We start from the raw sequence: 144179 nt of genomic DNA, 5'->3' as shown, positions 1-144179 counted from the left end.
GAAGCTACAGACGACGCTTTCTACATACACTGTTAACATCCATACTTGGTCTACCGAAAGACCCTGTCATTCTTCTGAGCCTAACCCAGGTCAGGTCTTGCCATTTCCATGGGTCTAGGGTATTAGGGTCCGTGACATGGCCATGCTCGTGTCAATAAAACACATTCATGCTGTGTTTGTTGCCAGGCAGGGTAACACACTCTGGACTTCATCTGCTCCCCACCCTCAGCCTTCCTTCCTTGACCCCTTACCTACATCCAGGTAGTCAAAGGAATCCATTCTGATTCTACATGAAGCATACTTCAATTCCATCCTTCCGTGTTCTTCCTACCTGTACTGCCTTACGTCAAGGCCTTGTAATTTCCCTCTGGACTATCTCACTGATTTTAGCCTTGACTTTCAGCCCTATCTCTACTACTGTGGGAAGAAAAGGAACTGATGGCACATGTAAATCTGACCATGCCACCAGGATTGTCCAATAGTGTCCTTCCTCATCTGCCTCTTTTCCCAGTCTACCCTCGTCATTTCCTGCAGAGACCTGGCCTGAAGTCTTTTTTTTTATCTGACATTATCTAAGCTTCCTTGTGTACCAACCTTCCTTTGAGTTTCGCAGCAACTTCTCAAGGATGTGTCCCTAATGCACCCAGACCCAATTACCTGTCCTTCCTCTTGGTCCCTCATGGGCACTGTCATTATATCATGCATAGAATTTTATGATAGTTGATGTTTTTGTCTATCTTTCTAGGAAACCCGTGAGCCTCTTGAGACCAAAGACCATGCCTTATTCCACTTTACATTCCAGTGGTCAAGTCAGTACCTGTTAAGTAGGAGGAAAAAATAATAAGGCACACCTCTTCCCGAGAATCACTATTCTATGGATCTCCCATGCTGTAGATAAGCCAGGTTGAACTGCCAGTTAGGAGAGGGATGAATATCAGTATTGTTCATCTCCAAATCTTGACCAGCCCATGTCTTTCGGGTACTATAAACGGTTTGGTCCTTTTCAGTATCGTTACACAATTCAAATTACTTGGATAATTCAGACTATGCTTGCAACTAAATTAGATCTGGCTTTGAAGTAAATCAAATCGCCAATAGCTGGCTGCCCTCAAATGACAGTGTTTTCAGCCTGGTCAATTAATCCTTCCTCGATTAGTACATCTCATTGTTAGACTTATTTCACTCTGCTCACATGAGTTGGGGAGAGTTGGAAGGGTCTCCTGATAGATGGGTGCTTTCTAACAAAGCAAAAACAATGACAGGTATTCCCCTCCTCTTATAAATGGCTAATTAATCACCTAATCTAGTTTAAGGGATGAACTGGACTTATATCCTACCATAGAGAACAAACGAATAAGTATTTTACTACAGATAGATTTCACTATCGCAATCCAGCACAGGCCTTAATAAACAAATGATCATGATTTCAGTTGCCAGAAATAGTGTTCCAGAATAACTTTTCTAACACAACACCATCACTTATAAAGATATCCCAAACATTTTCTCTGCCAACAACCAAACTACCTACTAAGATAAATATTAGGCAAAGAAATACAAAACATAATTCTTCAAAAACTGCATAATTCCCCCAAGCAGTGACCTCATCACCAAGAGTTTTTCCATTAACAAAGTCACCCACTCCACTTGCTTAAGTGGGAGGTAAATCTTTGGGTAAACATTCAGAAATCCCCAACAATTACTTCACGACATGCTCTACATGACGCCAGCCACAGTCTTAAATTATGACCAAAACAAGTCTTATTCCTCACATTCTCATTTTGCCAACACCTACAGAGAAGCTTTCAAATCTCTGCTCCTCCTTCAATATGGTGTGGTTCTTGAGTCCCTGGATACACTAAAATTAATATGATCTCCCACAGGCCATTCAACATGGAATATGATAATTTAAATAATGTTCTATCTGAATCAATAATCACTTTAGAATACTTGCTGTGCTGTAGGAAGCAAACAAACAAAACAAGAAATGATCTTTCTTTTACCAGAAGGAAATCTTCAGGAGCCCTCATGAAAAAAGTGTGTGTGTGTGTGTGTGTGTGTGTGTGTGTGTGTGTGTGTGTGTGTGTAAAATGGCTCAGCAGGTGAAAGTTCTTGACACATAAACCTAATGACCTGAGTTCAATCCCTACAACCCATGTAAAGGAGGAAGGAGAGAAACAACTCCACCAAATTGTTCTCTGCCCAAGTAGCACATGCATACTTATTAACATACACTGTCGCGCGCCCAACGTCTCGCCAGCAAGAACGACGCGCGGACACCAGGATCCTTCTGCAGCAAAGCGTTTATTGCATCTTGAAGAGGAGAGAGCGAGCCCCAGAATGGCGCTGCTTATATACACCCTAATGTGGCGTGTCCACGCCTGATTGGTTGCTTACCCATGATCTCATAGGCACGCCCCGGAGTGGGCAAAGACCTGGCACGAAGGCACTCTTGCACATGCGCACACAGTTAACTTCCTGAAAGGAAGTCGGCTGGCGCGGCGAAGGCTGACGCCATCTTGTAATGGCGGAGGCTATCCTGGCCTTCCACGTGGGGTGCAGTGGAAGCCAGGGCCATCTAGCGGTGGCGAATGTTATTGCGGCCCTCTACAATACACCATACTATAATTAATAATAAAAAAATAAGTAACCTAGAAAAATGGCGAGAGGAACTAAACATTGTCTCTGACTACACAAAGTCTTAAAATAATGATTTAGTAGGAAAATATATACAAAATAGTTACCAAGGAGGAATCTGAGCTGAGAATTTAGGGTTCATATGAGGAGCAGTCAGCAGTACAGTGTATGTAACAAAGTATGGTGGGATATAAATCTAGAAAGTAGAGAAAGGCAGGGGGACTTTGACTTTCTTGCCCAAGGGTTTTATCTTGCTCTACAGCAATTTGAGGCATCTGGTCAACCTTTGTGAGCAGGTCATGTAAACTGGAAACTAGTGTATATTTATGCTGTCTTTGTACATAGTCAACAGACGTTCGTTAAATCAACTCATTTAGAGCATATTTAAATTTTAAAATCTTTCCCAGTTTGATCCATACCTACTTAAAATAAATAAGTTGAAGTTTATATATGAAAGATTTCATTGTGTCTTTCCAGTATTGTCTTATTTACCTTTACTTTCTTAGACACCTTAAATGCTGGTGTCTCTCTGGTAAATTAAGCAATTCATCACTACATGCTTAATTCACAAACCTGCTTCCAATCCTAAATCCCAGTCTCAATTAAGACTAATAGAGTCACGATAGAAGTTATAGTTATTGTTAGTATTCATTGTCACCTTTCAGTAGTGAGTCTAGTACATTGGTGATATTTCTGAACTTCTTTCTACCCATTTCTTTCCAATTTTCAGCCCTTTCTCCCCCTATGCTGTGAATTTCTTTTCCTAAGCATCTTCTTTTGTATTATAGAAAAGGCAACCCTAAATATCTCACAAGACCAAGTCTTGCCCCCACCAATGCTCTTCTCCCTCAGCTTACCTCAAGAGAAAATCAAGAAGAGCCACTGGGGCTGCACCCCTCCCCCAGCAATAAGGTTCTTATTGCAATGGGTAGTAGCTAATAAAGACACATGCATTCTTTGAAATGCTGAGAGCAAGTATCCGTGAACGCTCAACAGTAGATAGAACATCTACATCAATCCCTACACCAGAGACTCGGGGGACGTCATCATAGAAGACAGGCAGAAAGAACAGAAGAATTTGGGACTGGGATTGAGAAGAGTGCTGTAACATGCTGACCTCTGGACATGACATGGCTACTGCATACATAAACTCATAACTGTGACTCTTCACAAAATCAAACCAGTTATAAATTCCAGCATGAAGGAGCTGGAAAAATAGAACCTGGGTTCAATTCCCGGCACCCACATGGAAGCCTACAACTGTTTGTAACTCCATTGACCTTCACACCAATGCACATAAAATAAAGCTAAATAGATTTAAAAAAAAAAAAACTCCAGCATGGAGGTAGGAGGGGCTCCCTAGTCCCTCCTCCCAGATGAGGACCTAGTAAGACTTGATAGCTGCTGAAGGAGAGGGGCCCACGGTCTTTGAGTGGTGCCTAGTGTCAGGTTGCCCATGCCCCAGTAGATAATCGACAGCTATGTAATTGGAGCAGAGCAGATTGAACTCAATGGGTTTTAAAAACACAAAGAGGGGAGTTGAAACTTGAAGGGAGACATATTGGGAATGGGGGAAGCATGGATGGAAGGGTGGGTATTAATAAAATGTACTGTGTGCATCTATGACATTTTCAAAGAATAGAAATCTTTAAAAGAGGAAAAGTGAAGTGAAATAAAATCCCCCTCAGCACTATCTTTCAGTTTGACTCTGCCTTTTGAAGATGTTGTCCCATTTCGTGTGGCTTCCATTGTTGCTGTTGGGAAGCCTGGTGCTGTAATTGCTTTCCAACGGCTCTGCTCTTTGTCTTCTGACTTAAAATAGTCTCTTAAGAAAAATGAGAGAGAGAGAGAGAGAGAGAGAGAGAGAGACAGAGACAGAGACAGAGACAGAGACAGAGACAGAGACAGAGACAGAGACAGAAAGATAAAGCTTATTTTGGAGTGGCACTGAATCTTATTTGTAGGGCGTCTGTGTATCCTCCCTGGTATACATTATACTTCTGGAAGATTCTCAGCCATCTCTTTCAACATTGCTTCTCCCCATTCCACTTATTCTCTTGTCCAAACCTCCAATTAGGTCAATGTTAGTTTGTTTTTTCATCCTCCCTGTGGTTTAACCTGTTTTTAAATTCTCATTTCCTTTTTACAAGACTCTAATTTACTTCCACTTATGTTGAATTTCCTCAGAACTCTTCTGCTTCATTAATTCTCCATTCAGCTGTTTAGCCCAGTCATTAATTCACGGAGTTGAACAATCCTGTTTTTCACTTTTAGGATGTCATGCTGCTTTTCCCACCCTGCCTGGTTTTATTTTTCGCTCCTCCACTCATATCTCCAAACATTTTCTACATGGTTCTGTGGTGGAGTGGCAGCACTCCTCACTAAGCATGTGGCTTTAGACAAAGGATAGTGTCTTTGTTCCTCTTTATTTTCATCTGTTAAATGGAGATAACACTTGTATCTTCCTCATAGACAGATAAGTAGTAAACGAATGGTTTATATCTTACAATGTCTCTGTCAGGATGTAAAAGTTAGCCTGAGTTTTTCAATCAGAAGGGAAATTACTATATACAAGAAACTCAGTTATAAAAATTAACAGAACTAATAATAACAAGAAAACAGGAAGATGGTGTGGCATTAATGTCATGAAGCATAAATGCTGCTGCTGCTGCTGCTGCTGCTGCTGCTGCTGCTGCTGCTGCTGCTGCTGCTGCTGCGTCCAGAGGCTCTTGTGAGCCTCCTCTGCTCTGCTCCCAGGGCCCAGACTCCTGTCTTCTGGCTATGCTCCCTTCAGCAATGCATCTCTTGATCCTGTAACTTATTCAGCTCCTCAACGCTAGGAGGCCACTTCAAGAAGACCCAGCCAAGAGCAGACTAGTCGCTGTCATCTAACCAGGTCCTACTTTGGATGGCACATCGGGAGAGTGAGGAGGGTAAACACTGAGCTTGGTCAGCATCAGACATGACGTGTAGACTGTTCAGATAGCAGGAACAAGATAGACGCCTGCGATGTGACAGTTAGAGTCTATAATAAAAATGTCCAGTAATACAGTGACAGGTGGGATCCTAAAATGTCCCAACTGCTGTCTCTTCTGCTGACTTTTTACACACGTTACATAGAGTTTGTGGCTCTGGATGTTTCATGACATTCGGTAATGAGATCAGACACAGCTGATTCAATCTGTGTGGATCTTCTTCTCTAGAGAAACTAGGAGTCTTATCTCCAGAAAGAATTGATTTTTGCTTCCTTGCGGGGAAGTCAGGACAATGGCAGCAACCTAGAGCTTAGGTTGTTGCCTTTTCAAAGCCTCTTCTTGGCTTCTGCTCATAAGGCTCATCATCCCATATCACTGTCCCGGAGTTCCAGGGCCCCATCACTTGCAACACTAATGCATTTGCTCTAGGGAAGGAGGCCTTTCTCAAAAATGTATCCGCCTGTAACTCACCAAACTGCCTGTTGCTATGAGGGAACCGAAGGCAATAGACACAAAAATAAAATCAGAGGCTTTCTGTCCCTTCCGGGTATCTGAAAAAGTATTTCAAATCTATTTTACCTGAGATCAACTTGCTTTGAGTCTAAATGACCTTGGAGAGTCTATTTCAGGCAAAATCTGGATTGTGCGTTTCATTCTATAGGCAGTGGGGGAACCATTAACAAATGTTGGAGATGATGGGAGTCAATTTAGGTTTCAGTATAAAAACGGGCAGTAAAAGAACCTGGTTCTGGGTTTATTTCCCATTTATTTTAATGTTAGAATCAGAACCTCAGAAAAGGTATATCGATAGCCATTACACATTCCAATTTAATAGGAAAATCTAGATTTCAGGAAATTAACCTTATAAAGATCACACATAGATTTGGCAAAACTCAAATTCTGACTTGAACTTGACCAGGTATGGTCTCTGTAACTGGCCTTCATCATAATTCTAATACATTGGCAGCCTAGCTTAATGGTCTACGAATGTGAATGTCATTAACAAGATCACAAGAGTCAGATGCCTAGCAATCTAACAGTAACAAGGAACACTTAGACCCTGTCTACTTGAATGTGGTGATCAGTGTTCAGACTAGGGTGGCTTTACCAAAGGAACACTCCCCCAGTGTGTCCAGAAAAGCTCTAAGAGTAACCTAGAGACCTGCTGAGGTCTCTCTGAGATTCTGATTCCATGAGTATGTTTCACAGGCAAGTTCCAAATACCTTCTTGCCCCAGAAAAGCAAGCCCTAGGAAGAATAACTTCTAGAGATGAAGTGACTGAAGCAGGTGAACAGAACTTAGACCTGGTGCTTTGAGAGTCTCTTAGCAATCAAATGAAGAAAAGTGATGTTTTTCAAGTATAAATAACGAAGATAGAAAGTATGGATTATAAGGTGCGTTTCCTGGTTGTGTTTAAGCACGTGCTTGACTAGATAGCTGAAATGGTAGAGATGATGGGTGAGAGGGTGCTTGGAAGAGGGTGGGGCACTCCCGAGGAGCAGCTGAAATGAGATGGGTACAAAGACAAGCTCCATTGCAGTGGGCCAGTCCACAAAACACACTGATAAACAGGGTGGTAAGGGAAGAGGGAGGGACCCACGTCAAACACTTGGCTTTTCACTTGAGCAACTGGGTAATTAGAGAACCATGTAGTCACAAGCAGGAAACTGGGAGAGGCACAGGCTGGGCAGGAACATCAAGCGCTCTATCTGGAACACATTGATTGGATGCTGTTTGTCGTCTGGCTCTCCCACAGGGGTGCAGCTGAATACCCTGTGAGGGGTGCAGTTGACAATATGAGCATAGCACTCATCTGAGGTCCCTACTAAACCGTCACAGAGCTTCCAGACTACCCACACCTGAGTTTGCTGAGAGCAACTATAATGACCGATGAACTCGAATGGCAAATCCATCTTGCCCTCCCCACACTGCACCAAGCTAAAAGATTTATGCTTCATGAAGTCAACTAGAGTTGGTCCGACCACTACACTCCATTCTGTCTTTTTAGAGATTTATTTTATTTTTACCAGTTTATGTGGAGACTGGGTACATGGGAGGGCAGAAGAAGTCAGATCCCTTGGAGCTGGAGTTACAGGCAGTCGTGAGCTGCTCGACATGGGTTCTGGGTACTGAATGCCAATCTTCCAGATGAGCTGTACATACTTTTAACCACTGTGTTATCTCTCCAGCCCTTCCACTCCACTTTCCTCAGAGAAGAAATTTCCTACCAGTCCTGAGGCAGTGTCATACAGCCATCTAAATTTCCTGTAAAGCCTTTTTGATCTTCTGCCCTGGACCCAACACTTTCCCTCTCAATGTGTGGATGAACATCAGTTCTTGCTTCTGTTTTCCTGGCACTTATCTCCCTCTATTCTGTGATTTTTCTCTTAATCCTAAGCACCGCTCTAGAGAGAGAGAAAGATAAAGAGACCCTGGTCTGAAGGAAGACACAGAAATTGTAGGGGCAGGGAACAAGAATTTCAGGAGACCCTTGCTTGAGCATCTGAAGGGAAGATCAATGTGAAAACTCTTGAGAAGCCCCACCTATTGCATCCTGGCTACTTACCTGTCTTCTAGAAGATTCCTCACATCTGTCTTGGACCTGCCACCAGCACTAACTGCTATATCCTTCTCACAGCATATCCTCCAGTAGCTGCCCCTTCAGGCCTTACACACCTTCCCTCTCATTGGCCCATCTCTCCCAATCTCCATATGTCTGCATACCACCCATCAAAGTCAGCCTCACATATGACCTATCCTTGAAAATGAGAGAAAGAAATGAAAATTACTTAAAGTGCACTTCATTCAAAGAACAGCTTCTCTGCCCCAATCCTCATAAGTGGGCAGATAGATTTTTTAACATGCACAATATATAGTTAAGAGAACAGGCTTAAGCAGGCATGTGGTGACCAAGCTGAAACTCAAACCCCCATTCTGTTAACATCAGTATCTATGTCCTCAACCTATCATGTTACCTCAAAATCCAATTCTATCATCCTGACCTCATATCCAACCAAATCACATCTCAGGCCCGATGCAGAGGATGACTTGGATGAAGTCATCTATAGCATACTTACGGGATCTCCAAGTGATTCCAATATGGACCCAGGACTGAGGACCACTTTCTACTCAATCTTTTCCTGTATCACTGCAAAAGTATCTCTTAATACCTCTGAGCTCCCACACCTCTTTGTTTCTACCTCCAGCTACTTTATTTGTTCACTCATTGGATCAGCCATACAACAAATCCTCGTTGATCCCCTACAATGTAGCTCTGGGTGCTTGGGAAACACTGAACATCTGCATGAATCAAGATGATGCTGCTCTCTGAGAACTGATGTCCACAAATATGAAAGGCAAAACAAACTTCTTTTGAAGCAAAATATAAAAAAAATATCTTTGTGATTTCTGGGGCATGAATGTATTTTTCACTTACGGTTCTTAAGACAGAAATCATTAATGAAAAACTGATCTGTTTGACGTTTAAATATTAACCTCCTTTTCACTGATAGACACTATTAAAAAAGTAAAAAGGTGAGCCACAAACTAGGGGCCCAGGCGTGTAGTGTGTATGTTTTATAAGAAAATCTCAGAAGATATGAGGAGGTCCTACAAGGAAATACAAAAAAAGAAGTACAGTTCACCATGGGGAAAATGCATGTATTTTATCCAAGAGTAATACAAGTGGCTAGTCAGCATTTAAAAAGATTATTTGCCTCATTAAAAATTAGAAATATGGAAATTTAGCTACAACAGGATACCATTTTGCAACAATTGGACCTTTAATTGAAAGTCTGCCTACACCAAGTATTGCCAAGAATGTGGTGTGACTGGGGTTGCTTCGAAACTGCCAGTGGGTGTGTGTTGCTGGCACTCACAATAAAATACAGTAAGTCCGTGATAGGTGGACCAGGAGATGACATAGGACCATAGAGAAGGCGGAGCAGGAAAGGCTTCCTGAAAGCTGACTCTCTGGCAAGGAAGGGTGTTCCAGGCAGAGGGAGGATGGGTGTGATCTCTTCAATGCCAAAGAAAAGAGTACGCTTAGTCCAAGTCAGGAAGCCAAAGGCCATATCAAAGAGGGTACAGTCCAAGTACCAGGTAACACTTACTCACGCCTTCCTTCATTCAGTAGTGTGTGTGTGTGTGTGTGTGTGTGTGTGTGTGTGTGTAGTAAATACATGTACGTGCGAGTGCACTTGCCCATTCAGGTGCATGTAGAAAACAGAGGTTAACTTCGGGTGTCTTACTAGACTACTTTTTTAACCTTATTTATTTATGCATGAGTGTTCTGTGAGCATCCGTGCCTGCATGCCAGAAGAGGGCATCAGATTCCCATTGCAGATGGTTGCGAGGCACCATGTGGGTGCTAGGAATTGAACTCAGGACCTCTGGAAAAGCAGTCGGTGCTCTTAACCACTGAGCCATCTCTCCAGCCCCCTAGACTATTCATTATATTATTTGTTGAGGTAGAGTCTCTTGTTGAACACGGAGCTTGCTTTTTCTACTAGACTGGCTACCCACCAAGTTCCCAAGATTTTCATATCTCCACATCCCTTAGTACTGGGATTAGACACATACTGTCACACCTGGTGTTCAGATGGGTGCTGGAGATCTGAACTCAGGTTCTCAGGGATGTGAATTGAACACTTTACATGCCGAGCGATCTCCCAGCCCCTCATTCACTCATTTAGTAAGACATTCTGTGCCACCAGCCATAGACCAGGTCCAATAAGGGTTTAAGTTCTACATCCATTGAGGAAATCTCACTGTGTCTGTGAGGTAGAACAGGTTGAAGGTTCTTTTGCAACTAGCAGCAGACAGATCATCTGTGAGGTGAACCCATGGACATTTTTCAAGGCAGAGGACATAGATTCAGAGGTGGGGAGGGGTGGGGGCTGAGGGGGCCCGGTAGGGGTGAGACAGAAGGGAGCTGATGTGATGACTGATCTGTTGTGACATCAGAGTGACGAGTGAGAAGACTAGAGGAGCCACAGCCAAACATCAGGTGGGCATTAGGATATTCATGGGTGTTTTACATTGGTTTTGCTATAACAAGGCACATGAGGCAACCTATCATATAAAGAAAAGACATTTATTTAAGTTGAGGTTCTGGCAATTTAAGGACACGATGCCAGCATCAGCTCAGCTCTGACGAGAAGGTCATAACAAATGATACTTTGATAGCAAGGACACACAGAGATGACATTAGCAGATGGGACACCAAAAGCAACTCAGGACTCAGGCTCTGGCTACATCAAAACATGCTTCCTTCAAAAACAACTCAAGGGTCCCCAAGGGGAACCAGAAACCCTTGTGAGAGCATGCTTTTAATGACGTATGGACTTCACCACCAGGCCTCAGTGCTCTGTATCCTGAGACACCCATGCCTGGGAGAAAGGGGAAGCACACACTCGAACCAAATAAATGACAACCCTGAGCTACACTCAAAGAGGGAAGCAAGGTATGGACATTGTGTGCAGTTCAGAATCGTTAAAGGGTCAGCAGAAGATACTACAGGAGACAGGCAAGCAAGGGCCCACGGAGAGGTGGGCTCACAGAGACGTGGCACTGCTGAGACTCAGGCAGGAATGATGTGGTATGGAAATGGCTCACTATAAAACACTGCTAAAGAGACAAACCTTAAAACACACTGAGCTCTGACTGTGAGAGCAAGCCGATCATCAGAAGGACAGTGAGGACTGAGAGACGAGAGGGAAATCCAGGGAACTGGGAAGGAGTCATTCACTACCTGCCTTGTGGTTTCTCTGTTGTTTTTGTTTTTCTGTTTTGCTTTGGTTGTTTGTTTTGTGTAAGTGTGACGTAAGTGGGTGTGGTGAGAAATCGCATGCCAGTAGAGTACAAAGTTAAGTAGAATAAGAACCAGGATCAGCAAAGTCCTGGAGAAGAAGCAGCATTCTGTCTCAGCCTCTGTTGAGGTGCCGTGATTCAGTTCTGCCATTCAGTATCCACAGTTAGAGTAACGTAAACCCCACAAGTTCAAAAGCTCCTAGTAAGTCTGCTCCTCCATGAGGTGTCAAGCTCATTCCCCGGGTGCTCAGGCTAGCTCACCATTCTTAACAACTGACTCTAAGTTGAAGGAGACTCACAACCCCTTAAAATGAATTGCTTAGTGAGGCTCAGAACTCAAGAGCATTTATATTTGTCACAATTCTACAAAGGACACAAATCAGATGGGCTAGCCCAATGGACAGACACAGGAAGAAAGATCAACTAATGAACAGGCTTCTGTACTTGCTCAAAAAGTGTGCCTCCATCCAGGAAGCATCTCCAGGCCCCAGGGACCAGGTGCCAGGGTGGGGGGGGGGATGGCTTATGTACACAAGACAAATAGAGTCTCTGGTCACTGAATGAATTCAGTCTTCTCTGAAGATCTAATGATGAACTGACACCAGTGGCTCAAGGCTGTTGTGCTAAAAATAAAAAAGGGCGGAACTGGTTCCCTTGCATATCCTGGTGGTCGCTCTCTCCATAGTTCCGGTTCCAGTGGGTCATTGGAACTAATGCTAATCTATCTCAGTGACTCCATGCTGTCCACAGTACTTTCTGACCCGCTCTCCGAGAGCTGTTCTATCAAGGCACCCTGTCAAGCTGCCCCACCCTCACTCACAGCTCTCTTGGCTGGTTTCCACCACACCAGGCATACACAGTCCAATTCCATGACGGCCCAGGGTGTCCTGCCACAATACACTCTCTTGAACTCAATTAAGTCACCACATGAAAGAACACATCACACAATATCCTTTGATCCAATTGATAAGATGTAATTTGCCCACGTAGACAACATAAAATCCTGTACACGCCCATCCCTTAGGAATAGTCATAACAACCTGTAACTACGGGCAGAGAAGAATCTTAACATCTGCCGCCATGTTCTCTCAGCTGCCTTCTCTCGCTCCTGCCTCCTCTGCCTCTCTAAAACTTTTCTCCCACCCATCCTCCCTTCTGGTCCAATGATAAGCCTCGTTCTATCCTGTACCTGCCTTCACCTGCATAATGACATCCACCTACCCAAGGCCACAGTCTTACAATCATGCACTTGACTTTTATGGTGTCTAGACCCCTTTTCAAAGCCACTGAGGCACTGGAATAAGAAGCAGCTTCCTAGGCAGTGAGCACAATGACATGAACTTTTTTAACTATAATATTTTTATTAATTTTTGAGAATTTCATACATGCACATGTATTTTGATCATAACTTATCACAGTCACACTTCAATCTCCTCCAGCTTGTAAGCCTCACCCTGACCCATGCTGGACAGCTTGATCTTGTGCAGGTCTTGTGCAAGCAGCCATAGCTATGAGTTCGGATCCTATTACGTTCAGAAGACACTGCTGCCCACTGAAGCACTGAAGTCATTGGAAATTAGCTTCGAGTTAATTAATTCTTTCATTTTCAAAGATATTCCTGCTGCTTAGAAAATTCCAAGGGCTTTAGAAGTAGCATATCAGCAAACTAGAACAAAGACCAAATAAATTCTGTATTAGATAACAATTGAAGATTCGAAACCTGCTTAAGAGGCAGATGGGCTGCAGAGTTTCTGCTACTTTGTCAGTAAGCCATGGGAAATGCCAAGGGCACCCCCTTTCTTGGTTCAGTGCAAAAGAGAATAATAATGCCAGGTTTGCAGGACAATGGTGTGTAAAATTACTGCTGTGGGCAGGAATCCAGGCAGGACTAATGAGCAGAGGGAGAGTCAAGTGAGTGGCACCCATTGCTGAGGTGAAGCCGTTCCTTCCAACAGCCCATAGCAGCCCCAGTCTCCACAGGGCCAAAGCAGATTAGACATATACACAACTCAGCCTTGGATTTTGTAGAATGAGTGTGACAGAATAAAACTCAGAGGGCAGCTCGTGAGAGCAGGACCAACACTGAAGAGACGGAGCATGGAAACCCAGCTGTGGAATAAGGAAGGGAAAGCAGAAATGCAGCTAGAGACCATGGATGCAGAAGGGCAGGAAGTCCTAAGAACACACTGATGTATGGAGATTGTGTGGGTGAGAACTCTGGACCGCTGGAGACTGCGGTCACAGATGAGAACGGTGTGCACATGAGACTACCCCCAAAGGCTCTGAGGGCAGCAAGAAGAGAGATCCTGTGTTCGGTACCTACTTTTATTTTCTTTTTATTGAAGATAGCAAGCTTCCCAAAGGGAGAGAGCCATGACTGACTCATCTGTGCTTGCCTAACAGTACAAAAAAGGAACTTCAAAGACTAGATGGTGCTAGTCAGTACAGAACGCTGAGAACCCAGGATCCCTCTGAGTAGAGAAGTCAAGGAGTGTGCCATTCTTCTACTGAGACAAAAGCCCCAGGGCCATCGATGCATCTGAGAATATCCCCCATCTCCACTGCAGCTACAGGTGATACTCACTGGTCACACACAGGCTCGCCCATAACCAACAGTACCTGTTGGCATGTCAGAGTGCCAGAGCTCCAATGGCAACTGTGGAAGCAAGGCCATCTCCTTTAGTAAGGAAGGAATGAGGAGAGAGAGAGGCAAATAAGTCCTTCCCCATGTCCACAATGTTTCATCTCTCGGAAGTGTTTTCACTTGTGGAACTTTGTCTATCACTATAATGACAAGAGTTACCCTTACTGTCCGTACTGTGAATAGAAGGACACTTAGGAGCTTCCTCAGACACACTTGGGGGGGAAGTGCTACATCTAATCTCCCCCGGTTTCTTTTCAAATCAGCAACCATGTGCTGCCTAGACAATTTCAGCCCTGGCTTTGAGTACACACTACAAGCAAGCTGTCACTTGGGAGGTGGTCACTTTTGTCACTGCCCTCTAGAGAGGTTTTTTCCCAGTGATGAGAAAACACACCAGTATCTCATGTTATAAATATCAGATAATCGAAAGAAAATGGGGCTCCATAGGCAGAGTTGAGCGAAGACGTTAACGAATAGAAAGTTAGCAAGCAGGAATGTCAGAAGTCGGTGAGTTCTGGCTAAGTGTGGCAATGGGATCTTTGCTAAAGATAGGCCATGTGACCGGATGGTGCCTGGGAAATGAGGCAAAAGGAAGAACCAGACTAAATATCAGGACTGATCAGCTCTTGTTAAACTAAATATAGTTCTTTACTACAACTAGCTTTTGCAGCCCTGGGGAAAGATCCAGGGAATTTCCTAGAACTCTGTTAGAGCATGTTTATCGGTACAAGAACTAAGCACTCTGACATGCAGTCAGAGTAAGCCAGTAAGAGAAACATGGGTTCAGAAAGAACACCAAGTATACACTACATACTGGTGTGTTTTCTCATCACTGGGGAAAAAAAAAAAAAAACCTCTCTAGAGGGCAGTGACAAAAATGGCCACCTCCCAAGTGACAGCTTGCTTGTAATGTGAACTCTTCTCCAGTCCATCTCCATGTGTACTGTCATCTGTGCTGACATCTGTAAGGTGACAGGAGAGGGACCAACTTCTAGTAGCTAGGCAAATTCTGCTGAGGTTTGCAACCCAGGGTGACACTGAAATTTCATAGTCCCGGGTCATCACAAAAGCAGGACGTAGCACCATGCCCTCCTCTCTACATGAATGCCCAGTGTGGGCAAGAAGAATTGGTGTTGGAAGTCAGGCACCTGTCCTAATTTCTAGCAAGGCTCACCCCTTGACTATCAGCTGATGTTGGGAATTTGGATAGAGAACTAAACAGGTCCTCAGGTGCCTTGAAGCCACTGTGGAGTAGGGCTCTGTTGGAAAACATTGCAGTCTTGGCAAGCAAGCAGTTTCAAAAGGAACATTCATGTGGAAATAAGGGAAGGCAGACAAATGTGCACCGTCAGCTAGAGCCACACAGTCTACAGTTGGGAGCCATTTTGCTTGCTTTTGTGAAAGCCTGCCTGTCAGGCAGAGTCAAGTCAGGCCAGGGTCCGCTGGCAGATTTCCTGGCCTGCTGACGCCTAGAATGATAATAGGGGATACAGTTGAAGCTCAAGGCGAGGGGCTGAATGTTCTGTTAATCTTGGAGGAAGGAACAGGGAGGAATAGGGAGGCCTCCGGATGGGTACAGATATCGAATGTATGTCAGCTATTGTCTCTGCTGGCTTGTGATTTTGTTTCCCACGATATTGTAAAGCGTGTAACACCTAAGAGAATTAAACTTGAGGCTGCCTCAGTACTGACTGAACAGTCCTCCCGATTTCTAACGTATGTCTCTGAGTCTTCTTTTCCGTCTTTCCTGTAATCCTCACTGCCCTCTCAGAGGACTGCTCGACTTTGTACAGGCTGGACCGGTGCAGTCTACCAGGCAGGACCCAGGGTTATGATCCTCCCACCGGAACACTGAACCAAATCCCTCTTAATACTTCCCAAGGCTTACATTTTCCAGAACACAGGAAATAAATCTCCAGACGAGTCGCTGAGACCACAGAGTGAGAATCTGAATGGAGAATGCTCCTTTCTCCAGTGTTTGCAGTATTTTAATCACTCACGTGGTAAGAATTTAGCTACCAGCATGGAAATCTCAGCCCATATAGTACATGTACAGATAAAGCTTAGTGATAAAGATGTACTAATGAACACAGAGAGAAAGCATCCACCACTTGGCTTGTCACAGGGAGGGGAAGCATGAGATGCATCTTGAAGGACTGAGTAGGCCCAAATGACAAGGTAGAGGAAGATTTTTAGCAGGATCACAGGTTGTGCAAAAGCACAAACGACAGAGCGAATGTTCTATTTTAGGAGCTGCAAATAGCTGGGAAAGGCTAAAGCGTGGACAGGAAAGGAGAGCCTGGGAGACCACTGCAGGCTTTGTACATCATGGACATGATTAGATCCGATCCCACAGGAGCTGGGGTTTAAGCAAGAGATTAGGGGCCTCCAATCGGCTTGTTGTATTCAACTCCAAGGCTGTTTAGAAAGTAGATGAAGTTTCCATTACAATCGGGGGGTTCAAAAGTCATATGATTTAAATAGCTAGGGTGAAAATGAAGAGAACTTCAACTACAGTGCCATAGTAAGTAGGGATAGAGAGAAATCTGCCCACACAGAAGAACAGCCTCATCCACAGATGAGGTTTGAGATGAATGGGGAAGTCCTTGGGGTGGCAGTGTTTGGGAGAACAATTTCTGGTTGAAGTTAGTTCTCCAATGAGAGAGGAAGTGAGGCATGAAACTCCTCTCCCTTTCACTCTGACATATGCACTGCCCCTTTATCGGTGCTTAACACTTCAATATTTGAAAAATAAAGTATTATATATAATACCAAACAGCTTAAGAAGGGAAATTTTATCACTACTAATCTTGATATCTCTTTCCTGGAACATTATACCAAGCATCACTAGATATGAAAATTTCTTTTTAAGACTGGACCGTGTGTGACCATCTCATTGATGTCTATGAGATATTGGCAGATTGTCTAATCTTCTAATGTCAGTAAAGAAAAGAACCCAATCCACAGCCTGGCGAGTTCTAGGCTATATTCCAATCATCTTAGAGTCTTGTCCTCACAGTAAAGATGAGCATCTGTCCACCGTCAGACTCCTCCATCCCACACAGATCAGTCATATCAGCCTCCCAGAGTCTAGTCCTGGACTTGGTCAAAACACCAACAAATTCCAAGTGGCCTTGCTGAGAACTTTCTCTTATCCAAAATGGAAAACTCTCTTTTATTCAACAAGGAGGAAGTGGCTGGAGGTGTGAAATTAATGTCCTGGAGGGAAATGGCCAAACCACCTCCCATGTTGTAAGAACCAGAGAGGCGAAAATAGACAGATCAGACTTGTTAGAAATAGTTTATCACAGATGCGAGGGTCCCAAGTCCATAAAAAACATTATTCCAAAGACAGAAGCCCTGAAGTGATTTCTTTTAACTGAGAAGGAGAAAACAAAAGGACAAAGGAAAGCCATAAACAAGGCTGCCAGTCACAGGTGAGGAAGTGAATCAGAATAAGGAAGCCACTCGGAAAAGGGGAAGGAAGACAACTGACAGCTAATTTGGAAAGTCCCAGTGTTGTCCCCAGAGACAGAGAAAGAAACAAATTCATACATGTCACCCACACTGAAGAGCAAAGAAGAAAGGTACGGAATGAAGCTCACGCCAATGTTAAAACACAATGTAGAGACACAGGAGCAGCATTGCTGAGATGTATGTCTCTACCCAGCCATCCTGTTGAGAATATGATTGGGTCCATAAGAAAATGGTCCAGAGATGGGTTCTGTGTAGACAGGAGAGGGGACACTAAGTGATCATAGCACTTGCTGTGTAGTAAGGCAGTACTAGATGATACTTAGAAGTCATTATGGGGGCTGGGATGATGCAGGGGAGTGTGGCTGATAGTAGGCGCCGCATAAGGGCAACTTAAAAAAAAGATTGTTTCTAGTTTGCATCCAAGAAAAATGGTAAAATATAATATAATGGTATAAGACAGAGACCGTGACCTAAGATAAACAAACAATCTGCTGAAGCCTGGGACGGGATGGGGGCCGGGGGAGGAAACGATGCAGCTGTCCAAACAGGGAAGCCAACCGAGCAGACATGAGATTTGAAAACCCAGTTCAGATTGACTTCATCAACCTGGATCAGACTTGGGGAGTCTGGTGACAGGACAGTCATTGCCAGCATATTTAAAACAAAATACAATTTGGGGGAAAGTTTCCTGGTTCATAGGATCCCCAGTGCACAAGAAAGCATAATTATATTAAAGCTTGATTTAGGGTACATGTCATTTCTTCCAAGAAGATGGGTGGTAGAGAAAGGCTACCTGGGCTGGCTTAAGGATCTAAGGGTCTGGTCTGATCACGATCATACAGATAGTGTAGAAGTCATTTGGACTATTAACCACCTCTGGTCCTGATTGTAGGAGCTTGATATGGCCTGGGCAGACAGATAATGTAGATTACCAGGCTGTTAATCACCTCCAACTCCCAGCTTTCTGGATGGGAAAACAGGTTTTACATCCAATCCTCTGAAGGGACAGTACTGTGCCTTCCTGGTTTCTCTGGAGATCTGAGGTCATAAGGACCCTTATGCTGTGTTCCCAACAGAAAGAAGCCCGTTAAATTATGTATTTGTTATGGCCGCTCTTCTGAAGTTTCTGCTTTTCAAGTTAAGCACCTGAAAGAAAACCCATCCGCCCTTTAGAAGACATGAACAGGTGCTGGAGAGGTGGCTGCTCTTGCAGAGGACCCAGATTCGTTTCCAGAGCTTATATGGTGGCTCCCAATTGTCTGTAGCTCCATTCAAGGATCTGATGCCTTCTTCTAATCTACACAGGCACCAGGCATCTGATGTGTTTATAAAGAAATAAAGAGAGTGGGGATATATTTTGGGTGGTGTAGTCAGTTATGGGGGAAGGGAGTACCTTGGCAGGCCCACACTGAGGCATCCCTTCCCTCCGAGGGACCAGTCACATGAGGGAATAGTATAGAATAGAGTTTATTCAGGGCGTGGGGGGAGGGAAAGGGAGTTGAAAGGGAGAGAATAGAGAGAGAGAGAGGAAGAGAGAGAGAGAGAGAGAGAGAGAGAGAGAGAAGAGAAGTAGAGGCTGGCCATGAGCACGTAGAGAGGTGGGGGAAGGGAATGGGGAGAAAGGGGAGAAGGGGCAAGGGGACAGAGCAGGAGAAAGAAGGGAAGAGCAAGAGAGTGAGGAGGGAGCTATCAGCCCCTTTTATAGTGAGGAAAGCATACCTGGCTGTTGCCAGGTAACAGTGGGGCAGAGCTTAGACAGAATGCTGACAGCATGTACTTGGTGCATATGTGTCCGTATAGGCAAAGCACTCAAACATTGCAAATAAATAAATAAATCTTTTTGTAACATATTTCCAGAATCCTTAGATAAGTAGTACCAGAGCCCCTTGTTCGTGACGTTTTCACCCACTGTGAAAAGAGAACAGAAAGCCATGCGCCTAGCCACCTAGAGTTGTTCCTGTTAGATACAAAGGGAAGCCATGCTTTCAGTGGTCTTCCAGAGGTAGAACAATAGCTCATTCTTCAAGATAGAGAAAGCTGTTGAAGACCATGGTAGAGAGATCATCTTGTGTATTGTATGGATGCCTCACCTGTCAATTAAAAAGCCTACAGCCTATGGCTTCAGCAGGAAAAGGAGGTGGGACATTGGGAGGAGGAAGAATTCTGAGAAAGGAGGAGGGGAAGGGCCCAAAAGAGGTGAGGAGACAGACACGTGGAACCTGAGCACAGGTAACCAGCCACGTGGTGAGATGTAGGTTAAAATAAATGGGCTACCTGTAGCTATGTTCTCGTCAGAGTAGAGCCTAGTCACATGGCCAAGGTATTTGGAAATGCTTTGAGTCTGAGTCTTATTTCCAGGAGCATGGGGCTGGGAGGGAGAACAGGCCTAACTTCAATAAACCATGTATTACAAGGCTCATGTGTCAGTTCCTTTGTTTAAGGCCCCTTACTCTAGATAAGGGAGGAAATTAAATCTTCACTGGAATCTGTCTATACCTTTTCTGAGCTCTTGAGTCCAAAAACCGAAGAGGCTAACTGGAGATGAGGTTGTAGGGGAAGGGCAGAGTCCTTGAAACTGAAGATCGTGAATGGACGTGATGAGGTACCCCCGTAATCCCAGCCGAGACGAGGGACCTTAAATTTAAAGCCAACCTGAACGGTGAGGCTGTTTGGTTCAGTGGGTAAAGACGCTGCTATGTAGGCCTGGCGACCTGAGTTTAATCCCCTAAGTCATGAGAAAGTGGAAAGAGAAATATCTCCCTCCTCTGAGGACTCTGTGTTATTGACATAAAACTAACCATCACAACTGACCCTTGTCAACTTGACACACAAACACACCACTTCTCTTTTTTAAAGATGTATTTAAGTATATATTTTATGTACATGGGTGGTTTTGTCTTCATGAGCATCCACATACCAGAAGAACAAGTTGGATCCCATGGGACTACTGTTATAGACACTGTGAGACACTATGTGGATGCTGGGATTTGAACTCAGGACCTCTGGATAAGCAGCCACTGCTCTAACATATCTGGTCTCGTCTTGAACACACATCACTTTGCAATTAGAACCTTTCTTTTCTCACTTATCCCCTAGTTAATATTAATAAAGTATGTTACTATTAATATCACAATATAAAACATAAACAACTTAAAGGTCTTACAATCCTTACAAATTCAAGTACATTAAAAGTTCATTCTTTAAAATAACCAATCTCTTTTAAAATTTAAGTCTTTTAAAATTCAAAGACTCTCAACTGTGGGCTCTTGTAAAATCAAAAATAAATACTTCCTTATTTCAAGAGAGAAGAACCAGGTCAAATCACAATCAAAGCAAAGCAAAACCAATCTCCAAAAGTGTAAATAGTACATTATCCAAGATCTGAGATCCACTCAAGATCTTCTGGGCTCCTCTGAGGGGCTCGAGTTACTTCTGCAGCTCATCCCTCTGTAGCACAGCTTGTCTTTTAGAATCTGACTGGCTCCATTCCACCACTGCTGCTGTTCTTGGTGGTCATCCCACGGTACTGGCATCTCCCAAACACTGGGGTCTTCTGCTGCAACCAGGCTGCACTTTCACTTTCTCTCCTGGGCTCTCTTCATGTGACAAGCCTCAACTTCTTTGCATGACCCCTTCAATCCTGGGCCTTCAACTGCCACTGAGGCTGTACTGTCAGTGCCAAGACTCAGCTGGTCTCCATGACCCCTCCCCCATACCTCTAAAACCAATATCACCTGGTGACTTTTACACATGACCAAATTTGGCGGCCAGCTAGGAGTACAACTTTGGCCATCTCTGGAGCACAGCAGCTTCTGTGTGCGCTCAGAAAACACTTCCCAGAAGATTTCACCTCAATAACGCTGGACTTTTCTTAATCTCTGCTTATTTTTTGGCTCCAGCTCACCAGCACCCGGTGTCTCAGCAAAGCAAAGGTTTCGTTTTCTGGAATCTTGGTCGTCGTTGCTGATTCTTCAGCCCCAGCTAATGAGAACCACACACTCCTAATTCAATATAACACATGTCCCTGAAGAGTCTTTAAGCTTCCTTCTGAAACTTCATAAGTCAGGCCTCCATCTTTGCATTGCCCTCAACATTCCTATCTTCAAGCTCCTACAGAACAGCTCACCAAGGATTGAATACGCAATGGCACCAAGTTCCAAAGTCCTTCCAAAACAATATGCTTAGGTCTGTCACAGTAATACCCCAAATTCTTGGTGCCAATTTGTCTTCATTTAAGGTGCTATTAGTATATATAATGAAACTCCATAACCAAAGCAAATTGGGGAGAAAAGAATTTATTTGGCTTACATTTCCACATTACAGTTCATCGGCAAAGGAAGTCAGGACAGGAACTCAAGCAAGACAGGAACCTGGAGGCAGGAGCTGATGCAGAGGCCACGGAGCTGCTTACTGGCTTGCTCCTCATGGTTTGCTCAGCCTGCTTTCTTATAGAACCCAACACCACCAGCCCAAGAATGACACCACCCACATTGGACTGATTCCTCCACAAATATACCAATTAATAAAATTTCCTACAGGCTTGCCTATGAGATTCTAAGAAGGTATTTTCTCCGTTAAGGCTCCCCCTCTCTGATGATTCCAGCTTGTGTCAAGTTGACATAAAACTAGCAGCACGAAAAAGACGAGAGGGAAGGACAGCCCCCTAAGACCTGTGCTCAGTTGCCAACTCGAGGGATGAGACAAGGTCTGAAGAAAGTCGTGAGGAAAGCTTAGCCCTGTTCTGAGCAAGAGGACAAGCACCCAGTGTAGAACACATCCATTGGCCGGGCCTGGGTCTATAATCTCCGTCCTTGGGAGACAAATGAGGGAGAATTGTCATGACTTTGAAGCCAGACTGGGCTGCACGTATATTCATTGGTATTTATCACGGCAGTGGAAAAGTGTGTAAGACAGGTACCAAGGCACTTTCAGCTTGGAAGAAATGCCTGCCTCCCTCTTGGAGGCATGAGATGCCAGAGCAGAGGGAGCCTTAAAGCTGAAAAACGCCAAGAGTTCCCCAAAAGCTAGAGTGCCATCCTGGCCTTGCCAACTTCCTCTTTGCTTTGTCCATTTCCTTTGCCTACATCATCATCAGTATCGTCATCACGATACCACACCTCCAACACGACAATTTCTATAGTGAGTTATTTTCTACTCATTGGGGACCAGAAAGAAATGTTGCCTGAGAGACAGGGTTTGATACATATATTGTGCAACCTGCCTGCTCTATACGACAAGGGGTGGAACTTTGGAATCCAAGCCACAGGGCCAAGATGAGGTATGATAGAACAATAGAGTACCAAGGACATTGCTCCATAGTTCCAAAATTTCCCTCTAGAAGAATCACCAACCAGATCATTGCACCAGACAAACCTCCTCTCATCTCCTTATCTCTTATTCACACTTAAATGGCCATTTGTCTTCGTGCATGTGGTCCCCTCAAATCCTACCAGACAATCACTCCTCTCAGGCACCAGACTCAGGGGGTTAGGAGTGTTATAACTAGCAGATGGTGAAGAAGGTGCTGTAACTAGACTGAGCTCAAGGCTCCTGACAAATCACCCAGGGAGAAGGGACTCAGAGCTGACGCTCAGGCCCCTAATTAACCTTCTCTGTCCCTGGCTTTTACCATCCCTGGTTCAACCCATATCAGCAGACCAAGGGGGGTCTCTAATAACCTCTGTCAGGACAGCTCACAAAATCATCAGACCCTCCAGCCCTACACACTGGCTCTGAGGAAGCTGTCAGTCCCTCCAGGCAGGCTTGGATACCGGGGGTTAGTTTCAAATGTGAATCCTGTGAGGGCAGAACAGATAAATGTGCCAGGTAGCTCAGACAGGACCTCTAGACTGTCTACAGAACCAAATACTAAATCTTATAAGATCTTAGTGTTGAGAATTGACCATTGCTCACCAAACTCAAATGAAACTGAGACACTGAACCATCTTCAGATTTCAAATCAAACATATTGTTGGTCAAAGATGGGATTCTTCTATTTGCTTTCCTGAAATTGAGATACTGTGAGTCAAATTAGGCAAAAGAAAGCCGCCTAGTAAGAAGCAAACCTTGTTCCATAGAAGAGCCTTGTCTATTCCTGTTTCCAATTCTCTCTATATATTTCCCTTCAGTACTGCAGAATAAGCTCGGGAACCAAAACATACTAGGTATAAGCTCATCTGAATGAACTCATTGCCAAATTCCTTCTCACCCAGGCCAGCCCCTACTGCCTGCATTCATATGCCAGGCACTGTGCTAGGCCTGGCTCTAATAGAATCCACAGACTCTCTAGGGGCTCAGAGAGGGAGCTAGGTTTCCACTGAGGATTCTACTATACCATAGGTGTGCCCAGGGGACTGTATGCACCATTGCTATGACCTGGTTGTTCATTCCATCCAAGCAAGACGAGCTCCCCTGGGTAGGCGCTCTGAACTTTCTGAGTTAATAGTCTAGGGTTGCTTGATACTGCCAAGAGATATGGTCTCCCCGGATCTTATAGAAACAAGAATTTGCCAAAACAATTTTTTTAGGCAGAGAATATCTCTACACTTTTCAATTTGGACTGTGATCATGAACATGCAGATGCTTCATTCACCACCTTTGCCTGGTGCAACTTAATCCAGGCTCGTTCTGCTGACCACCTAGCACAGACATGGTTTCAACATGAGGCTGGCTATGGTATTATAAGCACCCTGGCATTATCAGAAGGCACAAGCTTGCTTCCAGGGTTCCCCTACCCTATCAAGCCTACACCAGTGACTGCATACCGTGTGTACCCTGACCCATGCAAGGAAGTGCAGGTGTCTCTCCAGAAGTTCCTGCTAACACAGTTGATGGAGAACTCCTGCAGGAGAATACAGTAGCACCATCCAGTTACCAAACACCAACTGAGAAGCTCCCTCAGCTTAAGTCTAAGGAGGCAAGAGAGGTGATACACTTCTGGGTGTGCATCTACATGCCCTTTTTTTTGTTCCAGACATTCTGACTTCAAATGTTCAGCTAACCCAGGAAAACCCAATATTTTTAACATTGACACCATCTGCACATTGTCCAGGGGGAAATAATGTCTGTTTCCACCACAATGACACACTTGCAAATGTGTCATAGTCTGCCACCCCTTGCTCTTCCAAGGATTAGAAATTATTTCAGTGTAATTCTTCCCCTAAGAATTCCCACCAAGCTTCTTCCCCTCCCCCTACCTTCAGTCTGGTTGTGAAATCAGTCAACCCAAGGGAAAATTTCTCAGCTCTTCACTTCTGCTTTTAAGACTATAAAACGAGGGAGAGAAAACTAGTGGACAGCAAACCCCGGGTGGTTCAAGGCATAACAGGCTGATCTGGGATCCTCTCCAGCCAGGCTTCCTTGTGCAAGTAAGACTTATCTCTCACAACTAAATACTCAGAAAAAGGCTCTGGCTGGCTCCCTCCCTCTCCCTCTCCTCTCCCTCTCCTCTCCCTCTCCCTCTCCCTCTCCCTCTCCTCTCCCTCTCCCTCTCCCTCTCCCTCTCTTTCTCTCTGCTTCCCTCCCTCTCCCTCTCCCTCCCCTCTCCCTCCCCTCCCCTCTCTCTTCTCTCTCTACCCCTCCACTGATGGGCTTTGGGCTTTTTATTGATAAAAAAAGTAGCTGTAAGTCCAAGGTTTATGAAATACTCTGGAAATGAATACTGTTCAGTATAGCAGCTGACATCTAAAAAAAGTAACTACTGTCTCCTAGAAAAGTTTTTCTGTTTGGGGTTCCACTCAGCTGTTGATTTCTTCTAGAGCAGCTTCCTAATGCAGTTCCCCATGTTGTAGTGACACCCCAACCCTAAAATTATTTTCATTGCTACTTCATTCATGTAATTTTGCTACTGTTATGAATTGTGATGTAAATGTCTGTGTTATCCAATGGTCTTGGGCGACCCCCATGAAAGGGTCTCTTGGCTCCAAAAGGACCACTGTTCCAGACCCATACAACAGCTCCTCCATTCACTTATTCCTCAGGGATCAGTTAGCATGCCCGCCCTGAACTAGAGCTGAGAGAAATTCAACTGAAGGTAGCCCCTCAGGGAGCTACGTTGGATGACCACCCACTTCTCTTCACACAGGTGTCTGAAGCAGCTATGGCAACTGTCCCTGAACTCAACTGTGAAATAGCAGCTTTCGACAGGTCAGTGGGAACTGGAGAGTGGCCATGTGTCCGGCGCTTGGCTCTCAGGGATGGAGGGTTATCTACTTTCAGAGGCCAGAGTGTCCCCAACTCATCTCCTTCAGTGGCTATCAGTTCAATCGCCTTGGCTTAAGGGCTGATTTCCCCACTCCCAAACCCAGCCTGGGGACTTAGGTGCTGTCCCTACAGGGACTCCTGCAGATCAATGGAAAGAAAAGCTTCCACACGGACAGTATAGGAGATTCTCTTGCAAAGTCTGCCTTGGAAGCAAGGGCACAGAGCTCTGACTTCAGCTAACTTTGCTAGTCTAGAATTTAAGTGTCAGAAGTCAACAGGGAGCACCCAGAGTATCCACTTACCTGGCCCAGAAACTGCTTCCAGACTGTTGCTTATGTAACACTGGAGAACATGCCAGAAGTCTTCAGGAAGCTTTGAGTGTCATGCTATGTGTGGTTTTATTAACAATGAGGGTCTCTCTGATCAGTATTGATAAAGAGTTATCACTTGACAGTGTCTGTTTTCATTCCAGTGAGGAGAATGACCTGTTCTTTGAGGCTGACGGACCCCAAAAGATGAAGGTGAGACTCTGAGATTGGCTCCCAACCTGTGGAGGGACCCTGGCATGGGAAAAACCCCAAACAGGGTGAGGGATACTGGGCTGCCTTGCTCTCACACTATTTTGTGATGGGATTATTTTGCCTCTTTTAGTGACACAGACAAGGCAACCCACACACTGAGGCTCCCACACAGTTCCACCGACCATAGCCACACACCAAGGCTTGCTGACAGCAATCATGATCTTTTAGGCTAGGAAGACAATCAGGTCTCAAACATACATTTAGTCCTCCCTTGAGATGGATGGAGCTTAATCTGGTCGCTTAAGTCAAACTCTAGAAGCTGGAGAGGATGGCCTTCAGAATTAGCATATCTTCCTTCTCTGACAAATACTAGCTTTGTATGTTCCTGGAGAGGAGATTAAGATAATAAGAAATAAGTGATAGAAACAAAAAGTTATGAGTTTTTAAAAATAACTTGTGGCCTTAGACAAGGCCTTTAATTGCTGTGTGATTGTAGACAAGTTCCCACTGTGTCCTTTGGGTTCTCATCTCAGAAACACAGGGCCTGAGTCAGAAGATGTCTGAAATGTTGGCATTCTGCTACAACCTTCCATTTGGAAATGTTCTCAGTGTTGCCCAAGTCCTTTCTAGCCCAAGGGCATTTTCCAGACTTGCTCTTACGGAAAGCCATGTTGCATCCCAGCTGTCCCTTCCCATGATGACTGGGAATGCTGTACGGCCACACAGCATCAGTCCAGCCAGGCCATTGCTCCTGTCAGTAGGCAGCTGCTTCTCTCAGACCTTTTCCCAAGTCCTCAGTAGTCTCCCTCAGATGCAAATCTAGTCCTCAGCTTAAATGAAGATATTTTAAGACCAGGTTAGCTCAGCCCCCAGGGGAAGCCTCTCACCTTCTTAGCCAAGATCTGGCCTCCACTGCCTGCTCCAGAACCTGGCTTTCACTGGGAACCTTTACTCTGGACAGAAACCTCTCTCCCTGTCAACTTTTCCTTTACTCTATTGAAAATTATCTATCATTGCCCTTCAAGCTTTGAAACTATTATCATGCCTCAAGGAAACTTTGGTTAGGCCTTAATGTGGTATTTCTCCAAAGAACAGGAAAGTGGCAATATATTTTACAAACAAAAGCGGTGCTTATAGAGTTTGCCAAATACCTATGAAGAAAGAGTGGATGAAAAGCCATTGAGAGCCTGTTGGTGATCTCAGCATGTACATACTGTCATGAGTAGTCAAATGTTTGAGCAGCAAGGACACTAGATGATGAAAGGTTTAAGTGGGTCTAATTATACAGTGAGGCAAGGTCTGTACAAGAAAGATAAAGTAGGAATGAGGTTTAGTATAGAGAATGCCAGGAAGCCTGTGTCTGGTTGCCATGTACGCCTAGTTAAGCCACTTAAATTCTCTGGGCTCCAGAGACACAGGAATTGAGAGCTAAGAACTTATCCTCAGGGCCCTTGATGTCCTCTGGGGTTAATGTAGGAGTTCCCCAATCTGGTGACTTGATGTGCTCACTGCCTGGTTTCTCCACAGGAATGCTTCCAAGCCCTTGACCTGGGCTGTCCAGATGAGAGCATCCAGCTTCAAATCTCACAGCAGCATCTCGACAAGAGCTTCAGGAAGGCAGTGTCACTCATTGTGGCTGTGGAGAAGCTGTGGCAGCTACCTATGTCTTGCCCGTGGAGCTTCCAGGACGAGGACCCAAGAACCTTCTTTTCCTTCATCTTTGAAGAAGGTACTTAATGAGGGCTGAGAGCGGACAGCAGGCCTTCGCTCCGGTCCTTCTCAGGCTACCTCTTAGTAGTCAACTCCTCTCACCAAGTGCAAGACCTTAGTGCTAGACATTCCAACCATTAGAAAAAAACAAGGAAGTTTCCAAACAAATCAGTTCTGTCTTGGGCTGATTAACTTAAAGAAGGCTTTAATGATGCTTACATTTGCAAGTCAATCATTGATTCTAGTGTACTTTGGCTTACACTAGAGCTTGCAAAGCTCTCCCTGTTGAACTGGTCGTATTACCGCCATCGTTTTATGCAAGTACCACTACTGCTAGTCCATAGTGAATGGTCATAACACTGAAACTTGTCTCAGGATGCCAGATTCCATGTTCTTGCCCAGCTCCCTCCCAACTTTTTTATACCCACACTAAAATTAGAATAGAATCTTGACCGTGCGTGCTTAGATGTTGCTGCTTCACTTCATGGTGCTTGCATTTCTAATTGTCTCACTAAACAACATCTGCTCTTCGACTTTCAGAGCCCATCCTCTGTGACTCATGGGATGATGATGACCTGTTAGTGTGTGATGTTCCCATTAGACAGCTGCACTGCAGGCTTCGAGATGAACAACAAAAATGCCTCGTGCTGTCTGACCCATGTGAGCTGAAAGCTCTCCACCTCAATGGACAGAATATAAACCAACAAGGTAAGTAGGGACATCTTGGTTTCCCTTTCTGGCCTCCTGGCAGCCTACTAGATCTCTGTGTATTAAGGTGGAACACTATGGGAAATATACAAAAGAAAAGAGGAAAGGAAGGAGGGGAGGGGGGGGAGAGAGAGAGAGAGAGAGAGAGAGAGAGAGAGAGAGAGAGAGAGAGAGAGAGAGACCATTTTTCCCAGCCCGGTTATATAGGGATAACGAATTAGTGTGAAGTCATTTGATGGACGTGCAATAACTGCCTGTGGGTTCTTTTTCCCTCACTTGAGGCTGATATGTGGATGGTAGAGAACTGATATGTCCATTTCTGTCCCCAATCCTGTCCCTTGTGCTGATATCCTTCCCACCAATACCACACGGTTCCTTGTACGGAGGTTTACTGACCATCAGGAACGTACATCTCTCTTCATAATAGCAAGCATTCCAAGGGCAGTCAGGGCATCCTTAGATGATGGGATGGACCTGGTGCCACTCCACCATGGCTGAGGGGACAAGAGCTAACAGCAGCAGTGTGTGTGTCTCCTTTTAGTTTCTGATCTTAGAAGCTTTAGAGGGAGCTGTCTGCTCCGGTCCAGGTGAAGAAAATCTTATTTCTTTATGACTTTTATAAAGAATAATTTTTATTTCTTGATAAAGTCATAAAAGCACCAATTGAGGTGCTGTGGCTAAGATCAAAATGGGGAGGAATGTTCTTTTTTGAAGCCACTCTCCCAGCTAAGACAGTTCTAGCCACCTACTACTCTATTTTCCTCAAAAAGTGCTGGCCCGAGTCCTTTTAGGAGCACAGCTTTGCTTTCATAGCAACCAAACCGTGTGCCTTATTCCTTGGAGATTAACAACTAGACACCTTCTCCTCTCCATTGCTGCTCCTAAGAGGCCCTGAGGGCCCTGGACCAGCCCACTGACCTTGCTACTGTCTATGACTATGATTGTCTAGCACTGCTAGTCCATATCTTGTGTCTGAGGAAGCTCATTCTGGGGTCCCACAGAGGACTGCATGGGGTTTGCCTGGTGGGTCTAATGCTTGAGTCCACCCTGCACTGCTGTGCCCTTGACCCAGACTCCTTTCCTCTCCAGTGGTATTCTCCATGAGCTTTGTACAAGGAGAGACAAGCAACGACAAAATCCCTGTGGCCTTGGGCCTCAAGGGGAAGAATCTATACCTGTCCTGTGTGATGAAAGACGGCACACCCACCCTGCAGCTGGAGGTGAGTGCATGGCACAGAGAGTCGGCCCCCATTGCTCACCTGAGACTCTTTGCCTTTACTTATTTCTCAGACATCCACTTACCCCACCTGCCAGAAACCGTCGAGGTCTTCTTGACAATCTCCATAAATCTAGAATAAAATTAGCGTAACTTTTAAGTGCATATAAACCTCGCTGCCACCATGGGAAAGTGATCCTTTCTGATGCCTTGTCATGCCCAGCCACCATTCATTCTCACCCCCAACAGAACTTGCAGTGTCAAGGATGAAAGGGTTGTATGTGGTGACAGTTTTTGCTCATTTGACAGGACAGTTTGAAGAACTAAGTGACAGGGTTCATCATCAATCCTCAGTCCTCTCCTAGCACCTGAAGCTTTCCTAACGAAAACTTCATTCCTGAGCTGATGCCATTCCATCCAGGGCTTTAGGGGAGATGTGACAACAGCAACAACAAAAAATGCCTAGAAACTAGGCATTCATGGAAGCTTTAATATAATTCTCACCCATGTGATCCTCCCTCAGGATTCAGAAAGAACAAAGGGTTCCTTCGGTGATTATAGAAAGATGGGATTCAGCAGTAAAGCGTGTGGCCTCAAGCCCATGACCTCTTTTTCAATCTCCTCTCCAGCCTGTTTTATCCTTTCCATCACACACACACACACACACACACACACACACACACACACACACACACACACACACACACACACACATGCCCATGGACATAGACATGAACATAGTTTGTTTGTTTTTTTTTTCCTTTCTGCAGAGTGTGGATCCCAAACAATACCCAAAGAAGAAGATGGAAAAGCGGTTTGTCTTCAACAAGATAGAAGTCAAGACCAAAGTGGAGTTTGAGTCTGCACAGTTCCCCAACTGGTACATCAGCACCTCTCAAGCAGAACACAGACCTGTCTTCCTAGGAAACAGCAATGGTCGGGACATAGTTGACTTCACCATGGAACCCGTGTCTTCCTAAAGATGGCTGCACTATTTCTAATGCCTTCCCCAGGACATGCTAGGGAGCTCCCTTGTCGAGAATGAGCAGTCTCCAGGGGAAGCCTTTGTCCTCTGCCAAGTCAGGTCTCTCAGAGCCATGAGAAAACCGTGGCACATTCTGTTCAAAGAAAACGTGTGTTTCCCTCCCTGCCTCTGACAGGCAACCACTTACCTATTTATTTATGTATTTATTGATTGGTTGATCTATTTAAGTTGATTCAGGGGGGTCACGAGGCAGCATTGTCGACAAAAGAATCTAGTTGTCCGTGTGTATGGGATGAATTGAATTTGGACCAGTGCACAGCCAGCACTGAGTTCTTTCATTGATGCTGAGAATGAAGAGTTTCATATTGTGTGGATGAAAGTGTTTATGAATGAAGCACAAGCACATCATTTTGATGAGTATGAAATAAATGTCACTAAAACAAAAACCTTTCTGCCTGGCTATTGACTTCCCTTAGAGTTTGCATAGGAAGAAAAAGAAATTGGGCCATGAGGATCCTTCATGAGGTCAAGAAGCCCGTTCCTCACAGCTGAGGGCAACAGAGGAGCCTAGGCACATCCTTGTGTCTAAACCTTCTCACTAACCCTCTCAATGTCTCTCCCCACAAAGGATATTTGAGGACTGGGGAGATGGCACAACCAGTAAAGTGCTTGACCGTGCAAGCAAAAGGACCTGAATAAGACCCCCAACATCCACAAAAAAAACCCTGGCATGGTGGGTGTGGCACACCTGTAATGCCAACACGAAAGATGTGGGAACAGGAAGATCCCTGGGGCTTGACAGACAGTCTACTGAGTATCCACATCTAGCAAGGGACCCTGTCTCAAAAATTAAGGTGAAAAATAACTGAGGAAGATAACTGATTTTTATCTCTGGTCTCCACCCCTATACACATGCTCATCTATACATACACACACACACACACACACACACACAGTACATACACACACAAAGGGATTTTCATTACACATGATTTATCATGTGTAATGAAACTTTAAAGGGAGTAAGGTTTGGTCCTAAGTCATTTAGTTTACAGACACCCATTCAACAAATGCTTGAGCTCCTAGTAGAGAGATGAAAAAGCTAAGAGCTGTGAATAAGCTTAGCTAGGAGATGGATAGAAAAATAGATGGAGGATAGGTAGACAGATAGATATAAAAAATAAGGCAACATGACCAAATACAGGCAAGATAAACTATAAAAGGAGTAGCCAGGAAAGACCTACAGGATCTGGCAGGAGAGATGACAAGCCAGGGAGGGTGACATTCGAGTCAGATCTAAAGGAACAAGGGCAAGTTAGAAAAATCAGGTCTAGGGACCCAAAGAACAAAGGCAAGGGGATATGAGAGTTAATGATACACAAAGAAAATCAAAAATAACAAGAAGCTAAGACAAAACACAAATTGCAGAAAAAGAAAATTGTACTTCATCCCATCTAAAGGGATAATTCTCTGAGCATACGAAGAGTTCCTTCAAAACATGAATGGAAGAACACAATGAGTGTCCAACAAAATGATAAACTTGAAGGGTTGTTAACAGGGCAGGCTGGTCACAGAAAGGGGAATGCCATCAGAGCCTGGGCAGAGCAAGGGTCACTCAACGCTACTCATAAGAAGAAATCCAACTCTAAAGGACTTTGAGATATTGATGTGTTCCTGTGTGATGGCCAAAAATCAAAGGTTTGACACGCCCTGTTAAAGTTGGCAAAACTGTAGGGAAACCCCATTGTTAAACATTATACATGGCAGTATGACCTCTACAAAAGAAAATGTGATGATGGCTTTGCCCCAGCAATTGTACTTCTGACACTGTAGACTCTGTGTGTGTGTGTGTGTGTGTGTGTGTGTGTGTGTGTTATATATGAAATATAGAGAATCAGAATCATTCATCTTACGTGGATCACTTGCAAACATTAGAACTAATACAGTATCAATAAAAGACTGGTTAAAGATTCCAAGATAAAACTGGAGAGTGAGAAAAGACCTGACTCTCAGCATCAATATGGAACTCTCCAAATTATTCAGAAAAAAAGCAAGAGTCGAAACACAAACTTACATAACAGAGGGCAGGGAAAAGGGCAAAGCCACCTAGTGTGCTCATGTTTGATCTGAAATTTCTAGAGGATACGTAAGCAAGATCCAGGAAATAAAACATGCACACACATGTGGGAATAAGGCCCCCTTCCTCCCCGTATACTTTCTATATAGTTTAATCTTTTTAATTGTGGAATCTATCGCCTTCTCACATATGAAATAGCAATAACTAAAGCTTTTTCCCAAAACAGAAGAACTGATATGGCCAAGGACAGGAAAGCAAAGACTGAGCCACCAGTGCCTCTGAGCTCTTCCAACGCCCACTTTCTTTCACTCCAGCTCCCCAAGCTAAGGCAGAGAGAGGAGGGCAGCTCTCACCTCTCCTAGTTTCACAACACCAGCACAAAGCATGGGGCCACTGCTAGTCTCCCAAATGGGACCTGTTCCATAACAGAGAGCTGCTGTGAGTGATGCAGAAGTGGTCCTATAGCCTGAGGACCACCCCCCACCTCGATTCCTTGGTTCAGTGACAATCCTCTGCCCCTTCAGGTCCAGTGACAACATGCAATGGCATCTCTACTTGTGAGGTAGCCAGCCTCTAAATGCAGATAGATGTGCGTGGCTCTTTAGAGACAAAATTTGCAGTGCCTAGCTTTGTTAAATGCCGGATGGTCCAGAATTCCACTCACTATTTGCTGTTGCCCCAAAGAAACAAGCTCAAGAACACTCAGAGACGCACTGTCTAGGAGTGCTTAACAAAAGCAGCTGGAAGCAAGACCCAGACAAATCACTTGTAGAAAAGAGCAAACCATACAAGGACAGAGCAAGGGCATTTATACACTAGGAAAAGCCCAGCACATGGGCAGCATCTACCCATGTGCTTCTAAGGCATAGCTGGAAGGGCATTGACCCAGCTGAAAATGGCAGTTATTGGGGGGTGAGGTAGAGCAAAGAGGGGTCCTGGGGGGAACCCTAGTTTTTATCATTTGACTCTACCAGGGAGAATATACTTTGTGTAACACACACTTGTCTAATCCTCTGCATTAAAATGTGTAAATGCCTTCCATTCCAATTCCTGGATCTGAGTCAATGACTAAACTGATCCTCCAAAAGATATTTCTATTCCTAATGCAGAGCCAAGTTCTCTCTGTATCTCTGTACTAGGTGTCCTTGGCCTGGAAGAAAGAAAGAACTTCCTGCTACATCAGATGGCTTGGCTAATTTGAGAAGAGAAGAGTCAGGGTGTTCCTTGAGCTCTATTTGGTACACAAATGTGGGCCAGTGAAAGTCAACTTGTTTGTGACTTCGGTAGGTGACATATCACCCACCACAGCCCCTACCAGCTTCCAAGGACAGCCCACATGCTGAAAAGTGGGACCAGGTGCTTCTAACCCTGACCTAATGTCTGAGATCCTGTAACAATCAATCCCTAGGGACAGGCAGTGGCTGGTTCTAGAGGGCTGGGCTGGAGTAAGCAAGTATCTGGCTAGGGAAGAAATAGAACCCAGTGTTACCTGGGAGCATAACTGGTCTTAGAGATGGAGGAGATGGGGGCTGCTAATGTCTAAGCCATAGGTGGAAGGGAAGCCACTGTATCTTCTACAGACCTCTACTGACTTTTTCTGGCAAGGGCTTTGGGATTGGCCTAATTAGAACATTGGTAATGAAGAAATGATGGGCACAGAAAACCTTGGGTCGAGTGGACCATGTACTCCTACAGAGACATACCAGGCTGTCCTGAAACTCGGTGAGTTTATTATATACAGTTTAAGAGGGAGCCAAGCTAGCTAACTTGGGTAGCAGGTCTCTGTAGGGGAGCATCCTCTAGATGCTGTCATCTGGGAGGGAAAGCTGTGATTGACACTTTCTGTACACTGTCAGCATCTCTACTCGGACTAGGGAAAGCCTTGCCATTCGCACAGGACTGAGGCACTGGGGTCCTTGACCTGGCCATGATCATGCCAACAATATACATTCCCTCAGGAATCCATCCATCCCCCTACCCCCTGCATTGGTCCTTCCTCTTCACCAGCCCACCACACACATACCCCAGGACAACCTTGCTGAGCTACCAATAGACGTGGTTCTGTAGCCTGAGGGCGAAGAGTGAGGGTGAGCTGGGTTGAAGTCTGGGGTAATGATACCCACGGTTGTGTAATGCGGCTTCCTTCCAGTTCTTCAGACTTATCTCACCCACATCCCGGATCCCAAAGCCAAACGATAAGACTTTTCTTCCGAGGAAGTCTTAAAGCACTGCTTCACTTATCTAGCTAAGCATAACTATTGGATTACATAATCTCGAAAAGTCAATTCCCTACCAGAAAGTAAGACTCAAAACCACGAAACACAGGAGAAGACACATTGACTCCCTGGGAGTAGAGACAAGGATATCATGAGAGAAGTGAGGAGTGTCCTGGGATCCCTGGCTGTTCTCCTAGATGAGGTCTTACTGTGTCTGAGAACACTCCATCTTCCAAGCTATCAAGGTAAGATCTGTGCCTAAACAAGTGGGGTCCTGTGGAGACTGAGGCCCAATCTGTGAGTGCTGTGCACCCACTTTCTTTCAGGTTCCAAACTTCCTCACAAGCTGCCTCCAGGAGCCAATACTTCTGTGTCTCTCTAGCCTCTCCCTTCTACCAACTACACAACATCCCAAGAGCAATGAGGGCAAAATCCTCCATCTTCCTTCTGAGTGGGACTCAGGGATGAGGCCTGGGGGGAGGGCAGAGTCCCAGCTATCACCTGAGCATCCGGATGCTATGTCACCCGACCAGTCAGGACCATATAATTTGTCTATGATGTTAGATTTGAATGGAACTTTAGAATAAAAGGGCATGTAGAATCTGGACTTGTGAAGAAGCGTTTACACTTGCTGCAGTCTGCCTTTAAAATAAAATGTATGATGGATCCTGAGTACTAGTAGATATGTCAGGCCTGGAAACTGACAGGCCATTCCCCAGCTGAAATCTAAGAAGCGAGTGAGGCTGAGTTTGCATGTCTCTAAGCCTTTAAACCAACCTGTCGGTTACCTCAAAGAAATAATGCTTTCTGGATGCACCATTTGCAATCTGTCTTATCACACATTTCCAGTATCCTTCCCAAGAGGCCATTCCAGGGCCTCGATCCTTGTAGACCACTGGCCTTTCACATTTTTATGTGAGACGGCCTCAAAGAATTTTTTTTTAAAAAACATGCACCCTTCTGCCTCATGCCACATGAATTTTATAGGTTAATATCAAGTTGTTTAATTGAACATCTTAAAGAGTTAGTGGAAAATGTTTTTTTTTAATTTCTTGGATATTATAAATGCAATTGGCCCTAATAGGTCCATGTTTTATATTTAAAAAAAAAAAAAACAACCATTCACAGGTTGTGGTGGTTTGAATGGGAAATGCTCCCCATAGTCTTGGTCTCCAGTTAGTGGAACTGTTTGGGTGGTTTTAGAAGGTGTGTTCTGAAGGGACTCTAGCTGCCTGAGCAGAGCAAACCTGGCTCCAGCCGGCCTTGCCCTCCTCCCTCATTCCCTCCGAATGCTAAAAAACTGGTACACTGCATTCCTAAAGCACGCTCCGAAGGTCCATTCCCTTATTTGGTTACTCCTTCTTCCTGCGGCTGACCACCAAAGTCCAGCTACCAGAGTATTGAAGCCAAGCAATCAAGAACCCCCTTGATTAACCTGTCCAATCAAAATTAGGCAACTCATCCTAACATGGAGGGAGGGTGCCCTTTTACCTTTATAAACTGTCATTTGTCTATGGGCTACAGCCATCTCCTCCCTATCCAGAGTTAGTCCTTTGTCCCTCTGGAGCAAATATCTCTTCCCCCTCTCCCTTGTTCCTTTCCCTTCTCCCTCTCTATTCCCTGCCCTCTGTCCCTCCGGACTGAATAAATCTTTGTACTGAGAACTTGGGTCTTAGGGTGTCTTGAACGAATACCAGTCCCTTGATGGTCTTTCTGGAGGAGGTGGGTCACTAGGGGCAGGCTTTGAGATTTCAAAGCCTCTCACCATCCCCTGCTGACTCTGTTTTGTACTTGCAATTCAAAATATGATTCCTCTGCTTCCTGCTCCAGCTGCCATCTTCCTCTGTCATGCCTCTCCATTGTGATGGTGATGGAGTCTTAACCCTCTTGAACTGAAACCCAAATAAGTTCTCTCTTCTTTAAGTTGCCTTAGTGTTTTATCATGGCAACAGAAAGGCAACTAAGTCATATGTGAAAAGCAGGTTTTGACTGGATCTGTACTGAAAATATACAGACTAATGATAAACCTACCTGTCTCCATCTTGACTGGAAAGCCATCTTGTAGTAAAGACAAGCTAGGTTTATTCTTCTGTATGGTTAAATCTGCTTCTCAAAAATTGGGCTATGCCCCACCTGTAACCTTAACTACAAATGGTTCTGCTGCCTGTTCCAGGAAACAGTAACCATGCCTTTGTTTCAAAGGTTATTACAAGGTTATTGTCCTGACCACCTTGTCATGACCACCTCGTCATGATCACCTTGCAGCCATGTTTTTGTTTCAGGAGTTTATGATCAACTTGTTATGCTTCTGTTCGCTTCTGTAACTCCACCTATTTGCTTGCCAAGTCCTGCATTCGGAAATTCCCACTCCTGAGCCATAAAAACCCTTACCTCACCCATGCCCAATGCTCACCCTTTAGGGAGAGACAGCCCATGCACACATGTAGCATGAAATAATAAAAAAGGCACCATCCCAACCCAGCGCAGGCTACTCTCTGGCCCCAGCGGTCTCGCCGCTTCCATGGCTAGCCCCATGCAGCAGCCCCGCCCATCTCATGGTTCTCTTATGGCGGATCCTGCTCACATTTCCAGCCACCCACTCCCTGTGGTTAGCTGTCACAAATCCCCATACCACAATCCGGTAAAATCAAAACTCTAGAGGCTTGTAATTTATCAGTTAGATTTATATCAGTAAATTCTCACCCTACAAAACCATCCACACAGTGATTCAGAGCTAATTGATATTGATAAAAACCGCCTACCTAGATAAGATGAATTGTCCTGTAATTATCCATCCCTTGTAAGATGTTCATAGCTACCCTTGGCTATTTAAAAGCCACGAGGAATCTGGATCATCCTTCTCTTTCTCCATCTTCCTTCCTCCTCTATCTCTCCCATCTCTCAAACTCTCAGCCCACCCTCCTTTTCAACTGTCCAATCACAGGCTCCAGCCTAGTATTTCACCTGCCCTCACCTGCTTACAGACAGCAATTGAAACACACAAAAGAAACAGCCTTAATTAATTGCTTTAATTAATTTGGCCATGATTTCAGTTGGTGGTCTTTCTCCTCAAATCTGTGGGATTAACAACTAACTTTTCTTATTAACCCTGAATACTGCAATAAAGTATACAAAATTTATATTGTATTAAATACTAAAACTAAAAATTACTAAATTTATTGCTCCCTATTGCTATACATTAAGAAATTACACAGGAGGGGTTGGGGATTTAGCTCAGTGGTAGAGCGCTTGCCTAGGAAGCGCCAAGGCCCTGGGTTTGGTCCCCAGCTACAAAAAAAAAAACCAAAAAAAAAAAAAAAAGAAAGAAACTACACAGGAAAGTTATCCACAACCAAAAAATAATGTACTTTTGTCTTTGAACTACTATTTTCATTCATTACCTTCCTTCATAAAGTTTATTATTGCTATAATAATTTTATGTCAATTTATATTTTTATAACCATAGAAATTTATTTTACTTTATATATTTATATATTATGGCTATATACATTCTATATTTTATAAATTATTTTAATATATTGTCTCTATACTTTGTTATTTTTTTTAAAAGATTTATTCATTATATGTAAGTACACTGTACCTGTCTTAAGACACACCAGAAGAGGGCATCAGATCTCATTACAGATGGCTGTGAGCCATCATGTGGTTGATGGGAATTGAACTCAGGACCTCTGGAAGAGCAGTCTGTGCTCTTAACCACTGAGCCATCTCTCCAGCCCCAACTTTGTTATATTTTTATGTAAGCTTAAAATTCTATTTTTAAAAGGATCTCAAGTTTGAAGCAGTCATTTTTTTCTTTAAAAAGTCACCTTAGTGCCTTTAATATACCAATTTGAAGTTTTTGAGTCCTTAATTCTAATTTTCTGATCTTTACAACAATTACGCAAGACAACCTAGGCAGATAAGGCCTTTTCCATTTACCCAGTTAAGTAAACCACCACAAGTAGGTTTACTAGCTTGCAAGAAAACCAGCATTAGTTATTAAATTTGCAATTTACTTTATTTTCTTTAATCCCAACCAGATTTCTTTCTTCTCATTCATTCTTCTGTCATATAATTTGCCTCGACGGCAGTTTCCCCTCCTCCACTCCGCCCAGCCCTTCCACTTCCCTTCCCGATCTCCCAGATCCATTGCTTTTGTTTCCCTTCAGAAAAGAGCAGGCCTCCCAGTGATACCAACTGAACCATGGCACAACAGGCTACCACAAAGCCAAGCACAAGCCCTTGTGTCAGACTGCAGGAGACCACATGGGAGGCAGAAAGAGTCTCAAGAGCAGGCAAAAGAGTCAGAGACAACCCTTGTTCCAACCGTTAGGAGTGTTACAAGAACCCAACTACACTCCATACCCTAACCTCGCTCCACAACCGAACGTGCATGCAGAGGAGCTCGCACACCCGTGCAGGCTCCAGGATTGCTGCTCCAGTCTCTGTGAGCCCTTAGATCCCTAAGGTGGATTCTGCAGACTAAGTCCTCCATGTCCTTCCACCCCTCTGGCTCCTTCCTTCCCCTCTTTTTTGGGGGTTCCCTGAGCTCCATCTAGTGTTTGGCTGTGGGTCTCTGCATCTGCTCCCATACTAGGCACTGATCTATGAGTTTAGCAGAATATCGTTAAGAATTTTTTGTTGCCCTTTTCTTTCTTTTTCTTGCCAATCATGTTTGGTTCTAGCAACCATTTTTTTTTTTACCATTTTACTACACAATTGAATAAAAGAATAGTAATTTACAAGTGTTCATTTTACTAGCAGTATATCTTAATAAGATAAAACTTTGAAAGTTTTGTTTAATATTGATTGGAGAGGTGGCTCCGTGGGTAAAAGTAGAACACAACAGCCTGATAGTCTGAGTTCAATCCCAGAGCACGTGTTAAATAAATAAACACATGTAGTGGTGCACAGCTGTAATCCCGGCACTTCCAAGCCACACTGGGAAGTACAGTGTACAGCCCAGAAGCAAAAACAAGAAGTGCTTTTGAGACCCTGCTTCAGGGACAAATCCTGAGGAGAGACCTGAGTCCTGAAAAGCAGTCCTCTGACCACTACATACACGGTGCACCCTCACCGATTCTCTCACACACACATCACTGGTTCACTCACACACCACACACACAGTGCACACTCACTGATTCACACACAAACACACACATACACACACACACACACACACACACACATTCACTCATAAATTAGCCTTGCCACCATGAAAGTCAGTCAGTTCCTCAAAAGGATGAAAATAAAAGTACCATATGGTCCTTTATTGACTCATTATTTATTTTTGGATATATATATATATATATATATCCAAAGGATTCAAATGCCAAAATATCCATATTTATTGCAGTACTACTCAAAGTAAGTAAGTTATGGAATCAGCCTGTGTGTCGGCAAATCAAACAAGTAAATAAGAAAATGTGATTTACCATTTTAGTGAGCCATAACAAAGAATGAGATTATGTCATTTGTTAGAAAATGGGTCTTCCTGGAGATCAATGTTGTCAGTGAAATAACCAGCCTTAGAAAGACAAATACTGCAGGTTTTCTCTCACTTTTGGATCCTAGATTTTTAAATACATTAACAATTATATATATATATATGTATATATATAACTAATACATTATTTGTTCCATATATTACATTATATTAAATGTTATAGCTATATATCCTATCACATATAACATATTACCCATATATAATATATTACATACCTGTTATGTGTAATTCATGTTATCTAATACATGTTATATATTATAACATGTACACAGCATGTATTTCATATATAAGATATATATAAATATTATGTAATATAATATGTTGCATATTTTATTATGTTATTATAATATAATATATAATTAATATAACATGTATGTTATATAACATATGTATGTTATATATCATACTATTATTTAAAATCTAATTGAAATTTTATTTAATTATATGATAATTGTGTAATATAGTTATATAATATTAATTGAATAAGTATTTAATTAAATGTATAAAATATTTTGTGTAACCGGGGGTTGGGGATTTAGCTCAGTGGTAGAGCGCTTGCCTAGGAAGCACAAGGCCCTGGGTTCGGTCCCCAGCTCCGAAAAAAAAGAACCAAAAAAAAATATTTTGTGTAATATATAACATACTATATATAATAAACAATAAATATATAATATATTATAATATGTATATAACATATATTTCATATATTATATAAGATATGTAATATATTTTATAATATTATGTAGCATATTATATGATATGTATTATGTATGTATAGTGTATTATACACTCACACACACACAAACACATGTATATGGAGAGAGAGAGAGAGAGAGAGAGAGTTCCTGAAAAGAAGATAGAAGCTGTTTCTGGCTGTGGACTGGGATCGCAGAGCAGATGGACAATTCAAAATCTCAGAACTGGAGAAATTGGAGTTTTGGGGTTCAGAGAGCTAAAAGCACATTTTAAAAAAAAAAAAAAAACTCCAGGGACTAGACTCCAGTGCCAGGAAGAAAGCCACAAAGTCCTCATGAGCAAGCATCCTATGGCAGCCCCTCCCCCTGCCTTAGCAACAGCCAGTCAGTTAGGCTACAATAGCCGGGTCAAGGCTTTGTCCCCGCATTTGGTTCCTGCAGTTTACGCCAGAAATGCAGTTTTTAAGATATTAACTTGCTGATCCATATGGAAATTCCCTAAGCTTGATATAACTACAATAAATATTCTGCACCCCTAGTCTCGGGGTTTTCACTTCCGACAAGCTACAATGGTGCCTGGTGACCGTGACTGGTGACAGTCCTTGCTAACAAGCTCATAAAAAAGACCCTTCTGTTTTTGCATAGGAATTGGCTCCTTGGTGGTCTTTGAGGTCCCCTGGGCATAACAATTCCTTGCCCCACTCTGCATCTGAGCTAACACTGCATGATAGTAAATCAAAGGCTCTTAGAAGCTATGAACTTAGCAGTGTACCAGCTCCACCGATCCAGGAGCTATGTCACAGATGGCATCGTGGGCCTGTAAGATAGACGTCCCCATCCTGTGTGCCACCTCTCTGCTGCACCCACTGCTAGGACGCAAACCCGGGACAAACGGCTGAGGTGCCCATTTAACATACGGAAGTGGTGCTGCCCACCAGGTCCTCCCTGCATCCCTCAGTCCACACAGGTTACAGGACCCTCCTGGGTGGCATACCCTGACCCTGACCCTAAACTAGCCCAGGGGGTTGGCCGCCCTTTCTCCAAAGTCTCTTCCCTATATGATCCAGCCACTTTGGTTACTCACCTTTTTTTTTTTTTAATTTTTTTTTTTTTACCATTTGTCACCTTGGCTGCTGCACCTGGCTCCCCTCCTCTTCCCCTCCCCCCTCTCCTCGCCTGCCTCAGGGTCTGAACTCTCCCAGATGCCTCTGCCTCTAGCTCTTCTCTCCCCTTTACTTACAGTAAATTTTCTCCTCCTCCATACCTAGGAGCAGCCATGTCCTTCCTTTTGTATTTCTTTTTTTGTTCACCCAACCACGTACTTTAAACATGCCTTAATTTATGACTTTCTTTGTTTTGTAGAACTACAAAAACTTCATGAAACTGCTTCCATATTGGAACATGGGATTTGGAGTGATCTAAATCTGTGTTCCTGGGCCATGGTCACTCAAAATAGCTGCAGAGGAAACGATCTCTTATGTTCTTAAAATGACAGCTATGATTTTTACATCAAATATGTAAGTACTGTATATGTAAAATGTATATGTTAAAAATGTATATATGTGAAAAAGAGCAGAGGAGAGATGGGGAAAGGAAGGAAGGGGACCTGAAAGGGGTCAAAGAGGAAGGGGAGAGACTGGAGGGTACAGAGACCAACAAGGTCAAAATACATACAATATTTCAAAAAAGTTTATAAAACCTAACATGCGCACCAATATACACCAATTAAAAGCCAAAAGAAATCCTTTTGAATTACTTGACAAAGTTAGATAACCTCAGGGCCCACATGGTGTAAAGGAGAGAACTGAACCAACTTCTGACAGCTGCCCTCTGACCTCCATCGGCACATGTGTACACACACAGACACATAGGCACACACACGCACACAATGAACAAAGAGAGGTAACTTAAATGTTTAAATAATTTTCAGTTCTGGGGATGTAATTCAGGGATAGAACCCTTGCCTAGCAAACACAATCCAAACTCTGGGTTCGATCCTCCCCACCCCACCCCAACCACCACCATTTATTAGACAACGTATTCAGTGGTGTTGGAAGAAAAGGAGGCCATCCTGGCTCAGAAGTGTGTTAGTCCTTTCCTGGCCTCTGGATGCTTTGATAGCCCAGGAGCTCTGATAGCCTAGGGCACTGGAGCTTCCTATCCCAGGATTAGCAAGAAGCCGGCAATTCTGCTTCTTTGGTAGGGGAAGAGCAAGCTCACCACAGGGAATGAAGATCGCACCCTGATTCTACCCTGAGGGTGTGTTTGCTGACTTGGATGACAACCAAGAGTGATCACAGTGGATGTCAGGGCTGTGACTGCAGCCTGTGCCAACTAATCGAAAAGACGCCACATGGAAGCCTGGCCCACCTTCCCTCTGACCTCATTTCCCCCTCTGTCATAATGTGGGGGTGGACTGATGTCTGGTCATCAGCTCTAACCCTCTGTGGTTTAGTTCCTTCCCAATGATAGAAAAATAAGCCAGCACAGGAACATGACAGAGAATTACTGGGTTCTTGCAAATGGGTGGTAGCATTTGCATAAAAATACCTATCACGCAAGGAACCAGGGAAACAACATGCCAAGAAGAGGAACCTCCAGTGGAAAGGCCCGGGACTGGATGTGGGTTTGGCACCAGCAGAACACAGAAAAACCAAGGAGTCTTGCTAGAACTCAGGCCTGCACCATTAAGACAGACGCTGTTGTCTGAGTCAGGCTGTGCCTCCCTCTCTCAGCTCTCTGTGACAGAGAATTAAGAAATAGTCCGTGCCGTGACCTGACAGCTCTCGATGCGTGCTATCCTACTCCTCTACATTCTTTGTCATGTACACTGCAGTACAGATGTAAAACTCCCATTACCCCTAAAAGAATTATAAAAAGTCAAGCCTTTTCTTTGTTAGGGGATCTGGCTAGAGAGACTCTTGGGGGTGGTGCTCTAATGGTGGTCTTTGTAGAGTGTTAATCCTATGATTCGCCAGAAAAACCATTTTGGACCAAATTTAAAGCCAGAATTTATTAAATATCAAATACTGACCAAGAGCTGGACTTGGGTCGGGAACATTCAGCCAGAATTTCCCCACTGGAGTGTCATCAAGCCACATGCTGCAAGGACTTATAAGGACAAACTAATGGACCACTGTACTTTCCTGTGAGGTCTTATTATTTCCCAAGACTACAGTTCCCAGGATTCCAGGAAATTAACTGGTTCCTGGGCAGGTGGGGCTCACAGATTGATTTTGAGAGTTACAGAGGTTCCTGTGGCCCATCCTTCTATCCCTCTGATTGTGGAGCATCTCTCTCTTTCTCTCCCTCTCTCGGTCTCTCTCTGTCTCTTTGTCTGTCTCTGTCTCTCTGTTTGTCTCTCTCTGTCTCTCTCTCTGTGTCTTTACGTCTGTCTCTCTCTGTGTCTCCCCGTCCCTCTCTCTGTCTCTCTGTCTGTCTCTCTCTCCCTCTCTATGTCTCCCTCTATGCGTCTCTCACTCTGTCTCTCTCTGTCTCTCTGTATCTCTCTGCATCTGTCTCTGTCTCTGTCTCCCTCTCCCCATCTCTCCTCTGTCTCTGTCTCTGTCTCTGTCTCTCTCTCTCTCTCTCTCTCTCTCTCTCTCTCTCTCTCTCTCTCTAGGCGCATGCATGTGTTCCTTTTCAGGCATTAGGGGAAACCTTTCTTTCCCTTTGAGGCCATCATGTTTAGATCTACAAAAATTGTATTGTTTCTATATAGTGTTCTCCTTCCCACCTAAAGGACTCATGTCCGGGAGCCACGGTGTTCCTTTCCTTTTCCTTTTAGTTTTTCATTCACTGAAAGCCCTAAAACAAAAGTGAGGAAGAACTTGAGGACAAAACAACCTAATTGGAATGGGCTAAGAAAGGAATGAAAGGCACAGGTGGGGAACCAGTAAAAGAAGCCTCTGGAACGGTAGCATGGTGGAAAGGCTTAGCAGAAAAATGGGACTTTGGGGCTAGCCTGGGCTACACAGCAAGATGTTCTTTCAAAAGAGACATCTTTGAGTAATTTTTTGTAAGTTGAAAATAATTCAGAGGGGGATGGAAAGTGAGGCAGGGGCAGGCAGTAGCTGAACAACATTGTGGGATCCAATAAGGGTTTTTTATATTTAAAATGGATTTGTTGTGGCCCATTAATAAATGAAGACGAATCACGTAATTAGGAGGGGGAAGTCAGGAATGTGGGAGAGAAAAAAGTCAATTTCAGAAGAGATGTGCAGGGGAGACGATGAAGGGAGGTGGTGCCGACCATGAGTAGATGCCAGGACAGTAGTGCCTGGCAGCTCCATCCCATTTGTCCTGAATGAGATAGCTCCCAGCGTGCTGACTGGCAAGGGCATCGTGGTCATTTTGCTGTTTTCTTCAGTGCCTCTCCCCCATAATAGCCATGCTGAAATCTATGTTAAAACCTTTCTTAATGAACTGCAACCTTGTTTCACATTGATTTATCCTGACAACATGACATCCTGACATCTTTGTAAGGGTGTCAAGAACCCCAACTCAGGTCTTGTCAAGTGAGCACTCAGAAAGCTCAGGCAAAGGGATTACTATGAGATCTGGACCACCCTAAACTACATAGAGAGAAAGAGACAGGAGACAGGTGGGGGTGCACTCAAGTATGTTAGAAAATAGAATTAAATATTCAGGAGTGAGTCAAGACAGCAAACAATGACATAACTGAGTGTTGATTTTAAAAAGAAAGGGTTTTTCCTCTTTGCTATACAAAAGAAAATGCCTTTATAAATACAGGATTTGTAAGTCAATTCTAAAATGCCAAGAAGGTATAGGTGCCTCCATCTATAATTACAATAAATTTGATGATATGCGTTGAGTTTCAAGTAACTGCAAATGCCTTGAACTTCAATAGGAAGTTTGGAAAACCAGCCAGACACCGGAGGAAGCCAGTGTTCCCTTGCAGCATTTCAAGTCAGAAGGCACAGTGTTCAGTGTCACAAAACTCTGGCATCCCTCGCCACACAACATACAGGCTGCCTGGTCCCCAGGGTCCCATATCATCCCCACTGTGCTGCTCAGCATCAGAAATGAGACCCCCTCTAAAAAACTCCACCCACGCATCAGTGACATAGCGCATGCCCCTGGGAGTGCACACTCCCTCGTGCATGCAAACACAAACACACACACATACACATAAACACACATGCACAAACAGACACACAGACACACATGCACACACAGAAACATACACACATATATACACACAGACACACACAGACACACACATACACATAAACACACACACACACAGACACATACACATAAACACACACACATGTATACACACACATAGACACACACACATACACATAAACACACACACACACACACACACACACACACACACTCCAGCAATTTAAAACATGTCATTTCAATAATCAGGTGTTTTGCTTCCGAGAACCATATGGGGTATATACTTAACCCAAGCACCATCCTCTACTCGTGCACACATCTCTACCCCCATCCTTTTCTTCCAAACATAACGATCCATACCCAACTCTCTAGACCCCTGACTCTCATGAGACTTGGCATGCTAGACAGTAAAGCAAGGAGACCTCAGACAGAAGGGGCAGGAGGAAAGAGACGAAAGCAGTGTACTAAGAAAAAGCGGGATAGCACGTGACTGCAATTAACACCAACACGTGAGGCTTTGGCAGGAGGATTGCCTCGAGTTCAAGGCCAGTCTAGTGAAATCTACACCCTATCTTAAAGAAAAAAAATTATATATCCACATCATACACATTATAAAAATTTTGAAATCGGAATTTAGAAAAGGAGTAAGCGAATCTAAGTAGCCTCTGTCTAGAGCACCCAATGGTCTAGGTCGGAGGCCCACAGAGCGCCTTTGTCTGTAAAAGATGAGACATAATCCTTCAGGCCTGAAGCCTGCAGTTCTCTGTCAGTCTCTTAGCAGTACCTTGGAGCACCAAGACAGATGTAGACAACACCCAACAAATATGCGTGCTCACAGGAGGCCTGACGAACCCATGATCCTTTGCTGACACCTCCAGACGGCAGTGCCTATGTGATTACTGGCCACTGATTCAGATCCAGACTCTGCAGTCTGAGGTCACCTTGCAAAGAGACTGAGGAGTGGCGGGGGACTTTTGTCCAGTGTAACCAATTATTCCAGTCCAGTGAAAAAGGAAAGCCCATTTCTCTGGTTGGTTGGATGCTTGCTGTGGGTTTACTTTTTTGAGACAGGGTCTTAGGTATCCTGTGCTGGCCTTGAACTCCTGACCCTCCTGTATCTAACTCCCAAGTTCTAGGATTACAGCCGTGTGCCCCAACACCCTACAGTCCTGTTTTGTATCTAACCTTACAACTTTCTTCCAGCCTTTGTTATTCTGCTGGTGCCATGAATATCTGAGCCAGTATCTCTCTGTGAAGACATAAATGCCATATGCTGGCTCTGCCATTAATTAGTTGAATATGTCTTTGGCACAGATCTACTATCTATTAGTAAGAAAGTTATAGTTCTTAAGCAGTAATACTGTACTTTGACAATTTCAGTATCCTTTTTTTCTTCTTTCCTTTTAAAACTAAAATCTCTTGGCTTTCTCTAGACCAGATTATATAACTTGTTCCTGGACCCCAGAAACTCTGTCTCCCTTCTTCCAGCCCCACCTCCTCCCACGTGCCAGGGCTGCTAGAGCCAAAACTGGACAGAGATAACAAGGCTCAAGCGAAGAAAAGGAAGTACAGGAAGCAGGGCCTGCTGGGGCAGTGCCCCATCTTACCTGGCCTGACTCTGACCTCACCCAAGGAGGTCTGGGAAGGCAAGGAGAGAACCACGCCACCTCCTCCAGCAAACTCTGAGTCATGCTGAGCACAATAAATCACAAAGAGAAGGATTTAATATAGCAATAGACACTGAAATATTCAAAATGCTTCTGCTTTGACCCAAATTCCTCTTATGGGAAATGTTTTTAAAATCTATTAACTAACAATCAGTTGTGTACAATGACTCTTACGTGTTTTATCAGTGTTTATTGAATTGTTATTCAAAGCAGTAAAGAAAAAATAAATAAAGCATGAAACAATTAATATTTAGTACCTCATGTGCAGCTGTTAAAAATGCTTTGAAGGAGAATATCTTACATCGTAAGCAAGTATTCTTTTTAGAATGTTTGATAATAGTAAAAGTACAGCTTATACACATAATTGTATTCAATACTGATGACTGTCTATATCATATATAATACATATATGCAATTCTACATATTTGTATGTGAAATATCCATTTATTTATACATGAAACTACATATAGATGTAAATAATTACATATATGATGTGCATAAGTATATATACAGGTATAGTCTGCTAGCCTTCCCTATATGTTTTCAATCAATGTGGGTCAAATTTGCATAAGGAAAAAAATTGCCTCTCTGTTGAACAAATGCAGGCTTTTCTTTCTTCTTATTCGTGCCTAATGGTCCACCCTAACAGCTCCTCACATAGCTCTTACATTGTTGTAGGCACTACGTCATCCAGAATGGGCTTAAAGTTGGTGGGAGGATGTTCTGGGCTCCAGGCAAACACTGTGCCATTTCATATAGGGGACTTGGGCATCCTCGTCTCTAGAGAGCAGAAAGAGATTACACAAACCAGAGGGAGGGTTGGGATATGAAAATGAGGCAGCTCTTGGGAGTTCCCAACAGCACAGCCACAGGGGCTGCTCAGCATCTGTGCTACACAGTGAGGAGCTGCCATAGGCTCTGGAAACCCAAGACCCAAGCCATGTGCAGAAGAAAGGTGGTGACAGCATGTATGATCTTGGCCCTGAGTTCATGCTCAAGAAATTCCAGAGTCAAGGCAGAGACCCTGGAGTAAGGCAGAGAGAACCTAGCAAGTCTAAAGAGAAACCCACATCCCAGAGGTGTTCATAGCTCAGGCAGGGGAGGCCATCAGGAGAAGTGTGAGGATACAGTTCCTTAGCTACAAGAAGAAAGAAACTCTGATTTGAGGAAAGGAGAGAACAAGAGGAAGTTTCAGTTTTCCTAGAAAAGGTAGGAGCATAAGTTAGGACCTCCAAACAAGAAGAGTTTCTACCACCAGACATGTAGAGATCAACAAGCACATACCGGGGGAAGGGGATAGGGCAGGGACAATGCCAGCTGTGCCAGATGTTTGGGAAACTATAACACCACGGTTCAGAGACTTGGCTGTGGGTCACCTCGCTCCTCCTATAACAAGACTTCACAACAACAGATGTGCCATTCTCTTCCTTCCGAGAAGAAAATAAAAACAGAGGCAGAGAAAAGACCAATGGTTTGTTATAATCAAAACAAAGATAAAACTCAACCCTCAAAACACCCACTCAAGGGCTGGGGAGATGGCTTATCAGTTAAGTGCCTACTGCGCCAGTATGAGGACCTGAGTTCAGATTCCCAGGAACTGCATAAAAGCCCAGTATGGTGGTGCAAGTCTGTTCCCCTAAAGCAGAAGTTGGGGAGACAGAAAAATGGATCCCCAGAGCTCACTGATCAGCTGAGCTAGCCACACAGTAAGTTCTGGGTTCAGATAGAGACTGGGTCTTGAAAGATAAAGTACAAAGTGATAATGAAAATCCCAACATCAAGCTCTGGCCTCCACATGCACACCCATGTGCATGCATACACATTGGATGTGTGTGTTGTACATGTATAACACACACACACACACACACACACACACACACACACACACACACACACACTGACTTAGCCTCTGTCCCTGACTACTAGACTATATCACTAGCTTTAGCCACTGTAGACTAGCTCACAGGTGAGATCCACCAGTATTTATGTCTTGAGGTTCAAAGGTAAGTCCACTAATGGTCCACTTCACTGGGAATCCTGGCCTTGACCCAGACTTTCCCATTGACCAGCGACTGCTCCTGACTTCTTGTACTTTTCCCACTTGCAAAACTAACAGGTTTAAGGAGACTTCTAAGTATATTTAGAAAGAGAGAAAGAAAGACAGAGAGACAGAGAAAGAGGAAGGAAGGAAGGAAGGAAGGAAGGAAGGAAGGAAGGAAGGAAGAAAGGTAGAAAGGAAGACAGAAAGAGTGAGGAGAGAGAGAGAGAGAGAGAGAGAGAGAGAGAGAGAGAGAGAACACCAGCCACTACTGTCTTGTTTGGCATCTAACTTGCAAAGGCATGGGCGCTCTGGCCACACTGCCTCTGTCTGTCCCTCTTATCTGGTCATCCAGTCCTTCCCTAGAGGAAGCCAGGACTGCCCTTCATTCCTCTCCTTACAATATGCTTTTGTCTCCTTGGTTATTTAAGTGGCAAGAAGTGTCCATAACAATGTCCCAGACCACTGACCAAATATGGCCTAGACGCAACAAAAGTTCTAGTCTGTACTTTTTGCATAAAGCATGTGTTATCCTCAGAACAATATAGGGATGAGTTTGATTTTTCAGTCCAGCATCTGGGCTCGGTACCTAGAAGAAAAGCATAATAAATGCCCCACAAATATGTGGTGACATCCTTGGATGAGGAATTGAGACCCAGAGAGAGCTTACAATACAACGTCTACCTCTTGGCTAACTATCTCCTTTTACCCCAGGAATATGGAAATCCTTTGGGCCCTGACCTTTGCCCTCCTTTTCTTGGGAGACTGATTCCTCTGGTCCCAGGCTGACTGTACATCTCTTGGGTAAGAAAAACTGTTTTAAAAACAGTGTGTGGAAATAATATACTAGTTACCCCATCCCCCAAAATGCCAGGAAAAATCCAGGCTGGTTGAGGGGCTTCCATTCAACAGAGAGTCCTTGGCCTTGCACCTCATGTAGGGACTATTACATGGATAGATTAACAGTAACATCGGGAATGAACATACAACTCCCCTGGTCTCATGAACAGATGCGTTATTCACAAACTGACCTCTATCCAGTGACTGGCCAAACCCACAAAGTAAGCAGTAGGTCTCCCCTGCACTGCCTACATTCCTCGCCCACTCCTTAGGAGCTGCAGTATGGGACTATGAGTCTTTGGAATGTCTGCACTCATGGTGGTCATCTCTATTTGTCGAGACAATGGTACAAAGCAGACCCACTCACTCCCTTTTCCCACAGGTAGTTCCAAGGACACCTCAAGAGAAACAGGCTTCCGCACAATGATGGGCGGAGACCTGTGACTGAACTCTTTTACCCACAGCTATTTTTTTTCCCTTATCCATTGAAATCATTAGATACTCAGCTGGCAGACGTGCGTGGAAATTCTGGTTTCTGCTGCTGTTACTACAAACTGCTACTGAGTAATCGCTCTGGACTGCCTTCGTGCCCACAAAACTCGGCTTCTACTTCCTTGGGAATTCCCCGGCATAGAGAGTTCTCGATGCCTTGGCACTTTGCTATTTTTAAGGCTGGAAGTGGAATGTTTGTAAAACTTCCTCTGCAAAAGGAAATGGTGACCTCTAAACATTCATCGAAAGAGACAGTAGACGCTATTTTAAGATTCCTTCTGTTGATGCCATCCAGCAGAGCTAAGAGCCCCCTGCCTTTGGAGTAGCCTCAACAGAGGCTCGGAGAGAAAGCTAGGCAGTGGCTCCGGGGACCACTGGAGTACAGCACCACCCAAGCTTGGCCTTCTACCTGCTCTGCATTTTCAGGGATCTTTGTCCTCCATTTTCAAAGATCAGGAATGAAAAGGCTGGGTGAGGAGAAGTTGGTAGTCTCCACCTGAGCCTGGTTCCCAAACACCCCAGGCATATCCTGGCCACTGAACCTCCACTGCACCTTTTTCCGTGAGGGAAAAAGATTTGGTGCCTGGCACTAAGAACGTTCTCTCTGGACTTGAGGCTTCCCTGTAACTGAGCTTGTCCGGACTCTGGAATCGCCATACTCGGCAGTTTATCTCTGCCTCCCTTCCACCTCTCCTCCCTCTCCCGCCAGGAAGGCCTGTCTCTAACCGGCACCAGAGAGATCACTGCTGCCTTCATCCTTAACTGAGTGCCCAGTTCCTTTTATCTTCACAAAATATTGTGTTCATCCTCGAGCTGACACAGTCCCCTCTTAAGACTTTTCCATGGCAGGTACAACAGTTAGAGAGGGAAAAGAGGGGAGGGAGGGAGTATGGGGAGGGAGAGGGAAGGAAGGGAGAGGGAGGGAGCGAGAGGGAGGGAAGGAGAAGAGAAGGGGAAAGTGGGGAATGGGTCCCAGTGCTACTTGTCAATCATAGCCAAGTGAAGGATAAAACATAAACTGCTCTTTTACCTCCCATAATTGGACTTTAAGACCTAAGGGGACCTTAATCTTCTGCAGAACCTCCTGTTAAACACACTTCCACATTTCAGAATAATGGTATAAATAAGTATTTGTGCAGCTAATGCACCCTCCCCCAAACTCCATTAAAAGAACATCAAAGGGTTTCATTGTGCTTCACGCTGCTTTCTTTTTAAAAACATAAACCCACAGGATGCTGGGAACAGAGAAAAATTTGCAAGAATAGGGAGCAGGGAAAGAGCAGGGAGCAGGGAGTGGGAACGTGAATTCTTTAGATCCGCCAGGCAGTTCATTTCACTGACTTCACCCTGACAACAGCAACCCAGGAGCTCCCGGCTTCACACAGGGGCTCCGCTAACAATCAAACAAACCAACACACAAACAAATGTTGTTTGAGGGGCAGTGAGATGTGTTTATTGTCAAGGATGATGTCCTGAGCTTGATGTCCCACATGATGGGAAGGTAGAACTGATTTACATGGTAGATTTTTAAGCTGAAGCCTATTTAATTTGGGGTCAGCGAGATTGCCCAGCACACAGGCCCTGAGCTTGAGTCCCAGGACCCAAATGGTAGAAGGAAGAGAAATCAACTCTGTAAATTGTCGTCTTCTAACTTCCACATGCATGACTGGCACAGACACACACACACACACACACACACACACACACACGCTAAAGAAAAAAAGTAATAAAAAAATTGAACAACAAATATACATGAACTGGTTTTGAAAATGGAAAGCAACTGGGCACGCGGAGGCTAAACCTAAGTGGGCAGGAGAAAGGAAAAGAACCAGTCAGAACCTTGCACCTTTGGGAACGAGTTGGTCAATAAGTAAGACTGTTTGTATGGTGATTAAGAACCATAGACTCCCCACCCCCACAGAAGAGTGAATCATGAAGGATTCCACTCATATAAATTATAGAAAACATGAAGTAACCTATAGGGACCAAAACAGATCTGGGTTTGTTCCGGGTGAAGGAGAGAAGGGAACAGGCTCTGGAGAGGCCTATGAGGAGCTGTGTATGTCCTCGGTGGTGGTGACTGTTTGATAGGCATATATTAAAGCACACAAACTGGATAATTTAGCCAGGAGCAGTTTGTCACCTGCCAGTTTTACCTTGACAAAGCTGCCATTTAAGAGTTGTTAAAGCAGAGACTCGGGGCTAGTCAGGATGCTATGACCAAATGACCATTGAGCACATACCCTTAAATGGGTCAGTCTCATCAATCAGTAGCTGTGGTTGCCTGCATACGATCTGTACACTGAGCCTATAAGCATTCAGTCACAGATATGGCAGGGGCTCATGAGGCCCAGTCCTGTCCAGGAGAGCTATTGACTATCCAGAACTGTGAGGAAGAGGAAGTCATTGCCTTCAGTGATGTGGCCACCGGTGAGTAACTCATGCCTCCTGTCATAGTTCCACACCCATGGCCACATAGGCAGCTCTGGTTAAATCCAGTGGGTCACAAAGCAAAACCATATAAGACATGAAAGTGTGGAGGGAACGGGGGTGGGGTGGGGGTGGGGCTTTGGGAGAGCAGAAGAGACGGTGGGGAATGTGTGTGAGCAGAACCTATTAGATACACATATGGAAACGCCAAAGAAGAAGTTAATACAAGAAAGCTATAGTTTAAAAGGCTGGTGTGGTGTGGGGGCGGGGGCTGCAGAAATAGCTTGAGTAGGTAAGAGTGATTGCTGCGAAGGCAAGAGACCTCAGTTCAAATCCCCAGGAGCCATGTAAAGAGCTTGGCATGGAGAAGGATGGCCTATCCCTGGGAATCAGAGATGAGTGAGTCCTAAGAACTGTCTGGTCAACCAGCCTAGCTGACACAGGTTCTGTGAGAGACCTGTCCAAAAAATAATGGAGGAAGGCACCTGATGCTTCCCTTGGCCTTCGTAAACGTATGTGTGGGGACACACACACATACATACACATAAAATGCAGGCTGCTAGTTGGTTCTGTGATTTTAGAGAACAGGATAATAATAACTTAACATACAGTAGACAAATTAAAATGAAATAATCAGGGGAAAATAAATGATTAGATTCCCAGAACAACTCTTACCAAAAACTGAAAAACCTGGAAAATGAAGTGGCTTTGTACTGGAGGATGTCAGGTAAGATAAGAAGAGGGTCTCGAACACAAGACAGCTCCTGAAGGCAGAAAGCCTTTTGGAAAGAATCTCAGCTTCTCCCCATACCTAATGCAGGCTGGTCTCTGCCCCCATAAGCCTATATATTTGACTTGTGGTCCCCAGTTAGTGGAACTGTTTGAAAAGATTAAGACGTGTGACACTAAGATGTGACATTAAAAGGAGGTGTGTCCCCACGGTCCTAGAAGACTCACATCGTTCCAACTCTCCTTCTCTCTGCCTTGTGCTTACGGATTGATATGAGCCCTCAGCTACTGCTCCTGCTCCGTGCCTGCCTGCCTGCCGCCATGCTCCCTACATGATGGCCAGGACCCCCTCCACACAACAGCCCTGATAAGATAGAAACCAGTGGCCTTTGCAGCCTCAAAGCCTCACCATGTACTCAGATATTCCAGCCCACTCAAGAGACACCCATTCTAAAAATGTAAGATTATTAAAACGTGCAGATTTCTCACAAGAAGGATGACAAATAAACCAATGCAGAGAGAGAGAAAAGGTCATGTGAAGAGAAAACCTTGAAAACCAAAGAACCTGGTGTGAGTCAGACACAACCACAATGCCGTGCTGCCATGGTTCTCGGCGCTCGGAGGGCTGAGGCAGAGGGCTTCTTCGAGATGAAGACTAGTCTGAGCAGCCACAGAAAGACCCTATCTCCAACTTTTAAGTTTAAAAATATTATGAATATATACTAAATTGGTAAGTATCTCGGTATATAACATAATGCATTATGCTAAAAAAGGACAGTAAAACTGTGAGTCAATAATAAAATACTATGATGTTAAGCAGGTGGAATATTCGAGCAACAGAATATATTAAAATGTCAGAGAAAGGAGAACAATTAAAGAGCTGAAAGATGATGGCTATGTGAACCTCCCAGAAAGCAGAGAAAAGATAAAGACTTGAAAGCTAGACTAGATAAGAAGATTACAGATAGGGCTGGAATGGATGGCTCAGTTGGTAAAGTACCTGCCTTGCAAAGCTCAGGGACCTGGGTTCAATCCCCAGAGCTCACATAAAAATGCCAAGCAAAGTGGCCATGTTTGTGATCCAGCACAGAAGAGGAGAGAGAAGGATTCCTGGAACTCACGAGTCAGCTAGACTAATCCATAACGACACAGCTGATAAATGACCTCGTCTCAAAGGAAGTGGGGAGCATTCCTGAGGATGACGACCAAAGCTGTCCTTTGCAACACACACACACGCACACACACACACAGGAGCATGCATACACACACACACACACACACACACACACAGAGGAGCATGCATACACACACACACACAGGAGCATGCATACACACACACACACACACACACAGGAGCATGCATACACACACCCACACACACAGGAGCATGCATACACACACACACACACAAACACACAGGAGCATGTACACATACAATGCATGCATAATTTTTAAAAGTAAGAAAAAACGATAAGAAATAATCAATAGTTTTTAACTTAAAGAACACAGGTTTTCAGATTCAATGGCCTATTAAATACCTCACAGAGTGAATAAAAATGTACCTACATCATAAAATATCAGAATACCGAAACTAGGAAGACAGTAGTCACATGGCATTCCAGACTCAGATGAAAAGAACTAGACATTCGAATGGAGTACAGTGTCTTCATAGCAGTATCGGAAGCTAGAAGGAACTGGAGCTGTGCTTGCCGAGTCAGGAAGCAGTACCAACTCTAGCCTAGAATTATATACCCAGATGTACTATCAAGCAAATGTCAGAATGAAGATATTGCCAACCAGGAAAATTTCTAAAGACATGTCTACTACCCACACACCTTCTCCCAAGTGGGAAACAAGATCAAGACAAGAGAGAAGTGAGGGGAACTGATGCTATAGAGAGGAAAGGAAAAGCCGGGAACAGCACCAAGTAACAACCCAACCTGATACAGACTGCAGAGCTCTAGGGGTGCCCCTGTGAGGTAGAAACAAGCTGCCTAACCTATCCAAATCAAAGGGTAGATTTAAATAAGTACTGGCAAGTTTGTAATGTAGTTAATGATGCTCCTGGATGAATCTTCTGCAAAGATAATCAAGCTGAAATTTTAGGATCTTTTATTTCCGTGTATTTGGTTAGAAGATCCTTTATAATTACATCTGTCTCCTCTCTGACTCTCCCCCCCCTCCCTCCCTCCCTCCCTCCCTCCCTCCCTCCCTCCCTCCCTCTCTCTCTGTTTCTCTCTCTGTCTCTCTGTCTGTCTCTCTCTGCTCTGTCTCTTTGTGTATGTCTGTGTCTGCGTCTGTGTGCATCTCTCTCTCTCTCTCTCTCTCTCTCTCTCTCTGTGTGTGTGTGTGTGTGTGTGTGTGTGTGTGTGTGTGTGTGTGTGTTTACTGAATTGAACTAGAGCCCTGCTTACGCTAGGCAAGCCTGCTGCCTCTGAGCTACAGTCTCAGTTCTCTTTTGTTTTCTGAGACAGGATGTCACTGGGCTGTCCAGGCAGCCCATTAATAAGCAATCCTACTGTCTCAGCCTCCTGACTATCTGGATTACAGGCCTATAACAACAGGCCCAGAACGTATTTCTTCTCTTAACAGCCCTGCCAACAGAAATTATACACCACTCTCCTGATACATAGAAAACTAAGAAAATGAGAAAGAAGACAGTTTCTATGGAAAGACAAAATGAGTAAGTGGACAGAAAGAGTGCTTACTAGACTAAGTAAGATCTGAGTGTATTTGTGTATTATAATAATAGCATCAATTATTGATCAAAAAATTAAAGTGTGACCACATTCCGAGGATTAGCAGATGAGAAAGGTGTGTGTGTATGCCCGTTGGGGATTGGAGCAGAACAAACAATGTAAGTCTCTCTGGGAAGAGACTCACTCTTGCCTTATTTCCTTCCCTTCTCCTCTGCTCTTCCCTCTTCCTCAAACCTTAGAAATGGAAAGTCTTCAGACTGTGGGGTTCACAAGTGCAGGTGACCGACGGCTCCACCCGACTTCCTTCCGCACAAGAGGCAGGAATTCCCACTGAAGCCTGTCACTGACCAAAGGTCCAATACACCCAGGCACATCCTGTGACCTGAAGGGCACTGTGGCACAGACAGGCAGCTGGAAAACTTGCCCTGGCGTGAGCTGACTTGCACGCTGGGTGCGCAGAGCCTGCGAAGGAGGGGCCCCTGAACAAACAGCTTTATTAAGTAGTCATCTCTGCTCTGCCAGAGGAAAACACAGAGAAAGGCATTTAAAGAAGGGATTTGACTAAAGACCATGTGAATGAGGTCCAGGAATACAAGGCTGCAAAGGCCTAGCCCTCCTTCCCAAATGATACAGAGGACACTGAGGAACCACAGGTCCTTGGGTTTATAAGACAACTTTAGTGTGTGGGTGAGGACAGTCAGGGAGACTGGTACCCTTGATTACCACAAACAGGAGACCCAGGGGTGAGCACTTGTTTATCCTTAGATATATTCTCTTGACAGCTTTATTGTGCTAGAATTAACATAAAATATGCTACTTTAGAGACCAGAGAGATGGCTCAATTGGGTAAAAAAAACACCTGCTGACAAGCCTGAAGATCTGAGTTTGACCCCTGGCCTCACACAGTAGAAGGCAAGAAGGGAATCCACACATGCATTAGTGTGTGCACACAGACACACAAACACACACACACACACACACACACACACACATATCCTTGATCATAAAAAATAATGTTAAATATATCATCAAATCTTTTTAAAAACCCACACATAAGGAAGCGCAAGGCCCTGGGTTCAGTCCCCAGCACCGAAAAAAAAAAAGATCCAAAAAAAAAAAACCCACACATTTAAAATGCACAATTCAATAATTTGGCAAAAGCATGTACAGTGAAACCAAGTGACAGGACCAAGATGCTGAACACATCTGTTTTTCTCCTGCCCCATGGTGGACCCCTTGTCTCCACTCTGTCCTCCCTCCCTTTACCAAGTGTTGGTGCCTGCTGTCCCCATGGACTTGTTCACACTTTGTAGAATTTGGTATAAGTGGAGCATACAGTATGCATTCTCTTTCTGCCTGACATTGTGCACCATCGATCTGAGGTACATACTGTCCCATGTGTTCCTTCTTTATGCTTCAGATTGGTTTTGGTTTTCAAGACATGGCTTCTTTGTGTAGCTTTGGCTGTCTGGAAATAGCTCTGTAAATCAGGCTGGCCTCAAACTCACAAAAATTGGCCAACCTTTGCCTCCTGAGTGCTGGGATTAAAGGCATATGTGTACCATAAGTCATCGCTTTTTATTGCTGAGTGGGAGCACTGAGTTACCTGGCTTAGCCGTTGCTGTCCAGGCACTTGTTGAAGACTTAGAGTTATTTCCATTTTTAGCAACAATAAAACATATTGCTATGAACATCCCCATAAAAATGTTTACATAAAGATAGACTTTCCTTCTTTCAGGTAACTAAAGACCTAGGAATGGAAGACTGAAGGCGTTTCATGTTAGATTTATGTTTACCTTTAAAAAAAAAACTATGACTTGCTTCCCGAAGTAATCGAATCACTTTACACTCCAATCAAAAGCATATAAAAACTCCACTTTCTCCATCTCTTTAACTTTGAGTACACTAATCACTGCGTGGTTGTTCCGAGAGCCTTGAATTACGTTTGCATTCTCTTTAGCATTCAAAACTTTGTCGAGCTTAAAGGAAATACTCAGAGGATTGGCGTCTGTCACAGTGACTGGAATTTGTTACAGTTCCACCAGGCTAATTTGTGCAAAGCCAACACAGAATGAGGCGTGGTTCAGAGACACAGCAAGAGATCGATTAGGGTAGAACCAGCCAACGCACCTTCCCAGGGGCTCAGTTTCCTGTCTAGATAATAGAAACTGTGGGCTTATTAATTGGTCAAAGGTATGTAGATTAGTGATATTTCTACAAGAACAGCACTTTTCAAAGTACTTTAAGGTTACATGAGAGAGTAAACTTAAATCTTTCTTATTTTCACTGAGAAATGCACCTTTTGCTTTATTGTTCACAACTATCTTACAAAGAAGATGAAGCTACTTCTACTCTGGATGACAGAAATTCTCCTCTGTCCTCTTCCAAAGGTTCTTCTTTCTAGAATGAGAAATGAAACTAGTGTCCATCGGGGCCACACATGTGACTTCTACCCCAACCAAAACTTCTTTGGGGAGGAGTGGTTAAATAGCTGGATTTGTTGTTTGTTTGTTTGTTTGTTTGTTTGTTTGTTTGTTTGAAACAGGAGCAGGATCTTCCTACAGAGCACGGGCTAGCCTCAAAGCTAAACATTCTCCTGCCTCAGTCTCTCAGGTACTGTAATTTCAGGCACACACCACGATACCCAATATGCATTATAGTTTTGCAATAACCTCACGTACCATTAAGCCAGTGCACAACAGTAATTACCCGGCCAAGCCTTTCTTCAAGAGATAACTTGGTTAAGAATGCCAAGAAAGAACAGTATTGTGAAAGTCAACTCTGTTCCATAAAAGTGTGAATGAAACCCAATACTTGACCAGAAAAAAGACCACCCTACCCCACACCACACCACCCCATTTCATAAGGGCCTCAGCAAACTGACCTTGCCCTAAGAAGAGCAATCAATTCCATGAGGATCAAACAGAAAAGGTCTCTGAGGGCCAGTTAGAAGATACTCTGGGAGGTATAAAGAAACACCATAGGATTCTAAGGGCTCCCTAGAGGTACCAAGCCTTCTGTAAAAAGGAAAAGAAGAAAAGACCACCTAAGGTAAATAAATGGGAGTTAAGGACCCACAGATATTCATTGCACCAGAAGGAAGAGCATCCTTGTATCAGAGCTGTGCACTTTCTCGGTGGGCTCTAAGACATTTTCCAGCTTTTTAGGCAACCCCATGTTCACAGGAATAGAGTAAAGATGACATATTCTCCTGGGGAGGTTGGATTAGAGAAATCACTCCAAATTTCCAAAAAGAAGCAACCATGGGAGCTGCCATAGTTTAATTTTTGTTGCTGTGATAGAGTAACCTGATAAAAAAGCACCTTAGAAGAAAGGGCGTATTTGGCTTAGTAAAACCCAGGTTTACAGTTCTCATTGCAGGTAGGTCAAGTTAGAAACTTCAACCAGCCGGTCACATTGCCCACAGTCAAGAACAGAGACTAATTAATACGCACATGTTCACTTACTTGCCTACTTGTGCCCGCTTCTATCTTTCCACTCTTTTTTTTTTTTTTTTGTTCTTTTTTTTCGGAGCTGGGGACCGAACCCAGGGCCTTGCGCTTCCTAGGTAAGCACTCTACCGCTGAGCTAAATCCCCAGCCCCCTATCTTTCCACTCTTATAGGATTCAGAATCCCCTGGCTAGGTGCCACCTCCAGTGGGATGGGTCTTCCCGCATCAATTAACTTAATTAAGACAGTCACCCACAGGCCAGCCCCTCACTTCTCTTCCCAAGTGATCCTAAGTTGTGTCTGGTTGACAACTAATGCTAACTACCAAAGGTACATACTAGCCAACTTCTTGAGTCTTTATTTAATGAAACTGAATGTAGGTGGAGTGGTACCAAATTGTATAGGCAAATGATAGTAGAAAGATTCTGTCTCAAAACACCAGCCAGCCAGTCAGCCTGCCAAAGACAATAACAATCTCTTTTAGTTTTGGTGATAACCTGTGTGAGACTCTATGGTTACTGTATCTGTAAGGTATTTAGAACTTTGAACTTTCACTTGTGAACAATGGGGAATGAAGCAAAGATATAACTGTAACATGAGAGATTCCAAGAGTGACAAATATGACCAGAAGTGATTCATCCTCCAGGAGCACGGTGAGGAAAGAGTGGGTGAGGGAAATCAGTGATGAGACTGATGGTAGAGGCAGGGGCATGGAAGGAATGGATGGGCAGAAGGAAGTGGGGACTGATGCGAGGTCACCTAGGTATGCAGGAGAGTAGAAAGGGGATTCTGTGATGACTGGAGTCTGGACTAGAAAAACTGGAGACGTCTAGAGGAAACAGATGATCTCTCTGGGCAATTTGAGTCACTGTGTAGGGTAAGCTTCAAGACTACAGAAGCATTTACCCAGATTTCCCCACCATTTAGTTCTGCTTTGCCTTCAGCCTGTGGAAATTTCTAGAAAACTGAACTAGTGGGTCTTGCAGTATAGAAAGAAAGAATTCGTAGAAACAAAATAGAGGGGAAGTGACATTCATATCCCCTTAAGAAGGAAATAGAAACTTCTGACTCCCTGGTCCCTGATTTCCTCAAAGACTGCCTAAAAGACAGCAAGTTAGACGCCAAACTTTCCGGATTTCAAGTCATATCTAATTAAATCCCAAGTAAGCTGAAAGAACTTTAGTTAATTTAATTAGAAGAACTAAATTATAAACCACCAAGAGCTATCAAAGGCCAATGTTTAGGTAATACTGGGGATGATTTTTTTCCTATCAGTCTCTAAAAGTAGAATCTAGAGTTGAAAGGTCTTTCCACCAAGGATTTTGGTATCCTATGGTAAGCTGCCCACTCCCTGAACCTCCCTCCAGTCCTGCATTTATGCTACACTGCTTCTTACTCCCATGGCTTCTTCACTTGGCTTGCTCACAGATTTTCTAACACACATGATCTTCCAGCCTCAGGGGGCTACATGGTCTGCTCATTTTAGCCAGGATGTGAGTTTCCCTATGTCTCTTCCTTCCCTACCAAGATATTATGTTGATTTTTTTAGGGTGGGGATTCAGAGGATCAAGGTCTCCCCACACATCTCTTCATGGTACCCCAGACTTTCCCTTCCTTAATGATCACCTGCTATAGACTGAAAAGGGTTTTTGCCAACTCACCCAAAATTCACATGCTGGATCTAAATCCCAAACGTAATGTTATTGGGAGATGAGGCACTGAGTAGAGAGGCTCTCTTCTATGAGGGCACCACCTGATAACCGTGTAAAGAAAATCTCATCTCCTTAGAGAGTTCCTTTGCCCCTCCCATCACATGAGACTTCAAGAAAAGTGTGATCTATGAACCAGAAACTAGCCAGCACTTTTCTCTGAGAAAATAAGACTTTTCATGGTTTATCAGCCACCTAGTTCACACTGTTTTGCCATAGCATGCTAACAGACTAAGACAACACCACATTTATGGCAAGAGAGTGGGGCTTCTCTGCCGACAGAGACGCTCATGAGGTTAACAACCTTGTCTGTCCTCGGCTCTCACTGTGTTCTCTATGTTCAAAGACTGTCTTTTCTGAATGAGTGTATGCATCTGTGAATGAACGCAGAGATAACTTTTAGTAGTTACCTCAGCCTGTTATGTCTACTGTAGACAAGTAGACTCCTTTTGGGTGTAACCTGATTGATATTGATTGTGATTGATTTTTGCCACCTTTGACATTCCTTACTTTCGGAAAATCATGTTTTCCATCCTGTTTCAGGGAGGAACCTGGACAAAGAGTAGAGACGTCTGAGCTCCCTGGGTAGAAGGAAAATAGATTCCAAGGAAAGAATAAACTGTGCAAAGGACTGAAGCTGGGAAAACGTGGCATCTGTCGTGGATGGAAAGGTGACCAACACTAACTTGAACGTTTACAAACACAGTCTAATGTGACGTTTCCAAAACAGAGCAGTTATGCAAGCAAAGCAGCCCAAGCTCTGGAGAGGGAGCAGCTTACCTCACAATAGGACACAAACGCTGGATTATGCCTTTGCTCATCCTGTTTCCTCAGCCTGGAATAGCCATTCTCCGCTATGCAAATCTAAGTTCCCAAGCTGATGGCAGCTCAAGGTAACCTCCCTGTAGGCATGCCTGAGCTCCCTCCCACTTCCGGCACTCCCCACCCTCCCATCGAGCTTCTGTCTTTGTTCCAATCACCTTTTCCTGCATTCACTCCCTTGCATTCTTCCCTTGTTCCTAGGTCTTAAAAATCTTAAAAACAGTGGTTCTTTGCCAGTTCTCTCCTCAGTTCTCTCCTCAGTTCTCCCCTCCAGTACTTCATTGTCGACTGAGCCATGAAGCAAGCCAGCTACTAAGCTGACTCATGGCTTTGCACAGCTCTCCTGAGAAACACCTGCCCTGGGCTCACACTGCTCCATTCCAGAGTCCAAACTGTGGCTCCTCTTCCGAGAGTACCCTTGAGTAACACTGTGTAGGATGAAATATGCCCTAGGAAACAAAGCAAAAGGAAGAAAGCTAAATATTCTCCTTCCCTTGGATATTTGTTTTCCTAGCAAAATGCTTTAACTTTGTCCAAATTCTCAGTCTCAGAAACAAATTTCTTTTCCTGAAGGGGTATAAAGGACCGTGAAGGTCTTTCATGTACACCAGGCTTTCTTGAAAGCAAGACTGAGGAATCAATCACCCTTTCACAGTCATGGTAGAAAAGCCAAAACCCTTCTAACTTGTCAGTAAATAGGCATATGCTAAGAAAGGTTTTATTTCTGTTTAGTTTAGGAGCCAAAATATCAAGTTTGCCATTGAAATCATGAAGGAAAAAAGCAGGGAGAACTTGGCACTTGTCTGTGACTCAACTGTACATGAGACAACAAAAGATGTACAAGAGAAAGGTAAGGAAGTGGGTCTGAAAAGGACACCCTGCGACCAGACACAGGGTTTCAGGAACACAGGGAACCATAACAGAACAGGGTCACGTTCAGGATCATCATGCAGTCGGGAATGAACAGCCAGAGCTAGACTACTCCAGGTAGTTACCCAGTCCAATCTCCCATATCATAAATGAGGGAAGCCCCGAGAAGTGTGAGGATTGTTTAAGACTGGACAGTGGCCACGATCAAAGTCAGACGAAGATTTGCCTATCTGACCACATTGTATGCCACGCCTGTTGATCCCACCCTGAATAGGAGTTGCTTCAGTTGGAAACCCATCATCCTCAGTCAACAGTTCACATTGAAAAGCAGGAGGGAGCTGGGTCTGTTGGTGCACACTGGTAGGTTTGCTGAGGGAGGTAGAGCCAGGAAGATCACGAGCTGGAGGCCAACCTGGCTCCACATTTTGCCAGCAGTGATGGCGACACCGCTTAATCCCAGCATCAGAGGGCGAAGGCAGCAAATCTCTCAGTTCGAGACCAGCCTGGTCTACAAAACAAGTTTCAGGACAATCAAGGCTACACAGAGAGACATTGTCTCAAACAAACAAACGGGAAGAAGGAGGAGGAGGAGGAGGAGGAAGAGGAGGAGGAACACACACGGGGCATAGGACTGTTGGCATGCATTAAAATTCAGCCTCCCATCATATTAGATTCTTGTTTATCTTTTTATTTAAAATTTCTTGAGGTCTGGAGAAATGGCTCAGTGGGTAAAGTACTTGTCACTCAAGCATAAAGACCTGAGATTGGACGCCCAAAACCCACATAAACTTGAATATGGTAGCATATATACTTAATCTCAGCACTCCAACTACAAGACGAGAGGACACAGGGGAAACACTGGAAGCTCACAGGCCAGCCACCCTAGAGAACAAAATGACAAAACAAGAAAAAAGACCCTATCTCAAACTAGGTGAGAGGTGAGGACTGATACCTGCTGGTGCCCTTTAGTCTTTTATAGTCATGCAGTATTCGCACATGTATGCATACACATGCACATGTGCATGTGAACACAAAACACATACACGAATGCACTATACACATACAAAAACATTTAAATACTTTGAAAAACTGTGAAGCACTAAATATGTTAGGTTATTTTATCAGCCTGACATATTAACTCAACATTACCAACTTGATTATTATCCATTTGGCTCTCAAAACCAACTTATCTTTACATCTGGAATCTAAATTCAGCCCCACCATAAGCATCTAATTAGGATGTTGACTTGTCTTACTGGAAAAGCCTTCTCCCAGAGGGCAGAGAGCGTTATGAGAAGAATGCTAATGAAGACACGACACGGACACAATCGATTGTGTTAGAGAGGAATTTTGAGAGAATATGTCATCCTGGTCTGTGGTAAAGAAGGGAAGGACACTCACACACAGCCTTAGTCAGAATAGGTCTGGTTTTACCACAGAAACAAACTGAAATCTCAGTAATTTGCCAAAACGTAAGCTGCATTTCCCATGGCTGCCAAGTCTAACGCAGGTACTCTAGCTTCATGCCTTTACCACAGAAGCATCTGGGTCACATGACCTCTGTGGTTGCTGCATCAAAGGAAGTTGACTGTGACGAACTAGCTGGCCCTGGTTGCATCAGCAGAACTCAATCAACTTCCTGCTCACAGGCAGTTGGCCAGAGTGGGCCATGTGTCCCCAGATTAACTGCAAAGGAGACCAGGAAGACAGACATCCAACAGGCAGTCCCACACATGAGCAGATGGATATTTAGCGAGCAAATTAGCTACCTACCACACAGTGATTCCAGGAAAGCAGACGTCAAAAGATTTCAGAGTATTCCAATTATCTAAACAAAAATTTGCATAGGTTTTAAAGACAAAAAGGCTAATAGAAATTACATCAAAATAAATAGCAGTAGTAACTAGCTGCAGCCATTGCATTTTTCATGGGCTTTATTTTAGTCCTTTTATGTATTTCCCCAACACAGCAATATTTAATAATAGACATTTTAAACATACTAATTTTTTAATTGAGAAACAAGTTCAAACTAGAGATAACCATGACACCAATGAGAAAAAGACTCAAAAGGAAAGAAATTCTCTTTTAGGAAATGCACATTTGACCAGAAGATCACAATTACCCCAGAAGAAGGAAAGTAAGAGACAGGCCCAGACACCAGGGTTGCCACACAGGGAGCCTGCTGATGAACTCACTTCTGAAGGGCACCCAGGAGAGAAGGCAAGGAAGAGGCCAAGGCTCCATTACTCAGCACAAGAGGTGAGAGAAAGGGAATTCAGAAACAGAGAGCAGCCATAAGGGAAGGAATGAGCTAAAGCCGAGAGAAGAGGTCACAGCTAGCCAACCACCCAGTGATTCGATGTCCGAACTTCACCCGTGTGTGTCCCTCCTGATGCTCACGTTTGAATCTCCTGTCATCCCCAAGCCACAGCTGACCCTCTGCTCCTGGGCTCCTGGAATGTCTTAGTCAAACGCACTTGAGTTCAGGTAGAAAGACTGCTTTGGATGCACTTAGAGAGTTGTCATCTCTCTGTGTGCTGTTTTGCAACCCAGAATAGTTCTCGGACTCAAAACTGTTACCTTTAAAAAGACAAAGCTAACGGGGGATGCAGCTCAGTGGTAGCATGCTTAACTAGGACCTCCTGGTCCGATCTCTGGCAGCACAAAAGCAAAAGTGCGAAACTGATCAAGTTATGAACAGGCAGAGCTTAGATATCTTCGCACTAACGCTCCAAGAAAGACTTCATGAGGGCTACATGAGGCCCTGTCACTGGGGCTCCTGCTTTCCTCCCAGTCCTCCATTCTCAGCTTACCAACCCATCTCCCTCCACAGGTGGCTCTGAGCTCCAGCCTTCATGCTTTCATTTACTTGACCCTCATAGCATCTGCTTGATCCAGAATGTTCCCTTTTCTCTCCACACTGAATAATCCTCTTCCAATCCAAGACAGGCAAGTGCCTCTGTTTCATACCTTTATTACACTTAGCCTCAGAGTGTAATTATCTACATGGGGTCAGGGGTCATCGCTGGCTTCATTGTCAGCTTTCAGGAGATCAGAGACCATAGCTGGTTGTGCTCACTTGATGGAAATGACAGAAAGAAAATGTTCGGAAGCATCATAGATTTCCTTCATTCTTTATAAAAATCTTTGTGTGTACATGTGTGAGAGAGAGAGCACGAGAAACAGAAAGAGACAGAAACAAAGACAGAGGGGGGGGAGAGAGAGAGAGAGAGAGAGAGAGAGAGAGAGCACATTAAGACACAGAGACAGCCTTGTGGTTGAGTAGAGACTCGCGTCTGAATCCCATTTCCGCAACCTGCTAACCTTGCAACCTCAGGCTGGTTACTTAACTTTGCTAGAACCTTACTTCCTCTTCTGTAATGTGTGATGGGATGACCTACCTCTCTGGTCTGGTGAGAGGATTAAATTGAGATAACATATTGTAAAACCTGGGAGCTAGTAGGGTGTTGTGGATGCCATCTTTCCCTCCTACCTAACTGTCATAGAATTAAAACTAAGTAGGGCGTGAATGGCACTGAAATCTCACTTGTCTCTTCATGTTTATGCCTCTGAACAGGCTACGTATCACCTGAAGAGAAGCACACCTCTCCCTTGAGGCAGACAAGTGAATAGTTAATTCCAGGATCTCTATGCCCTCATGAATGTCAAACTCTGTAAATGCTCATATCCCGATAGAACATAGCTATGCACTCACATAATACATAGCCTCTGTGTGCCTTGAATTCATTTCTACATCCCTGTACTGTTTCCAGAATGATGACGACAAGAAAGTCTACCTAAGTTCAAGACAGGATACTCCTCCTCCCCCATCCCCAAGTATCTCTGCCTAGGTTCAGTCTAGGAATGCAGAACCCGGGGACACAAAGAGCCAAACTTTCCTAACAGAAAATTCAGAGTTGTGCTTCTCTCTGCATTCAAGGGGTTCCTTTCACATCCAGGTATCATGTGCTAATTTTAAGGTTGATTCTAAAGACATTTACAAATGTTTACCACCATCATGGTACACCGGAAAGCCATGCCAGAGTCCACAGCCATACCCCACTGCCAAACTTTATTCATCGCAATGGCAGCCTTCCTTCTGTTTTCAGGGTATCACAGCATAAAAAAAGATTTCACTAGAAGAGAGAAGGGAGAAACCCTTTCTCATCTTTGGGGCAGCTGTTGTTTGTTTGTTTGTTGTGGTAAGTGCATTGTTTGAGTACATGTGCATACAATTTATGAGTGAGTACTGCGGCCCAAGGTTGATATCAGAAACCTTCCTCAGTCACTCATCTGATTGTTTGAGGTAGGGTCTCTTAATGCAACCCAGAGCTTGCAGATAGAGTCAGTCCAGATTCCCTGGGTCTATTTTCTGATACTGGAATTACAAGCAGGCTGCCATGATCACCCAGAATTTATGTGGGTTGTGGGTATCTGACCTCTGGTCCTCTTACTCCTCTGGAAGTCATTTTAACTTCTCAGCCATCTCCCAAGGCCATCTTTTGTTTTTATAAAATTCTAGAATCACTCAGGGTATCTGAGGTGGCAAAGACCTTAAAGTCAATGCATTTCAGCAAAGACTTGCCAGTGACAGTGAGAAAGCATTCTAGGATCCAGACTGATGAGATCTGACCACAAATCAGAATCTGAGTTTCAGGTTCAGGTTTTGTCTGCGTCTAGGTTTCTGTAACCTTCACTGGGTCATTCCTTTCTTCCAATGTCTTCAGCCGCATAAGGACACAGGAATGGCACCTGTGTATGTGCAGCTGGAGGCAAAAGTGAGAGCATGCTGTTAGCCTTAAGGCATTGTCACATGAAAAAGTCACTGAGATTCTTAGGACCCTTAGTGTGACCATACACAGCCAAGCCTATAATCCCAGCCCTGGGGAGGCTGAGGCAGGAGGAACAAGAGCTTGAGAGCAGACTCAGATGGATAGTGAGACCCTGTCAAGAACAAGAGAGAGGGGGAAGAGGAGGATGAGATGGAGAGATGAAGAGAAGTAGAGAGAGAGAAAGAATGAGGCAGACAGATCCTTTGGAGCCATAACATCTGGGCTTACAAAGCAAATCCACTCACCTACCAACGCACATCATTTCATCTTGCATGACTAGTTTTGTGGCTCCTGAAAGGAAAATATTAATGTATGGCAAGGTCTATTGTACTGAATAAGTATACAATATTTATTTCTGAATTATTTAGGAAAGGAGTAAATAAAGCCCTGCCCGATGCTGTCCTCTCCCTTCCCTAAAAGGCTTGGTTTAGATGCTACAGAGCTCTCCCTCTCTGAACTTCCTGCACTGTCTTTCCCCCTCAGAACCACTTTCCAAGAAGGCCATGTGAAAGAGTAGGTTGAGAGGTACACTGACCCAAATTGGCTGTTTCTCAACCAAACTCTCATTTGGGGAATTCTCTATAACACAGGAATGAAGAACCAAGGGTGCTTTCCCAGATTGCCAAAGAGGGCCTGTGCACTGTTCTCAGAAACCAAATGGCTCGGTGGTGACCTTCACTCAAAAATGTCTTCCCCAGTGAAGTTTTCGAAGCCCTGCTTTCCTGAGAACTCTATTTTCTGCTGTGAACTAAGGCATCACGGTGATGACTCCACAGACTCTCAAGTGACTGAGGCCATCATTAGTGTCATTATTTGTGTTTAGTTGCATCTCCATAGCAGCCCGCATTCACAATGCACCTTGCAATCGTTTCTTAGTGATTATCCTCACAAGATGTCCGACAGGCAGAAGGTAGCAAGGTTAACATTTCTGTATTGCCTAGAGGGGAACGAGGGTAAGCAGGGATGTGGAGCTGGCTGACTGCCGTCACTGCTCGTAGATCTGTTTAGACACCCGCCCAAGCTTTGGCTCCAGCCTACTTCTGTGCTTGTCCTTCCTTCCCTTACGTAGGATACCACTCATCTTTGAATTTTGTTTATAAATATAACATGAGGAGGGACAGACTGGACAGCCACATTGGAACTGGAGCGTTTACATATGCAATAGAACCAATGAACATCTAAACAGCTCCACTCTGTGACTTAAAAGGGCCAGAGGGCGTGGTTCATCCAACTCACGTAAGCTGCTTTACTCCTAGCCTCACAGCTTTGTGTTTGGTTTGGTTTGATTTTTATTCCATGTTTCAGTGGTTTGCTTTTCTCTCTTTGCCACTTTTTTCTTTCCTTGTCTACCACCCACTTCCTTTATTTAAAAGTTACACGGCTTAAATGCCAACTAGAAGCGCTGAAACACTGCTTTGCTGAGGGTCTACCTCTTAGACTGGCCTGGCGTCTAGGAACTGAAACTGTTTCTAATAAAAAGGCAATGCTGATCTGTGTAAGAATCCATACCTTCCTCTCCCACAGCCCCCACTCCTCGGCTGAGGCACTGCCCTGGCTGGGGCTTTGTCCCTGCCTCCAAAAGTGGGCAGCTTATCCTCTCTCCTGAACTATCCTGAAGGACACTAGGTAGTGGGACAGGGCTACTTTACCATGATGTGGCTGAGGCTGACAACTCTCCTCTGAAGCTGTCGTCTCTGTAGGAAGTGCGTTAATACTGTTCAAAGGAGTAAGAGGACCCAGGTCTTTATGCTCAGTGTCACTTTTACCTCCTCCACCTTTAACCAGAAGGCCATTGTTTCATACGTGGACTGCTGACTTATTCAAGCAAATTTTACCCTTCAGAGAGGGGTGGGGAGCTCATTTTCCCCTCAAATGCCCTGCCTTAGCTGCCAATTATCCCTCCCATCTGTATTCAGTCCTGGGGCACAATAAACAAATTAGACCAAAACACAAAGTACAACTATGGAGCACCTGTCCTAGTCAGACTCCCGCTCTGATTTGCGGATTTCTTCCTTCCTCTTCCACTGGTGAGCTTCCTGCCACTCTTCCCTTTTTGTAAGACTACATGTTTATAGTCACATGGAGCAAGCGAGAAATGGGCAGATCAAGTCAACAGCCCGCAGAGTCTTTGCAAGCAACATTATTACCAGTGTATAATCTGTCCTTCTAGCCCGTATCAAGAAGAATGAACACAGAAAGATACAAAGCAGAATTGTTTCCTGTAAATTCCCAGTGACACACACTCATGACCACACCTACCTACTTGAGGAAGAATATAAGGACAGAGAGAAGCCTGACTCAGACTTAAAGTCTCCAGGGCACAGAGGGAGTCAACTCATTGGCGCTTGAGTCGGCAAAGGTATTGTCCTTATCCCATCTGAGGCTATGAAAATTGTCTTTTGTTTGCTCCTTGACTGTCCTCTCTCAAGACATCTTTCGTAAGGAAAATGGTCTCCTCTTCTCTCCTCCCTCCTCCTCCTCCTCCTCCTTCTCCTCCTCCTCCTCCTCCTCCTCTTCCTTCTCTTCATCTTCATCTTCTCTTGTCTGATTTAGAACAGGGGCTGGAGTGAGAGGCTCAGAAAAGAATTCTCTTTCTAGTGATAGAGAACTTAGGGAGCAGCTGAACAAGATTCACGTGAGCGAGTCTATCAGCAAAGCTGAACCATTTTCTGGAGATCGGACATCTCTCCTGACAAAAATGAAAGAGACCAGCAGGTTCCCACTCTGTGTCTCCCTTGCCTCTATATAAGGCAGACACCTCACTCAGGTGATTTTAATTTTTTTTTCCTTATTCTGTTCAACTTTTACTAAATGCCTACTATGTGTGAGGCGATAGACTGGACACAAAGAATACCAAGTTAGAGAAAACATTCTGAAACAAAAGTCCAAGCTGGTGGAAAAGATAAAAGCATACAGAAATAATGTAAGGGAGGATGAAGGAGAATAGAGGAAATGCTGAGCATGTGATAAGTCACTACTGTAGTTTCTCAAGAAGAGCAAAGCAGGGTCATTGCCCTTGCAAGCACAGGGTTTAGAGGTGGACTGAGCTAACAGCCACTGGTGTTCTCTTGCAGAAATCAAGATGGCCAAAGTTCCTGACTTGTTTGAAGACCTAAAGAACTGCTATAGGTAAGAAACGGAGTCTTCCTTTTTTGATTCAATGAAGGGCACAAGACTCTTTTGAATCCGAGTTAACTAAGAGTTAATGTGACCAGTCAGGGGACAGGCTGGCAGAGGCTATGGAGATATACATTGACCCTGAAGGCCTGAGGACAGAGAAGACCTAGAAAGACCAGGCATCCATCATACTAAAAGGATATTTCATTGGCAGGAAAAAATGGAAATTGTAGAAAATTATTTTTGAGGTATACTGAATCTGACATAATTTTATATCAACATCAACGTAGGCACTCTAAAGAGTCAGCAGTGGGTTTTAATGAGCTATTTGAGAGAGAATCCATTCTCAAGAGAACCTGTTCCCAGTCAAAGAAGGTAACGGCTCTCGGGCACATGGATTCACACTCATCGTCAAACTTTACCCTGATACAAAAGACAAAAGAGCAGAGAGTTGAAATTCTAGAACATTCTTAACTAATATGATGTTCTTGTTGTTTACAATTAATGCTAATGCTAATAAAGCTACAAAATGTTAAACAGTAAATGTTTTGGTGAAGACATGAAAGTAAGTAGCGTATGACAAAGTACGTCTGTGATGCACCAAACCCTTTTCTTTTAAAGACCTTAAGTCTTCCCTGAGGTTCTGTTAAGACTCTGGTTCATTAGTCATGCCTGATTTTTTATAAAGCACAAAGCTGTTTTAATAATTACTAATTTCAAATTAGTGACAAATAAATTACTATGTGTGTAGTAGACATGAATGTACAGAAGTCTTTAACTTTTCCAAGAGTGATGATCGTGTGTGTGTGTGTGTGTGTGTGTGTGTGTGTGTGTGTGTGTGTGTGTGTTCATGTACTCAGTTACTGTGGAGCTTACTCTCATCCTAACAGGACTCAAGTTCTCCTAAGGATGGATTAGCTCTTAGACATCCACTAAAAGTCATTACTGTGTTAGAGCGTTTGAATTCAATGGTGCCTGTGCCTAAATCAGTTTTTAGGAATGTTGTCTGTGTTACCCAAAGTTAATGTGTTAAATTAGATATGCTACTCACTGACCACAGTAAAATAATGGACAAAATATAGTCTCATATTCTTTTTTGACAGTGAAAATGAAGAATATAGTTCTGCCATTGACCATCTGTCTCTGAATCAGGTAAGTACATAATTAGCATTCTTATAGATCTGGGCTCTCTTTTTCTTCCTTTTCTTTCACTCTAGATCCTCTACCAGAGAAGCACAATGAGCATTGAGTAGTATACACTTGTGTTTCCCTGTCATAAATGAGACACTTGCCTCTTCATGCCAGTAGTTAACTGGCATTCTTCCTACTCATTTGCTTTTCCGGAATAGAGAACTAGCTGAACCCCTAAGAACTGGGCCAGGCTCCTTCAAAATGTTAACTTTGTTCTCCCTAGCCAGTTGTTTCAGTCCAACTCACCTGGGTCTGTCTCCTAACAGACCTAAGGCTAGAGACAACCAGATAGCCCACAGAGCTGAGGTAAAGGAGGCTAGCCAGGAGAAATTAAATGTTACACACACACACACACACACACACACACACACACACACACACCAGGTCATATCATTTTGTGTGTCTGTGATACTAGCTTTAAAAGCTGCTTTCAGAAGAACAGTTATACCAAAGGCATCCATGGGAGCTTAGAATCAAGGGAGACCACCTTCTTCAGATGCTCAAGTCCCATATATTAAATGACCCTCTATTTGTATAAAGTATGTATGCATGCATTCTCAAGTGACTTTAAATCATATCCAAGTGTCCTAACCAGACCTGCCACAATGCAGACGCTGTGGAAACAATTCTTATGCTTATGAAGCAATGGTTAGATTATTTAGGAAATAAAAAATGCACATGTGCAGTACAGATGTCATTTATTTCCAGAAAATATTTTGACTCTTAAGGCTGGTTGAATTTGAGAATGCAGGCAGGCAAAACAGAGGGCCAAATGTATTTTCTAAAATATTTTAAGCACTGTCAAGTAGACGCCAGACCTCTTAGTGGAAGGTTCTGACTTACCAGGGTTGCATATTAACCTATTTCATTAAAGTGTTTTATTTTTGAGCCTAAAGATGGGCTTACTCCCCAAAAAATCACATGGTTTCAGGAAAATCTAAGCAAGAAAAAGAAAGGGAGTGGGGAGGGGAGGAAGGACAGTGGAAGGATGAGGAAATCGGGGAGACAGGGAGAGAGGGAAGGAGGGAGGGAGGGAGGGAGGGAGGGAGAGAGCACAATAGAGATCACTCTCGCTAAGCCTGTAGGATATAAATCCTACTGAAGAATCTCATCCCAAGGGCATAGATAACCTCTCAGGTTCCACGTTTCCTCCTTACAGAAATCCTTCTATGATGCAAGCTATGGCTCACTTCATGAGAATTGCACAGATAAATTTGTATCTCTGAGAACCTCTGAAACATCAAAGATGTCCACCTTCACCTTCAAGGAGAGCCGGGTGGTGGTGTCAGCAACATCAAACAAAGGGAAGGTTCTGAAGAAGAGACGGCTAAGTTTCAATCAGCCCTTTACTGAAGATGACCTGGAGGCCATAGCCCATGATTTAGAAGGTAAGGAGTAAAACGTGAGATTGAATTTTTCAGTTTTAAGTAAGTGGTGAGAATGGAGTGGAAAGAAAATAAAGCCTGGAACCAAAATAACAACCAAACATTAGCTCAATAACTACAGGGAAGAGGTCAGTAGTAGTTTCTAGAACACTTGGTCAAGGGTTCCTTTCTTGGCTGTCCTGCAAAGGTCATGTAAAGGTCTTTGGTGGAGAGAAAGCAGTCATGGCCCATTGGCTCATGACCTCTACTAGCTTCTACTGCCTTAGTCATGTTCTGTAATCCCTCTGGGCTTCAGTTCCCCATATTGTGAATAGAGATGACCAAGTCTTTTTTTTTTTTTTTTTTTTTTTTTTTTTTTTCGGAGCTGGGGACCGAACCCAGGGCCTTGCACTTGCTAGGCAAGCGCTCTACCACTGAGCTAAATCCCCAACCCCAAGATGACCAAGTCTTACACCTCACTGGGTTCCTGTAAAGATTAAATAAGCCAATACTTTAAAACATTTAGACTACAAGAATACCTAGTGTGACTTCGCCACCCATGAAATGTCAACCATTGTTATTACTCCCATTGCATTTATAAATACTACAACACTACTAATTTATTAATGGCGTCACTGTCTCTAAGCTCCAAAACAACCTTCCGCTCCCCTTTTACATAAGAGGAAGCAAGGCTCAGTCTCTAAGTCGGAAGCCCTCACAGCTAATTCAATCCACTCTGACTATGAGAACCCTAGATTTTTCTTTCGTATCTTTACTAGACACTCCTCCACAGGAAACACAGACCAAGTAGTCAAGTCAATATAAACCCTAGACAACTATACCTCTCTGCCTAGAAGATTTTAAAATAAAGTGTAAGAGAAAATACTATGTCCACTTTGTCACCCAGATTTTAACCCTACCAGCAGCACAGAATGTTTCCTTAAAGTCCTTTGTGCACACAGGAGCACACGGGAGCAAACATATCCAATGCTGTTACGGATACTACACACAGCCCCATATCCAGCGTTTCCATCTAATGTATTACAGTTTTCAGAGCACACTTTCAGCATTGGAGTGACAGTGAATATCTATGTCAATTTCTGTCACCATTCACTTCCTTAGAACAGCATACTAGAGGTAAAATTAGTCAGAACCTGGAGATTAGTGAAGCTACTTATATATCTACCTTTCAATGTAGACCTGTATCCTTGATCATATCTGTGTGTGTGTGTGTGTGTGTGTGTGTGAGAGAGAGAGAGAGAGAGAGAGAGAGAGAGAGAGAGAGAGAGGTATTATTTATAGATATGGTGACGCATTGTGATATGGAGTTTTTAGGATATTTACTTTTAACTTAGCATATACTCGTCTGAAAATATAGATTGAGAATATTGGTAGTCTTCCTTGTCACTTGGAAACTTGCTAACAGGGCCAAGCATGGTGGTTCATACTTTTAATCCCAGTGGGAGGCAGAGGCACTTGTGAGTTCAAGTCTATTCTTATCTATAGAGTGAATTCCAAGCCAGCCATGCTTTCATAATGAGACCCTGAAGGAAAAAAAGAAAGAAACAAACAAACAAAAATGGCTAACAAAAATCTTAACATTTCTCAAAAACTTTCTTTTAAAAAATAAAATAAAACTATTACCTGATGAATTGATTTACCAATAGTACAAACCCTGGTAGAATCGGGCCTCCTAGTGACCAGTCTCAGTTGTTCCACTTAGATTAGCTACCCTGACGATGCCTCTAGAACCATGCCTCATGCTTGTCCTGGCATGTGTACGTCATCTTTGTTTGTAACTAGGCGATAACCTGAACTTGTGGTAATGATTTTAGAGACCATCCAACCCAGATCAGCGCCTCACAGCTTCCAGAATAATTTGAGATACAAATTGATAAGGATCGTCAAGCAGGAGTTCGTCATGAATGATTCCCTCAACCAAAATATATATCTGGATGTGGACAGAATACATCTCAAAGCTGCTTCGTTAAATGACCTGCAGCATGAAGGTAACAGCAAGTCTGTCGCTCTTCCCCTCTCTGAGTTTCTTTGCTTCTTTCGAACTTTTGGTTTCCAAAGCACAAAGTTAACTACATCCTGGGCTTAGCACAATTCTTCTAGAACAGAATGAAGCACTCCACCCCCACAAAGAATCCCTGGGAAGAACAGAATACACATTCTGAAAGAGAGATCACTCCTCGGAACAGAGAGCTTCCTGGCGTACCTTCTCCTTGCTGCTCACAGATGTTCCCTATCCTAATGTTAAAGAAGAGAAAAACTGAGCACCCAGATAGTTAACAAAGCGAACGGGGAGCAGTCAGTCCCCATCTTTTGGAGAACCTGAATGTCAGAATTACGGCTAGCGTTCATCTAGGAAAAGCTTCCTTAACTTGGATAATGTAATGGAAAAGCCAAAAGCCCTTAAGTGCTTTGGGATCTGAAGGATGGGATTCAATGCCCAACATTTCCTGTTATGCAGATCCGGTTTCCATAATAAACCTGTTCTAGATGCAGAATGCATCATCAGTATACAAAATTGTTTTTAAAGACCCACAGAAGGAACTTCTTATAATCAGGCAGGGTTCTTTCTGAATAGAGACACTGTGCACACTTCAGTTAACAGGCTCTCTATGACTTTTGCAAATTATTGTGTATTCTATTTCCTACTTATCTCACGTGATTTCCTCCACATACTGACTTAGTATTCATATTTTTAAACCCCCATATCTCTCTCTCTCTCTCTCTCTCTCTCTCTCTCTCTCTCTCTCTCTCACACACACACACACACACACACACACACACACACACACACTTGCTTTTTGGAGCTAGATATCAAACCCAAGCCATACACACAGTAAGCAATGCTCGGTCACTGACCATAACCCCTGCCACTATCGTTCCTATAATTTACATTACATTTCTGGTGGTACCAGTACAGTCAGTCACTTTACTATGCTGGACGTGTGTGTGTGTGTGTGTGTGTGTGTGTGTGTGTGTGTGTGTGTGTGTGTGTGTGTGAGAGAGAGAGAGAGAGAGAGAGAGAGAGAGAGAGAGAGAGAGATTCTTAGATCACTCCATTTTAAGCCATTAGGAACTCATAAACCAGTAAATGTCAAGGTTTTATTCCACTGCTGTAACCAGAAGAAATCCAGCAAGTATTTGGCCCTGAAGCATTTTACATAGAAAACATATTTACTCACCTAGTAAGTGCAGCAGGCATTGTAAAGGATGCAATAATGTGTAAAGTCACACACACACACACACACATACACACACACACACACACACACACACACACACACACACAAAACTGCCTCTATCTAAAATCTCTTTATATAAATAAATAGTAGTGTACTTACTTTCTTCTTGGCTCTTTCTTTGACAGTAAAATTTGACATGTATGCCTACTCATCGGGAGGAGATGACTCTAAATATCCTGTGATTCTCAAAGTCTCAAATACTCAGCTCTTTGTGAGTGCTCAGGGTGAAGACAAGCCTGTGTTGCTGAAGGTCAGTTGACTTCCATCTCAAACTTGCCCTCATGCACCTCCCACCGTTTGTGAACAGTCACGTAGGCAGCTGACCCTCGTGGGATGGCAGTCTCCTTGCAGCCCCAGTCACCACATGTGACCCCTCTCCTCCTTGATCTGCCTCCCATCCCAGAGCATCCATTTGTTCTGTTGATCTTTAATCTGACATCTGACATCTGATTTGCATGGTACAGAGCATTATGACAATGCAGACAGCCTCTGGAAATCTCAAATGAGCCCACTGAGATCACAGAGGACTTAGCATATGTGAAGCCAAAAGCTAGAAGCCACCACACTCAGACTTTAGCTTTCCTACTCCAATGGTTCATTGGTAATACTATTGTTTCTCATCCCAGTCCCGTATCCTCCATGACTATCACACACACACGCACATACACACGCATGCACGCACACACACACACACATGCACGCGCACGTGTAGGGTTAGGGTTAGGGTTAGGGTTAGGGTTAGGGTTAGGGTTAGGGTTAGGGTTAGACACACACACACATTTTAGCATTAGACATTTCTACCATAGAGAAGAATGTGACTCTCATTCAGTAAATGTATAATCAAGTGCCTCCCATCACCACCTAAAATGTATGTGGGTGTCTGTATTTCTCCGTCAGAGTCAAGTAAAACGAGAGTATTAGCTACTGAGTAGGGCAGTAACTTCATTCATGAATTCCTTCAACAAGCTATTATTTACTGAGTCTTCTCATTTTCAAGCATGGCATTAAAAGTTACAGAGAGTCACCAAAATCCCTAACCTTATGGAGCATAGTCCTCTAGCACAGACAATAGATAAGTCAAACGGACAACAACAACAACAAAGTAAGATGCTGGACAGAAAATGCGTTAGACACCAAGACAGAAAAAGGGCGGAGCGTTATTTAGAGGGAAGGACGAGAGCCGTGCTCCCTGAGAGACAAGGCCAGCTAATACAGGGTAGGGATGGGATGTCCTAACAGAAGGATCTCAGTCCACTACAAAGACCCGAGTTCCCTAGAGCGTTGTGAGCCCACGGGCAGCTGCAAGCATCAGTGGAGCACTCTTGGCCCTGGACGTTTGGTATACAATCAAAAGCCACCGAAGGTTTTCAGAGAGTGCAGGGTGCTGGTCTCATTTATAGATCTTGAATGGACAGTAGTCCAGAACAAACACACTAGAGGAAGCAGAGAGTCAGCTGGGACGTTAGAGGAGAAGCAGGGAAGAAGACTAAGGAACGGGACTGGGTATCATTTGGAGGTAGACTGACCAAAGGAAGGCCGTGAAAGGAGGAGAGGAAGAGGTTTGGATAGTACAGGTTTTGTTGAAGCTCGAAACCCAAGGGAACCTAATCATTTCTTAGATTTAAAAGAATACAAAAAGGGAGTCTGAACAAACGTGGAATCCAAAATACATTTTGCCATGAAGGTTATTATTGGGTTATCTTCGTACCCAGAGGAAGAATACAGTCTAAAAAGGTCGTCCCCAGAGCAGGCAGCTGCTCAGATCAGGGAAGCACCGTGGAGTTTCCGTTATTTGCTTTTGTGTACATGCATGGTTAACTTTCAGATTGGATGGAAATGCAGAGGTAGACATCATTCCCATCTCCCACTGTTTTCGTAAAGGTTTAATTTGTAAACTAGGGGTCAGAATGTTTAGAATGTGGACGTCTTAGAATCATCGGTGTTGAGACTTGATGAGCGTTTGTTGTGCCAGCATAAAGACAGGATGTTCACAGGCTGCTCGTCTGGATTTAGGGCATCGCCTGTATCATTGACAGTCTTCATGACTCATGAGATTTCTCTCCGATTAACTAAGGAAATCAACTCTTATGGATTGTCTGGACTGTACATCAAATAGGCATTCGATAAATGCTTGATGAGTGACCAGATGAAGGAACCCAGATCACATCCTGTCAGGCTCTAGAGTGCTGTTTCCCATGAAGGCCAGATGCCAGAGGGTTGCCCTTCAGGGTATTTTTTTTTTTATTCTCAATGCCTTCTTGTGCACTAACAGAATTCTGTTTTGCTTGTCACAGGAGATTCCGGAAACACCAAAACTCATCACAGGTAGTGAGACCGACCTCATTTTCTTCTGGGAAAAAATCAACTCTAAGAACTACTTCACATCTGCAGCTTTCCCAGAGCTGTTAATTGCCACAAAAGAACAAAGTCAGGTGCACCTGGCACGGGGACTGCCCTCCATGATAGACTTCCAGATATCATAAAAACAGCCTTATTTCAGGAGTCTACTTTCTTGAGAAGTGCTGACAATCTGTATGTACCATGTACAGGAAATGTTCCTCGTCCTGAGTCACTCGCACGGCATGTGCTGAGTCTTTGTAATTCTAAATGAATGTTTACCCTCTTTGTAAGAGAAGAGCAAAGCCTAGTGGAACCAGCCCGACATATGATACTGTTTGTTATTTAAAGAGTACCCTATAGTTTGCTCACTACTAATCATTTTAATTATTATTCTTCATGGTATTCTTAGGAGGGTCAAAAAGACTCTGCTCATATTACAGATGGGTTAACTAAGGGATAAGACAACTGAAAAGTACACTCAATTGCATCTGGAATGGGAATTCACAGACCCATGAAACCTATCTCACTGTGCACCTTCTGCTTCTAAAGTGCCGGATGAGTAGGATAAAGTTGTAAGAACGTAATGCTGTCATTTTCAAAAGGAAGGGGACAATAGCTACATCTTTCCTACCTCAGTGGGTTTTATTCCAGTAAGAGCATTTGGATAAAATCCTCCTGTAACAGACCTCAAGAAGGAGACAGACTGTTGAATGTTATTTTTAAGTTATTTTATATATGTATTTATAAATATATTTATGATAATTATATTATTTATGGCACATCCTTAAATCCTCTGAGCTTGCCAGGCATCCTCAGCAGCAGAATTTTCTAGGTGGTCAGTTAGATGCAGTGTCCTCTGAAACACCATGCTATAGACAGACATACAGTGTTTCCCACATCCGTGGAGCTCTCTTTACATTCTTGTCCTTAGGAGCCCTGCAATCATGATCACCACTCTGTACTGTTCACTTCATTCATTTAGAATGATAACTGGGTCAGTCTTTTGCCCTCCTGTCCTTAAAGCTGTCTGAGTCTTCTTACATCATTCAACTCACCTGTAATTAAAGCTAACCATCTAAAGACGGGAAGAACCTAACTGTGACACCACATCCCTGTTACCTGAAGTTTCTTTTCTAGGACGTAATCAGTGTTTCCTCTGGGTTCCAAGTTTGTTCTCAAACCAGGGTGTCACAAAAATATCAACAATAATAATCAACTCATCATTACTATTGATCATAATTAAATAAAGCAAGTTTGAGCTGACGTATTTGTTATCTTTTTGTTTGGGTTTTGCAATGGGATGGTTTTGTTTGTTTTTTGTTATGCTGTGTAGAGGCTTTTTGTTGTTGTTTGTTGTTTTTATTGCCTCACAGCCTAGAAGTTAGGGACAACTGGTTGGCCCTCACATAATTCACTAAAGTTAGCATCCCTTTACAAAACCAGGTTCCTATACAGCTCTGAAGGAGATGTCTCCATCAAATCCCTCCCCTCAGAGCCCAGGGAACCCTGAAGAAGTAGAGGCAGGAGTCGGGGAGACAGAAGGATGTGAGACGACACCAGGAGACCATGGCCTTCTAAAACAACCGAGCAAAGCATATATGAGTTCACAGAGCCTGGAGAAGCAGTCACAGGGCCTACACAGGTCTGCACAGGTTTCTGCATGTACACTCTAATTTTCATGGGACTCCTGACTGGAAATGAATAGGTCTCTGATTCTTGTGCCTTCTCTAGGGGCTCTTTTATTTTTCTGTTGGCTTGGCTTGTGCAACTTTGATATGATATCTTTTATCTTATATTTTACTTTTTAAAAAAATACCATTTCCATAGTTTTTCTTCCGTTTTTGCTAGCTGCCAGTATTCCCAGATAGACAGCACTGAAAATCATAACATTCCCAGACTCATTAGAGCATACACTCCATGTTCAGTGGACGTAGATGTCCATACAAACTCACCACATAGTGTACCTTCAAAAACAAGTCATGGTTTTATAGATAATGCATCAGACTGGAAGCTGCTTTCCTGGGACCTAGTGAAAAAAGTCAGAATAAGGGATAATAGACTCTATTTTAGAAAGGGGGGTTGGAAATCCAAAGAAATAATAATCGAACGGCTGAAATATGCGGTGACCCCTCACCCAAATTCTTGCAGGTAACCCCAATAAGACTTGTTGCACTGTGGTGGTATCCATACTTTGTTCTGTCATGGAATCCCTACCCGGACTAAGTAGCCGTCTGTTACATCTCCCCAGGGCAAGTTTTGTCACACAATGGGTGTACGTCAGGGTGTCAGACCCTATGGAGCTGGAGTTACAGGTAATTGTGCTATCTAATATGGGTGCTGGGAACCAACTCTGGTCACCTGTAAAAACAGTACATGCTCTTAATCCCAGCCTCTCATCCTTTTTTATCATATTAAAAAGAAAACCAAATAACAAAAACTTTTGTGATTTTTTTTTTATTTCCCTCACTCACCTCATAATGTTTAGATATGTATGCCAGTGGTAACTCTTCCATCTCTTTTCTCCGTGATTTTTTTTTTCTTTCTAGCAGGCTTTTGTTAGCGTTTTAACTTTACCTTGTTGATGCTTTTCTGTTTAAACAAACTACTATGTTTCCATGTTTTACTTCCATTCTTAAATTTATATAAGTTTTCTTAAACTTTCCTCATTATTGGGAAATCTTTGTTCTTTTTTAAACTCTTCTAACCCCTTGCTCTTTTCTCTTCCCACAATAACATTTTTCTTCAATAAATATCTTTTATGAGATCTGCTGCCTCATATGACTCTCTCATTGCAAAAAGCCAAGAAGAAATTAATAGAGAAAGGGAAGAAGCAAAGAAGTAGAATAGGGCGGAGGCTCCTGAGCTCCTGAGCTCCTGAGCTGGGCTGGAGATACCCTCCCCTGGGATCTGCAACGGTTCTGCTGAAGAGGCTTCCTCTCAAAACTGTGTGGATTCTGGGCTCTGATGTCTCAGGATGTCCTTCTCCCCTCAGAGCTGTGTAGTTCCTGGGTTTCAGAGTCTCAAGATGCCCTTCAAATGGGACACTGTCCCACCTCAGAGCTCTGTGACTCCCGGGCTCCCGTGTTTTAGGATGTCCTTCCCTTGGGACACTTTTGACAGATTCCGCCATTTTTATAGCCGCCGCAAGCTGCTCAGGGAATACACGGAGTGTAGCTGTTTCTCGTAGGTATTTGGCCACAAGAATGAAAACAATAACTAATAAGGACCATTTGCATTTGGCATGCTATTATTTGCAGCCAAAGCCAGCCTAACCGATAGCACAGATACTTAGTCTCCGGCTTGTTTTCCCCCGGTTGTTTAACTGTCACAACCGTCTTTAGCCCAAATTTGGCTACAGTAAGGTCCTCTCCTCGGCCAGTCAGCTTGTCAACTTCTGGCCTCACCCACCAGCTCTCACTCTAGAGGCATCGCTGCGGAAGTGACCCGACCATAGGGCGGGCCTTCTCCGAAATTCTCCAATCTCAACGCCTCGGGGGAGGTTCCCCCGGAGGTGGAGGCAACAGCAAAGTGTCCATTTCCTGTTATCCCGCCCTCCCCAATTTCCTATTGGTGAATTTCAAAGTCGCGAAAGCCAATAGGAGCGTCCAGACGGGCGCCCGGCTCTCGTACCAGAACAAGGCGCGCCCTTTGAAGAAAGAAACTGTCACGGTAGAGTCATGGTGGGGCCCGGCCCCGCTGCCAGCGCAGCCGCGGGTAAGTGTGGTCGGCAGCCTCCAGAAGCTGCCAGGCCTCCCCCGCCTGCTTCAGTCTCCCCCGGGCTCAGATAGGTTAAGGACGCTGGACCCGGGTCACAGCGAGGAGCGGCGCGCTCCATTGCCGCATGGGGACACCCGGGTATGCTAGTTATGGCCAGAACTTTGACAGGAGTCAGGAGCCCGGTTCGGCCCCAGACCGAGACTCTGCAGGTTGACTGATAAAATGCGCGCTGTCTGGAGGTTGATTGATAAAATGTGGGCTGAGACTTAAGGATGCTGTGAACCCTAGTCTCTGAGGAACCTGGAGCCCTTCCTACCTCTTCAGTATGCCCCACCCCCATGTCACCTTCGATGTACACACACTGTCCTCATTTATGGGCCTGTTGTTCTGCGCACCTTCCTAGGCGCACAATTTTTAATTCCAGGGTTAGAAAAAAAATCTTGCTTTCAAATCCTGGCTTTGCTGCATATTAGTGGGTAAATTTAAGCCTGTCACTTCACCTCTGAGCTTCGAACAGCCAAATACCTCACAGGAGTGTTGTATTAGTGTAAACAGCTTGGTAAAGGGCTTGGCACCAAGCTAATACCGTTGGTATTGAAAGCAAGCATAACAGGACTGGTGACTTTACCAGAGCCAAAATAGCTACAAGAAAGGATCATATTTAAAGGTATAAAGGGTTTTCTGTAACGTGTCTGTTGTTTGATCGTGTCCATGTTTTACAGAAGAACGGTGGCAAAAGCTCCAGGAGTACCTGGCAGCCAAGGGAAAGCTGAAGGACCCCAACACCAAGTGAGTTCACCTTCCCATAGTGACAGCTGGCTTTGTTGCCCTGGTTACTAATAGCAATGATGTACCAGCCCTTTTGTTTCCAGTCTGTTTGACTTGCATGGTGATCCTGTAATAACAAAAGGAACGTTTCAGTCCAGACATGATTTTTAAAAAAAACCCGAGGCAGTGTTGTCTGCTGGCAGAGGTTTAAGCTTTTTTTTCCCTAACGGTCTGCAAAAGAAGAAAGGCTCTACGCTGTTACCTACGTCTCTGGAAGCTCTTCTGGTCCCTTCCAGTTCCTGGGAAAGTTGGTTCCCAGCAGAGCAGTTTCTGATCAACTGGAGGACCCTGGCTCTGGTGTGTGCTTGCTAAGACAGTAGAGGTGGTTATGGCCGGTCCACAGTAGCAGCACATCAGATGGCAGCACCTCAGCATCCTCCCAGCCTCTCCTTTGATAGCCTCCCGGCACATATTTTAGGTGGACAGACCATAACCACTTTATCCTTTGCTTTTCTCAGAACTATACCATCTTTGTTCTGTTATTTCTCTCCTTTGCTTGGAGTAGGTGTATTAGCCTCCTATTTGGATGGCAGTTTCGTGTGTGTGTGTGTGTGTGTGTGCGCGTGTGTATGCCAGACGGGGTTGTTGGGCGTCTTTCTCTAGCACTCTCCACCTTACTCCCGTAAGACTGCATTGCTCACTGAACCCAGAGCCCAACATGCCCCTGCGATCCACTCATCTCCGCCTAGTGCCTGGGTTATGGCACTCACCATGCCTGATTTTATGTGGATGCTGGAGATCTTCCTAGCCCGTGTAATTTTACCTAGGGTTTTTCCTCGTCTCTATTTCCTAGATTAAATGAACGAAAATTGTTTTCTCAACAAAGATTCATCTGGTACCTATAATGTGTCTCTCTTCCCTCCCTCTCTGTCTCCTTTTCTTCTCACTCTTCTTCCTCCTTCCTCTCTTCCTCCCCTCCCCTGTCCTGTGAGTGGAACTCAGGGCCTGTCACATGCTAGACGGCAAGCACTCTGCCACTGACACACATTCCCCAGGCCTGTCCGTCACTCTTAGTGCATAAAGATACATAACTTATGGAGCTAGAGACATTCCTGCCCTCCCACGGCTTATCGCATCCACGTCTCTTTGTAAGTCTTGGGTTTTGGCTCATGGAGATGGAGTCCTTCTAAACTGTGCTCTGTTCTATCTTTCTTTTTGGTTCACTAGCTAGATTTCAACTTCAGCTTCCGTCCTCACCAGGTACCAGAATGCGCAGATGTTCCATGAGATGTTCCATGTAGTGTTTACATGTAGCCTAGGCATATCCTTTTACAGATTTGAAATCACTTACAAGCTACTCGGGACTCCCAGTACATTGTCAATGCCACGGAAATAGTTCAGTTTAGACAACAAGGGGGGAAATACACGTGTTCAGTATGAATTCAGTTTTATTTTTATTTATATTCATACTTAATAATTTAATATTCATTTTAATATTTAAATTATTTATATTATTTTATTATATAAATATTTACATTAAATACTTATATTTCATTTTTTTATTAAACATTGGTTAAAATCATAAATGTGACCCCCGTGATCTGAAGAATTGGCTGTTCAATCCACCTCTGGAAATCACTGATGAAGAGACATACAGCCAGGAAGGACATTTCTTTTCTTTTTTTTTTTAAAGATTTATTTCTGCATATGAGTACACTGTAGCTGTCTTCAGACACACCAGAAGAGGGCATCGGATCTCATTACAGATGGTTGTGAGCCACCATGTGGTTGCTGGGATTTGAACTCAGGACCTCTGGAAGAGCAGTCGGTGCTCTTAACCGCTGAGCCATCTCTCCAGCCCGGAAGGACATTTCTTAACAAAGCAGTTGTTTTCTGTCTTCCCTCTCTTGTCTGGCCCTCAGTATGCAAGAGCTGGTGCTTAAATAAGACTGTAGCTATGAAGAAGCCACATACATTTCATTAATATTAGAATGCTTCATTTGTGCCTAGGAGAGCCCCCCTAAAACGTCACCAAAGGAGTTGGTAAGAGTGGCTATGATCATGGAAGGGGATACAGGGCTGAGGAAGGAACACTGAGGGTATTTCTTATTAAATCAGAATTTTGATTTTTTTTTTTTTACCCTATATAGAAAGTCTATTGGTTTATAATCCTAATCATAATGTTTTAATCACTATTCTTTCCAAGGTTTCCTGATTCTTCTGTACGAAGGATTAATTTTATTTTTGTCTTTCATAGGCCTTATCTAAAAGCCAAGAATATCTGCCCTAAACCACCATCTTCTAAATATGTAAGTACATAGCCCTATATTGTATGATTTAATATTCAAACCAAAATGCTTTAATAATAAAATAAAGTGCTGAGGCAGGAATCAAAACTGTCTGGCGAAACCCAAGTACATAGGATACCCCTCCTAAAAAACTAAATATCACTGTTATTACAGCTGTGCCCATTTATATATGAGAAATGGGATTCAAAGAGAATAAGTCCTTGGCCTAATTATACAGCCAGTAAAAGTCAAGTCCTGTCTCATTCTAGTAATAAGTTATATTGAGTCCATGGGCCACTTAAAGAATAAACCGACTGTTAAAAATCATTCTGTGAGTTTTAAACCATCAGTGAGATATGCATTAGTATCTTTCCCAGCCCTACAGTGGCCCCTGTCTCATTTGTATCATTATTTTCTTTTGCTTACATCTTTTCTACTGAGAGTCCTGAGAATCATCTCCCAGAGTCTAGCACAGAGCCTTCTCTAGTCAATCTTGAGTAAATCTCTCTTGAGCCAAGTCCTCCTTACATCCCTTGTGAATTTTCTTCCTTCAGATGCCCAGAGTGAGTGAAAGTAAATTTAGCTTAAAGCAATTATTCCTACTTGCTCTATTTTCAACTTGATCTGACAGTTCTGAGGTTGTTTTAAAAGAATTAAGAGTCAGCCTTTCTTGGATAGCTCACTTTGTCTACCAGATGAAGGAGTCAAATTAATCTCTAAAATCTACCCCCACCCTGCCCTCAGTTCTAATGTCTTATCCTAGGTATAGTAGCACTTTTCTCTCTCACTGGAGAGCTTGAAACTGAATGACCAGTTCTACCACTTGTAATACTTTAGTCAGGTCAGGCTGATCCAAAGTCAAGATACGAAAAATGTCAAAAAAAACATTTGCAAGTCACATACCTTATAAAGATCTAGTCCCCAGGATAGGTGTATGACTCTTAGAGTTCAAACAATTAAGAGACAAATGACTCAGTTTTGAAATGGTCAGAGTCTGAGTAGACATTTCTCAAAAGATGTTGAAGACAAGAAGAAACCAGTTCTGTTGCCAATACTGTTAACCATTAGGAAAATGCAAGTCAAACTGACAATGAGAGGTGGGGCTGGCAGACCAGGCTGATAATCCCTGCTAAGAGCAGGACAGTTGAAGGTTCAAGGCCACACTAGGCAACCTAGTAAGACCTGTCTCAAAATAAAAAGTAAAAATAAGTCTGAGGAATATAGATCAGTAGAAAAATGTTACATGCACCAGACTCTAGGTTCAGTCCCCAGTAAAACACACACCTTTTGACACATACAGACACACACACACACACACACACACACACACACACCTGCACACATACATATACCAAAAGCAACAGCAAAGCAAACACAAACAAAAGCAGTGAGAAACTATGCCACACTTACTAAAATAGCTAAATTCAAAAAGACGTTTTGGGAGGATGTGGAAAAACCAAACCTCATACATGGAAGATAAGAGCATAATTGATGTAGCTACTTTGGAGAAAACTTTCACGGTTTCCTAAAAGGTAAGTATTGATTTACCAAATGGTTCTGAAATTCTGTAGGCATATCTAAAATTGAAAACATGCTCATGTGAGAATTGTGTGTACTCACAGTAACAGTGTTTATAACCCGAGTGTTCATTAGCTAATGGTGAATATGCATAGCCACACCGTTTAAATTACTCAACCCTGAGCAAGAAGTGGAGGGTATGCTTGCAAATAAGGTTTGGGGCAACCATCTGTACTTCATGCTCACCTTTTCCCCCTAGAAGCATCAAACTTCTCTAAAAAGCTTTTTACATTCTTCCATTTTAAATAACAGCGTTCTGGGCTGGAGGTATAGCTCGGTTGGTGCATTGCCAGCTCAGCATGCACAGAGCTCTGGGTTTAACTCCAGCATCACATAAACTAGGTGTGATGGCTCATGCCTGTGATCCTAGCACTCTGGAGAAGGAGGTGGGAGGATTAATGTATAAGGTTATCCTTGATGGCATATCAAGTTCAAGGCTAGCCTAGGCTACACAAAACTCCTTCAGAACAAAAGTAGTAAAGTACTAGTACCTGGTCCAACATGAGAATGTTATGCAAGAGGGAAACGAAAAAGCCAGATGCATCCACACAACACACACACAATGAATCTACCTAGTTAAGAGGTCCCGCTGCATAGGTATAGTATATCTATGTATGCTCATAGCTCAGTGGTTGCTAAGACCTGTGGAGAAAGGGAGATGAAGAGTGACTACAAGACCTGTGGAGAAAGGGAGATGAAGAGTGACTACTAACAAATCCCTTCTTGGGGTGATAAAAATGCCCGGCAGGCTGTGGGGATCATTCTACAACCTTGTAAACCTCCTAAAACCCAGCCAATCGGAGGCTTTAAAATACTAAATTGTATTAAAATCTCAAAGTTATTAAAATATATAAGAAAATGTAAGCCATAAAAATGCATTTAGACATTTTTATAGCAGCCTCCCACTTTTTCAGTAGACAATAGAACTCTGAAGCAAACATCAGGTCCTAGTGGCAACCCAGATATAAATACAGCCGTGTGGGTGACCACCTCACTCTGCCTCCCGTCCCAGCTCTCCTCCATCTCACCCTTGGCAGCACCACATGGCTGATCGTTTCAGGCTGCTGTCCCTAGTGCTATGTGGTTCTTGTTTGAGATTCCCTCTACGGATTTACCTAGGGAATCTTCATGCTATGAGCAAAACAGTGGTAGTTTGAACCTTTCTGTGTCTTCTCATGGAGATATATGCTCTTTCATTTGTTGAATTCTCCTTCCTGAGTAATTGCTGTCACTGTGGATACTCCACTGCCCTCCTCTCATTATTTACCAGGAAGTTCTCCCCTCCTTAGTTTTTGGTTTCCTGTAACCAATTCTGTTTTTGTCCAAAATTAAGTCACTTGACTAAAACATCTGCTTATTGTTCTACTTTCTTTTCTGTTGCTATGACAAAAACATTTTTCCCAAAAGCACCTTGAGGCTGAATTGGCTTATATTTCCAGGTCGCAGTTCATCACTAAGCAAAGTCAAGCCAGGTGCTGAGGCAGAAACCATGGAGGGAATCTGCTTTCCAGATCATCTCTCTGGTTCGCCCCAGGATCATGCCTAGTTTTCCTCTTCCTCTTCTTCTCCTCCTCCTCCTCCTTCCTCTCCCTCCTCTCTCTCTCTCTCTCTCTCTCTCTCTCTCTCTCTCTCTCTCACCCTAACTTTCTTTCTTTTCTTTCTTTCTAACTTTATTTCATTGAACAGGCTGGCCTTGAACTCAGAGATCACCTGCCTCTACCTCCACAGTGCTGGAATTAAAGGCATGTGCCATCACACCCGGCTATTAGCTGGCTTTCTTATATCACTCATGACCATCTGCGTAGGGATAGTACCACCCACAGTGGGCAAGTCCACCCCATACCAATCAAGACAATCCCTCACAGACATAGCCACCAGACAATCTGATTTGGGCAATTTTTCAACTGATAGATATTTCCTCTTCTCAAGTTCAGGTTAACAATAAAACTAACTAAAGTACTTACTAACCTTAAAAAAAAATCTAACCTTAAGAATCTGTCTTGTGTGTGTCTCTGCTCCTAGAGCTTTTCTTAAGTGTTTTCTTTGGCTATTTTTCATGTTTTATTTTATTTTATTAATATTTTTAGATGCCTGCTTGTTTTGTAACAAGAGAGAAGGGGTAAAGATTTGGATGGGAAGAGAGGTTGGGAAGATCTGAGAGGAATTGGGTTAGGGAAACTGTGATCAGAATAGATTATATGGGGGTTGGGGATTTAGCTCAGTGGTAGAGCGCTTGTCTAGGAAGCGCAAGGCCCTGGGTTCGGTCCCCAGCTCCGAAAGAAAGAAAGAAAAAAAAAAAAAAAGAATAGATTATATGAAAAAAAACTATTTTCTACAGAAGAAAACATTCTATCTTGACTCTACAAGTAGGACCTCAGATGTCTTTTGTTTTATTTTGTTTTTCTGGGTTTTGGCAATTGTTGAAGGTAGGAGAAGGGGTGTGTAAGACTCATGTTGCAGTGTTCTCTCTCTCCCTGTGTTTACCTGTGTTACTGATAATAACAGACAGCACTGACTCAGAGTTCAAACGTTTCCTAGGCAAGTATCTAAAAGGAAAACGATGGTTAGTGTGGTTGGACAAGGGAGGACTTGCTGAGATACCTGCTATTAGTTATTATGTCGTCATACTGAGGTGTATCTGTCCAGGCCAGTTAGAAATACTCTTCATTGGAACATGAAGGGCATTAAAAAGAAGCAAATTATTTTTTGAAACAACTATTTTTTAATTAACTGATAAATAAAAAAGACTGGCATACTTCAAATAGAAACTCAAATTACAAGAGTCATCTACTTACAAAGGTGAGCCTTTGCACTCCATGTTTATCTTTCTTAAATAACATCCTAAGACTGGTTTGTAGATGTAATTCAGTTGTTTTCATCATTTTAAAAAGTAAGCTATTGTTATGAATTTTTAAATATATTTTTTCTTTGTGTTTTCAGACTCCTGGACCTAAAAAAGATGTTTCCAATCATGTTGTTTTGCCTGGCAAAACTACAAAACCCATCAACATTAAACTCCAGGCTAAACCAGCCAGTATCACAGGGTCCCAGAAGCCAGAGTCGATGCCACCAAAACTTCCAAGCAAAGGACTCACGCCAAGATGTTTTCCTTCTAACTCAGACTATAAGCAGTCCAGCAAGCCTCAGCAGCAACATAAAACTGTGCCATCCACTGCAGGACTGTCAAGAAAACCCAGGCAGTCCCCTGATACACAGGAATTAAAAGCCAAACAGCAACAGGAAGCTCATCGAGGAACGGCTAAGTGTGCAGATCCTGTGGCTGACACCCATGCTGAAAAGCAATCTTTGGATGGCTTTCTAGATGAAACGAACAAAGAAAACTTGCCCCGAACCTTGCTAAAACCTAAAAAGCCAGATTCTGACTTACATTCTATAAGAAAGCCAAAAACTGGCTCTTCTAATCAAACTCAGAGAAGTCTGGCTCCTAAACAGATCTCAAGCAAAAGTTCAGTTACTCATACTGCTCTGAAAGACAGAGCCAACAAACCGCTCATTAGAAACACACAAACCAGAGCTCAGCCGGGGAAGTCTCAGCGACTCCCTACAGCAGATTCATCGCGACCAAGAGGAAAACCCTCACAAACAGCTCCCTCTTACTCCGTTCCAGCCCATTATAAGACTCAGACATTGAAGAAACCAGTGATCAAGAACACACAGGATATAATGGTTAACAGGGTTAGATCTGGAAGACCAAATGAAACTAAGGTACAGCCCTGCCCTGCTACTGAACAAAGAGTAAAACATACTAAACCTAGTTCCCACCTCAGTGTGCTTCAGGGAGGACATAACAGTAGGCATCTCAACATGAAGCAGGATCAGAAGCCTGTGCAGCCTTGTCTTGGACCCCGGACATCATGCATTCTGCAAAAATCAAGAGCCATAAGCCAGAGGCCTAATTTGACGGCTGGCAACTTTAATTCAGTCATTCCAAGCACACCTAACATCAGAGCAAATAAAACACTTAACAGTAAGTACAGTAGCACGTTTCAACAGAAAGCACAGACAGTGGACTCCAAGTTCAAAAGGTTTCCTCCCCAGAGCCATTTTCTGAACAAGACTGCTCCCAGGACTCAAGCCAGTACCACAGCCGCAAGTAGGAAGGGAGCCCCGAGCGCGACCCAGACTCACCCGCATGTTAAAAAACCAGAAGGAGAGGATCGGAGGTACTTTGCATTAATTCCAAGATATTTCTGATTGGGGCTGGGGCTGTAGCTCAGTGATAAAGCACGTACCTAGCAGGTATGAGGCCATAAACTCCACCCTGGGAACCACCAACATATACACACATTTTTAGACGTGTATATATCCTTGGTTGAGAGATAGTTCCTTGGTGGTATCTAGCAAAAGCTTGAAAAGAAGATAGGAATAAATATTAATACTTAAAGCTAGGGGGCTCACAAATGTTTTCTAGATTATAAAATTGTTTTTTAAAACTGAAGGCAGAGCAGAATGGATGAGCAGGAAATAGGAGTTGCTGGTGGGAACTAGCCCCCAGGAAGTGTCCTGTAAAGATACTGAGCAGCAGAACAGGACAGGTTGAAAGGAACCACAGTAGTAAGTTCCCATAGCTAGAAAGTAAGGAAGCAGTGATTAAATGTGGCAGTTACCAGAAGGAGAAGTGGGAAGCTTCTAGGAGTATGAGTTAGCCAGGCTGGGTAAAGTAAACAGAAATGGGGATCAGGTGTTGGGAATCGGAACATGGGGTTGCTGGGGCTCGAGCTATATGTGGTACTTAAAGACAAGCCAAAGGATTTTGTCCTCTTTGTGCCCAAGACTAGTTGCAATCCCAGAATGCAAATGAGCTTCCTTAGAGTGCACATATATATGCCTGCTTAGAATAGAAAATGTACTCCTGACAACAGTGAAACAAACATTAAAGTTAGGTGATGGCTAAAAGTTGCAGCAGAGTGAGGAAGGGCAGCATTTGGTCTCAGAACAGAGCTCTTTGCCTTCCTACCAGAAAATAACTTACTGTTTGGCAGTGTGGCTGAGAGGGTAGAGCCAGGACGACTGCCTGAGCAGGTTCTGGGGAAGTTCATTGATGTCTTCGTTGAAACCTAAGGCAGCTGAGGAAGAGGAGGAGCCCAGCAACCGAGGGTGGGTGAGAGTTGTCTGCTCCAGAACTCTCAGCCTGGGTCACAAATTAGCTTATGACAGCATGTGTCGTGTGGTTGCAAAGGGAATAAAGTCTGTGGAAAGACTTAGATCCATCCACTCATGATGAGTGGTCCCTCATCACCCGAATCTTGCCAGGCTCAAGTGAGCAAGGAAGACTTAGAGTATACATGGAAAGTCTAGAGAAATTAGTCCTGGCATACAAGTCCTAGAAGTGCACTGATTTTAGGAAAGGACAGTTTTCTTCATTGTGGTCAGAAGCAGGCTGGGGAGATAAGATAAGAATGCTAGGGACTGAAGCAGTGATTCTCACCCTGGGGGTGCGACTCCTTTGGGGGTCATGTATCAGACATCCTGCATATCAGATACTTACATTACAGTTCGTAAAAGTAGCAAAATTATAGTTATGATGTAGCAATGAAAGTAATTTTATGGTTAGAGGTCACCTCGGTGCGAGGACCTGCATTGAAGGGTCACAGCATTAGGATGGTTGAGAACCACTGAATTGGAGGAAACAAAGATTGCGTGTCTCAGCTTTGTTAGCATGAGAGAATCATGACTATAATAAGCACCGCATAGATTGTAAGCTTGCCTGTCTTCTAGATAGAGTCAGAGGAAAATGACAGTTAAGAACTTTCATTTTTTTATAATTATTGACATTTGGGAAAGGCAAAACCATAAAGACAAAAGGCAGAGCAGTCAAGAACTGGAAAGTAGAGGTAAGCTTCACTCTCTGAAGAGTTTTGGGGGCTGTATTATATCTTGATTATTGGTACAGTCAAATTGTCTTGTGAATTTATACCCACAGAACCACACACTTCTAAAAGGTGGGTTCTACTGTATTGTCATTGAAATCCTGTGTGTGTCAGGCACTGTGCTGGGCACTGAACACCCAGCTCTGCCTTCACGGAGTTTGTACCCTACTGGAGGAGGCACATAGGAGCACACTGATGAGTGAGGCAGGATGATTGCAGACCCTTTGAACAGAGGGCCAAAGATGCAAGACCCTGAGGCAAGGATGAGCTCGGTCAGGACACTGGAAGGCCACCAGAGCTCCATGAGGGAGAGGGAGGGGACTGTGACGTGAAGTCAGGAAGGATGGCAGGACAGCCACAGAGAACTGTTCATTCTATCTCAGAGCCATGGGAAGTTATGTTACTGATGGACTCTATGGACAGAGGGGACAAGAGTTAGAGCAGTTGCTTCATATTTCAGACAGACGGTAACGGGTGTGGCTCAGCATGGTGATCAGGAGGTGTGTCAGACACAAGGAAAAGCAAAGACTGCTCCTGAGTTTAGGGACTACTGTTTATCAAATTGGGGGAATAAGAAGGGGTTTGGAGGTAGATACCAAGAGCTTTGTTTCGTGTGGTATTGGCTTGAAATGCCTGCTAGACTACAAATACAAGTACAAATAAGGCCATGTGTTTAGCACAGTGAGTATGCTGTTTCTGTCTTCAGACACACCAGGAGAGGGCATCGGATCCCATTACAGATGGTTGTGAGCCATCATGTGATTGGACATCTGGAAGAGCAGTCCGTGCTCTTCTGAACCATCTCTCCAGCCCAAGGGCCAAGGAATTTAAAACCGAAGCACAGGAGCTAGAAAGATGGCTCAGCGGTTAAGAGCACTGACTGTTCTTCCAGAGGTCCTGAGTTCAATCTCCAGCAACCATAAGTGGCTCACGTCTATAATGGGATCTGATGCCCTCTTCTGGTGTGTAAGGGTACATGAAGGCTGAACTCTGTATACATTATAAATAAATTGTTTTTTAAAAAAAAGCTGAAGCACAGTCAATCCTCTGTAGTCCTAGCAATGCTAAGTGACAGTAAGCCCAGCGTGGACACTGCTTCTGTACACCATCGATCTTCATTCTGTCCCCCTGAACTTGTCTGCAGTAGTGGATTTAGTTATCCAGTCTCTGCAGTCACGTGTTAAGGAAAGAGGGAAAGAACTAACTCCCCTCCCCCATCACATTACAGGAAACAGCTGGAAGAATGGCAGAAATCTAAAGGGAAAACCTATAAACGGCCTCCCATGATATTTAAAACAAGAAGAAAAGTCATAGAGGAAATGAACACCTCCTTCTGGAAGAGCATGGAAAGAGAAGAAGAAGAGAAGACAGCTCAGCTGGAGCTGTCCAGGAAAATCAACAGCACTCTGACAGAGTGTCTGCGGCTCATTGAAGAGGTGAGTGAGAGGGAGGGTGCAGATCTCTGCCGCACTCCGAAACCCAGCCACTCTCCAGTACAGACCCACAGTGACAGGAGCAGAAGTAACGTGAGGACGTGCTTAGGTGGCTGCTCAGATCTCAGGAGACTAACCCGGAGACTAAAGAGACAACAGGAGCTTCTCCTGTGGCAGGGTCCGAAGAGCAAGCAACATTTACTCTGGATTCATTTCCCGAATTCTAACGTTTGTTTGGTTTTTGCATATGAGTGCTTTGGGTGTATGTGTATAGCTGCATGGTGTGTTCAGTGCCCATTAGGCCAGAAGAAGGCATATAAATTCCCAGACTGCGGATTACAAATGGTTGCCTGCCACCATGTGGGTTCTGGGAAACAGCTCTGGTCCCCTGGCAGAGCGCCCAGTGCTTTTAATCAGTTAACCATCTCTAGCTCCTCTGAGTAATTTTGGTAGCTAGAAATGGCGTCCTGGTTGTGTCTTGGAATCCACAGATCAGGATAAAGTAGAGAGAAGACAACGGGTGTGAGGCCGAAGTGACTGCCTTAGTAAGCAGAGCCTTTATAACGCGCTATGCTGAACCTCTGGGCAGAAAGACCGCACCTACAGTAGAAGTAAGCCTGTCTGGTAGCGGTGGATTGGGGGACACAGGGGAACATTGTTTAATATTTCACCTGGGGTACATAGAAAGTTCATAGCCAGCCTCAAACACATAGTGAGGCCTATCTCAAAAAATAAAGGAGGCGAGGCAGGGGGATCAGATTTGCTGATTTCTCTAAGATCTTTTTAAAGGTTATAAAATCTTTTGGATTCTAGAAATGTTTTCTCATGTGTCAGTGTCTATGTTTGTTCTGTCCTTTGTTAATTTCTTAGCTTTTCCTTAAAAGCTTGGCCTATTTAATCAATCTTAGTTTCCCATGAATATGGTGAATGCTATAAACTTGCCTCCTGGTTTTACTGTCTAATATCTGTCACATTTAATAAATACTCATCAGCCAGGCTCAGGTCACAGAAACAGATGCCTTTGGCCAGCATGGCCCTACAGAAACCTTCCTGTTCTATTCAGAAGTTCCCTGAACCCTGTCTGGTTTGGGATTTTATGGAGACCTCATTACATAGGCATAATTGACTACCTTGATCTACGTTAGACCATTAGTGGTCAGCTTACTCTTCATCCCTCCCCAGAGTCTGTGGGTAGGACCGAAGCCTCCAACCCTCTGACTCTGCTTGTCTCTTGTCCTGTGAGCAGCCACCATCTTCAGGCTACTCTAGGAACTGCCAGTCATCAGTTCGTTAGCATGCCAGAGACTTTGGAGATCCCAAGGATTTTAGGAGTTATATGCCAGAAAATGGAGGAAGACTGCGTATGTAATTCACAATATCTCACTAGAAGAGGTGAACTTCGGAGAAACTCGGATTCCAACTTCCAGAAGGGTGTACTACCCAACAAATAGTAGTGTTTTAAGGATGAGAGGAGGGGGCCTGTGGGCCTGGAGTTCAGACCTTTTTTCCCCTACCCTGTGGTCCCCTACCAGTGCTGGCTGCAGCTAGAACCAGCTGCTGTCGCTGGTGAGAGACTATTGCTAGGGGATGAAAGTGGATGAAAGGATTCTTCTGTCCTTCACCTGGGCAGTCTCCCTCTATTCTCCTGTGTGGACAGGGCCCAGCCAGAGCCACCCCAGACAGAAAGCCTTCACAGGGTTCCAGCCCCAACATCACAATTCAGATCCATCGTGGGTTTGAGCTAAGTTGAAGTCGTTGGCTGAGTAGCTGGCTGATGCGGACATGTTCCCATTGCTCTGCATTTGTTTCTAAGTGCCTAGCATTTCTATTTAGACCTCTTCACCTCAAACGTTACCTTAGCAGCAAGTCTTCTCATTTCATACAGTGGCCTTTCTCTTACTGTTACTAGTCTGCAATTGTATTGTGGTTGGCAAAGGGGCCTTCTCTAGATTCTGCTTAATAGAATTTCTTGGTTGAGCTTCCTTGTTGTCTTAATGACTGATCATTTTAGTAACCATTGCAAAAGTGTTTAAAACAATGAAACAGTGTTTTCTGTTTGATACCCAGTGTCTCCCTTTCTGAGGGAATTATGCCAGAGTTGTTCCAGAAGGACTAGCTTCTCCTTACATTTGTCAGGGTTTGCTCCTAGTTTTCTAAGTGTTCAACACATTCATGACTCACTGTAATTTCTCTGATATTAATAGTACCAAACCTCTTTTTTCTTTCTTTCTTCCTTCCTTCCTTCCTTTTTTTTCATTTGTGAGGTCTTTTTCACGTCTTTAGTTTTAAATATTAGAGAGTATTACGGGTGTATACAAACTGAAATACTCCACTTTAAACAGCAGGTCTTGCCTTCCACAGTTAATATTTAAATTTACTCCTGACACTTGACTTTGTAATTCCAATTACAGGATTCTCCTGTGTTCACGTTCTTTTATTTCTGTATTTACTGTTGTTTTCATGTTTCATAAAGAAATTATAAATCAATGAAATGAAATAACATGGTAGATGGAAATTCAAGTATGTTTACTAATTACACGTGTAGACTTCGAGTTCTTATGCTTGGAAAGCACTGTTACTTCACCCTCCTGCTCCATTCATAGTTTGGGAAGGATTTCTAACTACAAGGAATTTTCTCTAAAAATTTAGAAGCTCCTGCTTTCTTTTGTTTTCCTTGTATCTGAAATTTTTGACTTATTGAGTCTTGACTATGTGAATCTCATTCCTTATAAATAATCCCTTATTTCCCCTACCTCTCTAGGTGCTTTAAAGATAGTTATTTATTTACTTTTGGTTTTTCAAAACAGGGTTTCTCTGTGTAGCCTTAGCGGTCCTGGAACTCACTCTGTAGAGCAGGCTGGCCTTGACTCACAGAGATTCACCTGCCTCTGCCTCCTGAGTGCTGGGATTAAAGGTGTGCACCACCACTGCCTGGTCTTAAGTTATATTTTTATCTTGGTTTTCTATATATCCATATATTCATACATATATGTGTATATATTAGTTGACTCTAAATATATATACATGCATACATAGATACATTATGTACTAGTTAATTCTCCAAGAACATCCAGTGTAAACAATTGTTTATCTGTCTAGTCCTTAAACTTTTTTCTCGTATGGCTTATTTGAGTGTGTGTCTAACTTTGCTCTCAGCGTTCAAGAAATTCTTTTCTATGGATACGAGATCAGTGAGCAGCAGGTGTGGCCTTAGGAACTCTGAACTTGCGCTTTGCACTGCTTGTTTCTTTGTTGTGTCTCCCTGGGTTCTGGGAGAATTCCTCGTGACCATCTATGCTCCTTCTGTGGTAGGGAGTTTGCCACTCTGCTGATCCTGTCTTCTCCGCCCCTCACTCTCTGTGCTATGTTCATTCTTCTTAGTTGAGTTGATTGTACCTTTTATATCGCATTGCTTTCCTGGGCCATTGGTGATCATCAATTGGGAGTGTACAGTTGTGTCTTTACATCTCCAGAGGAGCTTGTGAGCAGAGCGGAGCCTGGACTTCTTAGTTTGTTGGCTCACCTTTTCTCCTAGCCCTTGTCACCGCCCTGCCATGCACCTAAGCCAGAAGCCATTTCTAAGTCCTTTGCATAGAATTTCCCTCTTTTGTATCTTCCTGCATGAATCTGCAGTAGACCTGCACTCACTCATCTGCCCTGCCTTTTGCTTCTCTCTGCAGCTTTTCATGCATGCTGTGGTTAGTCACGTGGGAAGTAGCCTTCACTTGCAGTTCACAATTCTATTAATATGTGGACATTTTTAATATATAAGAAGAATCTATTAAACTAAATCTTGATTCTGTTTGTGTCTTTCATCCCATAAAAATATAGAACATATTCTTTACCTTATGCTGTGATAAATGTTTTTTGTCTTATATAACTCTTAAAATGTAAAGGTCCATGTTAAAAATTATTGAAATGTACAATTAAAATGGGATATTTATATGTTTATTATATATTTCCTATACCTCAGTGAAATTGAAATTTTAACTTCAGAAAAATTATAATGATTATGCCTTCAGAGATATGAGCATTAACAGTGATGTGGTAAAAATGATATCTGGCATTTCTTTTTCCAGGGTGTACTTCCTAATGAAATATTTACTGTAGTGTCCAGCATTCCTGAGGCTGAAAAATTTGCCAAGTTCTGGGTGTGCAAAGCAAAGTTACTGGCAAGTAAAGGCCCCTTCGATGCTCTTGGATTGTATGAAGAGGCCATTCAGAACGGGGCAGCAGTGAGTATCTGTCTTGGATGGCTGATGTCAAATTCTCTTTCATGGGCTTTCTTTAAAGATTTATTTATTTATTATATATAAGTACACTGTAGCTGTCTTCAGACACATCAGAAGAAGGCATCAGATCCCATTACAGATGGTTGTGAGCCACCATGTGGTTGCTGGGAATTGAACTCAGGACCTCTGGAAGAGCAGTCAGTGCTCTTAACCACTGAGCCATCTCTCCAGCCCTTTCATGGGCTTTCTTTGTGGTTTGCAGTGATGTGGTTCTGTACTGCACCGTGAAGCTTCCGTTCATAGGAGTTAGGGGGCCACGGGGTAAGTATGATCAAAGTGCCTTAGACGCACACCTGGAGAAGCACAGTGAAACCCAGTGGTTTTTACAGTTAACGCACTAGCAAAAACTTACTTCACCTCAAAAGGCAATCAGAGAATCTGAGGGAGACTGTATTGGCTTTGTGTTTTGTTTTGTTTTGTTTTTTGAGACAAGGTCTGCCTGCTTTTGCATCCCAAATTCTGGGAAGAATGGCATGCACCACCATCGATTAGCTGTAGAATGTATTCTTTATTAATGCATCAATTACTTCTTAGATTCTTCTTAGAAAGTAGGTTTACATTTATACCAGTAGAATTTGGGATTTAGGGGTTTGGTTTTTTGGTTTTGGGTTTTGTTTGTTTGGTTGGTTGGTTTTTTTTTTTTTTTTTTTTTTTTTTTTGGTTTTTGGTTTTGGGCTTTTTTTTTTTCCCAAGTACCCATGTCTTACTTAACACTAGTTACAGAAATAAGTAATTTGGGAAATGGATGTAGAAAGTTACAATATAGTATCAAGATCCAATAGTTAAAAGAACTTAGTGCACTAAGTTCTGAACATCACAAATCCAGAGCTTACTAATTCTAAAACCAAACAGAAACCACCTTCCACAGATTTATTTAACAAAGAGAATATCAAATAACTTTGTAACTCTTTTCACTTAAATGTCGTTTTTCTCCCCTCCTCCCATCCCGTGGAGCTCACTTCCAGGATTGCTCATGCTGTTGTACTTGTGCACAGCTTGGTCAGTCTCACTCAGTAACAACTCTTCCTTGCCCACCCCCTCACATTTCTACTTCCCAGAGCAAACCCATTCCATTTTTACCTCTAGTTTCAGAAGACATACTTACATTCCCATTTCATGACTTTTCTCTTTCAGACATAATTTGTGAACTTGCAGATGAGGACATGGCCTTGCCCTTCTCTTACACAGATCTGCCCATCCCCAGCCCTCACACACATGCAGACAGCCCCGCCTGTTCTCGTGGGCCTGTGCCATCGTCCTTGTTTCCATTGGCGCCATATGGAAGTCTGCTCACTCTGGCGTCTGTACTGTTATTCATGTGTAAGAATACATGGTTGTACTGAGCACTGGAGTATGCACTGTGATTGCCTTGCCTTTCAAACGCATCTGCTTTTCCTAGAATTTTCCTAGAATTAATCCATTGCTTACTTTGCCTTTGTTTCATTTTCTGGATATTTATTATATAACTAATTTTCATATTCTTTAATTTTCTAAATCACATCAAGACTTCAGTTAGACTGCTGATTTATTTTTCTCTGAGACCCCTCTCGTTTATTCCAGGTTGGACAAGGATTAGCTTCTGTCTTTACCAGATGTCCTCTGGCTTTGGTCCCCAGCACTGCAGACAGTTTCCGCAGTCCTTGAGGGTCTGTGTCTTGCTTCCTGCATTGCCTTTCTCTTCTCCAGTGCTCTTCCTCTGCTCTCACTGTTGTTTCAGTCTCAGTTACTCACTGACAGATTTACTCAGATGCTGGTGAGGTTGGGGTCCACGTACCCACACAGGTAGATTTGAAAAGTGTGTCAACAGCTCCAGAGGCCGGCCGATGCTCAGTTGTCAGTAAAGTGCTTGCTGGACAGCATGAAGAGCTGAGTTTGATCCCTAGCACCCATATAGAGTAGCTGGTTGTGGGGACACAAACCCCAGCACTGGTGAGGCAGACAGGCGGCTCCCTGGGGCTTTCTGACCAGACAGCCTAGCCTGACTGATGACTCCCAGGTCCAAGTGAAATGTAGCCTCAGAAAACAAAATGGATGGCTCTTGAGGAACACCAAAGGTTGATCCCTGGCTGCTACATATATATATATATATATATATATATATATATATATATATATATATATATACACATATATATACATATATATACATATATATGTGTGTGTGTGTGTGTGTGTGCACTTGTGCATACACAGATACATATACACTTAACATGCATACATGTATGTACAAACACACCAAAAACAAGCAAAGCTCTGGCCACATGTTGTGAGCTATCCAGTAGGGTAGTCTAGCTGTACTGGTTGGTAGAGACCCCTCTATCAGTACCAGTATCTTCTGGTCTCTCTTTAGCTGGTTAGAGTATTTGGGGATGGGGAGGTCTGTCAGACTCCTTCTTGTGAGCTAGGAACTGTGCAGGAGAGATAGCCACTGGGGAGAAGAGACCTGGAGATTCTGATTTATCCTGTTATCAAATAGGCACCCACCCCAGTCCTCCCTCAGGAATGGGGACAATGTGTCCCAGGTTTCTGTTGGGTGAAGAGGGCAGGGCACAGTCACCAGGCTGCATGGGGTCTGGCTGCAGACCTAATGCCTCCAGAGGCCTCATCTTCTGTTTGTGAGTTTGGAAGCTCTGTGGTGCATGCGTGTCAGGAGTTTCCTCAACCTCTCTCTGCCCTCCCCCAGCCCCAGCTCTCTGAGGTGCAGGTTGGCAGTCCTCTCCAGCACTCCATCCAACGTCTTAGCTACTTGTTCTCTCCAAGTTCTTCTTAATCCTGACTCTCATTTCAGTAGAATTCAGCAGAGCTTTGGAAGTGTGTGAGGTCCAGTCTACCGTTTTTACCAGAGAACTATACACATGCAAAACATGCTTCATGAGGCTGGGATTGCCCCAGTATCCCAACACTTGGGAGGCTGAGGCAAGAGAGTTGCCATGAGTTTAAGACTAGCTTTGTCGGGGTTGGGGATTTAGCTCAGTGGTAGAGCGCTTGCTTAGGAAGCGCAAGGCCCTGGGTTCGGTCCCCAGCTCAAGGAAAAAAAAAAAAAAAAAAATATGAACCAAAAAAGACTAGCTTTGTCTACACAGCCCGACTTAGCTTTAGCCTATAGTACATAGTAATACCATGTCTTTAAAAAATTAATAATAAAATATGCCTGATGCAAGTATTTTATAATTCACATTTATTACAGTATGTGTATGTATTTCCAACCTCAGGTGTTTACAACTTGTCATTTGGTTGGCTTGGTTCTTTGGTTTGGGTTTTGTTTGTTGTTTTGGTTAGAGTGGGGTGTTTTGTTTTGTTTTATTTTGTTTTGTTTTATTGAAACAAATGTATAGTGTCATTATGTAGACCAGGCTAGCCTGGAATTCAAAGATCTGCCTGACTTTACCTCTAGAATGTTGTGATTAAAGATGTGTGTCACCATGCTTAACCAAGTGTGTGTGTGTGTGTGTGTGTGTGTGTGTGTGTGTGTATACACGTGTGCTTATTAATTTGATACAGAGTACCTAGTCAGAAAAACATTCTAAATATAGCATCCCTGTGATAAAGCACCAGCTGACCTTGCGTGTGCAGTGCACTCTGTGACACGGCCCACGTGCTCGTCTGTGCGGTGCGCTCTGTGACGCGGCTCACGTGCTCTTCTGTGCGGTGCGCTCTGTGACGCGGCTCACATGCTCTTCTGTGCAGTGCACTCTGTGACACGGCTCACATGCTCTTCTGTGACATGCTCTTCTGTGCGGTGCGCTCTGTGACGCGGCTCACATGCTCTTCTGTGCGGTGCGCTCTGTGACACGGCTCACGTGCTCTTCTGTGCGGTGCGCTCTGTGACGCGGCTTGCGTGCTCTTCTGTGCGGTGCGCTCTGTGACGCGGCTCGTGTGCTCTTCTGTGTGGTAGAGCTTTTTGTTTTCCTTCCCTGGGTTCATTTTTTCCCTGCTCTTTAGATACAGTAACTAAATAAAGACAAGAAAGCAGAGGCCAAGGAAAGATGCAGAAAAGGCTTTAAAACGCCTGCATGATGGGACTGTGGGGGAATTCTTCCTAAAGTTTAACCTCTGGTTAAATCTTTCTGAAATACAGTGCCCAAACTTTATCATGAAAGCAAGAAGTAAACAGACAACAGGGGTGCATGGTGCATTTTCTGTCTGTCTAGCTTTATATCTTAGAGGCAGAAGCTTTATTTATGTAGGAACACATTTTTAATGATATGACATAAATTATTATGAAAAAAGAATTTGGTTTAAAGAAATTTATTATAAACAACTTTGAACACATCTTTTCACTGAAATTGGGTGTGCCAATGTTAAATCAACATTGTTGGTTTCTTCAATTTTCCTTATGAATCTTTAAAACTGAATCATTTGAAGTGTTTATGGGATTGAAAAAGAAAACGTTTTTATTGCAGAAAGTTTACTTGATGCCAAGCAGAAGTCCTTAGCTCAGTTTTTCCATGAATGCTTTTAATACCGTTTGTTTATTTTGCTATCTCCAGCCAATACAAGAGCTGCAGGAAATTCTGAACATTCCGCAAGACACAAGCAGAAGCGCAGAAGGTACGGTCACTTCTGCACTTTTATATGAGTAGAAAGGGAAAGGGTACTGTACCTTAGAAGATAAAATAGGTTCTTACCCTAGATGTCACATAAAAATAGACCTAAGGTGGCCAAGGTGGCTCATGCCTGCAATCCTGGCTGCGGTTTGCCTTAAATCCAAGGCTAGCCTGGACTACAGAGTAAGACCTTTTAAGTGTGTGTGTATGTTGGGGGTGGGGGAGAAGAGGAAGAGGAAGAAGGAAGAAGGAGGAGGGGGAGGAAGAAGAAGGAGGAGAAGGAGGAAGAGGAATGAAGAGGAGGAGGAGGGATGTAACTGGGACCGTGAAGGCGTATAGAAAAACAGATAAGAAGCTAGTACTTTGAGGAGCAGAGTAGAACACTCGATGAGGATTATTGTAAAGGGGAAGTGGGAGCCATGCCTTTGCACTTGCTGACCGACTGACCTTCCTTAGGACCTCAGCCTTTATACTGTGTCTGCCCATCCCCGTTTGATTTCCTTCCTTTAATGTTTGTTGTTGAGCTATCATACAATGTTACTACAACTTTTTATTCACAGCCTAATGTGAAGGGATTAAGAGATTTAATGAATTAATTGTAATAATGACAAGAAAATTGATCCAGGCTGTGGTGAAGGAGAGTGACTAGACTCTCCGAGCTCTCATGAGAATAAGAAATGAGAATGTGGTCAGCACTGTGAGGGATTGAGGATCCATCATCAGTCAGCAAATGTGCCCAAAAGGCTGCCTGGAGCCGCCTGGGAGGCTGCCTGGTGTCATAGGGCATTGTAGTAGGGCTTGGCAAGAAGGTGGGGGAGGGTTGGAGGGAGTATCGGTGGATGGACAGTCAATATGCATTTTATAAATGTATGAAAGTTTCAAAGAATAAAAAAAATACTATTTTGTAAAATATAGCAAGGAAAAAACCATGTAAATGGCAGTTGGAGTCACAGCTCTTTACCTGCTCTGCAGAGTCCAAGAGGGTTACTGGGAAGTCGCTGTGCACACTGCCTGCGTTACTGATTTTAGTTTAATTGTTAAATTGCTTGCCTCTTTCTTCCCTCCCTGGCCTGTGTGCACAGCAGTCACCTCTGACAGCTCAGCTGCTGGAACTAATACCACAACTGTGGAAGAGCTGGCCAAGGAGGACGACTCTGAGCAGCCCTGCCCACCGCTGACAGAAAGGGAGCGGGCCCCAGCAGCACCTCGGATACCCATGGCGGAGTGGGATAACCCTGGTATCAAATTACAGGTTGCCCCGATCCCTAGGTAAGCAGAGCCCAGCAGACTTCTGACCACAGACCTGATTTTAGTGGAGTTCTGTTTCTTCTACACACATCAGAGAAGCAGGAGTAGAGACCTCTGCTTCAGGTGTGGTGAAGGGTAGGTCGGGTTAGTGTCAGAGCTCTCCGAGACCGAAAAGGTCAGCGCTGAAAGGAGAGCTGGGATCCAGATTGCACTGGCAGATGCCCAAATCACGGTCTCTGACGCTCAGGAAGGGGCTGAGGGTGGGCAGAGGTTAGAACTGCACAGCCAAGTCGGGCTCTTTTTTTTTCTGTGTGTATATACTGTCCCTTCCTGCCACCCTAAGACTTCTGGGAAGTGAGTGCTGCAGTCAGGCTGGTGTTAGCGTGGATCCACACCCCTCCTGCATCTGCACCACTGCTCCACTCTTAGGTGTCCTACCAGCCTGGCACCGAAGGGAACTGGGTAGTGCTATCTCCCAAGCGAGTGGGAGAGAAGGGGCTGTAGCAGCCCTAGGAGAAGATCAAGGGGGCAACTGAGTCTGTTCCAGTCAGAGGCCACTGCTCAGAGCCTTCTGCTCTCCAAGAGGGATCTGTTCAAGGCAGAACCGCAGCCATTTTAAGGCCATACATACGACAGTGCATCAGTGTTGTTTCCAAAAGTAAGTTTAATGTCTCTCTTGTCTGTTCATGCTTCTGGAAGGGCCGTACATAGGAGCGCCAGGGAAGCAGTTCTGTGCCTCCCTCTGTCTGGAGAACACAGCTACCCTGACCCATAGCCATCATTTGCCCCACTGTTGTTGGCTCACAGATACAGGATAGCAGTCAGCCCAAAGCTCACCTCCACTGGCTCCACATGTACTGTGACAGGAGCTTTTCAGATGGCCTGCCTGCTCGTTCACATAAGCTAATGCAGCCAGTGGTTTTCTGAAGTTTAGGTCAGCCGTGGAAAGGTTCCTAATTGCATTGGCAACTTTACAAGGAAGACGCCCAGTTGTTCTGTTTCAGTACATGGTTGGAGCAGCGTCTTAATAGGCTTTGAGCAATTGAGTGGACACAAGAAGGAATCTCGGAAGTCACGGGTGTAGTCAGGCTTGGTGTCGGGCCTGGGTTCCTCAGTGTGTAAGGATAGACAGACAGCGGCTGTAAAGCAGTTGACGTCACATAAAGACCATTCTCACCCTTCATTCATAACAGCACAGTGCTGACACCACATCCAGGAGCTGGACTCTCTGAGCTTCAGGGAAAAGCCACCGTAGGCTCACACTGAAGTACCAGCTATGCGTTATTGCGGGGTAAGAAACCAAGAAGGAAAGAGAATGCTCCTGTAGCCGTGAAGGTTTGAACGCATCCGTTGGTCTTTCAGAATATGCGGGATGCCGGAAGTGCAAGACATGAAGCTCATCACTCCCGTGAGGCGCTCGGCCAGGATCGAGCGCACGCTGGCGCGCTACCCAGAAATGCTGCAGGAGCGTGACATAGTCGTGGCCTCTCTTAACGAGCTCCTGGAAGTGGACAACACAGAGTGCTTTGTCTTCCGTGAAAATGAGGCTCTGCCTGTGACACTGGGCTTCGAAATCCTTGAATCATGATCTTTTGATATTTGGGTTTTTTTTTTGTTTTTTGGGTTTTTTTTATTTTAAATGAGTTTTTTTTTTTCAGGGCTTGCACGACATAAATGCCCTTGTCTTGATGACCTGAAATAAATGTATGTTGAGTCCCCACGATGCAGACGATAGACTCTTGGGTCTCAGAAGTAAGGCAGTGGGTTTACTCTCACAGCAGACATCCCCAAGAGAACTCTTGGTTCATGTGTTTCTTATATACTTTATGATAGTTTTACAGCATGCATAACTTCAGGATACCAAATATTCATTTATGTCAAGTGTAATAGAAAAAAGAAGCTCACACTTTGCTCATCTGCTATAATCCTATTGTGATCATTCTTTGTACCCAAAGGTTGGTGCTGTGGTGTGACTGACTTTCAGCATCCGCCCTTCCCTGGAGGGTGGTTCCTAGAATACAAAGATCTGACTTTTGACACCAGCTCCCCAGGCTGGAAAGTAAAACTCCACAGTTACAGAGAAGTTGGGACTAGCCATATCTTCACTTCTCTCTGTGGAGACCTTTGACTTCTTCACAGTGACCCTAGAGATGAGGGTGACACATGTCCTCTCTGGGCGGGTTTCCTCTAGTGAAGCACAATCCAGAACTGAGGTGGCAGCCCAGGTTCATTTGCAGTCCTCCTTTTGCACTTGTCATTCAGAAATGCCTCAAGCACAGACAAGGTTGTAGGGACAGAAGTGCTGCATGCATTCCCTTCTCTGCCAGCGGATTTGTAGCCTGAGGAGGCCATGAGCGCCCCAGAGACCATGGCAGGGCTTTTTTTTTTTTTCCTGCACCTTGAGCAAACTAACTGTTCTTAGATGGAAAAACAGAGTTGTTTTGTAAATATAATGTATAGAAAAGGCTATTCGGCACATTTTTAAACCTTAGCTTTGTTACTATGATTGCTAAGTACTAAGTGATACTTAAAATAAAAACCCCTGAATATCTGTTCATCTCTGTTTGTTGTTCTCTTTATTATCGTGGTGATGGCTTTAGTAAGACGTGGAGTTTCTCTGGGAAGATACTGATAGACACCCCAAGAGATGCATTGTTACCCTGGATAGAGGATCTGATGTGATCTCATGAGGAGGTGGACGTTTTGCTGAGGAAAGCAGATCCACCTCTCAAGATCAGGCTTATACCACCAAGACTCTTCAAACTCACCTAGAGAGTCTCCCTGCCAGAGACGGAGCCCTCTGTGAGAAGTAGATCCATCCCTGCTAGCATGCAGCCAGCTCAGACGGTCGCTTAGTGACCACAAGACTTGTAGAAGCATTAAAATCACTAAGCTAGAGTCTGAAGCCAGGCCCTCCAGCGAGAAGGAACTTGCCTCAGACCTCAGACTCCAACTTCAGTCCTCACAGGCCATAGGTGGGGCCTGCAGTGCCAGACTCTGGAATGGCTCCCTTCTCTGGGCCTTCTCCTTCCCAGGCCTAAGAATTAGCTTGATTGAGCACTGGCTTCACTTCTCAGAACCATCGTTTGCTGCTGAAGCAGTTACCCTCTTATCACCAGTTCCTTGCAAGATGTCTGGCCATCCCTCCCAGACAGAGTACAGATACTCTTTCCAGAGGACTAATTGGAGTGTTTTCAAAGCCCAATCAAACTAAATAGAGCCTTCCAGTCACAATGCTACACCTGTAGCAAACGCTTGCTAGATATTAGAGTTCTCATTACTGAATGGATGTTCCTGATAGAGGGGCAGGGAGAGAGCAGGGAGAAAGGAGACAAGGCCTTAACCACCTGGGAGGCAAGTCTACTGGGAACTGTGACAGAAAGTGGGCTTTTGTGTGGGTGTGGCTCTTGTGTGGGGCTAAGGGATGGCTTTTAGAGGGAATTATTAGTGTGACTCTTGAAAGCTGAGATGGTCTGTGCCACCACTCTATCACTGTACAGAATGACTAAGCCAGGAGACAAGGGGGAGACGCACTTAGCAGTCCTTGCGGCCAAGGAACTCTGCCGAGTCATCTGTAAATAGAAAAGATTCGGCACGTGTTATTTCTAAGAGCTCCTCCGTGGAGGAGAGAGTCATGCCTCAGTCAGAACCATGAAATACCCTTCCCACACTCACTTGGAAAGAGCTGCCGATGGAGCTGATGAAAACATAAGCTGCAAGTCCAAGGTCTGAGGTTGGGCATCTTGTTTACTGTGTAGACAAAACCTTCCGGAAAACAGTTCCAGCACAAAATGAACGAGGTCGCATTGTATCAGTAGGATGACTATGGCTAATGGTATGCACGGAGCTGGACACACACACACACACACACACACACACACACACACACACACACACACTGGGCAGGGACCTGGTTCAGTGCTTGTTCCCCACACATCCACTCACTATATCTTTCACGAACTGTGACGTAGAGAGGAAAACAACAGTTAGACAATGTGATGGTTTGAATAAGAGGCCTGGGCTAGAGCGATGGTTCTGGGGTTAAGAGCACTGACTGCTTTTCCAGAGGACCCAGGTTCAATGCCCTCTTCTGGCATCCATGGACACATACACACAGGTAAATCAACCATAAACATAAAATAAGAATAAATAAATCTTTAAAAAGTAACAAAATAAACCATAGGCTCATATATTTGAATGTCTGTTCCACAGTGGAACTGTTTGGGAAAGATTAGGAGGTGTGGCCTTGTTGGAAGAAGTGTGTCTTGTGGGGTGGGCTTTGAAGTTTCAAAAACCCATGCCATTCTCTGCTGTCCCTCTGACTCCTGCCTAGGGGTTATATGTGAGCTCTCGGCTACTGCTTTCAGTGTGGTAGCTGCCTGATGGCTCCCATGTCCCCCACATCCCCATGGAAACAGTAACCTTTTATTAAATGCTGTCTTCTATAAGCTGCCATGGTCATGGTGTTTTGTCACAGCAATAGAAAAGTAAGACAGAGACAGTAAGTGACAAGGTAGACTCTATCGCCAAGCCATCTGGCTCCAGGTCCAGAGCTTTCAACACCTAGCTAACACGGAGGAGTGAGAGAGTGATGGTCGGGAAGTAGCAAACCTGAGAAAGTCTGAACTGTTCCTAGTTTAGCAAGTGAGAACCCCTGGGCTGAGAGGGCAGGTCAGTGTGAACACACTTCCTGCATAAATATAAGAACCTGCTTTCAGATCCCCAGCACCTACGGCCAAGGCTGAGCATAATCGCAGGTGCACCCATAACCCCAGAGTTGGGTGGAGCAGAGACACCAGGATCTTTGGGACTTGCCAGTGGCCACAGAGAATGTCTAAAAGGCAGAGAGCGATAGTGCAGGACACCCAAGGTTCTCTGGCCTTCACGTGTCTCTGCATCACACACACACACACACACACACACACACACACACACACACACACACACACCAAAAGTGGGTGGGGTAGAAAGAGGCTCACTGATGGAGAGAGTCCTGTCATTTATTCTGTGAGTACAGTGGTTAGGCCACTCACTGGTCCTGCTGCTGGAGATGTGGGGTCAGAACTGAAGTACTGGCTCCATTGCTGGAACTGCTCCCAAATGGAAGCTCTCCCATCAGCTCGCCCATCAGCTCTCCCATCAGCTCACCCATCAGCAGGCCCAGTGAAAGTGTGTGTACTAAGACAGTAGCAGGCAGGGTCCTTATCCACCTTGGGGCTCTGCCACCCTATCTAGGAGCCTGATGGAGGTGGCCAAAGTCGAGTCACAACCAACTCTTGCCATGGGAAGGAGGAAGAGAAGGTCGCATGTCCCTTCTCATCCTCAAAGAAAGCTTGGCAATGTCTGTCAGACCTAGGAACTTAAAGTGTATGTATGTAGGGGAGAGGTGACTGCCAGTGTCTGCCACACACCCCTGGGAGTGATGCCATGTGTCTCCAAAGTACAGATAAATGGGGTCCGTCAGATTTAAAACTAAAGCCTGCAGCATACGCGAGTAGCCCTCAAGTTGAGGTCTCTGTCCTATCCCAGACAAGTTCCTGAGTCAAAACTTCATAGCCTGTTCCCACCTCCTCTCCCTTTATCCACATCCTTTCCTCCACCCCTTCCCCTGCAGTTCTCTAAGGCAACCCGGAGGAACAACTCCTCGTTCAGCAAAATACTCAGCAGGCTGCAGACACCAGAGATAAGGGTGGTGAGCCAAAAATGGGACCCCAAGGATCTGAGGAACTAGTGGTGACTTGTAATCAATCAGAGTCACAAATATATATTTAAGGCCCCACAAGAGCCCTGTATGGTCAGGAACTGAGAACGCAGCAGTCTAGCCAGGGTAGCAGCATGCCTTGGAGCCTTAAGTAGGAACAGGAATAACTGGACAGTCAGGGAGATGCTTTAGGTAAGCGTGGGCAGTACATAAAGGCCCTCTGGCCACCTCTTCTCTCCTCCTCCTCTCCTCCTCCCTTTCTCCTCCCTCCCCGAGGCCCTCAGGTGTTTTGATGGTTTACACCTTTATCCTCTACCCAGGAAGGAAATTCCGTGAGGTTTTGTAATGTTGGCTTCATAGTGCATTCCAGGACCTTTCCAGGAAAATATGGGTCTGAAGGGATAAACAATCTAACTGAAGAAATATCGCTAGCCCCTCAGGAATGAATGAGTGTCCAAAGACCAAAAAACCAAAGCCCCTGACCTATGCCTGAAAAGTGTGACCCTGTAGATTCTGGGACCCGGAAGCACTCTGAGGAGAGGCCTTACCAGTGCCAAACCTGGGTGTTTCTGGAATACACAGGAAGTGGGAAGAGGCAGCCACCTGAGCTCTTGGTCTGTGCTGTGATCCACCCTGGTTCTAAATGCTTGCACTTACCAAGAGGGAACCTGGAGGGTGCCTGTCAGACCTATCTCTTCAAATGGCCACTTTGTCACCTCCAATTGGCAGGGTCAGTTTGAGCCACCATATAATGTCAGTCACTAAGACAAACACTGAACACTGGGAGAGAATTAAAGTCAGGACTCAGAACTCCGAGAGGCTGCGTGCGAGGCACCTATCAAAATAATCCAGTTATAAGATGAGTTGTGGTGTGTTTTTGCCTCATGTCTGACTCATCTGTCACCATGACTCAGGATGGCAGGATAGTTAATGGGACAATCAAATCCAGCCTAGTGAGACAATCTAGCCCAGTAGGTTTTAGAAATCTTGAAACACAGTCAAAGTTCACAGAAATACTATTTTTAAAAGACATATTTAGAAATAAAATTATATGTGGACATGCTGCAACCATGGAAGGGCTGGCTAGAAGACTTCCATGTCTGCTTATTGCGCAAATTTTCAAAAGGTTCAATGACTATCATGGATGCCTTCTAATGTAACAGCTACACTGCCCTAAATTGGTTCATTGAGAGTTTTCAATGTGGCCAGATGTGGTGGTGCATGCCTTTAATCCCAATACTCTGGGAGGCAGAGGCAGGTCATTCTCCATGAGTTCGAGGCCAAGCCTGGTCTACAAAGCAAGTACCAAGATACCCAGGGCTGCATAGAGAAACCCTGTCTCAAAAAAAAAAAAAAGGCAACGAAGTCTTCGATGCTTTTCTTTTTCCATACATTTTCAGTTATCTAAAAACTGTCTCAAGCAGGTAATGGACCATGTCTAGCCATATGAGGTCTAGGACCATGTCTAGACAGACCCCATGTCTAGACAGCCCAGGTCTAGGACCATGCCTAGACAGCCCAGGTCTAGGACCATGCCTAGACAGCCCAGGTCCAGGACCATGTCCAGACAGCCCAGGTCTAGGACCATGCCTAGATAGCCCAGGTCTAGGACCATGTCCAGACAGCCCAGGTCTAGGACCATGTCCAGACAGCCCAGGTCTAGGACCATGTCCAGACAGCCCAGGTCTAGGACCATGCCTAGACAGCCCAGGTCTAGGACCATGCCTAGACAGCCCAGGTCTAGGACCATGTCCAGACAGCCCAGGTCTAGGACCATGTCCAGACAGCCCAGGTCTAGGACCATGCCTAGAAAACCCAGGTCTAGGACCATGTCTAGACAGACCCCATGTCTAGACAGCCCAGGTCTAGGACCATGTCCAGACAGCCCAGGTCTAGGACCATGTCTAGACAGCCCAGGTCTAGGACCATGTCTAGACAGCCCAGGTCTAGGACCATGTCTAGACAGCCCAGGTCTAGGACCATGTCCAGACAGCCCAGGTCTAGGACCATGCCTAGAAAACCCAGGTCTAGGACCATGTCTAGACAGACCCCATGTCTAGACAGCCCAGGTCTAGGACCATGTCCAGACAGCCCAGGTCTAGGACCATGTCTAGACAGCCCAGGTCTAGGACCATGTCTAGACAGCCCAGGTCTAGGACCATGTCTAGACAGCCCAGGTCTAGGACCATGCCTCTAGACCATGCCTAGAAATCCCAGGTCTAGGACCATGTCTAGACAGACCCCATGTCTAGACAGCCCAGGTCTAGGACCATGTCCAGACAGCCCAGGTCTAGGACCATGTCTAGACAGCCCAGGTCTAGGACCATGCCTAGAAAACCCAGGTCTAGGACCATGTCTAGACAGCCCAGGTCTAGGACCATGTCTAGACAGCCCAGGTCTAGGACTGAGTCGGTTGTGAAAAGATGGGCAAAGCACAGGTTGGAGATCAGTACTGCTCTGGTGTCCCCCGGGCAGGGCTACTTTACAGTCCCTCCCTGTTCTACACCGCCACCAAGCAGGAGACAGTTGGCACACAGTGTTCACACACTCCACCTGCTCACGCCCAGGAGGACATTATAACAGGCACGCCCCACAAGTGTCAGGTCCCTCATGACAACAGGGGTCTCCGCTGCTTGACCCCTGGCATCTAAAGACTCTCACTCAGGAGAGAGCATGCTGTGCCCTCTCCTGCAGAGCACAGTGGATGTGTTTGGATGATGGACCAAACAACAGCTATCAGTAAAGGGTGACTGCAGGACACCAACCGTTAGCTGTTGATCAGACCCTGTGACCCTAAAACCCGAATGTCCCTAATTTTGAAAACAAAATCCCAAGACGAACCTGAATTTATAAACAATATCATTATATCCATAATTTTAAAAACCAACATAATTCTCTAATCAAAATCAAGCAGGGAAATTAAAGTGAAAGCAATTTAGAGTTGTATGTATTTCTATATAAATATGGATTACTGTACTTGGAAACAAAATGTCTGTGAATTTCCCAGTGCCTCTCTGTGGGTCACTACTGCTCTCCCCTGCAGTAGCCACAAGCCACAGAGTTTCTCAGCCACAGTGAAACGGCTCCTCCCAGCTCTGCTACAAAAAGCAAAGCCCACCTCATCCCAGTCACTCCCCTCCTGACTGTAGAGGAGGAATCAGAAGGCAGGGTCCAGGCTAGCCCATTCTTACTCCACAAGCAAATCATGAGGCATCTGTTGGAATGAACATGGATGTAGATGAATCCCCGAGGCTTCTGAGAAATGCAGCAGACACACACACACACACATACACATAGAGAGAGAGAGAGAGAGAGAGAGAGAGAGAGAGAGAGAGAGAGAGAGAGAGAGAGAGATTGGTTCCTGGCCACACACACTGTAGAAGGAGCCCACAGAGTGCACAGAGCAAGAAAGGTTCTGGAAGCTTCATTTCCTCAAAATCCCCAGGGTCAAGAGGTCAAATTTCTTTCATTGTTCCCCCTTGTCACTCAGACCTGTCTTTCCTTCCCTTGCCTTATAGAATAACACCAAACAAATGTCGCTGGGCTTCTCGATCTTGCCAAGCACGCTCTGTCACTGCCCATCAAAGAGAGGCAGTACAGTGCAGGTGACACAGCATTTCCTGCAGCCCTGGAGATACTCAGTAGTCAGTCCCCTCTTGATCTGGGGCATGTGAGAATGGAGGGGAAAGCAGGTGGCAGGGAAACCCCCAAATCTACGCAACCTAGGTTTCTATGTTACAGGATAAATTAAGGGGGTTCATCAGGTTTCTATGTTATAGGATAAAATAAGGGGTTCATCAGGTGAACCGACAAGCTCCAGGAAGCCTCCCATGGAAGGTCCCCATGGACCCTTCCCTGTGTGATCACAACCATCGTACTCCCTGAGCTTAACCCAGGAGCATCCTAGGGTCTCCCAGAGGAAAACCAGCCACAGCCCTTTGTGAATCGTCTCCTGCTTGGTCCCCAGAAGACACTGGATGCTTGCTAAGGGAAGGGTCGTGCTTCCTCCTTTACTCAGGCACTGTTCCCAGAGAGCAGGACCTCACTAAAACAGGGGTTAAGGTTGGACACGAGGAAGAATGCCCTCACTGGCAGCACCTTCTCTATACAACCCGAACTCCTGTTTGTTTGTTTGTTCGTTTGTTTGTTTGTTTTTGCTCTTGTGTTTGTTCTTAAGAGTCGTAAGCGAGCATCTGGAAGATTTTGACCCCACAGTGTCTGGAAGTTGATTAATGAACCTAAGGACCTAGCAAAGTTCTGAGGGGCTAGGGAGCCCATGAGACCTGCTTGGGTGGAGAGTCAGGGCTGCTCAGAGACATGCAGCAGAGAGTCGCCAGCTCAGGGACCGCACGAAATAGCAAGCGGAGTGCGAAGTGAAGAAGTTGAGGCTGGTGGTGGTTTGGAGGTCTGCAGAGTGCATCAGCTGGCTGGAGAGGAGGGTCGGAAGGAAGCTACAGTGGAAGGCTGCCCCTGATGATGTAGCACCAGTCCAGCTCCCCCGCTACCCTCTGGCCAGAGGGAAACATGATGGATATAGATTCCAGCCCAGTGCAAGAGGAGAGGAAGCCAGAGGGGGAAGGATGGAGGGGGCACACCCATGGGCTGTGTGTGTGCGCCTGTGTGAGAGGACAGGCCTCTGAGGGTGTGCTCAGTGTGTTAGGGGAAAAGGCTTCAGGGAGGCGCAGAGTGAGCACGACCCCCAAGAGGGTTCAATGTCGGATCCACAACAGATCCTCCTGCATCACCCGTGCCACTGAGCATGCACCCTGAGGGTGACCCCCTGATGGGGACAAGCCAGTCAGTCCTGCCAGTGTTCAAACCCTCTGGGGACTGAGGCTCATGTCCACCTGCAGGAAAGAAGCTACCTCTTTTAAAACCACAGACTACATACGAGTAGTTTGGGTCTTTGGGAGTGATTGACTGGTTAGTTGGTTGGGTGGTTGGTTGGTTGGTTGGTTGGTTGGTTGGTTGGTTGGTTGGTTGGTTGGTTGGTTGGTTGGTTGGTTGGTTGGTTGGTTGGTTGGTTGGTTGGTTGGTTGGTTGGTTGGTTGGTTGGTTGGTTGGTTGGTTGGTTGGTTGGCTGGTTGGTTGGTTGGTTGGTTGGTTGGCTGGTTGGTTGGTTGGTTGGTGAGTTGGCTGGTTGGTTGGCTGGTTAGTTGGTTGATTGGTTGGTGGATTGGTTGGTTGGTGGGTTGGCTGGTTGGTTGTTTGGTTGGTTGGTTGGTTGGCTGGTTGGTGGGTTATTTGGTTGGTGGGTTGGTTGGTGGGTGGGTTGGTGGGTAGGTGGGTTGGTTGGTGGGTGGGTTGGGTGGGTTGGTGGGTTGGTTGGTTGGTTGGTTGGTTGGTTGGTTGGTTGGTTGGTCGGTTGGTTGGTTGGTTGGTTGGTTGGTTGGTTGGTTGGTTGGTTGGTTGGTTGGTTGGTTGGTTGGTTGGTTGGTTGGTTGGTTGGTTGGTTGGTTGGTTGGTTTGTTGGTTTGGTTGGATGGTTGGTGGGTTGGTTGGTTGGTTGGTTGGTTGGTTGGATGGTTGGTTGGTTGGATGGTTGGTTGGTTTGATGGATGGTTGGTTGGTTGGTTGGTTGGTTGGTTGGTTGGTTGGTTTCTTTGGGGTATTTGTTTTGGGGACAGGATCTCGATTAAGTAGCCCAGGCTAGCTTAGAACTTGCAATTCTCCTGCCTCGGCACCCCATGGATCCCAGGCAAGTGCATCATAGCCAGCGTTCATTCTATAGTTTTTATTTTCAGTGCTGGGCTAGCCCCCAGGACCTCGTACATGCTGGACAAACACCATGTGTGGAGCTTTAGAGACAGCACACCTCTCCACTTTGCCCAGGCTCTGACCCTGCCTTCCCCCAGTGTAACCTGCCTGACAGCCATGGCTGAACACAGCAGAGGACTAGGCAAGGCCCATGTACCCAAACAAACCTACAGTCACTGCCCTGGGCCCCTCCAAATCCCGTTTTCAGACTATGGAGAGCCAGCTCTAACCAGTTTTCCTGTCTCTAGACCTTAGCCTCCTCATCTGTAAAACTGTGAGATCCTGCCAGCCTACCTGACCAGACCAAGGGACCACTCAGACGGCTACATTCTAGCCGCCTTGATCTTTAAAAGTCTTTGCCATGATCCAGCTGAACCCAAGATTGCCATATTTTTCTGTAACTCTCCACCTGAATGGTCTGCTGGAATCTCCCAGGTTCACTGTTCAGTACGCCACAGGGAGATGTTTTATTTTCTTTCTTCCCAAGACCCATCAGGTCGCTGACCCAGAATCCCATCTTCTCAGGCTCCTTTTCCAATGACCTCAGACACCCATCACAGTTATGTAGTCAGCCGCATGAAGCCCAGCCCAGCAATCAAGCATGCCTGGGGCGTATTCATGGTGAGGACTGAGGGGCCAGAGAGAGACAAGTCCCAGAAACAGGGTTGTTTGCATGCTACTGTCATTTAGGAGAGTGGCCAGCAGAGGGTGCTGTAGGACAAGGACAGGAAGCACTTAAGCAAAGCAAGGGAAAATCAAATGGTTGGGCATAAATGGAGACAAATTAGATCTAGACAGGCTAGAAAAGCCTCGCTCATCTCCTCTCTGGTTTACCCCTTTTCACCCGCCACATAGCACTTAACATCTCTTTCTTAGTGGAGTTGATGGCTTGTAGCCCATAACAGCTCCAAATCTCCAGAGCTCCAAAAATAGCAACACGATCCAGGAGAGGAGAGAGTATAACCTTCCTCAGACCTATATGTGAAGGGGACACAGAGCAGTAGGAATACACTGCATGAGGAGTAGGAGCCAGGGGGAGGAGGGTAGGGAAGGGCACACCCGTGGACTGTGTGTGCACCTGCGTGAGAGGACAGGCTGTGCCCAGTGATTTAGGAGGAAAGGTTTTAGGGAGGCATAGACTGAGCAAAAGTGAGCCCCAAGAGGCTTCAGTGGGGTCTCTAGGGAAGACTGATCCAAAATACTCCCTCTCGCTTTCCATGCGCCAAGACCCCAGCCCTCATCCCTCATCCCGACCTCCCTCAGGAAAGTTGGCACTCTTGTTGGTACAGATCAGATGTGTGTGTAGCCTCTCCAGATGCTCTGACTCTGAAGAACAGGATCAGGAGATGGCAGTGGTGCGTAGCATTGAGTTACCCACTGTCCCTCATCCCTTTTGTCTGCCAGCCCCAGCCAGAGGACTCTGAACCCCAGCCACAACATCCATCCATCACCCCCTTAGGTCAGATAAGACTAAACCCAGAGCAGAGAGGACACACAAGGGCTGCGTGTGACAGAGGCAGCCAGAGTCAGGTGGCCAGCCTTCCAAAGGTCACGAGTCGGTGACTCAGACCCATCAGAGCTAACCGCACACCTGGAATTGTTTGAGCTCTAAGCAAGCGAGCCCTGCTCTCTCGTGGCTGAGAAAGTATGTCCTCCACACACTAAGTCCTCAGGGCAGGTGGGGAGGGTGGGAGAGAAAAGCCACTCTGGGAATCACTTGGGGACCTCAGGTCAGAAAATGGGGACCTTAGTCCCAGCTTGATCCCTATCACCTGTGTGATTTTGGACAAACTTAAGTGTTCCAGGTCTCTGCTTCCTTGTATAGAGCAATAGATCGCCATAGGTCACATAGTAGTTGAGATTCCCTTCCAGAAGACAAACATGGCAGCCTCCTGGATCTCCCTTCCCTTTCACCAGGATGCTCAGCTCCCAAGGCAGCTCAGGAACTCCCAGGCAAGTACTCCAGTCCTGCCACCTCCCAAATTGGCAATGTCCCCAAATATGTGGTCCCCAGTATAAAGAATGCCCTGTCATCTACACACGCGCGCACACACACACACACACACACACACACACACACACACACACCCCTCACAAACACAGATACAAACTGAGAGACTCACATCCCACATCTGATGAGTCTGCCTCAGCAAAGAAAGACGAATGCTCGCTCACCATTCTGCCATGGGGTGGAAACCATGAGGTGTTGATGGCACAGGCGGTAGCCGAAGCTGGTTTCTCTGGAGTAGACAGCAAAGGACCGGTGGGGACCTGTGTAGGCACCCACAGGGAGCTTTCTGGAGTCATGGAGGGGCCGAGGGAGTCCTGAGCCAAGAGAACCATGCCTTCCCTGGTTAGAGATGGCTGGGAGGTCTGTGTGGTAGGACTAGTATGGCTCTGAAGGAGGAAGGATGTCACCAGGCCCTAAAGTAGTCTTCTGGATCCCTGACTCTAGGGACAGGCAAGCTAGTAGAGCCAGCAGCAGCCATAGGCAAGGTAAAATCTAAGGGCGGGAAGCCTCCTGTCCATGAAACACAAGCCGTCAACAACTACCATTACTATGTTGACCTGCCTCAGGACTGTGTCTCTTCTAAAGGAAAGGGAGAGGGGGAGGGAGAGGAAGAGGGGGAGGGGGAGGGGAGGGGAGAGAGAGAGGCGGGACTGGAGAGGAAGAGGGAGAGCTAGAGGTCTAGAGAGAGAGAGAGAGGGAGAGAGGGAGAGAGAGAGAGAGAGAGAGAGAGAGAGAGAGAGAGAGAGAGAGAGAGTAGGGCTTTTGTGCGTTTACCACAATCAGGTCAAAGTAGGACCTCCCGATTATGGGCCTCCACCTGTGGAGCAGGGTGCAGAAACGTGAAAGTATAAATGGGCATACACAGTCCATGAAGTGAGCCTGCTGCCCGTCCACCTAATGAGAATCTAATGAGACATCCCCGGGCCCAGCAACCAGGAGGTTTCTATCCACAGCACCCCCAGTCAAGCCAGACAGGAAATAACCAACGGTGACTGGGGGAGGACGGAGGGTTCCCTTCATGTGAACTCTCAGGCAAGCTTCCAGGGCTGCTCACAGTGAAGAGGCCCGAGGACATGGAACAGGACCGCAGTCACCACCCAGCCAGCATGATCATGCCCATAGCTCAAGGCGTGTTCTGTGATCTCCTACACCTGCCAGACACTTAGCTTACTCTCCCAAGTTCCCCCCAAAAAATATTACTGTCTCTTAACAGGCCTTTGAGGAAGACATAAGTGGTCCTGCCCCACCCACTCAGACTCCAGAGAGGCCTACCTGTGGGAATGACGATTCATACACCTCTTCCTCAGACAAAGCTCAGACTAAGAGAGGCTGGCCCTCCTACTCTACCCACAAACATACCCCTGTACCCCAACTCTTCAATCCCAAGACACAGCAAACAGGTAAGTTGTGATGGTCTGGGAGGGAAAGGGCAGGGATCAAAGGTCATAGCTAGGCCAGGCCAGAGGGCAGCCAGTCTCTGCCCTCACAACACATCCCCTATTCTGGGCTCTCATTCACAAGATGGTTGGAAAATTGGGGTTGAAAGGCCAAGAAATAAGAACCCAAGATGCTGGGTGATGGGGGTAAGAAGGCCTTTGTTCTTCCAGTCCGAATGTCCCAGTGGCCCCTGGGGCCATAAAGAAAACCAGGGCCCCTCCCTTCTGCGCACACACACTCACGTCAGAACAGTTGTAGTGTGTTGGTGGCCGAAAGCACTTTCCCAACTTCAATCCTACCCAGCAAGATGGGGATGCATGCCTGGGGCAAAGCACTGATTTCCCAACCTCCCAGCTCTGGGCTCCCAGGGATCTGATGACTTGCCTTTCATGGCTTTCAAGCCCTGAGTGTCACCTACAACCCAGGTTCCACAGTAGAGAGCCAGAGATCTGTGTAAGCCTTGAGGGAGATGAGCAAGGAGGGGCCTACCTGGGCAATGTCACGTCTTTCTCCACGTATTTCTCCAAGTCCTTCAAAGTATTTTCTTTAAGAGAGCCCTTCAGGAGACAGTATGTGCATGTACATTCCTCTGCCTGTACATTGGCGTGTGCACATACACATGCAAGCATACCCACATGTCTGAGGGTCTATGAACAAGGCAGTGGATGTTGGCTGAGAAAGTATGGACCAAAGTCCTCAGCAGAAAATGGGGTAAGGTCTATGGAAACTCGAGGTCTAGGGTTCACTCAGGAGCACCAAGAACGACAGATGAGGAGTTCTGGGATTCTAGCCACTCGCTGACAGACAGACATGGCATCAGTGGCATCCTGGAAGAGGCTTCAGAAGGACCCAAAGAGGTTCTCATGACGGCAGCCAGTGTCACACAGAAACAGACAAGAGGCAGAGTCAACTGGAGGTGGGTGGATGTGTCCACCAACCCCGAGGGGCCAAGAGCCTCCTCGCCTGGAACGGGTTGAAACGAGACACAGACACGGACTCTGGTGTGACTTTAAAGACTGAGGGTCTCCGGACGTTCTAGCTCTCTAACTGTACTGAATGAGATGATGCCTTCTAAAACCTCTCCTGCTCATTCTGAGGGTTAAAAGCCTCTGGCTTAGGTGAGCCTAACAGGGCAGATGAAGTAACGCAGCCTTTGTTCTATCTCTGCAGGAACTGCACAGCTCTGACTTTCAGCCTGCTAGTGGAAGTCAGGAAGAAAAAGGAATACTTTGAAAAGTGAATTTAGTGTTTATTTCTAAGTTGTAGAAAGTTTCCTAGGGGAACTCTCTAAGAAAAGGGGAAAACGGAATGACCCACGATGATTCTAAGTGGGAAAAGGGAAATTCATGCTCCTCTCTTTGTCCTCAGCACTTACACGTCTTTCAGAATGCATGATCTCATGGCAAGAAGTTCATCACAAACGTACACATAAATTCAAGCCATAAATTTACAACAGAGACTGTTTACATGCATATCCTGTAGGAGTAATTATGTCATTAACATCTACGCCCGTCATAGCTCCACAGGCTCACCCAAAGTTAAAAAACATAACTAAGTTTTTAGTGACGTTTCGTGTAGCTAAATCCACTCAATATGTTATCTTCTGTCCTAGCACCTATTATAAATCATCAGTTCCCTTTTTATGACCTTTGGTTAATGGTTTTACAACCCCTTGGAATGTGCTCTGAGTAGGAGAATGCCTGCTTACTCTCAGAAGTGACACTAAAGACAGGCAGAGTTCTCATTGCCTCTCATTTTGATTATCAGAAAGGACCTAACAGTAGTCCCACTATAAAAGGGCTTAATAAATACTGATACAACTTTAGGAATTGGATAATCACTAAGTATTAAAAGCTCATCTATTTACACAGCATCATACAAGACAGTACATCTTTGTTTTTCTGCAGAGACCTGTTCAAAAGGTGTGCTAGTACCAAGTGACTGCTATTTACTTACTAATAATAGGAAAGGCATATTAATACGAATCTTTTCTAAATTATATTCCCCTGGGCCTTGCCTATCAGAGCAAGACTGTCATGGATTATTTATAAATCTAAGGCAGACTTATCTCAGGAAGATCACCTTCTAGCTATTAGCTTGTTGGCTCCTGACACTGTGACCTCTATGTATCACATGATCCCTCTAGCCTCACTGGAGGCAGCCTGGCCTTATGACCCAGCTCTTCTTCCTGAGCTCCTAGAGCCCCTCCAGTTCTGAATGAGTAAGGCAGGACACACTTGTTGTTATCGGAACATCTGGAGAGAAAATGCCCCAGACAGGCATAGAGGTTTCTGGGAGGGAGAATCTAGACAGTCAGCAGTCTACCAGGCCAGAGGCAAGCCCCTGAGCACTGCCTCTCTGTTCCCAACTGACCCTCAGGTGGCAGGTGGAAGAGCATGTTGAGCACACGGAAGCAAGAAAAGTTGACCTTCTGAGTGAACTTGCTACGGTAGATGGCTCCATATCTCTGCCCTGCAGTGGGGTGGAAGGAGCATGTACACACGTGCGTTCATGCATGTGTGTGTGTGTGTGCGCGCACACACACACACACACACCCCTCAGGGTCTCCCAGAGGCCTATAGACCTTGGCCATTCTTTCCCACCACTGTCCCTCTGTCCTGTCCAGCTATCATTTGTCTTGTGGTATATGCACAGATAGCCAGAGCCACCCTAGTCCCTCCTTCCCCCAGCTGCCTCCCTTTTGTCTCGCCTTCTACCTCTGCCTCTTGAACCTTTACTCCAAAAGGAAAATGAAACCATGGACATCCAGTGGCACACTCCCATGAGAGCACACATTCAGCAGGTTCCCAGAGAGTGAGTCAAACACTAGCCCTCCAGGGAAAGAGTCTGGGAGCTGCTGCTGAGGCTTCCAGGGTAGCCATAGCCTTCTACTCAGTAGAGCTCCTTCACCTGGCAGGGAAGATGGAGTCATAGTGTGTTGTCGGGTCTCATTGGGATGCCTGATACTTACCAGCCACTGCAGCATTGACTAGAATACAAGTGTCTCATAGGCTAGGGACTTGTATGCTTCCGAAGGGCCAAGCAGACCTAGGCTGACAAGTGCCTGGTTGCCTTTCACTTGACCCTCCCCATCTCCAAATGCCCTCCATCTTGTCCCCCTCACACCCAAAATCCAGCATCCAAGACCCTGCTGGCAGGGACCCAATAGAAGGGCAGAATGCCCTTGTAACTGCAAAAATGACAGAGAGTAAAGCCTTAGCTGGGCCCAGGGTCTCTCCACATGTGTGCTAGGATGAGTGATGTCACATGTCTTAGCATGCAGAGAGGGTGATTATGTCTGAGTATGTATGTAGGAGTACAGAATGGGTATGTGTGACTACACATGCATGTAAGAATGAGAATTGGTACATGTGGCAATACATGCATGTAAAGGTTCAGAATGAGTGCATGCGTAAGAGCATACATGTGAGTGTGTCAAATGGGTGTGTCTGAAAATACATGTACGTATAGAGTGGGCATTAATGTCTGTGGATGCATCATGAGAGTGGGCAATTTGGTATGTATGTCAGGGCGCAGTGTCTGAGCCTACAAGTATGCAGCATTGGTTTACACATCTGTGTTTACACGTGAGCGTGTACTGTGGAGACCTGTGTACTAGTGAGTGTATATACCGGTAGCTCACAATCTCCTTGCTTAGAAATTTGTCAGGCGCATTCATCTTTGGAATGACGGGTGTGGCTGTCAATGAAGGGGGTTGTCAGCTTCTGAATGAGGTCAAGGCATCCAAGCTCAGACATATGCTGGTCACAATTGAGTAGCACATGTCACTAGGGGGAAAGGCAGAGATTCTTTGGGGAAATCATGGAAGGGATTTCCTACCAATGTCTGCTGTCAGTGTTTCCACCTGACAAGTAGCTGCCATCTATGGAAAACTGGCCCTATGATGCCCATGCCTAGCTGTGTACTGAGAGGAGTCATTGTGTGTTACTGTGACATGTGGGACATTTAACGGCTGACCTACCCCCGCCCCATCTCAAATGTCCACATCACTTCTGGTGCTAGTCATGCATCAGGCCTTGAGAAGAAACCAAGCTCCCTATCCTGGTCCTGGCTGGGCTCCCTGATGGGCTCCGGTGACTCATCCACACTAGCCATCACCAAAGTGAAGAGAAGTCAGCGACCCCTTCCCCAGTCACCTGCACACTAGCCAGTCATCTGTGTGGCCAAGCCCTTCCCTTGTCCCTCAGCAATTTGGGACCCAGCTAACTCCACCCTGCTTTCCTATCCCTAATGCTCTCCTCTGAGGGTGGAGAGAACAGAGATGGCTCTGCCATCCCCTCCCTTGTTTGCTACAGGGGCAGTAAGGCTCAGGAGGAACACCTAATCTACCCCAGGCCATTTCCAGGACTTAGACAGCCAAGGACCTCTTTAGGAGTTGAGGAAGTTTGGAAGTCAATCAAACATAGGAGTTTAAGGTGGGGACTCTGTGATTTAACAATAAACAATAAAACTATAAAAAAAAAAGTCTTTTGTAAATACCTAAAGAACTCGGGCTCTTCTTTATACGTAAGTCTAGAATTGGTTAGTAACTTTCCCAGTTGGAGAAGGTTAAAGGAGAAATTGCTGGAGGGGTGATGAGAGCAGAATCGTAGAGTTCCTGGGTACAAAAGGGAGACAAAGAAAGCAGGGAGAGCGACTGGACGCCTACTGCAGAGAGAAATCAGCCTGATATCCCCCCCCACACACACACACACACCCCATGCTCTTACGACAAAACACCCACTTTCCTCAGGAACTCTGGCCTGGATCATCCAGAAGATTTAGATGACAGGTGTATAGGTGACAGGTGTAGACTCGTTAAAAGGGAGACAAGTCTGGGGATGAAAAGGTACCCAAGTGGTTCAGGGTACTAAGGACCCTTCCAGATGACCCAGGTTCAATCCCCAGCAATTCACACGGCAGCTCACAACTTCCACAACTCCAATTCCTGGGCATCCAAATCCCTTTTCTGACCTCCACAGACACCAGGCACACACGTGGTTCACAGATATATTTGCAGGCAAAACACCCATCCGTGAAAATAAAATTTTAAATAAAATAAAGGAAATCTAAGAGTTGTTTAGGCTTATGGTTTATTTTAGAAAATTTTTCTCTCCAAAACACTCGAAGTAAAATGAAAGTAGGCATTTTAAAATGGAGAAACATTTATAATCAGGTCTGGGCAAATGCTGATTCCCTGGGATTCTTTAGGACCCTTAGGATGCATGGGTTCAGGCCCAGCCAGGCAGAGTTGGGCATGGTGATGCACACCTCCTACCCCAGCACTCGGGAGGTAAACAAAGTCAGAAGTTCAAGGTCATCCTCCTCAACCCAGAGATGCCGAGGCCAGCAGCCTGAGCCACACAAGACTGGGTAAGAACAAGACTAGACAAGAAGGCTGGAGAGATGGCTCAGTGGTTAAGAGAGCTTGCTGGACAACCGTGAGGACGGGATTTGGGTCCTATGTAACACACCAGGCATCCCTTGTCTGCCTGTAACAGCTCTGAGGAGGCAGGACAGAAAGACCCCAGTGGCTTTCTGGCTTGCAAGCTGAAACACAAGGCCCATGTACAGGAGCAGACCTTCTCACAAAGTAATAGGTGGAGTGAGACTTAATAGCTCCCAGGAAAACAAGCGGGCACGTACACATTCAAAAATAATTAACAAGCAAAACTAACGACTTAAAACAAATAATAAAAGGTCTGTCTAAAAATGGCTCCTTGGTTGGCAAAGTCAAATGAGCAAACGTTAGGAGACGAGACAGAATCCACAGATGCTCGGCCCAGTCCCAGTGGCTACATCTGCAGCCCGACTCCTGCACATAAGGCTCGGGAAGCGTTTTGGAAGATGGGGAGAAAAGATTGTAAGAGTCAGAGTCAGGGAGGTTGCTGTGAGACTGTCTCCTGGCACCGTCAGTGATGCTCACCCCGGGAGTCTCTGGAGCATGACTGATGCAGGAGCTGGACAAGGACAACGATGGTCATGCCTAAGTGGATTGGTGGGGAGGACCCCAAACCTACACAAAAGACTAAGGGTCACTCACAGCGAGAGAAATAGCCTTCCCCAGGGAGGAGCACACCAATACCAAACAAGCAGCCCCGGAAAACCTACAGACAAGCAACATTACATGGCCTGAGCAGGCTGTGTTTAGAAATACATATGTATATACATAAACATATATACATATTACAAAAATCAATAAAAGAAGAAGCCATAAATTTGAAAGGAATCAGTGAGGGACATATGGGAATTGAGAAATGATGCTGTTATAATCTCAAAAATTAAAAAGAAAAAAAAAAAGAAAAGACCTTTTTTCTGTGGTGGAACTTGGGCCTGTCTGGAACCCCCTTCTGTCTGACAGCAAGAACACCGTCCACTGATGGGGGACAGTGTATGGCTTCAGTGTGTCTTAGGTCACTTCTGCAGGTGTACAATTAGCCACACTGCTCATTAGGGTTGGTGCCATTGTGTGGGTTCTATTGATGGGCACTGCCACAGTGGGGTAGCTGGAACTTCTTGGACCAACATGTCCCTACTGTGCCCTCAGCTGCTCCTACCTCCAGGGACAGCTGTTTGTCTAGACTACAAAACCCCTCAAAGAGCAGAAGAGCCTGGAGGGTGGACCATGAACTGTCATCAGAGAGATCTACTTGGCCTTGACCTTGGGCCTTGACTACAGGGGTAGGGACTGCACTAAAGAAGAGATTTTGCCATGCATCAGGCCTCATAACTACCCTCCAGGTGGGCCTGTCAATTACAGGATTTAAAGGTGTTCAGCCATTACACAATGCTAGATCAACCTTGCCAGCCTTCCAGAGCTAAAGTGGAGGAAGAACAGGGCTAGCCCAGACTCTTGGGCACCAAAGTCTTTACTCTAAACCACCAGGCAAAACCTCCTCTGCCCAATGACCTCAAAAAAGTCCTTTGACTTTTTTTTGTCCAAAAAGATCAAGGAAGGCTGGGAAAAGGTTCTTGGCTTAAAGGAGGCTGAAGAATTATGACGAACAATTGCCACCGAGTTCTACTGCAGGGACATAATGCAATGCTGAGGTCACTGTTAGATCTACAGATACAGCTGGATAAGGGTGCTGGATTAGAGGAGAGTGCCGTCTTGATGCAAACCTAAGATACAGCTGGCTTTACTGCAGTAATATAAGAAAATAGCTCGAGTCTTGGGAAATACTGACTGAAGGATTTAGGATAAATGTCACAGTGTGATCATTAACCTTCCAATGTCTCAGAAAAAGCAATGAAGCATCTACACATACTTACGTACACGCATGTAGGCAGAGTTGGGGGACAGTGGGAAATCACATGGAACAAGATGTCCGCTATAGAAGCAACAGAAATGGCTCAGTGGGTAAAGGTGGGGACGGCCACCAAGCCTGGCTGGCAATCTGAGTTCAAACAGGGACCCACATGGTAGAAAGAAAGAACCAACTCCTGCAAGTTTTCTTCTGACCTGCACATAGGCACATACAAACCTCACACATGCACATATACATACACATACCTACCACAAAACATACAAATAAATATAATAAAAGTAAACAGCTTTTAGCGTTTGCATGTCTTTGGGGCTTTTTTTAAGTATGTGTAAAGTTAGTATCGGTATAGCTCTCATTTTGTAACTTTTCATAAACTTCAAATTAATCGTTTCCAAACTAGAAATTTATAGACAACCACCCCCATCCCCCACCCACCCCCATCCCTGCTCTGGAACTCTTTCCCTCTACCCAGCCTTCTGAGCTCCCTGCTTAGTGTCTCTGACTGGCTGACGCAGGAAGTGGAACAGGACCAACATAACCTTGAACCTCCCACCTAGAGGTAGACCATAAGTGCCTTTCTACATTTGCCTAAGAAATGCCAAGACTGGGGCTAGAATGGTGGCTCAGAAGTTAAGAGTTCTGGTACTTCTTCCAGAGGACCCAGGTTTGATTCCCAGCATCCACATGGCTCACAACCAGCTGCAACTCTAGCCCCAGGGGATGCAAAAGCCCTCTCCTGGACTCTGCAGGCAATTAGAACACACGTTACACGTACACACATACAGGCAAAATACCCATTCATGTAAAACAAAATAAAAGGTTTTTTTAAATTTTTTTTATTTTTTAAGAAGTATCAAGGTTGGGGGTGATGGCCTTGTCAGTAACAGCCTGGGTTCAGAACCCCAATACCCATGTAAAAAGTCAGGCTTAGTGTCGTTCTAGCCCTGCAGGTCAGCAGGGCAGCACAGAGGCAGGAGGATGCCTGAGGCTTGCTGGCCAGTTGGTCTAGCCAACCAGTGAACCCCATGTACAGAGAGACCATGCTTGAAAGCAAAGCTCTGTGTGATGGCCCACACCTTTGCTCCCAGCACTTGGGAGACTGAAACCAGTGGATCTCTGTGAGTTTGAGACCATCCTGGTCTACATAGTGAGTTCCAGGATCGCCAAAGCTACATGGAGAGACTGTCTCAAAAAAAAAAGAAGGAAATGAAACGAAATGAAAGAAGAAAGGAAAGAAAGAGAGAGAGAGAGAGAGAGAGAGAGAGAGAGAGAGAGAGAGAGAGAGAGAAAAGGTATTTGGTGCTGACATTGGGCTTTTACATATCAGAACACATACACACACACACACACACACACACACACACACACACACAGGTGTACAACACATACACAAATACACATGTCCAAGTCAAGCCTGCAATGGCTTTGTACTCGTGAATGCCTGCACTCACATCGGTCAACAGAGCAGGCAAGGGTCTTACCTTCCACTTCACCCTAGATGACTCCAGTCTAGCTATGGCATAGTTACAGCATAGGATCCATGCCCCAGGGCTGGAGGGGGCTTCTAGCCCCCTTTGAACTTGGGAAAACGCTCTAGTTGTGACTCTATTGTCAGTGCTAGTCAAGGACACAGGCTGTATATCAGGAAATCTTTATAACAGACAAGTCTGAGATGAGGTCCTTAAGAAAATAGGGTTTCCACTTTCACATACTCAATCAGAACAATGATATCAGGTAGGAAGGAAGTGACCTTAGAGCATGGTAAAGAATGGGGTGAAGCAATGGCCAGGCCAACAGAGCGCACAGGGTTGGGCTCAGCAGCCTTCCTCACTCGAATATGGTGCGTTGCCAAGGGGTACTCTCTAAGGAGGGACCTTGACTAGACTGTGGCCAGAGGGTAAACTCCATTTGCTGGGGAAGGGAGGTGTGGAACACTAAGCCCCAGAAATAGCTCTGCCCTTCCCAGGACAAAGGCTGCTTTCCCTCCTTGGGTGGGGATTATGGAGAACTTTTGGATGAGAGATTAGGAAATTCCCAAGAACTCTGCCCCTTCCATGGCAACAGTGGGAGCTGCTTGGAAGTGTGTGAGGTGAGTGTAAGTGCAGATGTGGGTGAAGGCACTCTCATGTATGAGGGCATGTGTGAGTATGGACCTGCGTGCATGTGAGGATATGGGGGCGGGGCATACTGGGCCCAGGATAGAAAGAGAATGTGCCAGTCCCTGTCCCCTGAGCTCAGGCTGGGACCAGGGGGAAATCCGCAGTTACAGGAAGAGTTGAGGGGAGCAGGGACAAGCATACCACACACAGCCCATTCTGGCTGTCAAAAGAGCACTGTTTCAGTGCCGGAGAGCAGAAGACAAGGGCTCTCTACTGTGCTGTACCTGAATCAAAGCAAGGTTCTCAGCTGGGCATGTTGGCACATATTCTCAGCATTTGGAAGGCGGAGGCAGGAGGTTTAGTAGTTCAAGGTCATCCTCTAGGTACATAGCAAGTTTGAAGCAACCTAGAGTGCATGAGTGTCTGTTTCAAAGAAAAGAAAATCAAGACTCCTTCTTTAGTTGAATGCTCGGCTACCCTGTGTGGAAAAGCAGAGGGGCCACAGTTCAGCAGCTGTGCAGCGCTGTGCAAGCGCCCAAGAGTCACGGCTGACAGAGGGCGCGGGAACAGTTATGTCTCGGGTTTGAGAGACGTGTGAGGCCCTTGCGAAGGCTCTAACCATGGGGGAGAGGGACAGGGGTGTTAGTTCTACTAGAATCTAGACAGAGGATGATTTGAGTGTCAGAGCAAGGGGACCTCCTCAACAAGGATCCCCAACTTCCCTCACTGCAACCTTCAAGACCTGGGAACCAGGCTGAAGATGGGGCCTCACGGTAGAGCCTTGACTGGAATGTGTGGTCCCAGGTATGAGTTCCAGAACCTCACAAACACAACACAAAACAAAACAACCGGGGCGGGGGGGGGGCGGCGTGAATATAGAGATACATAGGTTGGGACCCAAGTCAGACAAACACAGGCTAGGGCAGAGAGACTCGGAGGGCATGGAAGTTGGGAGGAGTCTGAGATGCCACACACGTCATTTGCTTTCAACGCAGAGGTCACCGTAGTGAGACAGAATCATGGAGTGTTTGCCTCATGCCCAGCCTGGGCTAGGAGCTGAGTCAAATCACAGCTGTTACCTGTCACTTTTCGGTCCACAGTCTAAGAAGGCTGTCCACCACTGTCTTGGTAGATAAGCAGTGAACAGGAAGGGCTTCCGGGGCCAACACTGCACCAGGCAGGAATGCACGGTGTGACCTCCCTATTGTGCTCCCCTGGGACGGAAGTGGTAATTCACTGTAAGTCCCTGACTTCTGGAGAAGCAGCCCCTGTAAAAAGCTCAGGGCTTTTCTCCATCCTGCCTTGTACCCGAGTAATGACATGGTGACCTGGTATATTTATTAATAATCTTCCAGCCCTATAGCTGGACCGATACTCATCTACCTCTAACCTGACTGTGTTGCCAGCCATGTGCCTGTGCCCTGGCAGCATCTGTGTCCTTATATTGACTCTCCCCTGGCCATTCTCCACCCAAGACCCCCTCTCTGGGATGGGAAGTCCCGCCTTAACTCTCCTCCCCAGCTATAGGCCGATCGGCTCTTGACTAAGCAATCAGAAGTGATGAAGAATGGTTTACAAAATCCTGAGTCCGGAAATGCTTCCCGATGATGACAAAACTAAAATCCTGACGGCATTCTGATCTCCAGGTACAGAAATCAGCATTCGAATACAAAACATCCCCCAATATCCCTCCTCGCCTTGCCCACCCCAACCCCTTGTGCAGCCTGCAAACGGACTAATCTAGGTAGTATGCCCAACTGTTTAAAAATAACGGATTCTCTTCAGACAGGTGCTGCTTTCTCATGAGCGAGAGCTAACTATTTCAGTGTCACGGGCTTGGGGATGGGGTGGGGAGGGGTGTTCTGTCACCTGCTGTCTGGGGGATTTCAGCCTCCCCTTCTCTAGCATCCCTGATGACTCTTCCTCTGGACTCCCCCCACATCCTGATTAGCCGAATGAGTGTCTGGCTGGCTGCCCATCCTCGGGGCTCATCAGGCAGGCTCCTGCCCGGGTTCCTGCCGTCTCTCAAAGCAGAAATTATACTTGTGGAAAGGCATAGCAGTTGCAGTACTACTTGTGAACTGGGAAGACTCAGGACAGGACAGATGTGGGAGTTGCTGGTCTGTCATCCCTAATCTGAAACACTGCTGCCCCATATGCCCCAGTTTTCTAAGTGTGAGAGCGATATGATTTACTGTATGTATGCAATCACACCCTTGGCGGGACCCAGGGCAACAGCCACTGTAGTCAATGGATGAACTCATCCCACTTCCGGCCAGAGCTTGCCACTGAATAAACATGGAAACCTCTGTGTTTTGGGTTCTATGGACTGAGTTAAGGGATCTCGTATCAGCATCCATGGCAGCAACAGGAGGATAGCTGGCATGAAATGAAGACAGGAGGTCCCAGAGCTGAGGACTCAGGCACCTGGGAATAATAGGAGGCGTGGAGACAAGGCGGAACCCCACAGAGGAAGCTCTGGGGGAATCAGGCAGGAAGCCAGGAGAAAAACTGGAGAAATGCTGGGCAGAGCCCCAGAGCAGAGACAAGCCCTGGAAGCAGCCAAGTGGAAGTCTCGGAAGTGATTGGTAGCCGTGGGACTCTGGGCTGAGACCCGGTAAGTTGTGAGGGGAAGCGGCTCATGGAAACCTTCCCTTTCTGGAACCTCCGCCAAGAAAGAGAACCAGGCTCTTAGAGAACAGCCAAGAGGCTAAAGGAAGGACTTCCAAAGAGAAGTGTTACAGGAGGTGCCTGAGAGATGCTCATGGTTAAGAGTATGTACCGCTCTTCCAGAGGACCCGAGGACAGGAAGGAGTTCGGTATTCAGTGCCGGTAGTGGGTGACTTCACTTGCCTAGAAGTCCAGCTTCAGGGGATCTAACGCCCTCTTCTGGCTTCCTTGGTACCTGCACTCATACGCACATTTCCCAGCTTGTGTGTGTGCGCCTGCGCGTGCGTCCGCACGTGGGATAAAGATTTTAGGGCAACAGACTAAGACGCATCACTGCTTTCAACACACAAGGCCCTGTGTGAGGGCCGCCTGGCCATGACGCTCCCTCCACCCACCAAATGTTTCCTCCAGGAGGCTTTTTTTTTTTTTTTTTTTTTTTGGTGCCCAGGTGGAACAACTTCTGAGAAGTCTCCTCCCCTCTGCCATCTACTCAGTCGCCACCCCAAGGCCTGAATGTATGTGACACAGGACACACCAGGAAGGGAGCGGGAACAATGAACAATGGTTGTCTGCCACCTCGGGACTATGAATTAGTGAATTATTCTCGGCCCCACGTGGTTTTGATGTTTCCTTCATGCGCCTTCACCCTCTCTTCAGTAAAGCAGGCTAAATTAATTTTTAAAGAGGATGTGCTAGAGAGGCATGAGGGTGGCAGCCCCGCCCCGGGGGACAGTTGACAAGTTTCTCAAATTCACAGGAAGCTAAAGGCAGGCAGCAGCACAGTGGCGCCTGCCTGTCACAGCCTCAAAGGACCTGCAAGGTCTCCTCCGGGTTCTGGCAGCCCACACTAAGCCCTGAGCAGAGAGATTCTAGGTCGGCCGGGAGAGTGACCTAATTAAACACACAAGCTTATTCTTAGACCAGGAGGCCCAGTTAAGGCCCCTGGGTGGCCCAGCCCAGAGGCACAGGCCTAAAAGTGACCGCTCAGGACTTTTAAATGGCACTTGCTTGTTTGTGATGGTTGAGGGACTACACACTCATAGCAGGACGGTGGCAAAACTTTGTAGATGCAGAGAAGAAAACATTAACCCAAGAAACCAGAAGGTTGGGCTTGTTTTTCCTCACCTTGTTTTGTTTGTTTATTTGGTTGTTTTTGTTTGTTTCCTTCTGGTTGGTTTTTCCCCCCCTTTGTTATTTTTGTTTTGTTATGATCATTTTCAAGTTTTGTTTGGTTTTGAGACAGAGTCTAACTGTATAACCCTAGTTGACCCAAAACTCTCTATGTAGACCAGGCTGGCTCAAACCCGTGGAGATCAGCCTACCTCTGCCTCCCAAGTGCTGGATTACAGATGTGCATCACCATGCCTGCCAAAAATCCCCTGGTCTTCTTTATGCATATGTATGTATCTGATAACGAGGGGAAATATTTGCTCACATAGTGTAAGTTAAAAGAAAAAAGAAAGTTATGAGCTTGCATGACCCCTGACCTGTTATGTTAGTACAGCCTAGCACATGTCTGCAGTTCCTTGTCTTATGTTATCTTACGATTATGGGAACATCTTCCCCATGTCATTACATAGCTATTTCATGGGGGGGCATGATATATGTACGTATGTGCAAGTTCATGTGCTCACATGAGTCTCCCGTCTCCCCACAGGGGCACTGGAATTACTAACGTGTGCTACCATACCTGGCTTCTCTATAGGGGTTCTGGGGTGCTAAGTGCGGACCCACACTTGTATGGCAAGTACTTTACACACCAAGCCATCTCCCCAGCCCCAGTAACTTGATTTTTAATGACTTCAAATGTCTATCATACAGAGTAATGTATACACTATTCCCCTGTGATGGGCGTGTATTTTTTTTTTCTTTCAATAACTCAGTAGTGAATTTCCTCATCCTTACACCAGATTTTAGAAGTGAGAAGTTGGGTTGGGGTTGGGGATTTAGCTCAGTGGTAGAGCGCTTGCCTAGTGAGCGCAAGGCCCTGGGTTCGGTCCCCAGCTCTGAAAAAAAGAAAAGAAAAAAAAATAAATAAAAGAAGTGAGAAGTTACTTAGGACTCTGTTACAGGTTGCAAAATGACACCTGACATCACCACGAGTAAAGTCAGGGGAGTCACTGTGCTTGTGACACATTCTGATTCTTGTAATAACAGCCAGAGCTTTCTTTTAACCAGCTCCAGCTCAAACCGGATCAAACACAGAGGCTTGTGGAGCAGGTGACTTCATCCTGGATCCATGAAGGACTTTGTGACCAAAGCCTAACCCAGCACCCCTTCCCAACCTTAGTCAGCTCTCAATGGGTGAGGCTGCAGAGACAACTCCAGAGTTTGGAGGATTAGTGCGAGTAAGATATCATGGCCAATTACTTAAGATGTGAATCAATTGTGATTTTGTTTTCTTCTTATCCTGAGGGTCACATTGACGAAACAGTCCAGCCCCTAGCTCCTGCCTTAAGGTCATGAGTCAATGACATAAAGTAGAAAACTACATTGGTGGGGCTGGAGAGATGGCTCAGTGGTTAAGAGCACTGACTGCTCTTCCAGAGGTCCTGAGTTCAATTCCCAGCAACCACATGGTGGCTCACAACCACCTGTAATGAGATCTGGTGCCCTCTTCTGGTGTGTCTGAAGACAGCAACACTGTACTATACATAAAATAAATCTTTAAAGAAGAAAGAAAGAAAGAAAGAAAGAAAGAAAGAAAGAAAGAAAGAAAGAAAAAAAGAAAACCACGTTGGTGCTTAAGGTTTGATTGAGAGGTGGCAGTCATAACTCCGCTCTCTTCCCATTGCCCCAAAGAGGTCATATGGTCAGCCAAGCCCGATGCCTATGAGAGGAGAGAATTCAATTTTCTCTCAGAAAGGTGCTGCAGCTCAAATTTGGGTGCAAAGATTCAGAATGTCCTCACAGAGGGGTGAAGGACAGCGAGGAAGAATGCAATCCCCACAGAGATGGGCAGTCAGACCCCACCACACCCTGGTACTAAATCTGTCATCAGGGATGTTGGCTACCAGAGCCTTTTTTCCATCTAGAAAATGCCTCATCCTGGATACCTTCTCCAGTGAGGGTGTTACTGAGGTGTCCCTCTGTGCAAACGAAGGAAAAAACTCAAGCCTGAGATGGTGTACACACCTGCGATCCCAACATTTGAGAGGCTGAGGCAAGAGTCAGTGAGGGCACAGAAAGACAGAAGATTGTTTGTGTGTGTGTGTGTGTGTGTGTGTGTGTGTGTGTGTGTGTGTGTGCATGAAAACACATTTATAAAGAGCTCCATTAAAAGTAATAGGGTGCTGCTAAGTTACTTAAAAGGGTAAAGCCATGAGTGTACCAGCCACCTTCAAGCTTCAGGTTTGTTTTGCTTTTGGTTTTCAGTTCTGGGAAATGAACGAGGCCCTGCAGAGTCTGCACTCCAGTTTTTTTTTTCTTTTTTTTTTTTTTTTTTTTAAAGGGTAGAATATTTCCCAAGAGACCAAAACAAAATCTCTGGGGGCTGTGGTCATTTTGGGGGCACAGAGCTAAATGACTGAAGGTGGGGGAGGGGCTTGTTTGTCATCAGCCCCCTAGCTTCCAGCTAGAGTGTGTGACATTCTCCCTCCTCCGGATTTTCTTTTAATTGAAATTCTTTACTTGTACCTTCTCTCTGACTCAGGCTCTCACGTGGCCTTCCATCTGTTCTTCCTTCCTTCAAGGATCCTTATTAGCACATGCCCTGACCCCCCAGACCTAGAGCAAAGTTTTCAGAAAGCACTGGAAAAAAACCAAGAACAAACATCAACAATTACAAAGCAAAAACCAAAGGGTTCACACTCCATTAGAGGCGGCCCCAGTAGTGAATGGCAAATGATCCACTCATCACCTCCAGATAAGCCCTGAGTGGGGCAAGATGAAAAGATTAAGCTAAACTCACTCATGAGTCAGGAGTCCCACCCTGACAAGGAGAAGCAAAGACAGTAAACAACAGAGAGAGCAATGTGACAAAGGCAGTCGGGCTGGCTGAAGTCCAAGGCCAATGGTGCCCAAGTCAGGGCAATCTACAGATGCCCATGGGACCATTCCATGCAGAGACCCCCCCGCCTCCATCACCCACACATCCCACTCCTGTTCCCAGTCTTTGGGAGGAGCCTCTTTGCCCTTCATGCTGTGTGGGCAGTTCCCTTTGCAAAAATGGAAAGGCCTGGTATTTGCCATCTGGGTTCAAAGAACAGAGACAGCACCACTGGGAAAGCTCAGAAGCCTGAAGCCTGAGGACAGCCTGAGGACACAGGACCTTCAGAGAGAGTGGGATCCCTGGAAAGTGTGGGAGATGGCTAGAAGGCGTCAGATTTGGAATTCAGACAAACTGTGTCTAAATAAGCTAAGCTTGATGTAGATTCAGGATCTCCAAAGATCCCATGTGTTAGTCACCACCAGCCTATAGTCAATCAGGAAACTGAGGACTAGTGGGAGATCTTCTAGTAAGTGGTGCCATGTCCTTTAAGAATTCGTTGGTGCCCCAGCCCTCTTCTCCTCCTCTCTTTGGCTTGACTAAGAAAAGCACAACTTTGTTCACCTTGAACTTCCTGCCATTATATCTCACTTTGCAACAAACCTAAAAACAATGGATCCAACCAGCCGTGGGCTGAACCCTCCAGACCATGAGCCAAAATAGACCTTTCTTCTCTATAAATTTTATCTCAAGAATGTTACTACAGTGGCAGAAAACTGACTAATGCAGTAAGACCTGGAGCCCACAGTGGTCAGTAAGGCATGAGCACAGGGGCTCAAACTGAATGGCTTTGCACAGATGCTGGAGGGGCTGCACCGCGCCGCTGATAATGTACTCTTGGGGTTGCTAGAAGATGCTCACACACTTGGAACCCTTCTGTCCACTCTAACAAGACCACTATGCCCTAAAGAAACGTGCATTTGCAGAAGACACTGTTACTGAGGTATTGACTGGAGCATCTTGCTAGATTTCCTGATTAAACTCTCAGGGCAAGAGACAGGTTCGGACGGACTAGCACAAATCCCTAGACTCCTTGATCCAAAGGTTAACATGACATCCTTAGGGTCCCATGGAACAGAGAAAGCATGATTAAGCTTATAATTTCTTTAGGATTTGAATGAGTTCGAGGTCATCTTAAGCACATAGTGAGTTCAGGCCAGGCTGGACTATGTTATCAGACCTTATCTGTGTGTGGGTGAGTAAATAAATGAATAAAATCAAGGAACACCCTGGGACTAGGGACAAAAGGCATGTCACAACCTGCAGGGGAGAGGGCTTTGCGTCTTATGTCACAGGCAACGTTTTCTAAAAGTGCAGTTTCTAAAAGAAAATCAATAAAAAAAGACAAAGAAGCAAGAGGCTCTCAGCTGTGTGTGTGTGTGTGTGTGTGTGTGTGTGTGTGTGCGTGCGCGCGCGCGCCCGCGTATGCCACCATCAGACTCATCAGAGAATTGCAAATTAAAGTTACAGACACCAATTTTCACCTATGAGATTGAGAAGAATTCAGGGAGTAGAGAACATGCTCTGGGGATACATGAGGAGGTGGGCCTTTTGCATCATCTCTCGTACAGGCGTAAATTGGAACAGCCCCTTTGGGAAGGCAACTGAGAGAAATCCTCTTCACACATGAGACTGGCTTACATATATCCAGAACAGCCGGGTGGCCACAGATACTGAGGGCTGCACTGTCTACAACAGCAGGGACAGTTCATCAATGCTACCAAGAAGGGCTAGCCAGGGACGGTAAGACGCCTCCACAATGGGTGTCTTATACACATGTATGTAGACAATTCCTCGAAAAGAACAAAGGCAATAGTAAGGAGGCTCCTGGGCAGGGGCAGGAGACAAAGGACACTTTCTGCTATGAGGTGGGGAGTCCCAGAGATCTGCCGAGGAACCTGGCACCTACAGGTCACATCATTGAACCATATGCTCCAGAATGCGAGAGTCGAGGCCTGGCATGGTGGACTCACCTGTGATCTCAGTATTTAGGAGACAAGAGGATTGGTAGAAATTCATGATCAGCCTGGTACATATAGTAAGCTCCATCCAGGCTAGCCTGGGCTAAAAAGCTCTTGTCACCAGGAAAGAAGGAAGGGGGGACACTTACGGGTAACAGCTAAGTTTATGGCATCTCATATATTTATCTCCAACGCATTAGGATGTACCCGGGCAGTACAGACAACTTTTGTAAAAGTCAGTCACACTTCATTTGTTATAAAAGAGTAGGATAGCCCTTCACCTATCAATAAGAAAGTGTTTTCAAGATATGTCAACCACTGGGGGCGTAGGGAGCCTGAAGAACAGAGAGTGTGTCTTGGTCTCTGGAAAGAAGGGGATGAGAGTCCCTGTTTAGATTGGCTCCTTGTTTGTATAAAGAAAAGCTGGGAGAATATCTGAGAAACAAAAAGTTGAACTTGAGGAAAGAGAAAATGATGGGAAAGATAGCAGTAAATAAGGGGTAAAGGTTGTCTTCCACAATCCCCTGGGTCGTGTTTTGCAGTTGTGAGCCATGTGCTGCATTACCTGTTCATAAAAGTAAATGAAAGACTACGGCTAAGTATCACATAAGAAGAGGTAATTATAACCAAAACCAAAATTATACCCCAAGCGCCACAATCACACCCTAGGATAAAAGATGGGTTTTAAATTTTATGTTGACACTTGGGTGTGTACTATTCTTTCTCTAAGTCTCCCTCCCCGCCCCCTCTCTCTCTCTGCCCATGCTCAAATCTATATTAAAACATTTTCTCATTTAAGCTCCAACTTTGCTTCAAGAAACCAAAGGAAAAATTTGTATGGGCAAGATATAAAATCATGCATAAGGTTTGAAAAAAAGCACTTCAAAATAATTTGTCAGAGAAACATGCTAAATAAACCTGAACTATCAAACTTGGGAACTGGTGTACATCTTCATTTTTTTTTATTGAGCTTTTGTTTTGAGACAGTGTTTCATACTGGTCTTTAATACGTGACAGTCCTCCTACCAATGTCTTTGAGTTCTAAGATCACAAGCTCGCCACCACTCAGGGGAACACTTTCTTATTTTTGTGATGTTACTGTAGAAAGGGTACAGTGAGAGTTTTGTTGTTGTTGCTGCTGCTGCTGCTGCTGCTGCTGCTGCTGCTGCTGCTGTTTACCTGTTTTTTGTTTTTTTTTTTTTTTTTTATTTGATTTGGTTTGGTGTATGCTTATAGGATGGAAGGAAGGAAGAAAGGAAGGAAGGAAGGAAGGAAGGAAGGAAGGAAGGAAGGAAGGAAGAAAGGAAGGAAGGTCAGTCTTCTAGAAACCCTACGGGCATTCCAGAGCCCAGGATACTATATTATTTGAAAAGCTGTTGTGTACAAAACCCAGCGAGCTTTCTGACCGGTTGCAGGACCAACCAAGACACATCGTAGACCCCAAGTTCAGCAAAAGCTTTGCTTGAGGATAACCAGGAACCGAGTCAGTTTCCAAAGTCAGCTGAACAGGATTCCTTCTGCTTGGTTTGTCTTGGTTTTTTTAGTTTGTTCATTTTGGTTATTTGATTGTTTGCTTGCTAACTTGGTTATCTGAGACAAGATCTCACTACAGAACCCCTTGGCTGTCCTGGAACTCACTGTGAAGATCAGGCTGGCCTTGAACTCACAGAGATTGGCCTGCCTCTACCTCCCGAGTGCTGGGACTAAAAGAGTGTACCACCATGAGCAGCAGGGCAGGATATTTTAAGTTAGTCATCCTTTGTGCCCTTTTGGGATACATAACTCCTCTGGGGGGATAAGCAGAGCTCTCCTGAGTGGGGCCATTTCACCTGGTCGCCCACTGCCTATCTTCCCACCAAGTTGCTGCTTTTAGGAGAAACTGATGGTTAAGAGGTTTCTGTCTTGCCCCTCTAAGCAATAACCACAGAGTGCCTCAAGCACTTGTTGAAGTTGGATGCCTTGTTTCCATGGAAACACAAGAGGGGGATTTGAAGACCTGGAGGTGAGTATGGGAACTGCCTAGGGAGTCAGGGGAGCAGCAAGGATTGTGGGTGCCCCACTGCTATCATGCCCACCCCAGTTTCCCTTCCAGGTCAGAGGCAGTCTCCTTAGTCCAATTCATATGCTAAAATGCTTATCCTCCTCACACCGCCTGATATTCTCCTGACAAAGCAGAACAGACTTTCATAAATGGGGTAACAGTGAGGCTGGCGTGTGCTGTGTTAAAGCCTCCGTGGTTTCGACTCACAGCCCTTTCTGCCCTGCCTCTGTTGCTCCCCCCTGACTTCCCCAGCACCACCACCTCCCAATTCCCACTTCTCCAGCCACACTGGGTAAGCCAGCTTCCTCTCTTCTTTCCTCTCCCAGAACCCAATATTCTTCTATTCCAGGCCTAGCTCTGATGGACCTCTTTCAGTGTTCGCTGGAGAGCTGCCTGTTCCAGAGAGGATTGGTGCTTCTCTTGAGCCAGGCAGACTGGCCTGACAGGGTCAGACTCAGGCTGATGCAGAATGGGCAGGCAGGAAGCCCCTCCTGGCCCCTTTTCTCTCCTTTCTGGGGATGTCCCCTTATGGCTTCAGGTGCAAAAGAGACTTATGCTGGGAAGTTGAAAACTATCAGAGACAGAGACTGAGAGAGTGTTTAGATGGTGTAATAGGCTCTTAACTTATGTCACCTCAAATGTATATGTTAAAAATGCTTAACTTCCACTTGGTTGCAATAGAGGTGAGGTGTTCAGAAGATGAGACCTCTGGAATTGGAAATTGCCCTCATAACAGCCCACCTATACACCAGAAAATGGTTTGATCTTGCCCTGCTCAGTCTCTCGAAGGTGAGTAAGAAGTTTTTACCATTTACAAGATACTCAGTTCATGATATTTTGTTAACAAAACAAACCAACCAAGAGCTGAACACAGAGACCCACACCTTTAAAATCCCAGCATTCCGGAGACTGAGGTAAGCAAAACTCTATGACTCTGAGGGGCCTACTTAGTGAACTCCAGGACAGCCAGGGAGATCCCATCTCAAAAAAAAGAAAAGAAAAGAAAGAAAGAAACAACAAAAAACAGCATCAAGAAACAGCCCAGACAGACAGAATGCTTTAGACGGGCACACGGAGACCATTTCTGTGTCCCTGACTCAGAGGCTTATCACAGGCTTCGGTCCTAAGACAGGCTCAGCTTCTGTCTCTGCTATGTCTGAAGAAGATACCCAGACAAAGCCTCTTTTATCTGCTGTTGTCCCCATAGATTCAGACCTCAGGACGGGCCACAGAAGAGCAGACAGGCTTCTTCTTCTATTGGAGAAAAGCAGCAGCAGGGACGAAACTAACTCGCACTAACAGTCATTCAAAGCTCCCCACCCAAAGACCCTACAAGGTAAAGAACGTGAGGGATTGGCATATCCTGCATGACGAGAAAGGCAGCATCAAGGAAGGTCAAATGCTCTGCATGCTATGCTGGCTCTCAAACCCAGTTTCAGACTTGCTTTTATTTTGAAGCACCAAGTCTGTGTCCTCTCAGTGCTTACTCTATGCTCTTCTCCCCCACCCCCACCCCCACCCCCACCCCCACCCGTGTGTGTGTGTGTGTGTGTGTGTGTGTGTGTGTGTGTGTATGGCCACACATTCACCTCACCTATGTACACTCATGTGGAGGCCAGAAGTCATCAGGCTCTCTCTCTCTCTCTCTCTCTCTCTCTCTCTCTCTCTCTCTCTCTCCCTCTCTCTACACCTTATTTTTAAGACTGAGTCTCTCGGGGTTGGGGATTTAGCTCAGTGGTAGAGCGCTTGCCTAGCAAGCGCAAGGCCCTGGGTTCGGTCCCCAGCTCCGAAAAAAAAGAAAAGAAAAAAAAAAAAAAAAGACTGAGTCTCTCAATTGACTTGGAGATTGTCATTCCAGCTAGACAGTATGGCCAGTGAGCTCCCAAGTTCTGCCAGCCTCTGGTAGCCCCACTGGCTGGGGTTACCCTACATGCACTACCATGCTCAGATTTTACATGGATTCTGCGTTCAGCAAACTCTTTACCTGCTGAGCATCTCTGGGTCTTTTTTTTTTTTTTTTATTTTATTTTATGTACATGGGTGTTTTACATTCATGTATGTCTATGCATCCCACAGAAGCCAGAAGACAGCATCAGACCCCCTGGAACTGGAGTTATAAATGGTTGTGAGCCAGCATGTAGGTGCCAGGAACTCCAGGGAGGGTCCTCTCTGAGAGCATCCAATGCTGTTGACACTAAGCCATCTCTCCATCTCTCTTTACTAAGCATTAGGAAGAAACACGCAAATGACAGTATCTGGGTTTTAATGGGTTCACAATAGGAATGTCTTCATTTTCTCAAAGGATCTAAAATAAAGATCCTGTAGTAACACTGTCCAGCTGAAAGGGAGAACATTCTGGAATGTTTAGGTCCCAGAAGTTCAGTGTTCATCAGCTAAGCACTTAGCCCTTCACACACTCATTTCTTTCTTTGCCTCCTATGTCCTCTCTCACACACTTGCCCATTCAGACATAGCTGCCCAGAGTGACCAGGGACAGAAGTCACAGAGGCAGGGGAAAACTGACATAGCATATACTGTAGATGAGACCCGAGGGGCTAGGGCTCTGGAGGAGGGAGCAAAGAAGCTGGGTTAATGGGAGAGATCCTTGGCAGGGGGCAACAGAGGTGGCCCGCAACAGGGCGGGGTAGAGAGAGGCAGACCCTGCAGAACTGGGGAGGGGGTTCCTGTGGCTGTGAGTGCTGCCTTCTCTTCCACTGCAGATCCAGTGATGAAGTCCATGTTTGCCAGATTCTATCAGCATGAGCACCACACTCCTCAGCGGGGATCACCCGCTCATGGTTCTGGGAGCATGTGTAATGAGTCAGTCCAGTGACATTTCTCTAGTCCCAGCCCTACTCCACGCAGCAGTCAAAGTCCAGAATGGAGTCCAAAGGCTGTGGCTCGCCTGGAGCACGTGTCCTCACACTCGGCTTGTGAGCAATGCTTCCTCCCAAACCCCATCTGACCTTGAGCTGGAAACTCATCAGAAGGAAAGAGAGCTGTCACATCCAGAACAAGGCTAGGAAGTCAGACGACCAAACATCTTTATTTCAGTCCAAAAGCAGAAGGACTGACCGGGGTCTATTTCCCTCAGTGTGATA

General features: G+C 45.0%; 3 protein-coding genes across 3 annotated transcripts; all 3 read left to right on the top strand.

Moving 5' to 3' along the window:
• Nucleotides 1-24847: 24847 nt before the first annotated feature.
• Il1b (interleukin 1 beta) lies at nucleotides 24848-31323 on the top strand. Its single transcript, XM_032902343.1, has 7 exons — nucleotides 24848-24909; nucleotides 25626-25687; nucleotides 26217-26265; nucleotides 27793-27994; nucleotides 28516-28683; nucleotides 29773-29903; nucleotides 30670-31323. The coding sequence occupies exons 2-7, from the start codon at nucleotides 25641-25643 to the stop codon at nucleotides 30877-30879; spliced, it is 807 nt and encodes a 268-aa protein (XP_032758234.1). The 5' UTR covers nucleotides 24848-24909; nucleotides 25626-25640; the 3' UTR covers nucleotides 30880-31323.
• A 40029-nt stretch (nucleotides 31324-71352) lies between these two features.
• Nucleotides 71353-81647, top strand: Il1a (interleukin 1 alpha). Its single transcript, XM_032904198.1, has 7 exons — nucleotides 71353-71470; nucleotides 72186-72240; nucleotides 73332-73380; nucleotides 74579-74807; nucleotides 76619-76792; nucleotides 78169-78293; nucleotides 80338-81647. Exons 2-7 carry the CDS (start codon nucleotides 72194-72196, stop codon nucleotides 80524-80526), a joined length of 813 nt encoding a protein of 270 aa, XP_032760089.1. The 5' UTR covers nucleotides 71353-71470; nucleotides 72186-72193; the 3' UTR covers nucleotides 80527-81647.
• A 2367-nt stretch (nucleotides 81648-84014) lies between these two features.
• On the top strand, nucleotides 84015-107752 carry Ckap2l (cytoskeleton associated protein 2 like). The gene is made up of 9 exons (XM_032904197.1): nucleotides 84015-84097; nucleotides 84823-84889; nucleotides 87126-87177; nucleotides 91675-92918; nucleotides 95854-96061; nucleotides 100138-100293; nucleotides 104841-104901; nucleotides 105980-106166; nucleotides 107508-107752. Exons 1-9 carry the CDS (start codon nucleotides 84061-84063, stop codon nucleotides 107731-107733), a joined length of 2238 nt encoding a protein of 745 aa, XP_032760088.1. The 5' UTR covers nucleotides 84015-84060; the 3' UTR covers nucleotides 107734-107752.
• The last annotated feature ends 36427 nt before the right edge of the window (nucleotides 107753-144179 follow it).

The sequence above is a fragment of the Rattus rattus genome, chromosome 5 (assembly GCF_011064425.1).
Source record: "Rattus rattus isolate New Zealand chromosome 5, Rrattus_CSIRO_v1, whole genome shotgun sequence".
Classification (NCBI taxonomy): Eukaryota; Metazoa; Chordata; class Mammalia; order Rodentia; family Muridae; genus Rattus; species Rattus rattus.
The sequence above is the reverse complement of the archived record's forward strand: the minus strand, read 5'-3'. Positions and strand labels throughout refer to the sequence as shown.

What these genes read in the sequence shown, in the direction of transcription:
- Il1b (XM_032902343.1), top strand. Translation starts at nt 25,641, where the DNA reads ATGGCAACTGTCCCTGAACTCAACTGTGAAATAGCAGCTTTCGACAG. An exon ending in ACAGAATATAAACCAACAAG is followed by an intron (nt 28,684 to 29,772) that starts GTAAGTAGGGAC and finishes TTTCCTCTCCAG; the next exon opens with TGGTATTCTCCATGAGCTTT. An exon ending in CACCCACCCTGCAGCTGGAG is followed by an intron (nt 29,904 to 30,669) that starts GTGAGTGCATGG and finishes TCCTTTCTGCAG; the next exon opens with AGTGTGGATCCCAAACAATA.
- Il1a (XM_032904198.1), top strand. Translation starts at nt 72,194, where the DNA reads ATGGCCAAAGTTCCTGACTTGTTTGAAGACCTAAAGAACTGCTATAG. An exon ending in GACCTAAAGAACTGCTATAG is followed by an intron (nt 72,241 to 73,331) that starts GTAAGAAACGGA and finishes CTTTTTTGACAG; the next exon opens with TGAAAATGAAGAATATAGTT. An exon ending in AAATGACCTGCAGCATGAAG is followed by an intron (nt 76,793 to 78,168) that starts GTAACAGCAAGT and finishes TTTCTTTGACAG; the next exon opens with TAAAATTTGACATGTATGCC.
- Ckap2l (XM_032904197.1), top strand. Translation starts at nt 84,061, where the DNA reads ATGGTGGGGCCCGGCCCCGCTGCCAGCGCAGCCGCGG. An exon ending in CGCTGCCAGCGCAGCCGCGG is followed by an intron (nt 84,098 to 84,822) that starts GTAAGTGTGGTC and finishes CATGTTTTACAG; the next exon opens with AAGAACGGTGGCAAAAGCTC. An exon ending in CCAGAAGGAGAGGATCGGAG is followed by an intron (nt 92,919 to 95,853) that starts GTACTTTGCATT and finishes ATCACATTACAG; the next exon opens with GAAACAGCTGGAAGAATGGC.